This window comes from Stegostoma tigrinum, chromosome 13 (assembly GCF_030684315.1).
Source record: "Stegostoma tigrinum isolate sSteTig4 chromosome 13, sSteTig4.hap1, whole genome shotgun sequence".
NCBI lineage: Eukaryota > Metazoa > Chordata > Chondrichthyes > Orectolobiformes > Stegostomatidae > Stegostoma > Stegostoma tigrinum.
Window position 1 is genome coordinate 71,999,025 of NC_081366.1, and position 108,282 is coordinate 72,107,306.

General features: G+C 43.6%; 1 protein-coding gene and 1 non-coding gene across 5 annotated transcripts; one reads left to right on the forward strand and one right to left on the reverse strand.

The window, feature by feature from the left end:
* Positions 1 to 2,651: 2,651 nt before the first annotated feature.
* LOC125458564 (sodium-dependent phosphate transport protein 2A-like) lies at positions 2,652 to 53,073 on the reverse strand. Of its 4 annotated transcripts, none has more exons than XM_059650778.1 (13): positions 52,981 to 53,038; positions 47,456 to 47,636; positions 36,567 to 36,764; positions 32,634 to 32,762; positions 28,098 to 28,241; positions 24,257 to 24,368; positions 22,676 to 22,871; positions 20,458 to 20,553; positions 17,651 to 17,771; positions 16,244 to 16,411; positions 14,082 to 14,198; positions 9,154 to 9,278; positions 2,652 to 6,974 (listed from the first exon to the last, which is right to left on the reverse strand). In XM_059650778.1, exons 2-13 carry the CDS (start codon positions 47,604 to 47,606, stop codon positions 6,402 to 6,404), a joined length of 2,130 nt encoding a protein of 709 aa, XP_059506761.1. In that variant the 5' UTR covers positions 47,607 to 47,636; positions 52,981 to 53,038; the 3' UTR covers positions 2,652 to 6,401. The 4 variants fall into 4 exon arrangements, with proteins under 4 accessions (XP_059506761.1, XP_059506760.1, XP_048399922.2 ...); XM_059650777.1 differs by lacking the exon at positions 52,981 to 53,038 and adding an exon at positions 50,503 to 50,634 and having other exon boundaries at positions 47,456 to 47,651; XM_048543965.2 differs by lacking the exon at positions 47,456 to 47,636 and having other exon boundaries at positions 52,981 to 53,073.
* On the forward strand, positions 42,607 to 42,688 carry trnas-uga (transfer RNA serine (anticodon UGA)). Its single transcript has one exon. It is a non-coding gene; the product is annotated as a tRNA-Ser (tRNA).
* Positions 53,074 to 108,282: the final 55,209 nt, after the last annotated feature.

The following is a 108,282-nucleotide window of genomic DNA, read 5'->3' on the forward strand; positions in this document are numbered from 1 at the left end:
ATCTGACTTAGATTGAAATGGATACGGGTGGGTTAAGGCTTCTGATCCCAGGGAGCTAATTGGCACATGGTTGTATTGTCTGCAAATTTCTGCCCATTGGAGGTAAACATTACATTGTTAATTATCAAGAAGTGGGAGAGATGGCAGCTATATCCAAAATGTCCTGAAGGTGGAGCTCAACTTATTGATTCAAGGAAAACAGAAAAGCAGCAAAAGCTTCAGAACTGAACATGAGGGCGCTGTTTCTTGAATGAGCCTCAATGTTGCTCGGAGCAGGTACAGGTGAAAACGTAAACAAATATTCTGTTAAGTGCAGACTTTGGGGAATTTGTTAAGTGATGCCAGAACATCGATGGGTTCATCAGTATTTTGCTCATGTTGGTATAAGTCGCTTTGCACCAATGAACACTATGCCTTCTGAATTGCATATCCAATAACATTTTCTAACATGTAACATGCTGCATATTGATATTTGCAGGATCCCTTACTCTGAACAATTAGGAGATCCCTACCTTGTGTCATTGAGTGTGCCACTAAGTACTTGGTAAGATATGAAATGGAGTGACAGGGCCACTGAGTGTGTCACTTTGGTTCAGTAGTTGACTGCTACAGTCCTGGGGACAAGAATGGTCCTGGAGACATGAGGTGCTGTGAATAGTGGGTTGCAGGTCACTCACTCTCCAAGAAAGAGAGAGAGAGAGAGAGGGATGCTTTTGTTCTAATCCACTTGACCATGTGAGGATAAGAAGCCTCCTGGTGGTTTTGTTTGCAATTCGTCTTCCCTTCTCTCTGACTCTCAAGATGTCTATTTTTTTCCCCCAGATATATATGATTATGTATAAGATGACTGCCTCTGCAATATAGTGGCACTAGTTTAGTTTAGGAACATGGTGTGTACTATATTGACTGAAGGGTCTATTTCTATGACTCTATGCTGGGTGAACATGGAGCTGAGACTGACATCAAGGATGAAGCTCACAAAGGATATTCTATTCCTAGTTCAACATTCTGGTGCAACACTGAAAGGGAAGTATTGTCAAACTGTTGCCTTGTTTCAATGGGCTTGGTAAAATTCCCATGACTACACTTAAAGAAATGCAAACAGTTCTTCTAGAATCATAGCCAACATTCAAACCTCAAACAACAGCCCTGAATGCAGGTTAAGACTAATTTACTAGATCAGAATGGTTATCCCACGTAACAATATAACACAAAGATGCTGGATGTTAGATCTTCAACATATAGTATCATATAATTGGAAACATTATAAATATTTGCGTGGCATTAATTCAAAGACCAGATTGTGAGTGCGGTATCAGATGTTCTTACACATTAATGAACTTTAGTGGAAGCCTTGTGTTCAAGCACATACCCAATCAAATACTGGAAAAATGCAAGGAGATTAATTATGAATCAGGATGTTTTTCTTCATTGTATTTAAGGACAACATCAGAAATTATGTTACCTAGAAACAGGTTAATTCCCCGATGGACTTTGTAACACCGAAGGTAATTTTTACCTTTACTGGTTGGACTGTAGGCTGTTCGAGAAGAGAAGCCCATTTTTCGAATCTATAATTTCTTCAATGAGTGAACCCAGCTCTCTCAGATTATAAACTTTATTTATTTATTTATTAATTCATGGGAAGACGGTGTCGCTGGTTAGGCTAGTATTTATCGCCCCTCCCCTACTCACTGTATTGTGGGAAGTTTGCATAAAAGTGAGATCATCTGTTTTGGCAGGAATAACAGCAAAATAGACTGTAACTTAAATGGTGAAGAATTGCAGCATGCTGCTTTACAGAGCAACCTGGGTATCCTTGTGTATGTATCACAAAAAGTTCGTTTGCAAGTGAAGCAGGTGATTAAGAAGGTAAACGGAATATTGCCCTTCATTGCTGGAAGGATGGAGTTTAAGAACAATGAGTTTATGCTGCAGCTGTACAGGGGTGCTGGTGAGGCCACACCTGGAATATTGTGTACGGTTTTGGTCTCCTTATTTGAGAAAGGATGCATCAGCTTTGGAAAAGGTGTAGGGGAAGTTCGCTAGGTTGATTCCAGAGATGACTTATGAGGAGAGATTGAGTGGACTGGGACTATACCCATTGGAATTTAGAAGAAAGACAAGGAATCTTATAGAAACATATAAAATTATGAAGGGAATAGATAAGATAGAAGCAGGGAGCTTGTTTCATCTGGTGACTGAAGCTGAAACGAGAGGGCATTGCTCAAATTAAGGGGGAGCAGATTTAGGACTGAGTTGAGGAGGAACTTCTTCACCCAAAGAATTGTGAATCTGTAGAATTCCCTGCCCGGTGAAATAGTTGAGGCTACCTCATTGAATGTTTTAAAGACAAAGGTAGGTAGATTTTTTTAATTGTAAAGGAATTAAAGGTTATCGTGAGTGGGTGGGTAAGTGGAGCTGAGTCCGTGAAAAGATCAGCCATGATTTTATTGAATGGTATGACAGGATTGATGGGCCCAATGGCCTACTCCTGCTCCAATTTCTTACATTCTTATATTTTTATGTTTAGATTACTAGGCTGCTTGTGTTTTATTCTATCCAGGGTAGTTAACAACACATCAACTTCTCTCAAGCTTTGCCCTTTGAGATGTTTTGTTGGCACCAAGAAAAATAAAGTAGACTTCAAGTAAAAGCTTCTACATCTGTATTAAGTAAAAAATATGTCCACAACATAACAATAAATTCAAACAGGCTACGAGAACAGCAATGCTTAATCCAATTTCGCCAAGGAAAGGCAAATGTTAAGGAAGCGTTTTCAGCCCTCAACATTTTCCAAAGACTGCAAAATACTCCAGGAAAGACAGAATTTCACTTAGGGCAACAGACATTAAATTTGTTATGACTGCAGGAGCCCAAGAAGCGACCCATATTAATAGACTTGAGACTCAAATAAGTTGGCATAGCCGATCCACAGTTCCCCTAAAATTCCATTAAGTGGGACATTTGGTGGCACCATGAAGCAGAACATTCTGATTGTCTGGGTTCAATGCAGACTTTAAGCTCAAAGTGGAGCCTCACAGCATCACACCTCAAGTTTCTTTCCTCAATTGAATAAGAGACTGCTTTTCCTCTGACCATTACTTCGGGTCATAACCTCTGTGATTGATCGATTGCTGGCCAACTTGCTTGTAAACATCTGAGCACTCGTGGATTGCACCATGTGACACCACTTAAACTGTTATGTGTGAAATGTGTTCATCAAGTGAGGACTAATGAAGTAGATAAAACACTGGGGATAGCAGTGCAATGCAGAAGTGCATCAGAGCAAGACTGTCATGAGTCAGCAACCCATCTGACATCTAGGCCGTTGAATACAATTGAACAGAAAATTGGGTTGTGTATAAAACAAGCTGCTGATTTGCTATGGCCTGTTTTGTAGAGACAATAAATGTTGTCCCCAATACTTCAACTAATATTAAAGGAAAATGGAATTCCATCTATATGCTGAATCATAGTTCATTATTCATGGTGCATTGACATCACACAACATTGTTTAAATGTCCAAGTTATTTTTGTAATTCTATGTGAAATGGTCTTACAACTGTGGTTATAGAATTTGGAGTGAAATATGTTTGCCTACCTTCATATCATTAAATGGGATTCTCAGAGCACTAGTACAAATGAATATAGATCACTGCTTTTAAATTTGAATATTGCTGAAAAATAAATATAGTTTGACTTTTTTGTCTTGACTCATCAGGACAATTCAGAAGAAATATCAAAGCACAAAGTGTGCCTGTTTCAACTCAACAAAACATAAGGCAACCATTCTCTGCTTCATTTCTCAGGGCAATTCCTTCACCCATCACAACCAACTTGCCTGATTTAAATTTAATCAAACCTTGGCAGTTGACTGTCAGTCATCACCAAACTCATGGATCCTCGATGGTAATACCTCTATTAATTACAGTCCAATTGCTGACAACTTACCACTCTGTTCTGAAAAGATACTGGAGATATTACCTCAAAATTCGTTAGATTAGCAGAATTCAAATTAGAAGGAAAAAGTATATGAAGGCTGGCGATGACCTAATGATTAGAAAGGTCAGTGGTTTAATGTTTCTGCATCTGAAAGGATTTGTGTGTATGTGTTTAATTAAGTGCTGAAACTCAGCAGTAATGGCCTGAACAGTCACAGTCACTGGCTGTTTCTAGTTTTGAAACAGACTAGGTCATTAGATGTAATAATGTGGACAATTTATCAGTTAATATTTTCGACAGTACAGTGGATCAGTGACTTGAAGTGGCAGGGGCCCAGGTTCGATTCCAGTCTCGGGTGACTGTTTGTGGACAGTTAGCACATTCTCCTCGTGTCTGCGTAGGTTTCCTCTGGATGCTCCAGTTTCCTATCATCTTCCAAAGATGCTCAGCTGAGATTGATTAGCTATGGGCAATAAAGAGTCACAGGGGTAGGGTGGAGGGGTGGGTCTGAGTGGGATGCTCTTCAAAGTGTCAAAGTGGACTCAATGGGCTGAATGGCCTGCTTCCACACTGTAAGGATTCTATGAACACAGTACTTGATCATAAAATTGTGTTTTATCAATATCACATGGTTAATTAGCCGACGTAAAGGTGATAACAGCATAACTAAGATAAGGTTGAGGCCCAAATTTGTAACAACCAAGAGATAAGCTTCTTTCCAAGAAGAAATGAGCAGCTCTTAATGAATAAATTAATTAACCCAGCCATGGGAGATGCCAAGTTTGTGTGTTTGCATGGGCAGCTTGATAATTTGCTAATTAAAAGATATAAAGAAGACTTGCCTCAGAGTCTAGATAGCTAAGAGAAAAGCTTGTCTGATCAATGGCGAGAGGTTGAGACGGGACAGTCTGATCTCAGTCTGATCCTCAATCATGTGTATGTATATAGGTACACTCATAATTGGAAATATTTTATGGATAAAATGCTTTTGCATTATTTTGTAGTGTAGTTTGTTTTAATAAATAGCATTGGATCTATCCCATTATTAGAATTGCCTTGGTTTATTATGATCCAAAATAAACCCAATGGATTAGGGAAAGTAGAAATAAAAGTGTACATTGCAAAAATGCTTGGCATTGATGTTTATTTTCCTGATGAGTATCCATCTTTTTTTTTCCAGTAATACTCAAGTTCTGTACCTCTGCATGACTACACTTTAGTTGGCTTGGATTGTAGCATGAGAACTCTTAAGAGGAGCTCTAAGGTGAGTGCCAGTTGCAACATCAAATCTGAATGATTCTTAATATGTCCTTACTTGGGAAATTTCTGGGGTAGCGAGCTAATCAAATAAAGTCAGTACAAACCATGGAAAGCAAGAATGGACAGAAGGGTCGAGGCCTGAAATGTCAGCCTTCCTGCTCCTCTGACGCTGCTTGGTGTGTTGTGTTCATCCAGCTCTACACCTTGTTCTCTCAGATTCTCCAACATCTGCAGTTCCTACTATCTCTGAAACAATTATGCAGATTTATCATGGCTCGCAAATGCTGTGGGCCATGAATGTTGAAGGGGAGTTTTCACACCCTGCAATGTACTTTTAGAGCATGAGAGTGATAGATAAGGCCACAATGTGTCTCTGGAGATGAGTATAAAGAGGTGGCTTGAAGATAAAACCTGCTTATCTTTTTCTAGCAGAGTGATGTGACCTAAGTGCTCCGCTGTAGTATAGTCTCTTTATAGTTTTGAAATTGAATTCTAAGGCAATAAGGTGTAGAATTCCTAACTACTGCAATCAACAAAGCTGCTTTACTGCTTTCTAACATTAAAAGCACAAAACTCCAAGATTGCTTTGCAATTAAAGATCAAGCTACTGGCTATTTCATGGAGCAACCCAGGAAAGAAACACTAGATTGTGTTTGTTTTCTTTCATTCTCTTCATTTCTTTAAAATATCAGGCTAAAAGATATTAGGCATGATACAGTATAGAAGGTGGGGTGGGGATCTGTGTGAATGGGTGGGACAGTAGTTCATCTGATAAAACCTAAAGAATTGTGGCCAACCAGCGTTAAAAACCCAAATTAATGGATAATCAGGGACTTCACACCATGTTCCTCCATCCAGCATTTCTACCGCATTCAACTCGAACAGGGCCTAACATCTTTCTGTTAGTTGGCAGTATGTTGGGGGAGACTGTCAGGATGTGTTGCGGTTAGAATCACTCAACTAACATTTGTGGCCTTCTCCCAGCAACATTCCTTCACACCATTCAGTTGCAGAAGATACAGTGGTGCCCAAACCCAGTCCGAACCATTCCTGCACTGTTCAAGTTGTAGGGCCTGGGGACAGAGCCGAAAAGTTTTGAGGTGGTGGGAGTGGAGGGAAAAGGAGGAAGAAAGAAGAACTCTGCAACCTTTGAAAGTAAAAATGTCAAGGAAACAAGACGAAACCACAACGGGGTCTTACAGCTGTGTGATGTCCAGCACGGGCAACCTGTTCAATATGGGAGAGGCAGCACCGACTGAAATTTCCTCCGAGTAGGTGATGGGTGGGTTGTCGCAGGCAGCCTTCACCTTCAGCTGTGGGGATTTCTCACTGCAGCTTGCGACCTCCTGGTTCTCTGTTTTGTCGGAACAAATGCAGTGGTCTGTACAGCAGAGGGCAGCGTTGGTTATGACCCGGTCCATTGGCTTCAGGGAGTGCATCCAGGTGGGGAGGAAGTCCCACGACTGGAGCTTCTTGGGCAGGTAACTGGGCCTACGCGTTTGCAATACATTGGTGATGCCTATGAAGACAAGGATGCCCATGAAGGGGGCACCGACTCCAATAAGGACCTCCCAACCAGCCATGGAGAGGCCAAAGATCAGCGAGGGGAGCAGAAGGAAGCAGATGATCAGGTATAAGACAGCAAACCAGCGGTACTTGGCAGTTCGTTCTCCCAAGGTCTTTGCCATGCGGATAGGAAAACGAGTAATCGGAAGTGGGTACCACAGTATAATCCCAGCAATGTTGAAAAAGAAATGGGAAAGGGCAATCTGCAAAAAAGAAGAGTTTAAATGTAAATTGGTATTCCTCATTATTTACGAGAAGACATCTCTTAGCTGGTCCAAGCGTGACAGTGTGGAACATTTTTTTTTGGAATTAAGATTGACTGTAAATTTTGGCACTATAAGAAACCAATTTGAATTTGATCCCCCTACTGATGACAGGATAGCATTTCTGTTATAGAAAGATAGGACATTCCATACGTAGAGTGGCCATGACCTGTTCAATTTGGTTCTAAAATGGACTCCGAGTTTAATTTTGTCTCAAAGATTTGAGGCAACTGTATGATTCATTAAGGCTCAGCGGGGCAGTGTGTGACATGCTGATTTAGAGATTCATGTGAGTAGACTGGGGCAATTGAAGTGAAAGTCGCAACGCAAGTCATCTCAACTGCAAATCTTTAAGCTCACTCAACTCCAAGATATTTTACATAACTGAGTCTTTCAGATTAAAGGGCATTTTTATACACAATATAAATATAATTTATTTTAGAGTTTAGATTTTGAACTAGTGGCAAGTGGGTTTAGTCTGTGTGAATAAATGGATTTAATGATTAATTTGTCAGGCTTTCTTGAATGATGATTGCGTACTAGTTTTCAAAACTAGTATGAAAGAAGCAGAGATAATGGGAACTGCAGATGCTGGAGATTCCAAGATAATAAAATGTGAGGCTGGATGAACACAGCAGGCCAAGCAGCATCTCAGGAGCACAAAAGCTGACGTTTCGGGCCTAGACCCTTCATCAGAGAGGGGGATGGGGGGAGGGAACTGGAATAAATAGGGAGAGAGGGGGAGGCGGACCGAAGATGGAGAGTAAAGAAGATAGGTGGAGAGAGTGTAGGTGGGGAGGTAGGGAGGGGATAGGTCAGTCCAGGGAAGACGGACAGGTCAAGGAGGTGGGATGAGGTTAGTAGGTAGCAGGGGGTGCGGCTTGGGGTGGGAGGAAGGGATGGGTGAGAGGAAGAACCGGTTAGGGAGGCAGAGACAGGTTGGACTGGTTTTGGGATGCAGTGGGTGGGAGGGAAGAGCTGGGCTGGTTGCGTGGTGCAGTGGGGGGAGGGGATGAACTGGGCTAGTTTAGGGATGCAGTAGGGGAAGGGGAGATTTTGAAAATTATGAAAGAAGCAGGATTGTTTTTGTTCTGGTTAAGGGAAAACACTTGGATTCGAAAGCTTTAAGCGTCAGTTCACAAAAGCCCTACTTGAAGCGAGATCAAGAAGTTTCTTCTGAAGAAGAGAATTAGTTCAGAATGTTTAGGAAATAGGTTATAGTGTAATGGTTTTCTTTGAAATTGCAGACCTGAAGTACTTGGTTAGAACAGTGAAGGGGTTATTTGAGGCTGACAAAATCTAAGCTTGATTGTGTCAAAAAAGAGACCATCAAAGTGCCAAGACTGGGAATTGAAAGAAAGTTAAGTCAAACATACAGATCTAATAAACAGGAGAACTCTGTCTGGTATTTGAGTAGTTTAAAATGATGGTGTAACATTAGGTAGGATCATATATTTACAATGTTTTTCTAAATTTTAAAAACTATATTGTATATAAATAGCTTATTTATTCTATTCATTTCTTTTGCATAATAAACTTATGTTTTATCGTGAAAATGAAATCAGCAGAACTGCATGCTTATGTTTCAGTAAAAAACCACCTTGTTTTCGTAAAAAGTGGGATATGATCTATCTAATAACATCCGCTCCAATCATATTACTTTCAAGGGATCATCAGAAAAGTCAACGAGTCATGTTCAATCCTTGGTTTGGTCTACGCTCTTTACTTAAATCATTTTAAAAAATAAACTGACCTATAATTGATCTCCAGTGCTCAATCTCAGGAGAGTTAAAATGAATTGGGATTTCTCCTCCTCATTGTGTTCTTTTGGAAAGTGGGTATTTTAGGACATAATGTGATGGATATAATTGGCTCAATACCTGTTGAATTGCATTAGCAAGATGCACACATGAAAGATTTAAATTAGGCGAACAAGGATTTCCAATCCCCTGTACAGCCAGGTCCCATCCCTGGTCAATACATTTTGAAATGAAGTGATAACTAAATCAGGAACACTTATTGAAATATAAATCCGATTTTGTCCTAGGTATATTTCTCCAATTGTGTTCTTTCACCACATAGAAAGACTCATATCTTTGTGATAGAGGTATGGCTTTACCTGGAATGCACTTGGTAACATGTCACCTGGGCTGGCCAAAGCTGCCAAGACTGCAGTGGTGGTAGTGCCAATATTGGATCCCAGGGTCAAAGGGTAGGCACGCTCAATACTGATCACTCCAATACCTAGACAACATAACAGAACATCACACCCTGCAACTAATCAAACAGTACACACAGTTTATCAAGTACTTAACTTATCCAAGCCAAGAAAGCTTGGTACGTAGTTATTTAAGAACTGAGGCCTGAACTGTAGGCCATTCAAGTTTTACTGATTATCTAGTGAAATTCTAATGAGATGGATCTTCAAGACTGACTTTTATGGAAGTGCACAGAATGTCTGCAGGATTGAGATGGGAGGGGCGCCAATAGCCTTTACAAGTGATGATAGAAATGATCATACCAGGAAGAATGGCCAAGTACAGGATTAAAATGGAGCTGATATGAAGAAGGTTGGGGGGACAGAGTGGAGAGATAATTAAAACAGAAAGGAAAAAAGGAAGGGAGAACTTTCAAGTGTAATGACTAATGTGATGGAGGAAACACGATGTAAAATGCCTTCTGCCAGCTCCTACAGTCAGTAATGTAACAAATGACTGGATTTAGGTGTTGGTTGAAAGATAAATATTTGACTGGACACTGAGAAGGCTTCTTTACAACAGCACATCACCACGCCACTTAGCTGATTTGAGAGGATCATTCAAGCATTGACTGAAAATGTCACCTGAGAAATGAGGGTACAGTATCATCCCTCAGAACCACAATGGAGAGTCAGCCTAGATCATGTTGCTTAAACATTTGAAGTGGAGCATGACCCCTTAACCTTCAGACTTTGAGGGGAGAATTCAAGAGCTGAACTTGATAAGATATTTTGGATCTCCAGTGTTGGGATGAGGTAGAACTGGAGTGAGGTGGGTCCCCGGTGAGGTAGATCCCAGGTGAGGGGGGTACGAGGAGGACTGGGTGAGGATTAAGGTGAGGGTTAGTGTTAAGTGGGTCCCATTTGCTTCCACCATCCGTAAAATGCTAGCAGCTTCACGATTGCTTTCCTTGGGATGTGAGTGTTTTCTTTCCCCATCCCAAAATGCCCCTGAACTGAGCAGTTTGCTCAAACATTTTCAGAGGGCAGTTAAGAATCAAACACATTGCTGTGGGTCTGGATTCCCGTAGTGGGAGGCAGTGGCCTAGTGGTATTTTTGTTGGACTGCTAATCTTGAGACCTAGGCAACATTCCAGGGACCCAGGTTCAAATCCCACTGTGGCAGATGTGGAATTTGAATTCAATAAATGGCTGGAATTAATAATCTAATGATGACTATGAATCGATTGTCGAAAAAACTCATCTGGTTTACTAATGCCCTTTCGGGAAGGAAACTCATCTGGTCCGGTCTACATGTGACACCAGACCACAGCAATGTGGCTGGCTCTGAAGTGCCGTCTGGGCAATTAGGGATGGGGCAATATGCTGCCTAACCAGTGAAGCCCAAATGCTATGAATGAATAAAGGAAAAGAAAATATATATGCCAGATTCGTAAGGAATGGCAGATTTCCTTCCCTGAATAAGTTTCTACAACAATCACTGAAAGCTTTCATGAATACAATTAATGAGAGTGGCTTCAAATTCTAGATTTATCAATAGAATTTAAATTCCACCAGCTTGACTCCTTGTGCCTAGACCATGAGCCTCTAGCTCTGGATTACTTGTCTGATTGTAATACCATTGTACCACTATCCACCTGCAATGTGTCCTTCTGAAGGCCTTTAAATCTTGGGACAGATGACCCACCTTGCTATCTGTCGCTTCCCTTTCCCGATATAATCCCCCCAGTATCTTACCGCCCAGGCCATGCCAAGAACCCACCATCTAGAGAATGATGAAATTCTGCCGAAAATACTCTTGCACTTTTTAAAGAGGGTGGAAGGAAACACGAGACTTGGGTTTCTGCATAAATTATTTGAAGGTGTTAGGATAAGTTGATAATGTGGCTCAGTTCACATCCTTGGCCTGATTGATTGAAGTAGAGATGAGAATCTTCTGGAGTGGTATTATTCACAGGCACTGGGACAGTTTCCAGGTTCTAGACAATGTCAGTCATATACCCATTTGCATAACCTTACAAGTGGTGCCCAATCAACAGGTTCCCTCCGAGTTTACCATCCAGTTTAGGGAGACAGGTAGCCCACAGGCTTCAGGATGGGTGGCAATCAGAGGGCATGATGGGAGAATTAGCTGATAGCCTTCTAGGGACAGTGAACATTGCTGAAGAACAGCAACACCCAGAGGGTAACTCAAAATGGAGCTACCCATTAAAGGATCCAGGCAGGCTATTATAAAAACTAAGTCTAGTATGCAGATGGATCCTCAGGGCAGTTGGGGTAGCAGGCATATTTTGCAACGATTGTAACACTTTGAGTTTTGTGTCACCCGGATACCAGCATTTATATCTATTCCATCCCACTGACTGAATGCCCCCGAGTGTTCCCAGGTGCCTGGCACAACAGGGGGCCCGTTGCAATGCCAGCCAACTTGCGACACTTTCAGGAAGTGGCCCTTTACTGAGAACTTAATGACACTGATTTCTGGTCCACCTTCACTGATTGGGTTACTGGTTCGAGTGGCAGTACCCCACTGGGAATCTTGTCCAGGTATTTAAAAGAGCTGTCCTAACTTGGTTTTCCGCCACTTTCCAACCATTCCCATCTCCAAAACTGAATTTCATTAGATAGAACATGAAAGGAAATTCCTCTAAGCTGTTACAAATCATCAGTTAGGCATTGATGAGAGTGTTGTGACAAATTCTGGACAGAGAGAATGTCAAGGCCTAGGGTACAAATGATAAGGAGCAGTTCCTTCAAGAGGTTAGGGAAGCTTGAAGTGTTCTCCTTAGAGCAGAGAGATCCTACAGTGTTGAAAAAACCATTTGACCCATCAAATCTACAACGACACCCCCTGCACCCTCCCCGCCCCAGAGCATCCCATCCACACTTGCCCCTCTACCCTATCCCTGCAACCTTGTGTTCTAGGCAAGTCTTGTGTTGACCTGATTCCTGGCCTAGTGGTATTATCACTGGAATGTTAACCCAGAGACCCAGATAACGTTTTGAGGACCTGAGTTCATATCCCGCCCCAGCAGATGGTGGAATTTGAATTCAATAAATATCTGGAATTCAGAGTCTAACAATGACCATAAATCCATTGCTGAATGTTGGGAAAAACCGATCTGGTTCACTCATCCCCTTTAGGGAAGGAATCTGCCATCCTTACTTGGTCTCCATGTGACTCCAGACCCACAGTAATGTGGTTGACTCTAGGCAATTAGGGATGGACAATAAAAGCTGCCTAGGCAGTGATGCCCACATCCCATGAATGATTAAAGCATTTCCAATGGCTAGTCTACCCAGTCTGCACACACCTGGACATTGTGGACAATCCACCTAACTTGCATATCCGAGGACTGTGGGAGGAAAACTGGAGCACTTGGAGAAAACTCATGCAGACACAGGGAAAATGTAAAAACTCCACACAGATGGTTGTCCAAGGATAAAATCAAACCCAGGTCTTTTTACTGTGAGGCAGCAGTGCTAATCACTGAGCCACCATGGCACCTCACAAAGGTTAATACAACATTTAATGGAGGTGTTCAGAATTATAAAAAGCATGAAGAGAGTGAAAATAGAAATCTTCTTTCTGTGGGAAGTTTGATCTCATGAGGAAGCAAGTTTAAAAGAATTAGCAGAAAGGTGAAGACACATTTTGTTTTAGACAATATTATGATCTAGTGGACATTGTCTGTACGGGTGGCGAACGCCTAATCATTAGTAGCTTTTGGCATTATCAACCTCATATCTACAATGGCCACACTAGATTTTAATTCCAACATATGATGTTTAAAAGAGGACTGAAGCAACCAGGATGACTGTGAATGCAAATTCACTGACAGTCTGGAGAGAAAACACCTGGAATGTCATACCTGCGTGTGTCAAAGAAGCTTTACAGGGCAAAATGCAATACAAACAAAGCTGTAACCTCTTGGGATCTATTTCAGACTGTGAATGCAATGGAAAAGCGGGGAAAGAGACAATGTTTGAGTGTCCTGCCTTTAAAAATGCACAAGGATAGAGTTTGAAAACCAATACAACCCCAGTCTGTGTGTGCTGGCAGAAAAATGTGTTAGCGAAATGTGATGCTTGTGGGTACCAGTGTACATTTGCGCGCTAGCCTTAGTTTGAAAGATAACATCACAGTTAAAGGACTCATTGTCACCCCTGCATTGTAGATGAAGGGCACTCTTGCTCTCAGTGCTGACAGCTAACCACCATCAAAAGGAAGTAGGATAAAAGAAATTCAATTCACTTTCAAAGCCAAGAATCCCAAATTTGACTAATCAATTATCAATATTCAATTATGTATTCTTCACAAGTGAGCCATGAAGACTGACCTTTATGTTCGTTAAAATGTTCCTTTTTTTGACTCACTTATCATCTGTGTATTTAAGAACTAATGAATCATTCTTTTTTTTAAAACATGACAGCATGAATAAATTGGGTCCTTTTGAATAGAAATAAATCTGGGTCTGGGGGGAGGATATCCACAAGACAGAGAATACCTTGTAAGTTAATCATTTTGTGATTACCCAAGTGGGTAGGTGTGTCACAAAGAAGTGCAAGTTCATTGCAGCTCACCATGGAATTTGGAAACTTGGGGTATCAGTCCAGAGCTGCAATAAGTTGGCCGTCCTTGATGGGTCTGGTTAAAACTATCAAATAAATTGTGGATATATGCTTGAAAGGGAAAGAATTGTAAATGATGGGGACTGATAGACCCAGCACAGATATAATGGGCCCAATGGCCTTCCTGCTTGCTGTAATTCCAAGATTCAGAGACACTTTATGGTTTGGTCACTACATTGAAAGGCCTATGAGCTTACCAATGAGGGGAGTGATGGCTGAAGTGAACACTGAGCTGCTTTGGACAACAAATGTAATGCCAGCTCCCACCATCATGGCAAGATACCCTGCCAACCAACCAAATGGATATGGGAAATCTGAAATCAAAGAGAGAATATGGTATGAAATAGGTTTGATCTGCCATCTGTCTGAGCATCAGCAGTTACAATCATTCACCTCACTGATCAGAAAATGATCAGTCTCAATAACTACTGACCTGCTATTCATGATCATTGGAAATTTTTTTATCCTCAACTATAAATCTGCAAACTTGCTTCTTAGGATATAATGTTATGATTAGTCCGCAGGCTAAGGTAGCAGTCCTCCGCAAAAGCATTTTTACTTCATTTGGCTTTGGGATTTGGGAATCAACAGCAAGCCTGGCATTTATTGACCATTCCTAGTTGGCCGTGAGAAGCCGGTGGTGGTCTTCGTTTTGAGCTGCTCCAGTCCCTGCAGTGGTAGGTGTTGCACACTCTGTTATGTAACATGCTCCAGAATATTGACCCAGCAGCAATTAAAGATTTTTCAGGCTATTTCACACATTTCTACTTACTTATTATTTAATGCCAGAGTATTGAACTTCTTCTGTAAATACGGTAATCTGTTCTCTTGTCCTATTGATGTGGCTTTGTTGATTACCAAGAGGGGTGTGGGAGTAAAGTTCCTGATCTAAATTACTCTGGTCATTATATGTGGAGATGTTCTGTTTTTTTTAAGTACAACAATGTGTGGTCCTTTGTCCCTCTATGATTGACATTCACCTTCGCGTTTGTATGAAATATCTCTCACAAGTATCTGAGAGTTTGGGATGGATTAGAACTACACACAATGCAACCTTATAAGCAATTAGTGCTCATTATTCACAAAACTGTATGCATAAACATGGTGGAAGAGTGCCATAGAGCCATACAGCACAGAAACAGACCCTTTGGTCCAGCTGATCCACGTCGAATATAGTCCCAAACTAACCTAGTCCCACCTGCCTGCTCCTGGCCCATATGCCTCCAAAGTTTTCCTAAGTGTCTTCTTAAACATTGTAACTGTGCCACATCCACCACTTCCTCAGAAAGTTCATTCCACACATGAACCACCCTCTGTGAAAATAAAATTGTTCCTCTAGTCGTTTCTTATCTCTTCTCTCATCTTTAACGCTCAACCCCCTAGTCTTGAAATTCCCCCTCTTAGGAAAATGACCCCTACCATTAACCATTTATATATCTCTTATGTTGTTGTAAACATCCATAATGTCACTCTCAACCCCCTGCCCTCCCGTGAAAGAAGCCCCAACCTCTCAATGCCCATGTGGTCTGAAACCATCATGAGATACCTCTTTGTGCACATCACGGACTATTGTTACAGTATTAGTACAATTAACCCTTTATTCGACAGCCTTTGATCTCATGGGTCCCATTGCCGAACTCCAGCTTTGATGTGGGTGTTGATGTCTTCTTTAACTTCTGTTAGGCATTTTTTGAAATTAATGTTACTCTATCCTTTATGGAAAGCAACTTCTCATATCACTCTTCCCATCAAATACCACTGTTAACTCTAATTAGGAGATATAAAGAGATATCATGAGAAGTTCTGTGGCCTGATAGAGTGTTAAGATGTTTGGTTCCCACTTCTGTGGTCTTCCTTCCATCCTGGCAATGAGGATTGACACCAGACAATTGTTTAAAGTAGCCTTGATCCATAGTTTCTGAGCTTTACTTATGAAGTTTATTACTGACAATTTTGGACTGGTCCATCTTTTCTGGAAAGATGTATATGTTCTTAGCATAATTCTGACTGGACAAAGTGCATTGTATCTGGAAACCTGAACTAAAAGCACAAACTGCAGGAAGCACACAGGACGTGTGTCAGCGTTCACAGAAGAAAGGCGGCAGATTTAATAAGTCAGACTGATAACCCTTAGGGTGAAAGTTCATTAATCTGAAATGCCAAATTCTACTTTTCATGTGCTGCCTGAGTAGCTGAGTGCTTCTTGCTTTTATTTCACTTTAACTTAGGTTTGGTGAACCTCTGCTCAGAAGTAATGGTAAAACTTGAGTAGTTGTGTTAAGTGGCACAAGCAAATCCACTGCAGGCATTGAGAGATACAGCACAGAATGAGGCCCTTGATCCACAGTCAGCCACTCACCAGTGTTGATGACGTTTTTGATGGCTTTAGCAACTTGTCCCCTCAGCATAGCATTCAGCAGCTTGACGATCAGGACCAGGCATGTGCAGAGAACCACCAGGGAACCAGCCAATAGGATCAGGCCCACCACTAGATCAGACATAGTGGAGTTCACAAACAAATGATTACCTGGAAATAAGGCACAAACAACAAATGATCAAACAGTCACTTGTGATTAAGACATGCAGTTCCTGCACTGTCGACAGATGAAGGACTTACTGAGCAACATCGTCACCAAACTCTCGATAATCCAATGACTCATTTTCCATGTGCTGACTTTGACTGCCGAAATGCATGAGGTTTGGTTTAGCTACTGGAAGAAGGTTTTCTCCAAGTTTGAGGTGCTTGGCATTGTCAGTGGACTGAGGTATGTATGAACATTAGCCTGAGTTCAAACGCCAAGTGTGCTGTGAAGTTCACAGCAGAAGAACCAATCACTAATTAACCATGCATTGCAGGTAACAGTCGGTCATTCTGAGCAATAGAAGTTGGTTAACCAGGAAGCCATTCAAAAGGAAACAGGACAAATGAATTTCAACTAACTTGCAAAGCCACGAATCCCAAAATCAAATGTTTAACTGTTAACATTCCCCTATCTATTCTTCACAAACAATACAGAGATTGACCAATGTGCCTTTTAACTTTTATCTTTGTTTGAACTTATCTCTCATTTCTAATCCCTACCTATGTGTATTGTGTTATTATTTCTTCTTGTATTTAGTAACCAACAAATTTTTGCTGTGTTCTCTCCCCTGGTAAATTTCTACCCTAAGTCTCAAAACATCATACTGTTTTACATCATATTGCTAAAAAATCAACAGAATAACAACAAATATCTAAAATAACAATGTTTGCATGTGTATGTAATGTGTGTGTGCTTTTATGTACGTGCGTGCATGCGTGTGTGTATGTATCTACATAATGTGTGTGTGTTTGTGTGTGTGTATGCATGTGTGTGTATGTAATGTATGTGTGTCTGTGTGTGTGTGTGTGTGTGTGTGTGCGCGTGTGTATATCTATGGATATATAACTGAACATGAACCATAAGACCATTAAAATCGTAGAACATATGAGCAGAAGTAGGTTATTTGGCCCATCAAGTCTGCTCCAAAACTCAATGAGATCATAGCTGATCTGACAATCCTCAACTCCACTTGTCTTCCTTTTCCCCATAACCCTTGAATCTCAGGCTGATTAAAAATCAGCCTATCTCATATCTGAATACCAAGAGATGTCAAGGCATTATTAAAATGTAACTACAGATTGTATTCTTAATCAACAAAAGCATTATGTTCTTTTTCTGTGAAGTACACATTTGTACAAATATATAAACAAACACCAAATTGCAGAAATTTTGTTCACACGTACATTTCTCAAAGTTTTCTTCATATGTTCTGTTGACCAAAGTCCAAGTAGAATTCTTGTCTTGCCAGCATGATTCAGGTGATGAGCACTTCTCGAGGCTGTCCACGGTGATGTTGTCCTGTAGCTGTAAACAAGGTCCCATTAACACATACCAGGAAGTCCACAAAGGACTACAGTAGCAGTCAGTTTTAAGGTGGTTTTATCAACATCTTTGCAACTAGGATGTGGGTGAAAAAACTCATCCATCGAGATTGAAGAAACACAGCATCTATCAGCATTTTTAAAGGGTTGCGAAGGTTTTTACCCCTATGCAGGAATCTATTCCATGCCTTGAACAACTCATCATGTAAGGAAAATCTTCTTCATGTCAGTCCTAAAATTGCTTGGCTTGCAATCATTTACATATCACAAGAGGAATATTACCCGGAGATGTAAAGAATAATATTCATTGATATCAGGGCAGCACAATGGCTCAGTGGTTAGCATTGCTACCTCACAGTGCCGGGGACCTGGGTGTGCTTTCACCTTCGGGTGACTGTCTGTGTGGAGTTTGCACATTCTCCTTGTGCCTGCGTGCATTTCCTCCCACAGTTCCAAAATATGCAGGTGAGGCGGATTAATCGTGCTAAACTGTCCATAGTGTTCATGGATGTGCAGGCCAGTGGAACAACCATGGAGAAATTTGGGCCTAGGGCAAATGGTGGGGATTGGGTCTGGGTGAGATGCTCTACATAGGCTCTGTGTGCTATCAATGGGCCAAATGATCTGCTTCCACACCGTAGTGTTTCTATGATTCTATGAAATTTGAGAGCCACAAAGGAAACGGCTATCTGTACAGACACATTTTTATTAGAATTGCACACGCCAGCTTTGCGTGGAAATATATTTATCAGGAATGTGGTCACAAATATCTGTAAACCTCCAGGCATCTTTCACACACAATACAGATCATGATCTATACAAAACAAGGAACTGCGGATGCTGGAAATCAGGAAAAAAATAGAAATTGATGCAAAAACTCAGCAAGTCTGGTAGCATCTGTGGAGAGAAAGCAGATTTAACGTTTCAGGCCCAGTGACCCTTCTACAGAACTGACCTCCTGTTCTGAAGACAAGTAAACACAAGTAGCCAACTTTATGCTATACTTTTATCATGATCACATAGATTTAAATTTATCGAGATAAAGGAAAACACAGAACAGTTAGACAGAAAATTAAATGATATTTAATTTGATTTCCTGCCTGTTTTTATTCTGTCTGTTATTTCACTTTGGTATTCTATTAACCTTCTGCTATTTAATTCATTAGTCCCAAATTTTCCTCATAGACTTAGAGAGTTATAGACATCTCTAATGTAGCATAGTACTTTCAGCCCATATGTCAGTGCTGGTTTTAAAATTATCATGCAAAATAGTTCCATTTCCTCACATTCTTGTTCGTATTATTACAGTTTATGGATCTGTAAGTGAATTTCCAAGCTTTCTATTTTTTCTACAACCAACATAATTTGCTTGTTCTCCTTTTCTCTTTATTTTTCACTTCTTATTTCCATTCTAAATTCTGCCACTTTTTTCCTGTTTGCTGATTTTCACTCCCACCTTCCCCCTTGTGCCCACTCTCCTCCCCCCACCAGACTTTCCCTTTCATCCTTTCCTCTTCCTCCCCTTCATTGTAAAATTTTTTATCCCCAACTCCTTCCAGTTCTAATGATAGGTTATTGACTTGATGTGTTAACTGTTTCTCCCTCCACAGATTTCCCCCAGTTGCATTGAGCCAGCATTTCCTATTCCAGAAATCAGATCATGGTACCTGGCTTTGAAAAGGAGCAAGCAAACCTAAAGATTCGCAGGTGCAGGTATTTGAAAGGTGACGGTGCAAGTTGAGAATTTTTCTACGCGGCATATTTGAATGTTGTTTTACAAATAGAGCAAGAGCGTGCAAAAGCAAAGGCGTCACATGACATCAAAATGACAGACTGGTTAGAATCAGCTGAAGATTAGGGAATCATTAATTAGGCTATTCAGCCCATCTTCTCCAAGGACATTTTGCCCGGTGTCACTCGGCTGCTTTTCCTCAATACTTCAACCATTCTTTTTCTCTTCAGACATTAATCCAATTCCCTTTTGAAAGCCACAGTTGAATCAGTTCCACTGTAAAATCCACATCGAAACACCTCACTGTACACAAACATTTCCTCTCACTTTGCCATTGATTCTTTTGCCATATGCCTTAACTCACATCTTTGGACTTAGGTTTGATAGGAATGAATGGAAGCACTAGATTTGCCCTTGCTTTAAATTTATTACCTAATTTTTGTAACCTTTATAATCACTGGACACTAGAACCTCCAAGGTCTCAGCTTCTCTGACTCTAAAGTTAATGCATCCATCCCTTCCTTGACTGCACCTCCACAGTTGTACCTTGAGCAACTGGGCTGCACTTAGTGGAATTTTCTTTTTATTCGTCGACGATTAAAACTGGCCCTGTAAGCACTGCTCACGTTCCATGATCTCACTGAATGGCAGATTAGGCTTGACCAGCTAAATGGTCACTCTTCCTTACTTGACTTGATGTGAACTTAGTAGCCAACCCCCAGCTTGAAACACATCAGTCTGTGTGGCACAATGCTATTGGTTATGGAATTCCATAATTCTGATCCAGCAATGTTAAAGGAACTGTGGGACATTATCCCGTACATCAGGTAGTTAGATTAATCTATGCAACCCAATGACCACTCCCCCAGTGCACACAACCTCAAAATAAATCTGAAGCAATACTTGACACTACTGAAGGCCCGAGATGCTTTCTTACTTGAACAGTCCTTTTGATGCACCAAATCTTCACGAGACTCTTGTTTCGAAAACTTTCATCCCCAATCGCTATTGCAGTGATGACAGATTTATCAAGCTAAGAATAAGATACAATATCAAAACCAAAGGAAACAAGATAGATTGCGCAAGCACACAATTGAACTGAGAACCCATCCTATCGTGATATTGCCTGTGGTTACAGAATACAGAGTCCGATGGTGGATATCCTAGCCAACAGTGAGGTTCAGGTTTCTGTGTGAAGCTAAGGTGATCTCCAATGCTTTACAGTATCATATAAAGGAGATTTCACTCATAGTGTAGCTCTCAGCTGTGTGCCAGAGAGCAATGGGAATCTGGAACTCACTACCTGTATGCGTGGTAGAAACCCTCATAACATTGAAGAAGCATTTATATGTGCATTTGTAATGTCAAGGTATGTAAGGCTGTAGACCTAATGCTGGAAAACAGGGTCAGAATAGTTTGGTGATTGTTTTTGATTGGCACAGATGCGATGGGCCAAAAGGATGTTTCTTCTGTGCTGTGGCTTTCCATGACTCTATGAAACAAAGGATCTCTATCTGGCAACTGCATTTGATGACCTGACTTAGCCTTCACCTCCTTAAAATCTCACTCCAGTCTACTGAAGTGGTAGACCAACATGCTGGATTTAAGTTCAAATGATGAAGAGCAAGTGTGCATTCACAGGTGAACAAAAACACATAGCTTAGCAATGGCATTACACAGCTCATATATTTCAAGTAGACATTTTCCAATGCTATTTCTCGAATGAACACTTTTTAAAAGGTCATCCAAGTGCTAATTCATTTGCAATTTTCAAATGTTGAACAGTGATAGAATCATGACAGCAGGAAAATGAATCAAAGCAGTGTCTCAGAAATTTAAGTCAATTCCTGATTTGATCAGCATGAAACAAACTCTGATTTGAACAGAACAGCTGAAGGAATGATATTTGGTCCCTGCAGGTCTTTAGTGATGTAACTATTGACATTTTAAAAGGAGCTGTTAGCAATTTAAAAAGTGAACCAATTGTACAACACTGATTAAGTTTGAGTGATTCCTCATTCCACTTTGCAATTTTAAAAAAAACTTTCAACAAAAGGCTATGAACCTTGAAATCACTTGCGAACGTAATTGTGAGTTTTACTTTGGTAGCATATTAATATACAGTAAAGGTCAGGTTGCAGCTGTACAGGACATTGGTTAGTCTACTTTTGGAATATTGCATTCAAGTCCGGTTTCCCTGCTGTCAGAAAGATGTTGTTTAACTTGAGAGGGTGCAGAAAATATTTACAAGGATGTTGCCAAGGTGGTAAGGTTTGAGCTACACAGAGAGGTTGAATAGACTGGGGCTATTTTCCCTGGACTGTCAGAGTTTGAGGTGTGGTTTTATGTAGGTTTATAAAATCATGAGGGGCATGGGCAGGATGAATGGCCAAGGTCTTTTTTGCAGATTGGGGAAGCCCAAAACGAGAGGGCATAGTCTAAGGAGAAAGGGGAAAGACTTTCAAAGGACCTGAGAGGCAACTTTTTCATGCAGAAAGTTATGCGTGTATGGAACGAGCTGCCAGAGAAAGTGGTGGAGGCTGTACAATTGCAACATTTAATGGGCATCTAGATGGGTATATGAATAGGAAGCGTTTAGAGGGCTATGGGCCAAATGCTGGCAAATGGGATTCGGTCAGAATGGGATATTTGGTCAGCATTGATGAGTTGGACTGAAGGCCCTGTTTCCGTGCTGTACAACTATGACTGTATGATATTACTAAGACACTTAACTGGAATAAGGCACAGAAATCTAAACTGTATTTGGATATTTTGGTGGGATAGAATCACATGGAATGCACAGCGCGGAGAGGGACCATTCTCCCCAATGGTATTTTTTGATCCATTTGAACCTTACGCATTGCGTCCAGGTGTCCACCAGTTTAAAACGAATCAAACTGCATCACGTTGTTATGTTCAATTTGCATTATATGTGTAACACACTGAATCCTCTTGATCAGTGGGGGAAATAGGGATATGAAATTCCTGTGTATAACAGAAAACAGGACACTGCTAGCTCTTCTGTCTACTCTACCAGGCAAGTCATTAAGGAAAGAGAAGAGTTGACCTCACAAGTCCACGAGTTCTGGGTCAAAAATTGGCAGATAGCGAGGAGGCAGCGTCGATGGCACTCATTAAAATTCTGCTGTCCGTACCTGAATAATGTGGTCGGTGAATGGATCAGTAATGATGCCAAGCAGGTTTGGAGCATCCTTCCCTGTCTGGATCTTAAAGCTGCCCACCACAACCTTGGTGAGTCGATATAAGAAGCCACTGGCTGCCTCGATCGGAAGCAGCACCAGCACAGAAAGCCAGTTGAAGCAATCATGGACTGTTGCACCTGCAAAGGCCCTGTGACACATTGAGAAAAAAAAAGGTGTGGCAATGACTTGAGAGAAAGCTTACATGAGCAGCTCAGGTCACAGAGTCAGGGGGAGATGATCCTCTGTTAGTTCATTGATAAGCACATGACCTGAGCTTTATATGGACCTACAAGACCCCATGCCTAGTTCTCATGTCTGTCCTGATCCCAACAAGAGCTGTGATGATGGTGAGATAACTTGCTTCCAGTTTTCTGGATTGGGGGAGATTGACCAAGTTTTTCATGAGCTGTTTGTATCCCAGTAACGCCTGGTGGAAACGGGACTGGCAGAACTTGTCACAGACAAATTCAGGATGGGCCCTGTTCCCCCAAGTAGTTAAAGCATCCACTGATCTGCCAAATTTTAAGCTGAGACTTAATGGAATGCACTTGTTGAAGTGCATTTGAATGCAGTTTCACACTGCGAGTGCGAAAATGGGAACTTCATGCTTGGCTTTGAATGGTGGCCCCTTGTAAAATGTGCTGGGAGAACTGGCCGGACTCTTGGGTCTATTGTCACATATTCCCAGGACAGGTAGGGGGAGCGGAAGAAAAAGTAATGGGTTTACCCGTTGACAATATTGTTACCAAATATTCAAGGTCATGTGCTGGTTTTCATATTACAATAGGCCAATTTACCACTCGACTATCAAATCCTCAACCACATTCTGGTGTTGATATCTGATCCATGTTCCATTGACATAGATACGTAAATCCTTAATTTAATTTCTGATCTCCAAGTGCCTGTTTGACATCCAGCACCTCGGCACACAACTAGAATAAGTCTGATAGTGGATATGCCTGCTATTCAATCCTCAGGCCCAATCTGTTGGATTAGTACCATGGAAAGTTTAAAGGCCTTTCATATGATCACTACACCACTTGGCAGTCTGAATACTGAGGGCAATGTTATATGAGATTCAATTATTAATCCTGACTAGGACAGAACTCATTGGCCCACATGGAAGCAAGCTCATACTCAGATCTCAGATGCTTTGAAAAAATCGCAATCTCAAAAGTTTCTAGTTGCTGTAACATAATAGCGAATAGCATTGGTAACTCATAGTGTCAGGGACCCGAGTTCAATTCCACCCTGAGGAAATTGTCTGTATGAAGTTTGTTCATTCTCCCTGTGTGTGCATGGATTTTCTCTCCGCGCTCTGTTTCCTTCCACAGCCCAAAGATGTGAGTGTTAGGCGGATTGGCCATGCTAAATTGCCGTAGTGTCTAGGTGGAGTAGCCATTGAAAATGCAGGGTTAGAGTGGGGGTGTGTGTCTAGAAGGATGTTCTTCAGAGTATTAGTGTGGACTCAATGGGACGAATGGCCTGCTTCCACACTGTAGATTCTATAAATAAATTATTGGACAATCTTACCGTTTGAATTCATTTCTGTCTCCAGCTTGCATTAGGGCTACAATGGTGTTGGTTACTGAGGTTCCAATGTTAGATCCCATGATGATAGGAATTGCAGAACGCACTCCTAGTACTGAAAAGATTGAAGGCAAGTATAAGTTGAGTTCATGTTTACTGTATACTCCAGATGTAGATTGTGCCACACAACATTGCACATGATCATAAAGTGTTCCTGATCCATTGCAATAAGACTGACCTATCTGTTGGTATATATATTCACTTATACTGACCATCATCAGATCATCTATTTGAGGTAGTTATCAAAGTCTCACAATGTCAGGTCATATAAAGTCAGAATTAGACGGTAGGTGGGTCTTTTCTGACAGTATCGCTGCCTGAAAGAAGCTGCTAGCTCATGTTGTGGGCCAGACCTGTCTCTGGTTGGGATGGATTTGACATCGCGCAAGGCTAGGCCCGCTACAGACACCATAATCAAGGCCACTGGTGTCATTGGCTGATTTGGATGACGTAGGATTTGGATGAGAAATCTGGATTAAGTTTATCCAGATTAGCTCCAGAAACTATCTATGATTTTTTTTCATTTCTCATGGATTTTGGATGCCTGGGGAAAGTGTGTACGTTGTAACACACAGAGCATTAGAGTTGACTGTTTGGGATGGATTTTTCCCCTTTTTACGTATTGGGTGCATCTGCTATCATCCCACAACTCCTTCGGCATCAGTGATTTAATGTTTACTGAGTAGCCCAATGGAAGAACTAGGACACACTCTCACAAGAAACCACCAAGGGCTGGAAAGAGAAAAGGTAAATTTACAAATCCCACTCTGCAGTGTTGGTTGTCTGACCTGCTCTCTCTCTCTCTCTCTCTCTTCAAGCACAGTCCCCTCAGTGGCAACGTGGTTTCAGTGATAATGAGGTAATCCCAGAAGTTGTGGTTGGGTAAGGCCTGGTTAAGATTTTAATAGCTGGTAAATTTTAGGAGGAAGGGAAGAATGATTTCGGTATGGAGCTCGACTGTAGTGACATCCAAGGATAGAGTGGAATAGAAATTCATCTTAGCAGAAGTGAAACATGGAGGAGCGAGGCCGCAGCTGCTCTAAAACTCTATCTGATTTTCTCATCCATTCAAGACCAAGGTGAATTTGTAACCCAATACATCAGAGCTAATGAGTCAAGAGTCATTGATGTGTTAATGGAGTTTATATCCCCCTTCCAAATGGAAGTGTTTGAGGACTTATCCAAATTTTTCAACAGAAACTTTTGTGAAAGCTGCACAAACAACACATCAGTGCCTTAGAAATCTTAGGTAAAGAAATCTGTGCAAGCTCATGTGGTGGAAAGACTGTATTTTCGCAAAGTGTCAAGCCAAAGGCCCTGATCATCACAGGACAATCTGACAAAGGTTAAGGCATGGCAAGATATTTCAACAGAAATTCAAACCTATTTGAGGTCAGCTAGGTAATCTGAGACCCTGGCCCAAAACCTTCAGCTTGTACTTAGTTGCTTCCATGTAGGTAAATTGCATGCCTAGAGGCAATAGACACATTTCCTACCAAAGCCCAAAGAGCAAGTGATCTCCTCAGAGAAGTGAAAAATAGGTAAACAAAAACCTAGTGTAAGTTGGAGAAAAAAGTATCAGGGAAAGTGGAAAACATGCCAAAGAAGGACTTACCAAAAGCTTGTTGAAAGAGATGTGTTTAAATAATGGTCTTCAAGGTGGTCGGGGAGGGGGGTTGGAAATTGAATTAATACAGTCAGTTCAGGTTGATAATTCTAGAATCGGTAGCCTCAATGGCTGAGACCATTGAGAGGGTGAGAATGTATATAATATAAGTCAGAGGAACAGCGGCTGGATTTTAATTGAAGGCTGTGACCTCGTGCTCCATCTGAAAAGTTGGGATGGCTCTGCCCCTGTCTGGGAAAGCCATGACCAGATTTTACGGTTATCAGGCAGTAAACTACCTAAGGTCACATCATCCTCATACTTGTGGAAGGAATCCCAACTCCAAAAGCTACCAGGGCTGGGGCTTCCACATCAACAGTTCCACTGGGAGTAGTGGTCATCAATGGGACTGCAGTCTGTCCTCAATGATGAGCAGCAAAAGGAGCTGGAGATCAAGGATAACAAGGTGTAGAGCTGGATGAATACAGAAGGCCACACAGCATCACGGGAGCAGGAAAGCTGACGTTTCAGAAATGAAGAAGGGTCTAGGCCTGAAATGTCAGCTTTCCTGCTCCTCTGATCCTGCTTGGCCTGCTGTGTTCATCCAGATCTACACCTTGTTAACTCAGATTCTCCAGCATCTGCAGTTCCTACTATCTATAGAGCTGGAAATCAAGTTACATTCATAGTCTGACAGACATGCCTTGATGAGAGGGAGTCATGGGTAGGAGGAACAGTGTCATGCAATCAGTGGTGAAGAGATACAGGGGTGTCTCTTTTAAACAGAAGGTTTTCAAGCACTGTCTCCCTAACCTGCAATTGTTGACACATGGTGTGTCAGACCATAATGTATGTGATATAATACCAGTAGTAGTGGAGTTGGTCCTGAGGTGATCAATAATTGTCACTTAAGGTGTCAGTTGATGAAGTGCAGGAAAATTGCCCAGCCAGTGGGCAGAATAAGTGATGGGCATTGATCCAACACCCACCTGATTTTATTTTGCCCCTTCTAGGCAGCCTCAATTTCTGACCAGAGAATTTGTTGGGTTAAGGGTTGAGCAGCTAGGAGGCTGCAAATTTATAAAAAGCAAACACAAAAGGATTTAAACATCAGTGATACATCCCAATAGAAGGGAGGCTGACCAGTCACCGTCTAAAATATGAAATGGAGATAGATCAATGGACGACCTGAAATACATTAAGGGTGAAGAATGGGAGAGGTGGAATGAGAGCAAAAGAACAATTGTGTCCGGAGGCAGCAAAGACATTGGTGGATTTAGGCGGAGTCAGACACAGGTGATGTTACCCAAGTGTTAGTAGATGATCTTGTGAGGATACGGCATTGATATCTCATCTGACACTTAAAGAAGACACCAAGACTACAAAGGGGTAGCCCTCGGTAATATTTGTGACAATGGTAGAGAATTTGTGGTGGAAAGCTCAGATGATAGCTTTAGTCTTCCCTAAACATTCATTGCCCCTATATTTAAAAGCTGACACAAGCTGTTGCTTCTAATGAGTTATAGACTTGATTAAAATACCCGAGATAAATGTCATCCGTATCCTTTCAAGTCATAGAATCTCTACAGACTAGAAAGAGGCCACTTGGCCCATCAAGTCTAGACTAACCCTCCAAAGAACATCCTACTTTATTCCCTAATGTGCGCATTCCTCAACTCTATGAGCAATTTAGCCTGGGCATCCACCTCGCCTGCATGTCTTTGAACGGTGGGAGGAAGCCAAAGCAGCCAAAGGAAATCCAATCAGACACGGTGAGATACATAAACTCCACACAGACAGTAACTCGAGGCTGGCATCAAACCCAGGTCCCTGGTGTCATGAGGCAGCAATGCTAACCACTGAGCCACTGTGCCAAGTGAAAATTAAGAATTACAAAAAGGTGAAAATGAAACAAAAAATTCTGTTCTCAGATCATCTCTGAAAATTAGTATATTACGTGAAAATACATGTGTGTGTTCAGATAGCTCTTTCTCCAATGTTCTCCGAATAATAGGGTCAGTGAAATCACCATTCATGATCCAGATGTGCTGGATTTTTATCCATGCTTTTCACAAATGGTAGTGATTTAAGGTGAGTATTGAGGTCTCTATTTCTCTCCTCCTGCCTTTATGTCTTGGTTTGGCTTGACCTTCCTGTAGATGGGATGGGTTTACTTACATCCTGATGACACCATGCTGACAATGATGGATGTTGATGTACTTGAACTTTGCACCAAGACAGTGACCAAGATTCCCACCACAAGCCCAGCCACGGGATTAGACAGGATTGCGTTGTCTTTAAAAATGTCACCAGCCACCTTGCCTGAAAGACAGAAACTTCATGAGCATAAACTCAACAAGATATTCAGACATGTATCAGTCATGTTAATGCTGGTTAATGAGAAGTAGGAACATGGACATGTCAGTTTTGGTTCCTTAGATCCTGCTGTACAAATTCAAATTATCTCTGGATGCTTTGCTTATGAAAAGTGATGTTGGTGTAAAAATAAAGGTGCACGTTCTGGCATTTTCCCAATGCAAATTGTACTCAGTGCTGTCTATGCTTTTGGGCTGCTGTAAATTATTTAGGCTCACTGTGGCAGTCATCATGGGCAGCTGGATAAAATGGGAAGGTATTTTAATATCCCAAATGAGATTGTTTATTTTTGGTAGGGTAAAGACATTATTAATAAACATGTTCATTCCTAGTTCATGAATAATCCTTTGGTTTTTCTGATTGACATGGATTCATTCTGATTCCCCATTATCACTTTGGGAGGAGGGATCTGTGGCCTTTTCATATGGATTGGTCTTGCCCACTTTGAGATTGGGCAAAGTCTCAAAGGACCATGCCCTCTAATGGAGATATCCAGGAATCCTATTTGATCAGAGATAGTAGGAACTGCCGATGCTGGAGAATCTGAGATAACGAGATGTAGAGCTCGATGAACACAGCGGGCAAGACAGCATCAGAGGAGCAGGAAAACTGACATTTCTGAAGAAGGTTCCAGACCCGAAACGTCAGCTGTCCTGCTTCTTTGATGCTGCCTAGCCTGCTGTGTTCATCCAGCTCTATACGTTATTATCCTATTTGATCATACTTTGAGCATTGAATTAGGATTTCACAGTAATGCATCATAGATTCTCACAATTGTTTGGAATCCGCATTGTTATAGAAAAGAAGAAACTGTTTACAACTGCTTTGCTCAACTATTCTACAAATTATCATTTTCACACAAAAGCTTTCTTTCCCTCCCTGTTCCTTCAATTGCTGGAACAATCAATTTGCATTAATGTTCTGAAGCCTGTGAGCAACCACATTGATTGGAATGGGATAGATTTGTAAATTTTGTTGCCTTTGAGCAGAATTTAACTAGCTCTGTACTAGGTTTAACATAAACAACAAATCAGGAATAGGTTTCATCAAATCACACAGAATGGGGTCAATACTTACTTGACCTCATTCTCATCAATCTACCTGCTGTAGATGCAGCTGTGTATGACATGATTGGTGTTATTGACTACTCTGGATTCAAAGCCCCATGTTCACATTGAGGAAAACTTCAAATATGTTGTGTGGCACCACTACTATGAGAAATGGGATGGCTTCCAAACTGGTCTAGCAACTTAAACCTGAATGCCAAGAGATGCTGTGGCCCATCAGCTGTAAGCTCAGTATGGTCTGGCATATTCCCCACTCTATCATTACCATCAGAGCAGGAGATCAACTCTGGTTCTCTAGGGAGTGCAGGATAGCATGCCATGAGCAATATCAGTATACTGACAAATGAGGCGTCAATAATATAGAATTATTTGCAGGATCCAGACGCTAAATTATCCCATAGCCACTGGATCAGATCTGTGCTCTGCAGTCCTACCGCATATAGCAGGGAATGGTGTTGGGCACTAACTGGAGGTGAAGGCTTCACTGATATCCCTTTCCTTAATGATGGGGTGGGAGGATGGGTGCAGCACATCAGTGCAAAGGACAAGGCTGAAGCATTGTCATCCATCTTCATCCAGAAGTACTGAGTGGATGATCTATGTCAGCCTCCTCCAGATGCCCTCTACATTACAGATACAGCCAGTTTTATTCACTTCACTGGTGGCATCAAGATATGACTGAAGGCATTGGATACTGCAAAGGCTATGGGCCCTGACAACATTCCCGAAATAGTGCTGAGGACTTGTGCTCCAGAACTTGCTGCTTCCCTGGCCAAGCTTTCCCAGTACAGTTACAAGACTGGCATCCACCCAGCATTGTGGAAGATTGCCCAGGTATGTCCTATAAACAAAAAGTAGGACAATTCCAACCCAGCCAATTACTGCCCTACCAGTACAGCCTCAATCATTGGTAAAGTGATGGAAGGTGTCATAAACAGTGTAATCAAGGAGCATGTGCTCAGCAATAACCTGCTCAGTGACACCCAGATTGGGTTCTGACAGAGCCACTCAGCTCCTGACCTTATTTACAGCCTTTGTTCAGACACAACCAAAAGAGTTGAATTTTAGACATGAGGAGAGCGTGAGAGCCCTTGGTATCAAGGCCATACCTTACTGGGTCCGACATCAAGGAGCCCTGGCAAAATTAGAATCAATTGGAATAGGGAAACCTCTCTGCTGATTGGAGTCAAATTTTCAAAGGAACATAGTTGTGGTTGTTGGAGGTTATTCATCTCCTATCTGGGGTATCACTTCAAGGACTTCCTCTGGGTAACACCCTGGGGTTCAATCATCTATAATTGCTTCATCAATAACCTCCCTTCCATCATAAGGTCAGAAGTGGAGATGTTGTTTCTGATTGCACAATGTACAGCGCCATTTGTGACTCCTCAGATACTGAAGCAGCTTGTGTCCAAATGCAGCAAAGCTTGGGCAATGTTCATGCTTGGGCTGATGAGTGGCAGGTAACATACACATCACTCAAATGCCAGGCAGTGACCATCTCTAACAAGTGAGAACCTCGCCATTGCCTCTTGATTCAATGGCATTACAATTACTGAATACCCAAACGTGTGTTACAATTGACTAGAAACTGAAATGGACCAGCCATAAAGCAACAATCTCTGCAAGAGCAGGTCAGATCCTGTGATGAACAGCTCACCTCTTGACTCCACCAAAGACTGCCCAGTGCCTCCAAGGCACAAGTCAAGAGTGTGATGGGATATTCCCCAGTTGCCTGAATCCATGCAGCTTCAACAGCACTCGAGGAACTTGGCACCACATCCATCACTTTAAACACCACCAAAACATGGCTGCAGCAGTATGCACCATTTGTATGATGCATTGAAGCAATTCGCTCAGCTCCTTCAGCAGCATCTTCTAAATAGACAATATCTAGCTTCTAGAGTAGCACGGGCAGCAGATATATTGCAAGATCATCATTTAAAATGTTCACCTTCCATCCACTCACCATCCTGACATGGAGCTATAGTGTTGTTCACTCACTATCAGTGAGTTCAAACCCTGAAACTCCATTCCTAACAGCACTGTGGGTCTGGAGAGATAGTAGGAACTGCCGATACTGGAGAATCTGAGATAAAACGGTGTAAAGCTGGATGAACATAGCAGACCAAGCAGCATCAGAGCAGCAGGAAAGCTGACCTTTCAAGTCGAGACCCTTCTTCTGAAGAACGGTCTCGACCCAAAACGCCAGCTTTCCTGCTCCTCTGATACTGCTAGTACTGTGCGTCTGCCTAGCACAGTTGTAGAAGAGAGCTCGCCACCAGTTTCTCCAGGCCAGTTCGGAGTTGGGTGATAAGTGCTGGTCTGGCCGGTAAAGCCCACACCCCGTGAAAGAATAGAAACAACTTACACCCCATCATTCCTTGCTTTGAGACCATGTTGAAAAGATGAACAAACACTAATCCAGGGATCAATTGAGGTAGGAGTAAGCCATTCAGTCCTCCAACCTGCTCTGTCATTTCACTGAATTAAAGGTGCTCTTTGTCTCATTGTCAACCATAGTTCCAAAGTTCTCAATATCACTTCAAACATAAATTTTGTGATTGGCAGCTTCACTTGAGCCAGCATTGTTTGGCCTTTTGGAGAATAGAGTGCTTGTTTCCTTTTATACTTCTTATGAAACAATGCTTGTTAAATTAATTGAGGATATCTGCTTGGCATGAAAGGTTTGGACTGAAGGGCCTGTTTCCATGCTGTACAGGTCTATGACTCCATTTATGATTGGCTTACTTCATACCCAACAATACAGGTGGCATGGAAGCTCAGGGTTAGCACTGCAGCCTTACAGTGCCAGGGACCTGAATTTGATTCCAGCCTCGGGTGACTTGCGTGGGTTTCTTTCAAATGTTCCAGTTTCCTCCCACAGTCCAAAGATGTGCAGATTAGGGTGGATTGACCATGCTAAATTGCCCACAGTGTCCAGAGATGTGAAGGTGAGGTAGATTAGCCACGGGAAATCCAGGGAAAGGGTAATGGGGGGAGGGTGAGTCTGGGTTGTCCACTCTTCAGAGGGTTGATGTGCAGAATGGTGTGCTTCCACACTGTAGAGATTCTACGAAACTATCTAACTTTCTGATGGAAGTAACTTCTCTGTATCTACCTTATGAAACTGTTTTGTTATTTCCAGCCTGTTTAATGTGCTTCGGTAATGATTATCACCAATGACCATCTTGACTTGGTCAACCATAATATTTGATTGCAGCTGGAACGAAGATGTTTGTTGAAGAGTATAGAATGAAGAGTTCAGTACCTCCAGCAAGTTGGAAAGCTGCACTGAGGACGTCAAGGGAGCACACGAACATGTAGAGAAAGCTAAATAGCAGCAGTATCTTCATCATGGAGCACAGAATGAATTTCACTTTCCCCTTTGCACCCAGCTCTGGAAAAACAAAGAGATTTCTCAGTTTCTTGTCAGTTGTGGTGAGAGCTTACTTAACTAGCCAGTTTCAGTATTTCATGTCAGCTTCTTGAGCATATTTGTGTATTGCCAAAGGAGAAACTGAAGACAGAGTAACAATTTCATCAGATCTAATACTTCCAGCTGTTGAACCTGAATGCAGCCGATATCATTCTCATTTTGCTATTTATACTTAGGTACCAGGTCTCACTGATTGCTTTGTTTGACCAAGCCATTAATTCTTAAGTTCTTGAACATCTAACCTGATTGACTGCATGACCTGGAAGGAAACTCGGGAAAATGTGTGAATGAGACATTCGGTTCCAATTTGTCTTGTGTATTTAATGGCCACATGACCAATATGGTCGTTTCCAAATCCGGCTAGTTTCTCTCACTGGTTACTAACCCACAAACTCTGTGACTATACATCTTGACAATATGAACTGAAATCCTGTCACAGCAGTTATGAGAATCTAAATTCAGCTTTGAAGAAAATCAGTAAACATGAAATCTGGATCCAGACTGACTGACTACGCTCGATTCGCAGTAAACAACTGCGCCTGCCAGTTGCGAACCATTTCAACTCCCCCTACCATTCCTTAGATGACATGTCAATCCTGGGCCTCCTGCAGTGCCATAATGATGCCACCCGTAGATTGCAGGTACAGCAACTCATATTTCGCTTGGGAACCCTGCAGCCCATTGGTATCAATGTGGACTTCACCAGCTTCAAAGTCTCCCCTCCCCCCACTGCATCCCAAAACCAGCCCAGCTCATCTCCGCCTGCTTAGCCTGTTCTTCCTCTCACCTATTCCCTCCTCCCACCTCAAGGTGCACCCCCATTTCCTACCTACTAATCTCATCCCGCCCCCTTGACCTGTCCATCCTTCCCAGACTGACCTATCCCCTCCCTACCTCCTCACCCATACTGTCCTCTCCACCTATCTTCTCCTTTACCTATCTTCAGTCCGCCTTCCCCTCTCTCCCTATTTATTTCAGAATCCTCTCCCCATCCCCCTTTTTTGATGAAGGGTCTAGGCCCGAAACGTCAGCTTTTGTGCTCCTAAGATGCTGCTTAGCCTGCTGTGTTCATCCAGCCCCACACTTTGTTATCCCAGATTGAATGACTTTTGGATTTGTCGTAAAAGCTCGAATGTTTCAGCATTTTTCTGTAGAGGAGGACATTTGCTACCCTTTGTGTGTCTGACAATTGTGCGATGTCATGCTAACATGATTTGCCACTTAAATACACTCTGACGAGACCCAGCAACCTATTCAATCGTTTCAAATTGTGCAGGAAGATCCATTAGCAGCATTAAAGACAGTCCTGGCAGCAACATTTCACATCTCAAGATTGATTTTTTAAAAAATCATAAATCCAAACTCACAATTACCATGCTAAGACATCTCATCCGTATGTACAAATCTAATAACAATGATGTTGATTGAGGATTCATAAATATTAAAAAGCTCTCCTTGCATTTGAAGATCTGTCAATAGCTCATTAGCTAGCCTTCATTAACTTATTTGAGCTTTTGATGTGTTTCTGCAGTTCCCTCCTTTCCTTGATTGTTCTCCCAAGCACACCCTGAACAGCCTGGACAGATCTGGGGCATTGGGAGATGATTGAAAAGATTTCTACAAAGACTGAACGTGTGGAGAGTGGTTAAAGTAGCAAAACAGCATAGGGAGGGGATGATGTTCGCAACAAACAACTATACCTCCCAGTCGCGAATCATTTCAACTCCCCCTCCCATTCCTCGGCCTCCTGCAGTGCCATAATGATGCCACCTGAAGGTTACAGGAACAGCAACTTATATTCTGCTTGGGAATCCTAAAGCCCAATGGCATCAATGTGGACTTCACAAGCTTTAAAATCTCCCCTCCCCCTATCGCATCCTAAAACCAGCCCAGTTCGTCCCTGCCTCCTCAACCTCTTCTTCCTCTCACCTATCCCGTTCTCCCACCTCAAGCCGCACCCCCATTTCTTACCTACAAATTCACCCTGCCACCTTGACCTGTCCGTCCTCCCTGGACTGACCTATCCCCTCCCTACCTCCCCACTTATACTCACCTCTACTGGCTCCATCCCCGCCTCTTTCACTTGTCTGTCTCCTTTCCACCTATCTTCTCCTCTATCCATCTTCGATCCACCTCCCCCTCTCTCCCCATTTATTTCAGAACCCTCTCCCCCACCTCATTTCTGGTGAAGGGTCTAGGCCCGAAACATCAGCTTTTCTGCTCCTAAGATGCTGCTTGGCCTACTGTGTTCATCCAGCTCTATACTTTGTTATCTAGAGAGGGGATGATGATAGGTGGCAATCAATCATGGATAATTGTTCTACCAACTATAGATGATGATATGCAGTTCCTTGAAGTGAAGATTTGCTCATCATGGATTATAGCCAGGATAAGAAGATGTGTGTAGAACATACAAGGGTTGTTGTGTGACAACACTCACAGGGTCTGACTGAGGAGAAAATTCTGTCACTTGCTGGTGTGTTGGAAGGACTTGAAATCCAAAAATCCACCTGCTTCAGCTCGACAAGAAGTCACCACTCTTGGCCAAAACATCCATGAATCGAACTTGTGCTTAGACCTCCTGACTTGAAAGTGGGGACACTACCTGTAGTGATTGGAGCAAGGCCAGCCAGGTGGATCTCATAGAATATGAGTTCCCTGATTGGGGCTGTTAGTTTGGTTCAAACAGGGAGCCCTAGCTGACAGAATAAACAGGATTGTCGGAAGTTCTGTTCACTGTGCTAGCTGTGTACATGAATTGTATTCTGCACATGTAAATAAATGGTGATTAGTACTGGGATACCAGCCTTCAGGAATGCCACTCCACCAGCAGCACCATTTCCACAAGAACTGTAGATGCTAATGAGATGTCTTAGTATGGCGATATTGAGCCAACTGTAAGCTATACTTTTATGAAGGAGGATAATCGACATGTTAATTCCTCACATGTCTCTGGTTTTCATTCCTCTACGTTTGACTGTAAGGCCCTAAGATCTGGAATTGCTTCCATCTATCTGCCTCATTCTCTTTCTTTTTAAGATGTTCCTTAAACCCTTTAACCAAACCTCTGATACCTGGCCTAATATCTCAGTATGTTAGACTTCCAGTATCCACAAGTGATTGCTTAAACTCTAATATTTCTTTGAAACATAGGAGAAAGAGTAGGCCATTCGGCCCCTTGAGCCTGCTATGCAACGGAAGGCGATGGATGGCCATTTACCCAATGCCATTTTCCTATGCTATCCCCATTTTGATAGATGCCATTAGTAACTAGAAATCTAATAATCTATGATATGAATGTATTCAATGATTGAGCATTCACAGCTGTCTTGGGTAAATGATTCCAAAGATTTATCAGTCTGTGTGAAGAAATTCCTTTGCATTTCAGTCCAGCCAAGGGAAATATTCTTTCTGAGTATGTAGTGCATCTAAAGTTTCTTTGTTAACACCTGTTGTGAAGTGACTTGGTCCTTTTTAATGCATTCAATTGCTATAAAAATACCAGTTGGTAAAACAATTGAACTGCCTCTCATTTTTCCTCTCCCCTTTTGTCTTCCCTCTCTCATTTAGCATTCTTCAAAGCCTGCACTTAACTCTTTCTTCTATATTCAAAAACAGTTTCCACTATATTCTCAATTTTCTGATTAAGTGACCATTAATACACCATCACTGTTGGCTTTCTGCAGTCTGTACTCCCATGCCAGAACTTCAGTTCAGGAGCTACACTGCCCTGAGATAATTTGAGTTGAAAGTCCAGGACCTTACCTTTCCATTGAGGCACATTGGAATTGTCCAGCTTGGAGAAAGCCCAGGCCATAGCTGAATGTGTGTCAATCTCAAACTTGTCCATGTTGTCCACCAGGTTGACTGTTGACCCAGGGCAAAGGTACCCATGATCCGAGTGTGGGACCCCTCCCACTGCAGGCAGATGGTACGGTTTAGTACCAGCGACACCATTCATCCCTGCCACATTAGAAGAACACATTGACAATTGTTGAATTTGATATTATTTGGCATGATTCCTAGCCTGGCATGATGCAGTGTTTGAACTGGTACTGACTGGGAATCTGCTGGTTTCTAATGCCTGGACTTTTCACATGTTCAAGAACGTCGGTCAAAAAATTAGAGCTCACAACATCCTGACCCGTACTCCCTGAAAGTATTGCAGCAATTTCCAACTGGGGAGATGCACATTAATAATGTACAAAACTAAGCAAAACTTCCCACCCATGATCCATCAATATCCACTGTTTAGTTAAGCCAGAAAACTTGCTCTGTACTGAGATTTGACTCCATCTTTCAGATGAGACATTCAAACAAGGGCCCAACTGGCATTTTTGGACAAACATAAAAGTTGCCCTGGCCCTACTTCAAAGAAGGGCAAGATGTTTTCTCACCGGTATGTGGAGTGATTGGAGTGAGGTGAACCTCACAGAATGAGTTCCTGCTTGGAGCTGCTAACCTGGTCCAATCAGGGATCCTTGGCTGACAGATGTAAACAGGAGTGTCAGAGGTTCTGTTCACTCCAGGAGCTTGCTCTGAGATAGCTGGGTCAGTGTCATGTACTATGCACATACAAACAAAGGGTGACTTGGTGACAGCATACCAGCCTTCGTGGAGTTATTTCAGTATCCTACCTATATATGTCCCTCAGTCAACATCAACAAAACCAACTGCTGGTTTTTAATCACTCTGCTATTTATGGGAGATTGAAGGGCACACATTGCTCACTGTGTTTCCCAAATTACAGTGGGGATTACACTTCACAAGTCTGAGCAATTCATTGATTGTAAATTACACCAGGGTGTCTGGGATTTGCAAGTAGATGCCATTCTGCAGAAAAGTAAATAAGCACACCACAAAGTTCTGATGACATGAAAAATACTTCTTTATCCTTTATACTTTATCCTTTCCCTTTATTGAGAAAGGAAAATTTGCAAGGAATACTACTCCTGACTATTAACGCAAATAAACTCAATTCTTCATAACAGTGCTGCCCAATCTGTAAGTTGATGGTGACTCAAATTGGCTTAACTTTACCTCTGTCAAAATACTCAACAAAGAATATACTGCCCTTTCAAATGTAGGAACATCCCATAAGCACACCCTTGTCAAAGGCATATTCAGTAAAATAGATTGCCACATGTGGAATTTTCACAGCAGAAAGGGAACACCAGCATTTAGCTTTAGCAAAGATTTGTAACAGCTTTAACAACCTGAATAGCTACTGAAAGCTAAAAGTAAAACACTGGCTCTGTCAAAGCTTGAACCCACCCATTCATGCTGCTTCTATTGTTTCAAATGTAAGAAAAGCCCCAAGACCTCACAAGCTGTTTACTTTATTGGCTTGAAGCAGAATGCTCATCGCCTCTCTCTGTTTAAAAGAAAGGACAACATTCACCTCTTAAAGCAATTATATTGTAAAAAAGTGAGGCTGAAAATGTCTACCTACAGTCTGTGCACCTCCTAGTAAATGTTGCAATAATACCGCAGATGAAGAAAGACATTTGTATGGGATTGAATTTCAATCCAAACATTCCAAACAAAAAGAAAAGAAAAGGCATGCATTATCTCATTCATATTTAGTTATACGAGTTGGCAACTATTTACATTACTGTTCCAATGCATTATTCATTTCTTCATCAGTCTCTGCATTTACACAATCTTCAAATTATATTGGTCTCTTAATGTTGTGTACATTGTAATTGGCTGTAAATAACATAAAAGAGACCAGCATAATTTGAAGATTGTGTAAATGCAGAAACTGATGAAGAAGTGAAACAATGCATTAGAACAGTGAGTGCCTTTTGTTGGTTCCTGTGGTAGCTGTAATTGGTCAATTTCTGTAGTTGGATCACTATGGCCATCTGGTCTGAAGGTTGAATGAATGATCTGTGTAACGAGTGTGTTCACAGCTGCGTCGTCAGCTTCCTGCATTTCAAATACTGTTTCTGCAGCTGGGTGTTTCCACCTGAGGTTACGATGATACACTTGGTTGCTCAGGGGAAGTGTTGCCCTAGTAGAATTATTGCTAGACTACTGATTGGAAACTCAGCAAATGCTCCAGAGATACGGATTTGAATACTGCCATAGCAGATGTTGGAATTTGAATTCAATAAAGGAAAAAGCCTGAAATTAAGAACCTATTGATTACCATGATAGAATTGCCAATTATCATTAAAGCCCATCTGGCTCACCAATGCCCTACAGGAATAAAAATCTTGCATCCCCACCTGATCTGGCCGACATATAACTCCAGATCCACAGCAATGCATTGACTCTCAACTGCTCTCTGAAATGGCCTGTAAGCCTTTGATTTCAGGGATAGCTAGAGACAGGCAATAAATGCTAACAAACCAGAGAAATCCATATCCCAGAAATGACTAATAATCATGCCCATTGGATATAATCAACTGCTTCGTGTCGGTTCCAAGTTGCTCGTGTGTTGGTTTTGTTGAGATTGCTAAATGTTTTTCGCCTGACTGGATCACCAATTCTCAACTCCAGTAATGGTTTCAGCAGGCTCATCGAGAAAGAACTCTACCATTTCAACTGGATTCTTTTTTTCACCCTCACCTTTTACTAGTTTAGGCTTCAGTAGTCTTTTCACTATCAGAGAAGTCATTTTTATGTAATGTGACATTAATCTTTGTATTGGACGACTTTCCGTGCCCGCAGTATACATGTTTCTCCATGCTTGAGGAGTGCTTTGTGTATTTTTGTGTGGTCTTAATTTGGTTTCTCAGTGGCTCCTCTGGTGACATCTACTGTCATCTCATCCTTTTCATTTGACTGGGGATGGGGATGACATTTCTGTTAAAGTTTCAAACCTTCCATTAAGCAACTGGATCCTACACTCATGAAATCAGGGTCATTGTCACTCATGACAATTCCATAAAAATTGAATTAAAAATTGAAATTGGGCATTTGACAATCCCAGTGGTAAGTCCTTGAATTCTATCTCACAGTATTCAGAATAGAAACCTATGATGACCAGATAATGAGCTCCTGTGAGTATGAAGAACTATATCCATCCTCACGCATGTGTCATTCATGAGGCATTAGTGGCCATCTAGTTTGCCTAGTTTGGTACCTATTAGACACACTATGCTGGCTCATGTGACCCTTGATTCTGTTGCTTTTGTTTGGCCAGATGAACACATCTGTTGCCTTCCTCAGATTTGAATCAATTTTTTAGGGTTTGCATGGATGGGTCTTAGCAGCTCTCCCGCTAACTCCTCCACTGACTTAATTTCCTTTGTACAATGCACCATCTTGGGCACGTCTACACCATCATCTGTAACCGTCCAATAAGTCCTTGCAGCAAGAAGTGTCATCTTGATGGCCTCACGCATTCTTTTACCACTATTTCCTAAAGCAGCTGGAGATTTGTGTCTTGTTGGATAGTTTGCTTGATCTGAGCAAGGTACTGGCCTGTTAAATTCAGTGCCTCTCGCAGGTTGGCTTCCAGATTATGGCATGTTGTTGCTTCACACTGAAGGTGGACGACTTCACACTCCCTTATAGTATCCTCCATTCTCTTCGTCAGGGGTTCTGCTCTCAACAGTATGGCTGCAACATGCACCGCCTTTTCCCCTTGCTTTTATGTCACATCCAGATGCTACCTCTGTGACAAGAGTAAATTTCTTTGCAGATGCATTGGACCGGCACTGTAGGTATTAATAAAATCATGTCTCTCAGATGACATGTTGCAGAGGGACTGTGTCATTTACATTGTAGTAGTTCAGCATTATTGCTGCCATCATGAGTTGCCTAATTTTAGTAAATGGTGATTCTTGTACCATGCCCCAATACATTGCATATCTTTGGTCATGAGTTGGTGTGATACTTCACACTCTGATGGCAGTTTGGTCAAGAAATTTGCAGAATACTTGATTAATCCGACAAGTTGTTGCACTACTTTTGCAACAGTTTGTCGCTGCATTGCTGCAGCGGTTCTCACCTTTTCAGGATCTGGGCAATAAACTTCTATTATCAGCACATGGTCCATGTCTTTGACTTCAAATATCTTTCATTGTCTTTTTTTCTTGCTCAACCTCCAGTTCACTAGGCAAGTTCTGTCAAGCAGTCACATTAGATTTTGATCATGGTCAGTAATGGCTTCTTCCCTTGTGTATCTATATCTATAAACTGGCAGATCATCCACTGGAGCTCATTATTTGGGATGAGCTCTAACTATCTCATGTTGTCTGCATTGATAGTCTTCTGGATCAACTAAAACACCAAACAGGATGCACAACCTCTGTGTCTCACGAAGGTCATTCAGAATGTAGCTACAAAGCTGTTGCTTTCATCTAACTTCACCTACTCGAGATCATCCTTCACATCAAAAGGATGGTAAAGATTTTTGCATTTGCAAGATGTGGCAAAATTCTTTTCATAGTTAGAATGGGGTCATGGAATCCTTTCTGAACTTTTCAGTCAGTGCATACTCTCTGCTTCACAGGACGTTTCGCTGTTACTGTTATTAATACATTCATTAAGATTTGTCATTTTCTTGATCACTCCCTTCTTTTCCATTTCTTATCTGATCTTCCTGGCTAGATTGAAGTTAGTCAGAACTTTCTTTGGCAGATCCTGAATTGTTTTTTTTTACTGTCAGCTATTTTGAGATGATATTCACCTTGAAAGCATTTTAACCCTGTGAACATATCTTTCTACTCAGCTGAGATGTATTCTATCACCAATGTCTTAGTTTGCTGGAACAAAGACAGAAGTTGCTGGAAAAGCTCAGCATCTGTGAAGAAAAAAATCAGAGTTAACATTTTGGGTCCGGTGACCCTTCCTCAGAATTGATGGTAGCTGGGAAAACTTCAGTTTATATGCAGAAAATAGGGAGGGGGGGTGGGGTAGGGAGTAAATGATAAGATAGAGCCCAAAGAAAGAGAAGAACAGTTGGAGAGACAAAGAAGTTGATAATGATCTGGCTGGGAGGATGAATAGTTGTCAATGGGGGCTGTTAGTGATGAGCAACAGGTAGTATAATGGCAGGCTATGTGGTAACAAGGCCTGGTGTATGGGGTTGGGGCCGGGATATGGGAGAGCTGAGGCCCGAAAATTATTGAACTTAATATCGAGTCTAGAGGGCTGCAGGGTCCCAAAGTGGAAAATGAGGTATTGTTCCTCCAGCTTGTGCTAAGATTTGCTGGAAGACTGCAGACAGGGACGTTGGCCAGGGAACAGGGTGGCGTGTTGAAGTGGCAGGCAACAGGTAGCTCAGGGTCTTTTTTGTGAGCAGAACATAGATGTTCTATGAAACAGTCACCCAGAGTGAGCTTCATTTCTTCAGGTAGAGGAGACCTCATTGTGAGCAGAGAATGCAGTAGATTAGATTCTAGGAAGTGCAGGTGAAGTGTTGCTTTGGCCCTTGGATCATGGGAGAGAGGAGGTAAATGGGCAGGTGTTACACCTTTGCTGGTTACAGGGGAAGGTGTGTAGGGCTGTGGGGGATGTTGAGAATGAAGGAAGTGTGGACCAGCGTGTCCTGGAGGGAATGGTCCCTGTGGAAGGTGGTCAAGGGAGGGGAGGGTAATACGTTTCTGATTGTGGCATCTTGCTGGAGGTGGCAGAAATGGTATCTGATGATCTCTGCTTAGGTTGCTGGGATACTTTGCAAATCTCTTTTGAGAGCCCAAGCTTTAGGGTTGTTCTGGCTGTGATGATTGGCTTTACTTTGTCATTTGTGAGCTCGAATGTTTGGTCCTCATTTATGTCAGTACAATGAAATCTCAATGTAGTCTTGCCACTTGGCACAACTATGATGCCATCATGATGCCAGTGATCTGTAGTTTTGGCCGAGTGGTTAAGGTGATGGATTTGAAATCCATTGGGGTCTCCCGGCACAGGTTCAAATCCTGCCGACTGTGTTTCTGCACCCTGTTTAAGGGTGGCATGGTGGTTCAGTGGTTAGCACTGCAGCCTCACAGCGCCAGGGACCCAGGTTCGATTCCAGCCTCAGGCAACTGCCTGTGTGGAGTTTGCACATTCTCCCCGTATCTACATGGGTTTCCTCCAGGTGTTCTGGTTTCCTCCCACAGTCCAAAGATGTGCAGGCTAGGTGGATTAGCCATGCTGAATTGCTTGTAGTGTTCAGGGGTGTGAGGGTTATAGGGAGATGGGTCTGGGTGGGATGCTTCAAGCTGCAATGTGGCCTTGTTAGGCCAAAGGGCCTGCTTCCACACTGTAGGGAATCTACTCTGAAAAAGAAGGTCTTAATTTGACAACTGAGGGCTTCATTTATGTCTCACCATGTTGAGCCATTTTTTACTGGTGTGTGAAGATCTGGATATGTATAACACATCAGTGTCTATGTGACAGTTATGTTGACCCTGATGTTCTTTTCCTGCAGTCCTCATGGCAAGAAGTCACAAACCATCTCTTATCTGTCAACTTGATTGAACCAAACTGTTATTAGATGTCCATACATTTAACACAATCTTCAAGCTCTCTCTCCCCATCTGTGCCAGCTGTTGGTTTTGTTTTTAGCAATACACTTGAATGCAAATGATTCAGCTTCTTGCCATGAAAAAACTGATCTCCCAAACCCAGACGTACTTTCTTGCGAGAGATAACAAGGTGTAGAGCTGGATGAACACAGCAGGAGAAGCAGCATCAGAGGAGCAGGAAGGCTGACGTTTCAAGCTTAGAACCTTCTTCAGAAATGGGGGAGGAGAAGGGGGTTCTGAAACAAATAGGGAGTAGGGGGAGGCAGATAGTAGATGGATAGAGGAGAAGATAGGTGGAGAGGAGACAGACTGGTCAAAGAGGTGGGGATGGAGCCAATAAAGGTGAGTGTAGATGGGGAGTTAGGGAGGAGATAGGTCAGTCCAGGAAGGATGGACAGGTCAAGGGGGCAGGATGAGATTAGTAGGGAGGAGATGGGGGTGGGGCTTGAGGTTGGAGGAGGGGATAGGTGAGAGGAAGAACAGGTTGGGGTTTTGGGATGCAGAAGGGGGAGATGAGAATTTGAAGCTTGTGAAGTCCACATTGATACCATTGGGCTGCAGGGTTCCCAAGTGGAATATGAGTTGCTGTTCTTGCAACCTTCGGGTGGCATCATTGTGGCACTGCAGGAGGCCCAGGATGGACATGTTGTCTGCGGAATGGGAGGGGGAATTGAAATGGTTCATGACTGGGAGGGGCAGTTGTTTAGTGCGAATCAAGCATATGTGTTCTGCAAAGCCGTCTCCAAGCCTCCGCTTGGTTTCCCTGGAGGCCACAACGGGAACAGTCGATGCAGTATACCACATTAGCAGATGTGCAGGTGAACATCTGCTTGATGTGGAAAGTCATCTTGGGGCCTGGGATGGTGATGAGGGAGGAGGTGTGGGGGCAGGTGTACCACTTCCTGCGGTTGCAGGGAAAAGTGCCAGGGTGTGGTGGGGCTGGAGGGGAGTGTGGAGTGGACAAGGGAGTCATGGAGAGAGTGGTCCCTCCAGAAGGCGGATAAAGGTGGGGAGGGAAAAATGTCTTTGGTGGTGGGGTCAGATTACAGATGGCAGACGTGTTGGAGTATGATGCGTTGGATTTGGAGGTTGGTGGGGTGGTATGTGAGGATGAGGGGGATTCTGTTTTTGTTTTTATTGTGGGGTGAGAGTGTGAGGGATGAGTTGCAGAAGTGCGGGAGACACTGTCGAGGGTGTTCTCGACCACTGGGGTGGAGGGGAGTTGCGGTCCTTGAAAAATGAGGACATCTGAGATGTACGGGAGTGGAATGCCTCATCCTGGGAGCAAATGCGGCAGAGGCAAAGGAATTGGGAATAGGGGATGGCACTTTTGCAGGAAGGTGGGTCGAAGGCGGTGTATTCTAGGTAGCTGTGGGAGTCGGTGGGCTTGAAATGGATATCGGTTTCGAGGTGGTTGCCAGAGATGGAGACAGAGAGGTCCAAGAAGGAGAGAGAGGCATCGGAGATCGTCCAGGTGAACTTTAGGTTGGGGTAGAGGGTGTTGGTGAAGTGGATAAACTGTTCGAGCTCCCTGTGGGAGCACGAGGTGGCTCCGATACAGTCAGCATATAATCAGCAATGTAACGGAGGAAGAGGTGGGTTTTGGGCCAGAGTAGGTATGGAAGAGGGATTGTTCCACATAACCTACAAAGAAGCAGGCATAGTTTGGGCCCATGCAGGTATACTGCATCCACTGTTCCTGTTGTGGCCTCCTCTACATTAAGGAAACCAAGTGGAGGCTTGGGGACTGCTTTGCAGGACACTTACGCTTGGTTTGCACTAAGTAACTGCACCTTCCAGTCGCGAACTATTTCAACTCCCCCTCCCATTCCGCAGACGACATGTCCATCCTGGGCCTCATGCAGTGCCACAATGATGTCATCTGAAGGTTGCAGGAACAGCAACTCATATTCCGCTTGGGAACCCTGCAGCTCAATGGTATCAATGTGGACTTCACAAGCTTCAAAATCTCCCCTCCCCTTACTGCATCTCAAAACCAGCCCAGCTCGTCCCCGCCTGCCTAACCTTTCCTTCCTCCCACTTCAAGGCCCACCCCCATCTCCTACCTACTAACCTCATCCCACCCCCTTGGCCTGTCCGCCCTCCCTGGGCTGACCTATCTCCTCCCTAACTCTCCACCTACACTCATCTTTACTGGCTCCAACCCTGCCTCTTTGACCGGTCTGTCTCTTCTCCACTCATCTTCTCCTCTGTCCATCTACTATCCGCCTCCCTCTCTCTCCCTATTTATTTCAGAATCCCCTTCCCCTCCCCCATTTCTGTAGAAGGGTCTAGGCCCGAAACATCAGCTTTCCTGCTCCTCTGATGCTGCTTGGCCTGCTGTGTTCATCCAACTCTATGCCTTGTTATCTCAGATTCTCCAGCATCTGCAGTTCCCACTGTCTCTGAACTACTTTCTTGCATGATGACTTTCATAGTATTTACATCATACACCTTACCTGTAATTGTTCTACCCTGTGTGCCTGACGGATCTGTCAGCATGACGTTAGATCTGGCTGCAATGAATGTTTATTTACAACCATAACCGTTCTGCAGACTGCATGAAGATATCAAGGGACTGGTTGGGTGTGTTGGAAATTGGCAAGAGGAATTCAACCTGAGGTGAATCAGGCATTGCAATCATAGACATAACAAGTGGTAGGATATTGAGGATTGAAGAGTGACAGAGTGACTTTGTACTGTATATTGGCAGATCCCTAACGGTAGTCGGCAAGTGGTAAGCACCATTTATTACCCATCCCTAACTGCCCAGAGGGCAGTCAAGAGTTAACTACATTACTGTGGATCTGGAGTCAAATGTAGTCCAGACCAGATAAGGATAGCAGTTTCCTTCCTTAAAGGACTTTCGTGAAACAAATATTTTCCTTAGTTTGCCAAATTACAAATACACAGAAAATTTTCTGGAACTCCATAAAATACTAGTTAAGTGAGAGCAGTGCATAGTTTTCTGGTCATTTCACTACTGTCATTATGGCTGCAGTGGAGACAAGCTTTACGAGAATGTTGTATTGGACAAGAGATACTTTCCTTGTAGCAATGAAGGCTGAGGGGAAGTTTAGTCAGGGTGCCTAAAATTATAGGGTCCTAGATACAGTGGACAGGAAGAAATAATTTCTCTCTGCAGGGAGGTCAATAACTAGGATAAATTTCAAGAAATTGGTGGAAGGATTGAAGAGAAGTTGGGAATGTTTTTGACTCAGAGGGATCTGTAACTCACTGCCCTGGAGGATGTTAGAGGTAGAAACTCTTGTTTAAAAAATAGACATAGATATTGATTAAAGTGCTGTAATCTGAATGCCCTGAGACCAAGAGTTAGAAAGTTAGAATGTATTACTCCTTTTCAACTGACATCAATCAAATTAACTTAACAATTTTTTATCATAGAATCCCTACAGTCTGGGAACAGGCCACTCAGCCCAACAAGACCACGCTCACCCTCCAAAGAGCATACCACACAGACCTAGCCCATAGCCCTGCATTTCCCATGGGCTAATGCACCTAACCTACACATCCCTAAATACGATGGGCAATTTAGCATTGCCAATCCACCTAAACTGCGCATCTTTGGTCTATGGGAAGAAACCGGAGCAACTGGCAGAAATCCGCAGAGACACAGGGAGCATATGCAAACCCCACACAGACAGTCACTCAAAGTTGGAATTGAACATGTGTCTCTGTTGCTGTGAGACAGCAGTGCTAACCACAGAGCCACCGTGCCATTTCTAGTTAACGAGAGCCATTTGGCCTTGGAATGAGGTGAGATCAGCACAAGCAGCATGAAATTCTGGCATTCTGGCATTCTGTCTCTTTTTTTTGTGTGTATGTGTGACACGTTGAACTGGAAGCACGCATTGTGTGTGACTGACAGTACATGCAAGACCTTTGCATTTGTATATAAATTGCACGGCATCTTACAGCTCAGAAACAAGCAGTTTGCCCAAATAACACATTATATCAATGTTGATTCACAGGCTCTGCTTAGTTCTTTCAACCATGGTCCTTTTATTCCATTCTTTCAGAAACTTAACTTTGTTTACACTACTGCATATTCTGACACACTTTAGATACGTACGATCATACTGAAAGTATCATGTCATAGATGGTGCTTATGAATGTTGCAGAAGAAAGAAAAGGGACCTCATTGACTATGGGAACCTGTAAAAGTACCGTTGATGATGGCACATGGCAGCCGGGGAGAATCAGGAGCGCCTCCACTTGGAAGGGAGAGAGGCCCACAATGCACTCTCCTGGAACTGGCTGGGCTGGCTCCGAGATGTGATGCCATCATGCTCCGAAGCTGCACAGTAGAGGACGACATGTATTGTCTTAGAAACTTCCCAATGTCTACCTGGAAAAGGAACAACTGCAACATATGCCAGTGCACAATCTGCAAGGGAAAAACTTACGAAATCATAGAATCAAAAGTTATACTGCTCAGAAACAGACCCTTCAGTCCAAATTGTCCGCATCAACCAGACATCCCAATCTTGCTAAGTGGTGAGGTCACCTTCCTGGACCTCTCAGTCTCCATCTCAGGTAACCAGCTAGAAACTGATGCCCATTTCAAGCCCACTGGCTCCCACAGCTACCTAGAATACACCTCCTTCCACCCACCCTCCTGCAAAAGTTCAATCCCCTATTCCCAATTCCTCCGCCCCCACTGCATCTGCCCCCAGGATGAGGCATTCCACTCCCGCACATCCCAGATGTCCACATTCTTCAAGGACCGCCACTTTCCCTCCGCAGTGATCGAGAATGCCCTTGACCGCGTCTCCTGCATTTCCCGCAACACATCCCTCACACCCCGCCCCTGCCACAACCGCCCCCAGAGGATCCCCCTCGTTCTCACATACCACCCCACCAACTTCCGGATACTACGCATCATCCTCCAACACTTCCGCCATCTACAATCCGACCCCACCACCCAAGCTATATTTCCATCCCCACTCTTGTCTGCCTTCCGGAGAGACCACTCTCTCTGCGACTCCCTTATCCGCTCCACACTCCTCTTCAACCCCACCACACCCGGCACCTTCCCCTGCAACCGCAGGAAGTGCTACACTTGCCCCCACACCTCCTCCCTCACCCCTATCCCAGGCCCCATGATGACCTTCCATATCAAGCAGATGTTCACCTGCACTTCTGCCAATGTGGTATACTGTATTCATTGTACCCGGTGTGGCTTCCTCTACATTGGGGAAACCAAGCGGAGGCTTGGGGACTGCTTTGCAGAACACCTCCGCTCGGTTCGCAACAAACAACTGCACCTCCCAGTCGCAAACCATTTTAACTGGGCCTCCCATTCCTCAGACGACATGTCCATCATGGGCCTCCTGCAGTGCCACAATGATGCCACCCGAAGGTTGCAAAAACATCAACTCATATTCCGCTTGGGAACCCTGCAGCCCAATGGTATCAATGTGGACTTCACAAGCTTCAATATCTCCCCTTCCCCCATGGCATCCCAAAACCAGCCCAGTTCTTCCCCTTCCCCCCCACTGCATCCCAAAACCAGCCCAGCCTGTCTCCGCTTCCCTAACCTGTTCTTCCTCTCACCCATCCCTTCCTCCCACCTCAAGCCGCACCTCCATTTCCTACCGACCACCTCATCCTGCCTCCTTGACCTGTCCGTCTTCCCTGGTCTGACCTATCCCCTCCCTACCTCCCCACCTATACTCTCCTCTCCACCTATCTTCTTTTCTCTCCATCTTTGGCCCGCCTCCCCCTCTCTCCCTATTTATTCCAGCTCCCTCTCCCCAACCCCCTCTCTGATGAAGGGTCTAGGTTCGAAACGTCATCTTTTGTGCTCCTGAGATGCTGCTTGGCCTGCTGTGTTCATCCAGCTCCATACTTTGTTATCGCAATCTTGCTAAGTCCCACTTGCCCCCATTTGGCCTATATTCCCCTAAACCCTTTCTATTCATGTCCCCATCCGGATGCTTTTTAAATGCCATAATTGTACCAGCTTCCACTACCTCCTCTGGCAACTCGTTCCATACATGCAACACCCTCTGTGCAAAAATGTTGTCCTCAGGTCCCTTTTAATTCTTTCTCCTCTCACCTTAAAACTATGCCCTCGAGCTTTACACTCCCCTGACCTGGAAAAAAAGACCTTGGCTGTTTATCCTATCCATGCCTGTCATGGTTTCACAAGTTTCTATAAACCAACCTTCCGCCTCTAATGCTCTGGGGGAGAAACGTCCCAATCTCTTCAGCCTCCATCCTGGCAACATCCTTGTAAATCCTTTCCGAAGCGTTTCAAGTTTAACAACGCCGTTTCCTACATGTTGCTGGCATCGACTTCATAATAATTCTCAGCCAAAATAAATCATGCTTCCTTCTTAATGTATGCAACATATACTATATTTTTGGTATGGGATGTATATTTTAATAGTATGTATTGTCACTATTATACAGGCTATCTATAATGTTTGGGCCACCTGTGGTTTACCTGGTAATACTCTCACCTTCACATTATATGGTGGGCTGCTGTGGATTGTCAAGACTAGTTTAGTCTGGGAACTTGATCAGCATGGATGAGTTGGACCAAAGGGTCTGTTTCCATGCTATTTGACTCTGAGACCCATTCCAGAAACCTGATTACAAAATCTCGCTGATCACTCCAATGCAACGCCAATACTGCATTACCTTTCAGATGAGAAAGTGAGGCCCTGACTGGCCCATCAGGCGGGTGTAAAAGATCCCACTTTTGCTACTTCAAACAAGAACAGAGGCCTTCTTCCTGATTATAGAATCCCTACAGTGTGAAAACAGGCCATTTGGCCCACCAGGTTCCTTCCAAGCCTCTGAACAGCATCCTACCCACATCCAACGTCCAACCCTTTCTCTGTAACTCTGCAATTCCCATGGCTAATCCACCTAACCTGAGCATCCCTGGATACTATGAGCAACCTAACATGGCTCATCCATCTAACGTGCATGTTTTTGGGCTGTGGGAGGAAACCAGAGCACCCAGACACAGGGAGCATGTACAAACTCTACACAGACAGTTGCCTAAGAGTAGAATTGAGCCCAGGTCCCTGGCGCTGTGAGGTAGTCATGCTAACCACTGAGCCACTGTGCCACCTGATGGCCTGATCACTATTTATTCTTCAACAAAAGTTACGAAAACAGACTAATATCTCATTACTTCACATGAGATTTTACCATTTGAAAACTGGTCACTGCATTCATCACTGCATTTCTAAAGTTACCTGTAAAGAGCGTTGAAACCCCAAAGTTGTGTACGGTGCTATATAAATGAATTTTGTTTCTTCTGCGAGCTTTGTGATTGTGGAACAATTTTCTTGCACCTCAGCACATCTACACATCAAAATTTATTAGATATGAAACATTTGAGGATTGTTTGAAAATATGAGAAACTGTTCCTTTAAACCGGATACATTGTGATGTCCAACCCAAGGAAGCCAACATTTAAAATCAATGTAGATAGTCAAATGTTCACTGATAAAATAAGATGCCCTCACAAAACCCAAGGATCCTATTCCAAATTCCAAGCCTGGGATCACTTGCAGATCGGAGAGAGCATTGCTAGCTTGTACTGACTTTCCTTCCTAATATAAAGCAATTGCTTCTTAGGGTCAAATAGGTCACAGAAAAAATCACTCTGCTGTAATTCCAACGTGCCTTGGGCCAGAAAAGTAACCAACCCTCTCTCTTTAGGGTTTATTCCTAAGTCAGAGATCTTTTAAAGGGATTCCTTTCAAGTCTTAATTGATACAACTTCCACTCAGACCTCCACGAAAGCAGAGAGAGAAATTTCCCAAGATTTTTTTTTTCTGATATTATCCCTTGTTGAGACTGAAGATAAGGTAGATGGGATTTCTAAACTGCCTTCTGCAAACTCCCAAAGACAACAATTAGATAATGAGCAGTTAATTTATTACCACCAATGGACCAGAGCAGTGGTGAAGCAAACCCCGAACATATTTTCAGGGAATGCTGATGGAGATGTTAGATACCATCTCCTCCTTTAGACTGCCGCTGACTGAATGGTCAAACATTCACTGGGAGCAATTCTTTCAATGAATGAACCAAAGAAACCATTTCGCTTGATCCTGTCTGTACTGATAGTTGTTCTCTCCAAGGCAACTCTAACGGTATCTGCATGCATTTTGCATGGCTTTCAACACAGTGTTAGACATATACAAAACAGTACAATTTGAGCATTGGCTAGTATAAATTACAGCCATCACGTCAGAATATCATCCAAATTTACCCACATTGTAGGGGGGTTAAAAATCAACATTTTGGATCATCCATGCTTATTCAGTTTCCTATCTGTTTGGAGATATGGTCAGGACTGTGATTGAGTCACTCTCAGAGCTTGTGATTAATGCGATGGTTGGAACTGATGATGGCCTTGATACATGCGATCATGCACTTACAATTCCAGAAGTCAAGAATAAAGAAACACTTTCGGAATGCATCTAACACACGTATAAGGTATGTTAAAGTCCAGAACCAGTTGGGCTCCCCTACCTTGGAAGAAAAACCCTTGGCTATTCACCTTACCCGTGCCCCACTTGATTTTGTATATCTCTAGAAGGTCACCCTTCATCCTCTGATGATCCAGGGAATTAAAGCCCTGGTCTATTCAACCTCTCCTGATAGCTCAAATCCTCCAATCCTAGCAACATCCTTGTAAATCTTTTCTAAAAACTTTCGGGCTTAATAACCTCCTTCCTATGTGTTACCAGCATCTGCTTCATAATAATTCTCGGTCAAGGTGACCACACTAACCCATTCAATATCACATTTGCTCTCATTTCCTCTAGTCTTTTGGTTACATTTGCATCTCTGCTCCATCATTTCGGACAAAATCTTTATGTGGCGTGGACTGACATTCTAAAACACTTTCTCTAAACCTCTCAGTCTTTTCCCCACCTCATCACTCTTCAAGATCTTCACAAAATCCATCTCGTTCCAAAAATCTGATTATCTTCCTCAACTCCCACATCAGCTCCGCACCTATTCATTTTCCTTCTGAAGGCACATTAAAATATCTTAATGCTAAAATAGTAGCCTATTTACTCGCTGTTACTTTAGAAATCTATATGATTTATGTATATAATGGTATCAGAACATAAATCATTATGGTCAATTCCATTAATATGCCTTTGCTTTCAGTAGCTATAGTGTAATTAACTTCAAAATGCAACTTTTCAGAGAAACTGTCCTCAAGAGGCAAAAGCATCCTCAAAACTAAACAATGGATGCAGTTCTGCTGGAAGACAAACTGTCCTAGTCATAACACAGAAAGATTCACAGCCTGTTCAATTAATTATTCTGTTTTATATCCACTAATTCAATCACATAACTTCCTCTGTCTGCTAGATTAAATTTATCTTCTTGACACCTTTGAGTGGCTTGAACTCAATTGTTAACTTCTTAAATCACTGTTAAAATAACACAAAGCAGGGTCTGAAAAAGATGTTAAATGGTGTTTAGCAAATATAATGCCCGAGGTTAATCAATACTATGAACTTTAAAAAGTGAATATTTTAATCGTGTTTTTTTTTCATTATGACTCATTTGAATAAAACAGGGAATTAGGTTCATAAAGAGAACAAACATTTGAGCTACGTAATCTCAAATGCAAACAATATTAACAATCAACTCTATAATTTCCAGACACCTCGCTGTTACAAAAGTATATGATCATGCCTTACCCGATCTTGATCTTGGAACTGGTCTCCTCACAGATTCTCACATTTACACACTTGACCCAGTTTGGGAAGAAAGTATTTCAACACTTGTCTTTTATACATAGACTAAGAGAGCAAAGTCTGCAGTGCCAAACTTATAGAGCGTGTACCTGCAATAACTAACCAATGATGAGGAGGCTGAACATCGTTAATTTATAATCAACTTTTGGTGCATAAAGTGCTGACCCTGGAAGAGCTGGATCTGTGTATTCCATAAACTCACCATTCAAACTATTTGCCAAATTCAGTAAAATCCCTTTGATGAGCAGAAGCAAGAGGGGTGTTGCGTTTGGTTAACTCTGAGTTATCTCAAGCATTTTTGGATGATTTTTGCCGTGAGGCCTTGTGCATTTTGTCAGTGAAATAACTGCTCAGAGACCAGTATCCTGTCACCAAGCCATCTTTTTTATACCCGTACACAGTACACTGGCTATGACCAGGCAGCTCAGAGTCAGCCCCTGAAGTGAGGCGATTCTAAATCTCCTGGTTATTTTGGTCAGCCAGGGCTTTCCTGGATTGGTCCAGGTTAACAGCCACAATCGATGAGGTCCTGGTCAACAGGATCTACCTAGTCCCAATCACTACACCCCTCACCAACTAAGTCTGAGAAGGTTGGTCTGGTCTTTCGTTTGTAGCTTCTTTTGCAACATTTTTACTCTTGTCTGGTTCCTCTCATAGATCCAGGCACTGGCGGTGCATACTGGGCCGTGGCCTGCCTCTTGTATCTGGAACATCTCAGTAGAGTTCCCTCCTCTTCTTCCGGCAGCAACAGTTTCAAGGCTGCATCCATTTCAGACTCTGAAGTTTCCCTAACAGTGGGTGGAGGGGGAGCACCTTCGGCTCCTGCCGAGCCTCCTGGCAACTTTCCCCGTTTGTGAGGTAACAGCTTTCAGGTGATCAGCATGTTTGTTCAGGACCGCCTCAGCCACCCGGACTTTGTAAGTCACGGGACCTGACCTTGCATCAACCTCATCTTGTACCCAGACAGGGCCATTTCCATTGGCTTCAGCACCAATTTAATCCCCGAATTAAATTGTCTCTCTCGCTTAGAGGTGGCTTGTGAATGGAATTGGCATTCTTGCTGCCATTTCACCCTACCCCCAAGCCTCGGAACATCAATTTTAACCTGGTACGGAGTCCTCTTCCCATCAGCAACACTGATAGAGCTATCACTGTTGTTGAGTGAGGTGTAGTCCTATAATTGAACAGGAACGGGGGACAGTTTGGTATTGAGTGATGCTATAGGCTGCTTCAACATTTGGATCACTCTTTCTGCTAGACCATTGCCTTAACCATCAACTCTTGCAAGGTTTTAGTATCTGGTGCCTCTGGAAAAGTTAAACCCCTTATAACCGAGAATGCTGTGGGTCCGCAAGCAGCCAGAAGGATAGCTTGTTGCTTTTCATCTGCCCCCAATGTCATCTGCCTGGGATAAAAAATAATTGCATTCTTTCCACATACTGGGCCCAGTCTTCGATGGCAGGATCAATGTGTTAAGCTTCCCAAATAAAGGCATGATGCCAGAAATGCTTACCCCAACTCCAAGATGGCTGCCACAAACGAATGTTCTTCAGGCACGCCCTGCTTTCTCCTGTCACCACTGAAGTTCCCTGTTTATACTGGTCAGCCAGGGCTTCCTTGATGGCTTGGGTTAACAGCTCAAATCAAGGACCTCCAAGTCAACAAGGTCCACCTTTTTCCAAACACTACATTCACCACACTTTGCTAAACAGGTATTATCAACTACTTACCCCAAGCACTCGGACAGGAACTGGCCTTCTGAAGGAACCCTGATCAATTTCAGGCAGATTGTGAATGTTTGGGAGAAGAGGAAGATGGCACGGTCATTTCTCTTCAGGGATCTGGAGGTCCCAGTGAATGGGGGTATTGCAGAAGGGGTGCAGAGGAGGCCACGAAACTGGACCCTGTCAGGTTGGCCTGAGGTCACTACTTATTGAGTCATATGCCTGGGAACAAACTCTTTGGTCCAACAAGTCCATGCCAACCCTATTCCCAAACTAAACTAGTCCTACTTATCTGCACTTAACTGATACCCCTCCAAATGTTTGTTATCCATATACTTATCCAAATGTCTTTTAAATGTTATAACTGTACCCACATCCACCACTACCTCTGGCAGCTTACTGCACGTACGAACCACTCTCCGTATGAAAAATTTGCCCTCATGTCCTTTATAGATCTTTCTCCTCTCACCTTAAAAATATTCTCTAGTTTTGTACTCCCTCACCTTGTCATTCATCTTATGTATGCCCCTCATGATTTATAAATCTCGATAAGGTCACCTGTCAACCTTCCGTGCTCTGGTGAAAAAAGTTACAGTCTTTCCAGTCTATTTTCATATCTCAACATCGTGGCAAATCTTTTCTGAACCCTCTCTAGTTTAATAATATCTCCTTATAACAGTGCAACCAGATCTGGACACAGTATTCCAGAAGAGGCCCCACCAATGTCCTGTATAACCTAAACATGATGTCCCAACTCCTATACTCAAAGGTCCGAGCAATGAAGACGAGTGTGCTAAATGCCTTGTTAACCACCTTGTCTTCCTATGATGCAAATTTGGAAGAGTTATGTACCTGAATCCCGAGGTCTCTCTGTTCTATAACACTACCCAGGGCTCTGCCATTTATTGTATAAGTCCTGCCCTTTGTTTGTTTACTAAAATGCAATACCACATTTATCTAAGTTAAACTCCACCTGCCACTCCTCAGGCCACTTAGATTAGTGCCATATCCATGGTGCAGGGGAATGGTCAGCAGGGCTGCAGGAAAGGCAATGTCCTTTTCCTTTGTGCCAACGTATGTGTCACGCTCTCTGCTACTTAGCTCTTAGCCTATATCTGCTGCTGCACATTGCTCCCACCAAAACACATGCTCTACCACTCTCAATGTTGATAAACTATTCTGTTACTTGCTCTTTTCCCCACAATCACTCATGCTGCGAATGTTACATTATCTTTGTGCTTCCTTCTCACTCCCAAACCTTATAACCTTTTGCCTTCTTGCGCCAGCACTAATAACCTGTGACAGCCACATACATCTCACTCAGTCCCTTGCTTTCTCCCATTATAGGGGAAGGCCAATCCAGAGCAGGGCAGAGAAAAAACTGCATGGGTGGAAGAGTGCCTTGACATTCCTCACTTCTTATGAGGACAGAATGCTGTCCTTCAGAGGAGAAGACCAGGACAGTTCCTGCAGAGCTGTAAACATCCACATCCCATGAATCAAGTACCGCCCTTCATTCTTCCTGTGCCTCTCCCCTTAATCTCACCATCAGTGTCATTCATCACACACATCAATTCTACTCACTGGCCACTGGCCATGATGTCTTCTCTCTTGCCTGTGCCTTGTAGTGACCGACAGCATCTCCACCACTCCTGCTTTCAAACAGTTGATTCCCTCAGAAACCATCTAGTGACCCTTTGAGGATGAGAGTCAGAGGGCCTCAAGGGAAGCATTAACATGGCTGGCTCCCTCACTAGAGCAGAGACTGACAGCTCTGGAGAAACAGTAGGCATGGAAGCTTTGTGACCACAATCTAGTGAGCACCTCACTGTGACAGCACCACAGCACTGGCCGAGGAAGACACAGCCCAGGCCGTTGGCACTCAGAGGACGGCCAGAGACCAGGCACCTGCTCCAGCCCTTGCAGGGGAAGACCCTTTCGAGACAGTAATCAGGGGATGCACAGGGAGGGACAGGAGCTGCAGACAGGAATGTGAGGCAGAATGGCCCTCAGGGCCCAGAAGCAACAGCAGTGTAGAGTCGTGTGACTGTCTGTCTGTCTCCATGGACAGGGTGGTGGATTGCCATGGAGAGCCAGGCCCAGCGTCCTCAGGGTCTGCACAGACCTGCTCTCCATGGCCCCAGCCAATGGTCCACAGGACTGAAGGTACAGTGACAGGAGACAGGGAACCTGGTGCGCCATGCAGGTGCTCCATCCTCACAAGGAGACAGGGCAGTGCCGGGAGGCACCCAGCTGGAGGAGGAGCCACGCACACCTCTCTCAGAAATCTCCGCTCAGTACACTCCAGAGGACCCTGTGCCCTTGACCTTCAATCTGCCTGCACTCTCTAATACTTGGAAGTTCACACCAAGGAGAGGCAATCTGCATCAAGAAGATGCTTGTCATGTCTGGCCCATCCAAACACAGGTGCCCCAGGAGTTACCTAACCAAAGATCCAAGGCCAGTGAGTTCCATTAATCAGAATCCCTTTAGGCCAGACGCAGAGCCAGGGAATGCACTGAGGTGCAGTGAGGGAGAGAGAGAGAGAGAAAGAGAGAGAGAAAAAGAGAGAAGAAAATTTATTGATGGCACTTTGGTGGCACAGGTACCTATTGCAGGATGAGATACAGCTTCATGTCTGTGCAGGCTGTAACATGGGCCAATGTCAGTGTTGAAAGTCTGCTGCAGCATGTCAATGAAAGTAGAACAATATGCATACAGGGTAATGGGCTCTGCTGATACCATCAGCCCTCATCCTCAACCATCTTTAGTCTTTCCTTGGCGTGTTAGTGTGAGTGACATTGTTAGCAATGTCTAGGGCAGACAGGCGCGCAGCAGTCAGGGTTCGATGCATTAGGATGGCCAGTCATCAGGGAACCCACAGGTCTGCATCATGTACAGTGCCTGAGTCTGTGCATATCTTTAACAACTTCCTAATCAATAGATCCTGCAGAGCCCTTCCTCCCAGTTTGAGACAGCTATCCCACGCACAGTGTGGTCACAGCCATTTTTGTCCCCATTGAGTAGATTTGATTTCCAGCAGGATGGAAGGTGATGGTGAGTGTTCTTCAACCATGGACTCCAGAGTCCACTTCCCCTTGGTCAGCTGCCAAACATCTAGATTCCCTTCCTGTAAATTCCACACATTTCACACCTCATTGGATTCCCACCTAACCCATCTACATGAGCCTGTTACTGCCTACCTTTCTCCCCAGGCTCATGGTATAACAGGTGTCTACACCTGGTCATACTTTTTTTTAGATTCACTCATGGGACATGGGTATCATTGGCTGAGCCAGCATTTACTGCCCATCTCTGGATGCCCTTGAGAAATTTGTGTTGAGCTGCCTTTTTGAACTGCTGCAAATCTACATGCAGAAGGCGGACCCACAGTGCTGTTGGAGATGGAGTTCCAGGATTTTGAACCAACAACACTGAAAGAACAGTGATATTTTTCTTGCAAGCGTGGTGAGTGACTTGGAAAGGAACGTGCAGATGGCAATGTTCCCTTGTATCTGCTGCCCTTGCCCTTCAAGATGAAAGTGGTCATGGGTTTTGAAGGTGCTGTCAAAGGAGTCTTGGTGAATTCCTGCCGTGCATCTCGTAGATAATGCACACTGCTGCTGCTGAGGTTTGGTGGTGGAGGGAGTGAAGGCTTGTGGACGTGGTGCCAATCAGATGGGCTGATTTGTCCTTGATGGTGTCAAGTTTCCTGAATGTTGTTGGAGCTGCCCCCCTCCAGGCAAGTGGGGTGTATTCCATCACACTCCTGACTTGTGCCTTGTAAATGGTGGGCAGGCTTTAGGGAGTCAGGAGGTGAGCTCCCGCAGTATTCTTAGCTTTTGACCTGCTCTTGTCGTCACTGGGGAATCCAGTGATAGTAACATCATTGAATGTTCAGGTCTGGCATTTAGATTGTCTCTTGTTCAAGCTGGTTGTTGCCTGGCATTTGTGTGGCGTGAATGTTCTTTGCTACTTGTCAGCCCATTGTTCTGATCTTGTTGCATTTGAACATGGACTGCTTCAGTAGTTGAAGAGTCACGAATGGTGCTGAACATTGTGCAAACATCGGCGAACATCCCCACCTCTGACCTTACAATGGAGGGAAGGTCATTGATGAAGCAGTTGATACCCTGAGGAACTCCTGCAGAGATGTTCTGGAGCTGAGATGAATGACCTCCAACAACCACAACCATCTTCCTATGTTCCAGGTATGACTCCAACCAGTGGAGAATTTGCCTCTGATAGCCATCAATTCCAACTTTGCTAGAGCTCCTTGATGCCACACATAGTTGAATGCAGCCTTGATGCCGAGGGCTGTCACTCTCACCTCACCTCTGGAATTCAGCTGTTTTGTCCATGTTTGAACCAAGGCTGTAATGAGATCAGGAGCTGAGTGGCCCTGGCAGAACTCAAGCTGGGCATCACTGAGCAGGTTATTGCTGAGTAGGTTCTGCTTGATAGCACTGTTACTGACACCTTCCATCAGTTTACTGATGATCGAGAGTAGACTGATGGGCTGCTAAATGACTGGATTTATGGATAAATGACTGTGTTTTGTGTACAGGACATTCTGGAACCAAGCTCATTTGATTCACCCATGTCCTTTAGGGAAGGAAATTGCCATCCTTACATGGTCTGGCCTAAATTTGACTCCAGACCTACAACAGTGTGGTTACCTCTTAACTGCCCTCTGTGCAATTAGGGTTAGGCTCTAAAAGCTTTGTCCTCATGCCATTCACTGCAACTCCACACCGATGATGCTTGATGGCAAGTGGAGAAAAACCGTTTAAAGATAGCGCCAGTGCCAAGGATTCCAGGATACCCAGGCAGTAGCAGGACCGTCTAGCTATGCTGAGTTGGGAAATTACCACGATTAGACAAGAGGAGCATATAGGGGTGTGGTAGGTAGTTAATGAAGTGAGCTTGGAATAGTAAGACCAGAAAATGCACTGAGAAGTCCTGCAGGAAATTCAAAACAAATGACACTGTTCAAATATTGTAAGGTAAAACCCCATCCTTAGAAACCGTGCCCTGTTGCGTGAGTTGGCACTTTCCCAAAACTGTCATTGTATAGCCGCCCTGAATGAGTCTAAATCCATTAGCTTGGCCACAGTACCAAGTGGACAAAGAGCGGAAGTGTTTCTCCTTATCAGCCTCAAGGTTTGATCAATATTTTACATTAGTTTGAATTATTCAGAATTGCACTAATTATCCAACTGAATAATTGCAAACACTATTAGAATTCTTCTTGTGGTACTTGGCGGAATGCAGCCTAGATAGCATTAAAGGTAATTTCATGAATTTGCAATTGGCAGGATTTTTGATGAGGATACTGTGAGCTAACAATTATTTGGAAACATCATGTAAATGCGCAGGGATGATCATAATTTGTATCTGTTCATGCCCTTGATGTGGAATTGAGCCATTGTCAAATTTGCTGCTGCAATGTCATTCACCACAATGTAATACTCAGTTTGACAGCTGTTCTGCACTTAGCATGAAGCCAAGCGTTCATTGATGGATGATAGCAGCCAGTCTCCTGCTGTCAAAGGCACACTTGTCTTTATTATAAAAGAAGCTGCACTGAATGGTAGGAGGCAGCTCTAGAATACCTTTGCTTCAATCCCATGCCAGGATGTGGCACAGAAAGTTATAGTAGTGAAGGTGGGCATTAGGGATGAAGTCCTAATTGGGCCAAAGGTTTTCCATTACAAACCACAAAGGTCTTGGGAGTATGTGACCAGGGAGGAAAATGCCTGTAGTCTAAATAAGACAATTCTCAGTCATATGATAGGGCCTATAGAATCTGGCATGGATGAGATTATTCAGGATGATGGCTCAACCCCTAGCTTACTCTCATCCTACTACCTGACCGAACAAGCAGTTTGTTAATAACGTTACCATGGAACTTGGACTTTCCACCACACTTCCCTTTCCTGACTATTGCCTTTCTGTTTCCTATTTTCTGCTTTCTGGCACCAAAGATCTGACCACAGTTCCGTGCAGAGGACGACTAATCAATGGTGCACTGGTCTGAAAAGGTCATCTCCACTTGATCTCAGACACTGGCGCAGCAAGGATCATTAAAGCTTCTTACAAGAGGCAGAATTACTACAAGTTGAGTCACAAGGCTGAGGGGCCTGTAGCAAGGCTGGACTAATGAATGATCCCTGTGTCAGTTCACCAAATGGCAAGTTTCTCTGCAAGGGATTCAGATGAGAACTCTGCTGGGTGTAACATGCAGCAGAACACTGACAAGGCAGCAAGTATATCGGCTAGTTTTGCCCAGTAGATTCCTGCCAGTGTCAGTGGAGACAGAGAAGTCAGGAGTCAACTTGGCAAAGGAGTGCACACAAATTATACTCTACCTTGCTGTTATACATCTTCAATCACTATACTGGTGTTTTTGAATGGACATGTTACTTCACTCATCTGTCTCCTTGGAGAGAGGCAGATACATTCTCAGGCAAATCCAGGGAACAGCTCAGCACTACTACCTCAACAATAGGCCTAAGAGACATTACAATCACTGACATTCATTAAAATTGCCAAACCCCATGAAGAGAAAGTGAGACTGGGTCCAACTTGCTGCTGAGCACTTCACCTTTTATGGGTGATATGTAAGTTTGATGAGTGGGCTTCTGTGATCCAAACTTATTAAATTGACACCATATTTGCTGGTTATGCTGTGAGTCATTCTGAGATATACTCAGTTGTTTCCAACACTTAAATGGAATTTCTATGTGACCACGAAAACAAAATGTGTCACTGGACCCGAAACACTAATTCTGTGTTCTCTCCAGGGATTTAGCCAGACCTGCTGAGTTTCTGCCTCAATTTTTGGTTTTGTTTCTTACTACCCACTCTCCTTAGAATGATTCATCCTGTGGCAATGGCAGACGTAGCTTTGAGGTGCGATATGCTTCCCCCAAGACGGTGTAACTTCTACCAGATCTACTGCAGTGACCCCTGAATAGCGTCTTCCTTTAATGTCTTACCCCACAGGTGTGAATGTTGAAATGTTGCCTTCCATCAGCCCTGCATTAAAGTCTGATTGATTGCTCAGATGGTTTCCTTTGATGGTGAGTGATTTAATTATGAAATTGAATCTTGATAAAATTAAAGAATGGCTAAAAATGTCAGTATCAGACAGAATAGGGCTTTTTCTCAATCAATTGTCTTTGCAATGGGCTAGGTGTTGGATGTAAACTCAGGCTAAGGATCAAATGGAACATCAACATCAAGTTGCTGCATTTGCCTACGTTTCTGGCATTTAACAAGTTGAGTTGGTGTACAACATGATGTCAGAATAGGAAAGTATGGAATCTTAATAGGAAGTTGTACGGATGGCCAACAGATTACATAAGGAGACTGACTCCATAGAGGCATGGGGTTATACAGCATGGAAACAGACCCTTCAGTCCATCCAGTCCATACAGAACATGTTTCCAAGCTAAATTAGTCGCAGTTGGCTGCATTTGGCTTATATCCCTCCAAATTTTCCTATTCATGTATTTATCCAAATGTCTTCTAAATTTTGTAACTCTACCTGCATCTACCTTTCCTCTGGCAAATCATTTCCTGTACTAACCACTCTCAGTGTAAAAGAGTTGCCCCTCATGCCCTTTTTTAAAACTTTCTCCTCTCACTTGAAAAATATAGCTCCTGGTTTTGAACTCCCCCAGCCTATAGAAAAGACCTTTGTCATTCATCTTACCTAGCTCCTTATGATTTTATAAACCTCTACAAGGTCAACGATCAGCCTCCTACACTCCAATGAAAAACGTCTCAGCCTATCCAGCCTATTTTTAAAAGTCAAACCCTCCATTCCTGGCAACATCTTTTCTGAGTCCTCTCCAATTTAATAATATCCTTTCTATAGCAGAGTGGCTAGAGTTGTACACAATACCCTAGAAGAGGCAACACCAGTGTCCTGTACAATCTCAACATGAGGCCCCATATTTGTGAATGAAGTAATCAAAGGACTGTGAAGAAGTTATTCAATGAACCAAGCGTAAAATCTGGAAATGATCAAAACGTAGCATTGGTAAACGTTGAACTGGCTCTGAGGAAGGGTCACTGGACCTGAAAAGTTAACTCTGATTTCTCCTCACAGACGCTGCCAGACCTGCTGAGTTTTTCCAGCAACTTTTATGTTTGTTTCTGATTTACAGCATCTGCGGTTCTTTCAGTTTTGGTGAACTGGCTCTGAAAGCAGAGTTGAGAGATGGAACCAAAAGAGACTAGTTGTAAGATGTTGCTGGAATTAAATAATAGTGATGATCGAATGTATTAAGGCTGAGGGAAATCCACAAAGGGTAGATAACTCACTGTTATAGCCTGACTGGGTATTTTTAGTGACTTCATCTGGGGAAATTCAGTTAATCTCTGTGTGCATAATTCTGAAGTGGCTTGATAGGGTAGACTCTCAGTGGCTGTTTCTACTGGTGTAAAATCTAAGTAGAAGAGGGAGCAGTCTCAGGGTAAGGGGCTGACCATTTTAAACTGAGATGAGAAGAAATTACTTCACTCAAAGTATTGCAAACCTTTGGAACTCTCTGCCTCATAGGAATGTGGAATGTCCACATTTGGATTGTATATCAGGCTGAATTAAAGAAAATTTTGGTCTCTCAGGAAAGCAAGAAAGATGGGGTGGAAGCAGGAAGGTGGTATTGTTGCCTAAGATTAGCCACGATTCCAATATTGTAGCTGTACCCGCACCCACCACTACCTCTGGCAATTTATTCCACACACGAACCACTCTCCATGTGAAACAGTTGTCCTCATGTCCTTTATAGATCTTTCTCCTCTCACCTTAAAAATATGCTCAAATTTTGTACTCCCTCACCTCGTCATTCACCTTATCTATGCCCATCATGATTTATAAATCTCAACGAAGTCACCCCGCAACCTCCAGTGCTCCAGTGAAAAAAGTTAGAGTCTTTCCAGTCTATTTTCATATCTCAAACTCTCCATTCCCAGCAACATCCTGGTAAATATTTTTCTGAACACTCTCTCGTTTTATAATATCTTCATAAAACAGCGCAACCAAGATCTGGACACAGTATTCTGGAAGAGACCTCACCAGCAGGCTACATGGACAAGCCCTGCTTCTATTTCTTGGGTTTTTGTGGCTCGTGCTCTTGAAAAGAAATATAAAGAAGATCTGAAAGACTTGGATGTTGGCGTGAAGTGAGAGTGATAGCTTGGCAGGAGTTTGGTGGGTAAGGGCTGATGAATAATCAATTCAAGACTGCTGGAGCAAGGAGTGTTCAATATTTGAAATGATCTCTGAATATTTTGAAGGAGAACTCTTATATTCCTTCTTTAAGGTATAATTGGGTGACTCAATGGAGGAAATATAAGTCTTTTGTTCATGCCAGGCAGGCGAAGCAAGATTGGCTAGGTGACTTTCTTCATTTGGATTTCTTTTGAAATCCTATCGTATTACTCATTGGGATAAAGATTTGTCAGCCAGGTATTAAACTGGAATTGTACACTAACCTCAAATCATAATGGCTAGGCATTTTTAACTACTATCAATATAGACTCTCTGCAGTGTGGAAGCTGGCCATTTGTCCCATCAAGTCTACACTGACCCTCTGAAGAGCATCCAACCCAGACTCACTCCTTTACCCTATCCCTGTAACCCTGTCTTTCCCATGGCTAACTCACCTAGCCTGTACATCTCTGGAAACTGGGGAAATTTAGCATGGCCAATGCACCTAAGCTGGCCAACTTTGGACTGTGGGAGGAAACCAGAGCACCCAGAGGTAACCCACACAGACACGGGGAGAATGTGCAAACTTCACACAGACAGTCGCCCAAGGGTGGAATCAAAACCAGGTCCCTGGTGCTGTGAGGCAGCAGTGCTAACCACTGAGCCACTGTACTGCCCAGCACTCTGAAGCATAAAGATTGTGAATTAAAATCCCATTCCAGAAGCAGCACTAATGGATATAGGCAATGAAGTGCAGCCTGCACTGTCAGCGATATCATTATTTTCTGATAAGACATGAAACAAAGTCTGCGGTAGTTGTCTCACATGGATGAATAACACCCCAAGAAACTATCTATAGTATAACAGGGAAAATCTTCCCATTGTCCAAGTCAATGTTTATCCTTCAACTAGCAGAATCAAAATCGTGGACAGAATTCTGACACACGGGCAGTTTTAATTTGAGTGGGAGATGTAAGTATCAGAAATTTGATCCCAGCTCCAAGTTGTTTCCAAGGTATTTGTTTTTGTCATTAACAGGGGCTGGAATGTGGGATCAACCCAAAGATACCACAGCAATGGGGAGAGGATTCTACACTTCAAAATAGCTTCAGTGCCTGTAAATCACTCTGCTGCTTCCCAAGACCGTAAAAGGCATGGTTTAAGTGCAAGCCTTTTTAATCACCAACCTTAACTGCAGAGGCCAGAAAGTATGTGTGAGTTGAAACTCTCCTGAGTAAGCCATTAAAATGCAAAGGCTTCTCATTGCATCATCTCTGAGGTAAGCTGTGACATCAATGATACCTGTTCAATTTGTCAATTACACATTGGAAAATCACCAGTGTGCTCGGCTACAGCACAAGCCGGGAAAGAGGCAAATGTTGAAATGGAAATACAAACTGAGCGAATCAGTCCTTTCCTCCACTCTGCATTCACAGTTTCTTCCTATGAAAATGTTCTTTTAAAACAAAAGAACATATGAAACAGGAGCAGGAGCATCTGTTCTTTCGAGTCTGCTCCACCATTCAATAAGATCATGGCTGACCTGTTTGCGGATTCAGCTCCACTTTCCCAGCTGCTCACCATAACTCCCTTACTGTTCAAAAATCTATCTACACTTTAAAAACATTCAGCAAGATAGCCTCAACTGCTTCACTGGGCAGGGAATTCCACGCATTCACAATACTTCCTGTGAAGAAGTTCCTCCTCAACTCAGACATAAATCTGCTGCCCCTTATTTTGAGGCTGTGCCCCCTAGTTCCAGTTTCAACTGCCAGTGGAAACACCCTCCCTGTTTCTCTTTTATCAATTCCCTTCATAATTTTATATGTTTCTGTAAGATTCCCCACGCTATAGCTTCCCAGCATTTTTTGTCAAACATTGGTGCCTTCAGCCGATAATGGCATAAGATCAGGAATTTCCAAGCTCAACTATTCTACATGGTGTGAGGGATTACTGGAAATTAGTCAGCGAGGTAAAAAAATGACATAAGTATAATATCAGCAGGACAGGTTGCATTGATAGGATTGGTAATACCTCATTTGTTTTCAAGATTGATCTATTGAAGCAGTACTGATAAATACCTTTAATATCCAGGAGATATTCACTTCTGTCACACAAAATGTATTCATTATACCAGCATTGAGTTTAGACTAATAAAGAACCATAGCTAAATTCCAAAGACTTATGAATTAAGTCTTAGTTGAAGTACATAACCATGTTGTTTATTCACACAATGTTGCAATATATAATAACACATGGGAAGAGAATGTAAGACAATTAAAAGACCTGTTTAAACAATTACAATTTACTGGCTTTTAGTCAATAATGAATTCACTAAAGCAAAATTAACTTACCTGGACTTGCTGTGAGTTGTTGCCAAGAATAGAGAATGTGAATGTGTGGGTTTTACTGGAAATTTATGCAGAACTTCCAGCTGTACTTTTAACAGTCTTGTTTAAAAAAAAGCTAAAGGGACATTGTCAGCAGATGCCAGACAGCCTTTGAGAAGTTGATGATAATCCAAATAAATGATCCAATATTAGTTGCCACTAATTTTTCCAGTTCTTTTAAAATAGTGATTGATGCTTGTGACTTGCGGGTAAGTGCAGTTCTGTGACAGAATGTTTAGTGGAGAATGGAAAAGTCAGTGAGTCCATTTCTATAAAACCAGCAGTAACAGAAGAAGTTGTATCAGAGATAACAGGAACTGCAGATGCTGGAGAATCCAAGACAACAAGGTGCGGAGCTGGACGAACACAGCAGGCCAAGGAGCATCTTAGGAGCAGGAAAGCTGACGTTTCGGGCCTGGACCGTTCATCAGAACTGGGGGAGGAGAAGAGGGTTCTGAAATAAATAGGGAGAGAGGGGGAGACGGATCGAAGATGGATAGAGGAGAAGATAGGTGGAGAGGAGGCAGACAAGTTCAAGAGGCAGATTTGGAGCCAGTAAAGGTGAGTGTAGGTGGGGAGGTAGGGAGGGGATAGATCAGTCTGGGGAGGACGGACAGGTCAAGAGGGTGGATTGTGGTTAGTAGGCAGGAAATGGGAGTGCAGCTTGAGGTGGGAGGAGGGGATAGGTGAGAGGAAGAACAGGTTAGGGAGGCGGGGATGCGCTGGACTGGTTTTGGGATGTGGTAGGGGGAGGAGAAATTTTTAAGGTTGTGAAATCCACGTTGATACCATTGGGCTGCAGAGTTCCCGAGCGGAATATGAGTTGCTGTTCCTTCAGCCTTTGGGTGGCATCGTTGTGGCACTGCAGGAGGCCCAGGATGGACATGTCATCTGAGGAATGGGAGGGGGAGTTGAAATGGTTCACGACTGGGAGGTGCAGTTGTTTATTGCAAACTGAGTGTAGGTGTTCTGCAAAGTGGTCCCCAAGCCTCCGCTTGGATTCCCCGATGTGGAGGAGGCCATAATGGGTACAGGGGACGCAGTATACCACAGTGGCAGATGTGCAGATGAACATCTGCTTGATGTGGAAAGTCTTCTCAGGGCCTGGGATGGCGGTGAGGGAGAAGGTATGGGGGAAGGTGTAGCACTTCCTGCGGTTGCAGGGAAAAGTGCCGGGTGTGGTGGGGCTGAAGGGAAGTGTGGAGAGGACAAGGGAGTCGCAGAGAGAGTGGTCTCTCCGGAAAGCTTACAAGGGTGGGAAGGGAAAAATGTCTTTGGTGGTGGGGTTGGATTGCAGATGGCGAAAGTGTCAGAGGATGATGTGTTGGATCTGAACGTTGGTGGGGTGGCATGTGAGGAGGAGGGGGATTCTGTTTGGTTGTTATTGCGGGGACGGGGTATGAGGGATGAGTTGCGGGAAATGCGGAAGACGTTCTCGACCTCTGCGGGGGGACGTTACGGTCCTTGAAAAAAGAGGACATCTGAGATGTAAGGGAGTGGAATGCCTCATCCTGGGATCAGATGCGACAAAGGCAAAGGAATTGGGAATAGGGGATTGCACTTTTCCAGGAAGCTGGGTGCGAGGAGGTGTATTGGAGGGAGCTGTGGGAGTCGGTGGGCTTGAAATGGATATCGGATTCTAGGTGGTTGCCCAACATGGAGACAGAGAGGTCTAGGAAGATGAGGGACGTGTTAGGGATAGTCCAGGGTAACTTAAGGTTCAGATGGTAGGCGTTGGTGAAGTGGATGAACTGTTCAAGCTCCTTGTGGGAGCACAAAGCAGGAAATTTTTAAGACATTTTTAAGTGCGACACCTGCCCATACCTCCTCCCCCATCCCAGGCCCCAAGAAGACTGTCCACATCAAGCAGATGTTCACCTGCACATCTGCTAAAGTGGTATACTGCATCCGCTGTACTTGTTGTGGCCTCCTCTACATCAGGGAAACCAAGCGGAGGCTTGGGGGCTGCTTTGCAGAATACCTGTGCTCGGTTTGCAATAAACAACTGCACCTCCCAGTCGCGAACGATTTCAACTCCCCCTCCCATTCCTTAGGCAACATGTCCATCCTGGGCCTCCTGCAGTGTCACAATGCTGCCACCTGAAGGTTGCAGGAACAGCAACTCATATTCCGCTTGGGAACCCTGCAGCCCAATGGTATCAATGTGGATTTCACAAGCTTCAAAATTCCATTCCCCCACCACATCCCAAAACCAGCCCAGCTCGTCCCCACCTCCCTAGCGTGTTCCTCCTCTCACCTATCCCCTCCTCCCACCTCAAGCGGCACTCCTATTTCCTACCCACTAACCTCATCCCACCCCCTTGACCTGTCCGTCCTCCCTGACTGAACTATCCCCCTCCCTACCTCCCCACCTACACTCACTTTTACTGGCTCCATCCCTGCCTCTTGAACATGTCTGTCTCCTGTCCACCTATCTTCTCCTCTATCCATCTTTGATCCGCCTTCCCCCTCGCCCTATTTGTTTCAGAACCCTCTTCCCCTCCCCCATTTCTGATGGCCAGGTCCAGGCCCGAAACATCAGCTTTCCTGCTCCTAAGATGCTGCTTGGCCTGCTGTGTTCATCAAGCTCCACACCTTGTTATCTAGTAACAGAAGACGTACTCTATTATAGAACATGTGACTTTAGGATAATTGTTTGCATTTCAATACTTTGAAATCTATGTCCAGCATTGTAACAAAGAAAAAAATAATCATAACACGTTGACATTTGCGGTAACCCATTGAATCTGTATGAAGATCCGTACAATATCCAGGAATGACAAGTGGTAAGTAATATTTGTGCCACATTGTGACATTGACCATCTCCAATAAGAGGCAATCTAGATACTGCCCTTTGAATTTCAATGCTGTTACCATCAATGAATCCCACATTATTAACACTGTCTATGTGTGCACGTGTGTGTATTTGTGTATTTGTCTGTGTGTGCATGTGTATGTGTGTGCTTGTGTCACAGTATATGTGCAAGCATGTTTGTGTCTGTATGAGAGTGTGTGCGCATATGTGCATGCATGTTGGTTTATCTAGATGCATGTGTGTATGTTTGTGTCTATGTACACATCCCGTGTGTGTGCACATGTGTATATGTATCTGCATGCATGTTTGTGTGAATGTGTCTGTGTGTCTGCGTGTTTGCCTCATTATGGAGGTCACATGACTATGACACAAGAAGATGCACACTGATACAGATTGCTTTTCTCCTCCTAACACTCATTTCCTTTTTCAGGTTGAAATCATTGGGTATATAAATGGAGCAGTTTCTGCAACAGAAGGCTTCCCTGTAAATCTAGTTTGACATGTGATTAAATGAGGACAGAATTAGATAACCACAGTATTGGATAAGAACCATATTTTCAGTAGTGTCAATGAGAGAGAATATGAAAGAGTTAATATTTTACAGGAAATTTCTAATGACATTTTTACAGTAAACTTTCTGAGGCCCTTAATTAGTACCAGCAAATCTGACTAAGCTTGGGGGTATTCATACGTGATATAACACTTGACTAAGTAATTTATACTCCCTGGGAGATCAACATATTTAAGTTTGGATATTCTAAGAAACAAGGACCAAGAATATTGTCCTATGGTGCAGTAAAATAGGTTGTTGATGTATCTGCTAAACCTGATCAATACATTAAAATTGATCTGATTTAAATACTGTAACCCTAACATCAACCAACATTTCTTCTGTTCACAGTTTGGTTTAAGACCTCAGCAATAGCTGAATTTATTCAATGCTTGCGTATCAGCGAATCACAATGTTGCTATTTTTCTTTCTGTTTTGTTTTCCTAACAATGCCGAAGGCATTGTTGTGACTTCCGAGAATAAGAACTGTCACTGTGAATGACAGTCAGAAAAGAAATACACAGATTGTCAGAGAATTGCATTTACAAGAGCTCTCCTTGGAGAAATCTCTGTCAGGTTAAAGCAATTTCAGCTTCCTGACATCTTCTGATAAATAAATCCTGACCCTATTAAGAAACATCTTCTGTTTGATAAGCCATCAGAACATTATTGAACACTTGGGAAAGCACAGCAGCTAGAAATTCATAACACAATGGAATTAAATCAAAAATACAAATCAGAGACTGGTCGGTCGGATCAATTTGGTTTGTGTTGATCTTTATGTTTGAGACAAATCTCTTGCTACATCTTGCATTAACCTTTCAGCAAGCTTTCTGGCAGCAAAGAACATAAGGAAGGAGAATTTGAGTGGGCCACTCTGCCCCTCGAGCCTACTCTACCATTCAATAAAATCATGGCAGATAAGCCCTGGGCAACAATTTCTCTTTTGTGCTTTTCATAACTCTTAACTCATCAATATTTCTGCTTCCTCTTCAAATGCAAGTCTCCACAACTTTAGAGTAGAGAATTCCACATGCTTGCTCACCTCTGGGAGAATAAATAACTTTGCATTTCAGTTTTAAATGATTTTAAATTAAACTAAAGCCCTTAGTTTGAGGCTCCTCCTCTAGTCAAAATACCTTCTCAACATCTACCCTCTCAAGATCCCTCAGAATCTTACATATTTTAATAAGATCACCACTTACTCTTCTAAACTCGAATGGATAATTGACAAAATTATCTAAATGGAGTTCAATTTGGATAAATGCAAGATTGCATTATGGTTAAAAAAGAACAAGGGCAGGGCTTATACAATTAAAAGTAGGACCTTGAGTAGTGTTGCAGAACAGAGAGACCAATGGGTTTAGGTACAAAATTCTTTGAAGTTTGCATCACACTTATACAGTGTGGTTAAAAGGCATTTAGCACACTTACCTACATTGCTCAGGGCTTTCAGTATAGGAGTTGGGACATTATGTTGAGGTTGTACAGGACATTGGGCCTCTTCTGTGTCCAGTTCTGGTCTCCCTTTTATAGGAAGGATGTTATTAAGCTGGAGAGGGTTCAAATGAAATTTACCAGGATGTTGCCAGGAATGTAGGGGCTTGAGTTATAAGGAGGAACTTGATAGCCTGGGACTTTTTTCACTGAAGTGTAGGAGATTGACAGATGACCTTATCGAGGGTTATAAAATCACGAGGGGCACAGATAAAGTGAATGGCGGGTGCCGTCTCTGTATGGTGGGGTATTTCAATAAGAGGGAATATTTTTACAGTGAGAGGTGAAAAAATTTAAAAAGGCATGAGAGGCAATGTTTTTACACAGAGTTGTTTGTGTGTGGAATGAATATCTAGAAGAAGTGCTGAATGTGAGTACAGTTACGAAATTTAAAAGACATTTAGATAAGTGCATGAATAGGAAATGTTTGGAGGGATATGGATGAAATGCAGGCAGGTAGGACCAGTTTAGTTTGGGATTATGGTCAGCATGGGCTGGCTGGACTGAGGGGTCTGCTTCTGTGCTGTATGACTCTATGACAATGACACCACCCTGTATAGTTGTTCACAATATGCCAACTGTTTCATCCCAGAAATCAATACAGTGAATCTCATTAGAACTACCTGCAAAAGCATTACATTCTTATCTAAATATGAGGAGTACAGTTGTATATAATATTCCATGGACAGACTCATGAACATCCTGTACACTTTAACAAGACTCCCCTATCTTTAAACTCTAGACCCCTAGCAATGAAGACTAAAATTTGATTTCCCTTTTTAATCTTTTGTTGTACCTGCATGCTAAATTCTTTTTTGTTTCATTCACAGGAACCTCAATGCTGCACTATTTTGGTGTTCTTCTCTATTTAAATCGCAGCCTGATTTTTGATGCTTCCGACCAAAGTGCGTAGACTCACATTTTTTACATTAAACACTATCCATCAGGTTTGTGCCCACTCACTCAACCTATTTATATACATTTGATCTCATCAAAACATGTACTCCCACCTAATATTATATCATCAGCAAATTTTACAATCTGCCTCATGCTCTAAATCATAATTATGGACAGTAAGTAATTGAAGCCCCAGGACTGATGCTTGTGATAGTCCAACGGTTATGATTTTCCATATCTGAAATAAGATTTATTAATTATTCCCAAATCTCTGTCCTCTGTGTGTTAGCCAATCCTCAACCCATGCCAATGCAGTGAGAGCTTGTGCAATAATATCTTTGGTGGTGCCTTACCAACCACCTTCTGGAAATCCAAACACACTGCGCCTACCAGTTACTCCTTTTCAAGTCTGTTTGTTATATCCACAAAGAACTCTAATGAAGAAGTCAAATATGAATTCCTTGTCACAAAACCACATTGATTCTGTTTGATTGAATTAAGCTTATTTAAATGCCCTTCTATTTCTTCTGCAATAATGGAATCTATAATTTTCCCAATGACAGATGTTACGGCATATTATGTGATCGCAGAAATAGGCTATTTGGCCGATTACACAAATCTTCTTTGCCATTCAAGGAGATCATGGCTGACCTGATAATCCTCAACTCAAATTCCCTACCTTATCCCCATAAGCCTTGAATCATAGAATCACTACAATGTGGATGCAGGTCATCTGGCCCAATGAATCCACACCGACCCTCTAAAAAGCTTCCCACCAAGGCTCAGTCCCCTGCCCGATTCCTGTAATCCTGCATTTCTCATGGCTAATCCGCCTAGCCTGCACATCCCCGGACACTATGTGTAGAGCTGGATGAGCACAGCAGGCCAAGCAGCATCATAGGGGCAGGAGAGCTGACGTTTTGGGCCTAAATCCCTCTTCAGAAATGTCTAGGCCCGAAACGTCAGCCTCCCTGCTCCAACGATGCTGCTTGGCCTGCTGTGTCAATCCAGCTTGACAACTTGTCACGTCGGATTCTCCAGCATCTGCAGTTCTGGGTAATTTAGCAAGAGCAATCCACCTAACCTGCAAATCTTTGGACTGTGGGAGGAAACCAGAGCCCCCAGAACAAACCCACATAGACACGGGGAGACTGTGCAAACTCCACACAAGCAGTTTCCTGAGGGTGGATTGAAACCTGGGCCTCTGGTGCTTTGAGGCAGCAGTGCTAACCACGGAGCCCAATCCTTATGAATTGGAAAGCTGTCTGTCTCAGGCTTGAATATGTTGAATGACCAAGCCTTGACATGCACTGAGGGGAAGAATTCCACTGATTCACTACCTTCAAAGAGAAGAAATTCCTTCATCTCTGTCTTAAATGGGTGACCACTTAGTTAGGGAATGTGCCGTCTTGTCCTAGACTCTCCAACAAAGGGAAGCAACCTCTTCATATCTACCCTGCCAAGCCCACTAACATGTTATATGTTTCAGTAAGATTGACTCCACTTCTTCAAAGTTCCAATGAGTACAGGCCCATTCTACTCAACCCCTCCTAATAAGAAAATCCCTCCACGTCTTGGGTCAACCTGGTGAACATTCTCTGGAATGCCTCTGATGTTAGTAAATCTTTCTTTAGCTAAGGGGACAAAGGCTCCACTGTATTCCAACTATTGTCTGACCAGTGACTTGTAGAATACCTTTATTCCCCACTTTTATATTTCATTGTCTTTCAAATAAAGGTCGCTATCTACTTGCTTTCCCCATTTCACACTTTATGCTAACATTTTGTTCATTCATGCACTGGGTTCCCGTTCACTTTAGCTACTCTCTGTCTCTTTTATTTGCCCATAAATAGACCTGCTGTTTCACCTAATATTTCTTTGCAATTTTCTTTCAAAATCAATTCCCTCCATTTTTGATAGCTTTTTAGTTGTCCGCTGCTAGTTTCAAGAATATCCTCAATCCTCAGGCATGTCTCCAGTTGACGCCATTTTGTATTCCTTAGTTTTCGACTAGATACCCTCCTTGACCATGTTTGGTCAAGTGAACTATACTTCTCTTTGAGTGCTTCTTTTTGATAAGAATATTTTTGGCTGAACGTTATGAATTATTTACTGAAATATCTGCCACTGCTCATCTACTGACTTTGCCCTTCATCTATTTTCCACTTTAGACAAATCTTTCTTTATGTCTCTGTAACTGTCCTTATTTGAGTTGAAGATATCGGTTTGAAACATAAGTTGCTCTCACTCAAACTGAAATTGAGGAGATCAGCACGGAGATCGGAATTGTACAGGAGGGATAATTGTAACACTCTAGCTTCCAAAGCTAAATGATGCAGTTCAAATTCCACTGGACAGATCTGAGCTGAGAATCCAGGCCTTTTGGAGGGAGGGTGACACAGTGGTTCAGTGGTTTGCACTGCTGCTTCAAAGTGCCAAGGACCCAGGTTCAATTCCAGGTTTGGGTGACTGTCTGTGTGGTGTTTGCATATTCTTCCCACATGTCTGCATGTGTATCTTCCAGATGGTCTGGTTTTCTCCCACTGTCCAAAGGTGTGCAGCATAGGTGGGTATGTTGGCTGTGCTAAATTGTCCAGGGATGTGTAGGTTAGGAAGATTAGCACATATTTAAAGTAGAGTTATAGGGAACGGGGTAGGTCTGGGTGGGATGCTCTTCAGAGGCCCAGTGTGGGCGAAATAGCCTGCCCCCACTGTAGGAAGTCGATGATTCTCTCAAACATATTCTCATTAGGAGGAATTATTAAACATTGGACCCTTCTGCCCTCTCAAGTGAACACAGGCAATAGATTCTTGATCAGTGGGGGACTCATGGGTAGTGGGGAGAGTTCAAGAAATTGTATGTTCTTATTGAATAGTAGAGCAAGTTCAAGGGCTAAATGGCCTACTGCTGTTCCTATTTCTTATGGTTTTTTTTATAAAAGATCCACAGGCACTATTTTGAAATAGGGTAGGGACTGAGAAACATCAGAAACTTTCAAGGCAGGTGATTTTTCTAGGAACTAAAGTAGGAAGAGTAAGAGTAGGGATTGGCAAGGAAGGAAAGAGCTCCATCTGGAATAAAAAAAGTGAGATGCAAGAATCTTTATCTATAATCTAGATTTCAGCTCTGTAATGGAATGCCTCCTGCTTTATCCACTGGGATGATTATGGCAAAACAACAACAGCAATGCATTCAGCAGATGAGGAGAAACTATGACAGAGGAATTAAGATCCAGACAATGGAGGAGGTCACAAGGGAGGAGGAGCAAGTGGTCAAAATTGAGGAGCAAGAGGAGGAGAAGACAGTTGAGGTGGCAGAGCAGGAAGTCAATGAGACAGAAGGAAGTGAAAAGAGACACAGGAAGTTGAGGTGAAGGAAAGGAAAATATCAAGGAGGTGGACATTGAGATTCAGGAGATGCAAGAAGATCAGGAGCAGGAGGCCACAATCATGGAAGAGGAGGCCACAAAGGGGTAAATTACGGCTAAAAGATTGAGGCGAAGAAGGAGGGTGACTGAAGCACCAGAGGCTGTCAAGGTGGGAGCAGATGTTGTGGAGCAGGAGGAGAATGAGAAATAGCTTGAGGCAAGGAGTCCAACATAACAATCATAGGGACAGTGGAGATTCACAGAGCAGAAGAGGTCAAAGAGGAGCCATTTACATTGGCTGAGCAATGACAAGATCTGGAAGGTGCAATCGCAGGTCATCATAAAGGGCCATGGACATCAAAGAAAAGGTAATGCAACCCAAAATCATTCAACATTGTAAGATAGTGAGATGTGCTTTTGTTTAGAGCTATATTGGTATTTCCTGAGCCATCTTTTTCCCTGTGTATAAATCTGTGGGCATTATTTGATTTTCAGTTAGGTATTGTCAATTTGACTTTCCTTGATAATACAGGAACAACTTTTAAATTTTTCTTGATACTTTTCATAGAATACATACAGTGTGGAAGTGGGCCATTTGGCCCATCAAGTCCACACTGACCCTCCGAAAATCCATTCCTCTGCTCTATCCCTGTAACACTGCATGCCCAAGGCTAATCCAATTTGTCTGCACATCGCCGGATATTATGGGCCACCCAGCATGGCCAATCCTTCACACCTATGAATTTGCATGGGCATGTACAATTTAAGGATACAGCGAAGCAATGACCTAGTGGTATTATTGCTGGACTGCTCATCCAGAGACCCAGCTAATGAGCTGGGGATATAGGTTCAAATCCTGCTATGGCAAAAAGTGGAATTTGAAATCAATTAAGAGTCTAATTATTGCTATTGCTGATTGTTTGAAAACCAAACTGGTTAACTAATGCCCTTTTGGGAAGGAAACTGCCATCCTTACGTGCTCTAGGCTATATGAGACACCCAACCACAACAATGTGGCTGACTTTTAATTGCCATTTGGACAATTAGGGATGAGTAATAAATGTTGGCCTAACCAGTGATGTCCTTGTCATATGAATGAATGAATTTTAAAAGATGATATAAGCTTCAGATCTGCAGATTCACCTTCACTGGCACACACTCCAGAAAGGGACTATGATGGTTGCTTTGAGTACACAGTTGAACTGTATTTGAGTCATACATGCACCCATAATACAAATCCTCCAGCAATCAACTGGAGAAATAACTAACTTGGACAGGAGCAACCTTCAAAATAACCAGCACATATCCGAAAGTCATCCGAAAGCATTGGCACCGTCACCATCACCAGAATTACTGTAAACATGTGCTGAATCATTGTCTCCAAATGCTACAGTGAAAGTACATTCACCATAGTCCAGTTCTCTCAGCAGGGAAAGGGAGCTGGTGGTGATTTAACCTAAACATTGCCAAGTCTCAGCTGAGAAGGTGAGACTTTCATAGTCACCTCAGCCAGACCTGGAACTGAACCTGTGCTGTTGATATCACTCTACGCCACAAATGAGCTAACCAACTCCCGCCATACACATGGGTACATGTTAAATCAGTATCAGGCTTGTCTTTTCTTCCCCATCTGGGATGTTGTCCCAGCCAGCCAAACCAGATTTAGATTCTCAAACACCATCACTAAAACGTACAGATTAGTTGGTGATCATCACACTACCAATTGTAGGAGGTTATTGTGCACTTTCAGGATCTTGCTTCGTTTGTTACAACAGAGATTGTATTTCAAGAAATGTTTCAATCCCATTGTGAGGTGCTTGATGTCCTGAGATTGTGAATGGCTTTATATAAATGCAAACCATTCTTTTTTCTCCTGACAGAGATGGGAAGAGGTGGTTTTACAGTCCATTTGCCCCTCCTTTTCCATCCCTGCCCCCTATGCACCAGGAAGGAATGTCAGCGGTCAGATAGCAGACTGATGTGAAGACTGCCCGGAGCCAGAGCACTCTGGCGGGTAAACATGTTGGGACTTCTGCCCTTCTGTGGAAGGAACTCCCTTCCTCCTGAGTTACTGGTCAATCTGACAGACCCAGTGGTGCCAAGAGAGATGTAATGGATGCTGTCGGAACTGTAAGCAGACCTGGGCTACAAACCACTGTGGATCACTTGGTCAGTCAGGGATATTGGGCAAGCAGCTTTCCAGCATCATAGCAGGGCAAAAGGATAACTTTTAAAGACTGGGCAGGGAAGAGGAGCAGGGAATGAAGGCACTATCATCTGGGGGAGTTTCCCAATGTGCAAATGACACCCCAGGAAATGGCATGCACCTGGAAACCGATGTCCTCGTTTGTCAAGGACCGCAACTTCCCCTCCACAGCAGTCAAAAACGCCCTCGATCGTGTCTCTCACTTTTCCCACAACTCATCTGTCACACCCCAACCCCGCAATAACAACGAAAACAGAATCCCCCTCGTCCTCATGTACCACCCCACCAGCTTCCAAATCCAATACATCAATGTCTGACACTTCTGCCATCTTCAATCTGACCCCACTACCAAAAATATTTTTCCCTCCCCACCCTTATCTGCTTTCCGGAGGGACCACTCTCTCCGTGACTCCCTTGTCCACTTCATACTCCCCTCCAGCCCCACCACTCCCAGCACTTTTCTCTGCAACCGCAGGAAGTGCTGTACCTGCCGCAATACCTCCCCCTTCACCCCTATCCCAGGCCCTAAGAAGACCTTCCACATCAAACAGATGTTCACCTGCACATCTGCTAATGTGGTAAACTGCATCTGCTGTTCCAGATGTGACCTTCTATACATCAGGGAAACCAAGCGGAGGCTTGGGGACAGCTTTGTGGAACACCTATGCTTGGTTTGCTCTAAACAACTGCACCTCCCAGTCATGAACCATTTCAACTCCCCCTCCCATTCCTCAGATGACATGTCCATCCTGGGCCTCCTGCAATGCCACAATGATGCTATCCGAAGGTTGCAGGAACAGCACCTCATATTCCGTTTGGGAACCCTGCAGCCCAATGGTATCAATGTGGAATTCACAAGCTTCAAAATCTCCCCTCCCTCTGACCGCGTCCAGAACCAGCCCAGCTCATTCCCGCCTCCAGCTCCACACCCATCTCCTACCCACTAGCCTCATCCCGCCTCCTTGACCTGTTTGTCCTCTCTGGACTAACCTATCCCATCCCAAACTCCCCACCTACACGCACCTTTACTGGCTCCAACCCCACCCCTTTGACCTGTCTGTCTCCTCTCCACCTCTCTTCTCCTCTATCCATCTTTTATCCGCCTCCCCCGTCTCCCTATTTATTTCAGAACCCCCTATCCCTCCGCCATTTCTGAAGAAGGGTTTCGGCTTGAAATGTCAGCTTTCCTGCTCCTCTGATGCTGTATGGCCTGCTGTGTGCACCCAGCTCTACACCTTGTTATCCCAGAAAATCGTATACTCCATTTCCATAGCTTTGAAAGCACTTTTTTTTTTCAAAATGGGCCCTTTAGTTTTGCTGCCCTGTCAATGCAAATATTATTACAACATGGGCAGAGTAATCTCAAGGTCAATTGAACTTTTCATGGCTTTTAAATGTGGTAGGTGAGCTATTCAACCCACCAATACGACAAAGGTGAGCTAGGAGTTGGGTGGGACGGTGGTGGGATGGGCACACGCACTATATTATGTGCCCACTGCACCACTACTCAATAAGAGACACTGGAGGCTTGAAAAATATCACCTAGGAGCATATAGGCACAGGAGATGATTGGTTGATGGAGTCATAGAGACATTCAGCAGGAAACAGACCCTTCAGCCCAACTTGTCCATGTCGACCCTAATTCTAAACTAAACCATGCCACCTGCCTGCACTTGGCCCAAATCTCCCCAAACTTTTCCTATCCGTATACTTTTCTAAATGTCTTTTTTACATTGTAACTGTACCCACATCCATCACTTCCTCATAACGTTCATTCCACACGCAAGGTACTCTCTGCGTAAGGAAAATGACGAAGAGTATCTTTTTAAATTCTTTCTTCTCTCACCTTAAAAATATACCCCCAGTTTTGAAATCCTAGGGAAAAAGATACCTGCCATTCACATTTTCTATACCTCTCATGAGTTTATAAATCTCTATTATGTCACCTTCAACCTCCTACACTCCAGTGAGTGAAGTTGGGATAGGCAGGACAGTAGGAGGGACACAGGAAGAGAGAAAATAAAGAAGTCAACTATTTAATTTATTAACAGCAAAGTAAGGGAAAGACCAGGTAGATTAATTTCAATTGAAGACTCAGATTTTTGTGACCTATGCAGACCAAAGTCAAGGCCTTCCCTACTAAGTAATGATTTCTATTTCTGAAGGTGGGTGAAGGGAAAGTTTCCTCCCCTTCAATGGGCCACTTTTGGATTTGATTTCATTTAGAATGTTTTTGAATGTTTTGGATTGCCCCTTGCTATATTAGGATTTGATACAGCCTGCAAAGTGTGAGTCGAATTTTCAGAACAGGTGGCTGGGCAAGGATGTGGAGAAATAATGGAATTCACGCCAAATCCAAATGGCCAATTCTGCAACTAACACTCTCATTCACCAAGTCTCTGTACTGGGTGCATCATCTCTGAATGTTTCTCTACTCAGCAAAAAGATTTTTAAAGATTCAAAAACAGGAAGTGACATAGTTCACCGTTGCAAGGTTCGATGCTTAGCTTCCACACAGAACCCAATCTGTTAATTATTTCCTCGGAGTCTTCAAATCACTGAAAGCATTGATGCAGATAGAGCAGCACCACTGTTGAGCTAGTGTTTGATATTTTCAAGCCTTGTTTTCTGCAGAATGATCATCAATTTTTAACTGATTCTGGGGAGCAGAGGGATAAGACACAGGAGCAGTAATTAAGTCAAGTTTGCTCCACCATTCAAACATGGCTGACATGTTTCTTGACCCTACTCTTCCTGCAACTCTTCATCTCTTTACCAATCAAGAGCCCAACTATCTAGTCTTAAATACACATGTGACATGACCTCCACAGCCCTCTGCAGCAATGAATTCCACAGATTAACCACCTTATAACAGAAGAAATTCCTTCTCATCTCAGTTCTAATGTGTCGTCTCTCCACTCTGAGGTCCTAACCTCTTCTAATAATGGAAACACCTTCTCCATGCCCACTCTAATCCATGCCTCTTGGTATTAGGTTAATTTCAATGAGAATCCCCAACACCACCCAATCTTTCTAAACTCCATTGAGTATCGACCTAGAGTCCTCAGTCGCTCCTCATATGACAAGTCCTTCACCCCGGGATCATTCCTGAAAACCTCCTCTGGAATCCCCCGGAATGCCAGCACATCCTTCCTTAGAAACGAGGCCCTAAATTGCTCAAAATATTCCAAATGTGGTCTGACCAGAGCCTTATACAGCCTCAGCAGTGAAACTCTACTCTTGTGTTTGACTCAACTTTTGGAGGCTGTGGGAGAAGAAGGAAGTTTCAAGAGGCTGATGCAGTGGAGAGTCCGTTGTGAATAAGGCCATTCTTAGTGGCCACTGGGGCCGCATCCTGGTGGGCTTCGGTAATGAGGTGTATCTGGTTCCCGGATTCCAGTGGCCAGGATTCCTTCTGGCTGCTCACTGCGGCATCTTTGGGGAAATGGTGGCAGTCTGTTTCGTGTTGTGGTGCATTCGGCCCAGAATTCCAATGGGTTGGAATTCCTTGCAGCAAGCTTCATTGTCAGGTTTCCTCAACCTTAGGAGCCCTGGAGCTGAAAATTGAACAAAGATTGACTTTGCCTTCATTCAATTCTTTAACAATACATATAATTTGTCATTAAAATGGTGCTGGAGTATGGCGACTTAAACTCTTCTCATTGTAATTTTTCGCAAAATATATAAGTGATAATAAATCACTCTACTCTAGATTTGTTCAATGCACAACATTTTAAGGAAGCAGTAAAGGGTGCAAAAAAGTCACTAAAATTGTTTGCCTTCCTTGTAATTTCCTGAAATGCATATTTAATAAAAAATGTTAATTCAAACTCAAAACAAGAACATAATTTGATCACTTAGCCAATCAAATTGTGTCCTGGGCTCTGACAATTCTGTTTCCATTGATAAGTAGACAGAAGGAGAGTGATCTGAGAGACCTGGGAGATGGAATTGTACCCACCAATTTTACATTATCAGCTGTTATTGGAAGAAAAACTTGTTATTGTTTCAACACGAATATCATCTATCCCAAATGTTGGACAACTAAGGAAAGACTTTTGAAGTGTAATCACTGCTGCTATATAAGAAATGTAGCAGCCAATGTCCCAGACATGACAATGATATGCTGATCAAATAAACTGTTACAGTGTTTGTAGCTGAGGGGCAATGAATCTTCAGGGTATTGGGGAGAAGGGCCTTGCTTCTCTTCTTGGAATAATGATTAAGAATCTTTAAGGAACTCTTCAGAGAGCATATGGAGCCACAGTTTAACATCTTACCTGATGATGTGCAAAGTGCCGTGAGTCTGTTATGTGTTCAGATCTCTGGGCAGATCAAACAGCCTGTATTCAGCCAGATGAATTTCAATCGTTATATGGAACAGAGAAGGCAAAGAGGAAACCTCGCAAAACATTTAAAATAAAAAATTGTTTTCAAGGAGTAAGTGTGGAAAGATTAGGGGTAGCATCTTATAGGGGTCATCGAGAGGTGGGCAATGGTGTCCTGTGTGGCAGAATCAGACAACAAATCCTGTGGAGGTGGTCTGGATGATAATTTCAGCTGCCCCCTTGCTCCAAAGCACTTCCATTTGCATTCAGACAAACTATAGCAAGGTCCACAGGCACTAGTCAAGCACATGTTATATACACAGGCATAAGCATCTGCTCAGCCATCACCAACATCCTGGCCTCTTGCAAATACGCTTTCAGATTCTTTGGGATGTAGACTCATCTGGCATGACACACTGGCAACTAGCATTGAACAGCTTCAGCATGGTACTTTGTATGTATTGACTGCTATCCAGCCCATGGATTGGGCTCGGATGCATCTCAGGGCCGCTCACTGACTCTCCTTGCGTTTGCTCACATAGCACCTGCCTGTAAGCTTGTACCATCCACACCCTGCATTTCCTTGCCATACTTATAAATACAATGACACCTCAATGAGAGACAAAGGCTGTCAATACTGTTGTATCAAAGTTCCCTTTGGTGGGGGTGCACAGGCAGTGTGTTTGTCTGTAGGGATTGGTTTGGGGTGGCGAGGACCATGGCATATCTTGCTGCATGACACACTGAGATGTTAATTTTGACAACTACAGCATGTCCCAGCATGATCCACTGATCATTCAGGAGTGTTCAAGAAGTGGTCAGTAAGGAGACTGTTGGCTGAGGTGGCAGAATCAAGGCTGGGGCTGAGGGAAACACAGTCACTTTCCAACATAGGGACAAGGATGGTGATGATGGGAAGATCCAGGTGATTGGGAAGTATATGAAACAGCATCACAGGCTCAAGAAGGGTGACCACCACTGTGGTTACCACAGCGGGAGCATAGAGAAGCAAGGTGGGCATCGCTAAGATGTGCTGCTGGTGGTTCAGGGGGCAGGGAGTGCAATTATAAGTAAGCTTCAATGTTCGCCACATGGTGGGACAGTTGGAAATGGCTAGTGCAAGGTAAGAAGGGGCATAAAGACTCAGTGGGGGAAACCTGGGCAGTGTCCACCACAAACTGCTTTCAGTGAGGGCCCTCTACTCTGGCAGTTGGCATGACTCCGACATCCTGTGGCACTCTCATGCACCTGGTGGCTGTGAGTATTTAGGAAACTTCCAAGACTCGTTACTGGAGGTCAAGGGATATCCAATGCAACCATGGATAATGATACCATTGTGCATTCTCCTGACTGACACTGAGCACTGGTTTAATGTTGCCTATGTTTCTGCCAGGGTGCTGCTGGAGCATACAATAGAGTTGCTGAAGATGTGGTTCTGCTGTGTGGACCCGATATGGTGGGATGCTCTCTAGTATGCTCTGGGCAGAGTGTGCTGCATCATCTTGGTGTGCCATGCTCTGCATAATTGGAGCAGGCAATGAGACCAAATATTAGATGATAAAGTACTGGACAAATAGAAGCAGTCTTCCAAGGGAGAGGACAAGCATGCTGAGGAGCAGGAAGCCCATTGACTGACACCGGGTGCAGAAGATCATCATCACCGGTCACAATGCCAAAACCTGGCTTGCATTGCTGTAGGGCAAACCGTAGCATCTATTGACGTTAGCCATGTTTCCTTTTTACTTTCTGTAAATAAAGCCCAATGTTTGGAATTGTCTGATTGCTTGCATGGTTGTGATACTCTGTACTGAGCAATGATGGGTTTGAGGTCTACATCAGGTGTTGGGAACAGGGTGCAACTGATTTAGACAATGTACACGTGGCATGTAGCTCCATACTGGTGAAGTGAATGGGCTGGTGAGTGAACTGCGCCTCAAGTATGAAAATCAGGTTTATTGGATTCGTTTTCAATGTGAATCCAAGTCTGTTGGTAGGTTCAGGTGACTTTTATTGTGATTCACGGATCAGTTACAGCTTCAGATCTTCACAGCAAAAATGCATGCAAAATGTTTCTAAGTAGCTTACTTTATACGGCTCAAACTCATAGCGCACACCCTCCTTGTATACTATTGACCGGCAGAGCTGAGTTACCCAAATGTGATTGGATCTTTGACACAGCATTTTACGTCAGCCATTTGCCTCAGCAATTTACTTGCTATCATGTCCTGATTAGACTGTTTTGTCCGTACACAGTGATAATGGGAACTGTAGATGCTGGAGAATCCAAGATAACAAAGTGTGGAGCTGGATGAACACAGCAAGCCAAGCAGTATCTCAGGAGCACAAAAGCTGACATCCTCTGATGAAGGGTCTAGGCTCGAAACGTCAGCTTTTGTGCTCCTGAGATGCTACTTGGCCTGCTGTGTTCATCCAGCTCCACACTTAGTTATCTTGTCCGTACACAGTTTGTATTTGTCTGTTATTTAAGGGCCTTTAAAATTCCTTATTAACCTCATTACAGGAAATACAAATGAATATTGTTTTTTGCTAATTGTTACAATATCAGTTCCGACAAAGTTAGATGGCTACACCTAATGTTAGAATCCTTTAGCGAACAAGTTTTCAGCAGTTTCTTTCTTGCCATATTTACAAGGCACCCCTATTATTATCCTAAGGTGTCTTACAATGTGTTCATTTGTCCCACATTCCAATGTCCACCAGTGTGTGCCTATGACTCAAATCTCTCGGTAAAGATCTAGGACTGCTTTTACTCTCTGAGACTGGTTTGCTCCCATAATTTTATTTGAATCTTTTCCTCTAATGATTTCTTTTTGTATATAGGTGGATCTATAACTACTTCAGAATCTATGTCTTTGATTATTTGAAAGATCTTAATTAAAACCTACTATTAGTATTGCAACAGAGTGATTAAATAATTCAAGAGGGATTCACTAATTAAATGTAGTGTGAAATGTTCTCTTCTATAACTAATATGTAAACAACTGCAGCTGACTATTCTATCTCATTTCTATTACCTTGAGTCTCCAGAGATAATGAAGTGTGAGGCTGGATGAACAAAGCAGGCCCAGCAGCATCTCAGGAGCACAAAAGCTGACGTTTCGGGCCTAGACCCTTCATCAGAGAGGGGGATGGGGTGAGGGTTCTGGAATAAATAGGGAGAGAGGGGGAGGCAGACCAAAGATGGAGAGAAAAGAAGATAGGTGGATAGAGTATAGGTGGGGAGGTAGGGAGGGGATAGGTCAGTCCAGGGAAGACGGACAGGTCAAGCAGGTGGGATGAGGTTGGTAGGTAGGAGATGGAGGTGCGGCTTGGGGTGGGAGGAAGGGATGGGTGAGAGGAAGAAAATGTTAGGGAGGCAGAGACAGGTTGGACTGGTTTTGGGATGCAGTGGGTGGAGGGGAAGAGCTGGGCTAGCTGTGTTGTGTGGTATCCCCTTGTTCTATCCCTCCAGTTGTAACATCTTCATCATTTCTACTCTGTCAAATCCCCTCTTAATTTCTCCAAACTCTCATTAACAAAAGCCTAACCTTCGTCTCAGGAAGCAGCCCAGTGAGTTTCATTTAAACTGTCTTCAAGATGAGTGTATGCTTTCTAAAAATAGGGACCAAAAGTGTACACAATACTTTAGGTACAGCCTCACCAACACCTGCAAAATTGTAACAAGAATTGCCTACTTTTAAGCTTCCACCAATAAGCAATAAAAGACAAAGTTGCATTTGCCTTCTTAATTATTTGTTGCCCCCGTAAGCTAATGTCTTGTGTTTCATGCACAAGAACTCCCAGAGTTCACTGCGCTGCCGTTTTTTTGTTGTCTCTCGCCACATAAATAATAGTCTGCCCTTTGCTTCTTCCTTTATGAGTCTGTGACCTTATGTGTTACTACATTAAACTCCATTTGTCAGGTTTTTACCCACTCACTCAACCTTTTGATATCCCCTTTCAGGTTCCTTAGTCTCATTCCGACACGCCCTCCCGCCTATTTGTCTGTGACTGTAGCTATGGGCATTCAAAGATGCTTTGTTGCTCTTAATTACATCCCTCATTGACTGAAAGCATACCAACATTTCTCAAGTTGAAATAGATTTGTGGGAGAGTTTTAAAAACATATTCAACCTCCCAGGGCATCAACATTATTGATGTTGATGCTGAAGGAACAACACCTCATTTTCCGCTTGGGGACCCTGCAGCCCTCCGGACTCAATATTGAGTTCAATAATTTTAGGGCCTAAACTCTCCCATGTCCTAGCGCCCCACCCCACACACCAGGCCTTGTTACCACATAGCCTGCCACTACTGACCTCTGTTGCTAGTCACTGACAGTCCCCATTAACAACTACTCACCCTCCCAGCCTGATCATTGGCAACTCCTTTGTCTGTCCAACTGTCTTTCTCTCTCTTTGGGCTCTATCTTATTATTTACTCCCTACCCACCCACTTCCCTGTCTTCTGCATATAAATTGCCATTTTCCCAGCCACCATCAGTTCTGAGGAACGGTCACAGGACCTGAAACGTTACCTCTGCTTTCTCCTCCACAGATGCTGCCAGACCTGCTGAGCTTTTCCAGCAACTTTGTTTTTGTTCCTGATTTAGAGCATCTGCAGTTCTTCTAGTTTTTATCAACATTACTGAGCCTGTCCTGGTTATCCTGAGGTTGGTGGTATTGGGATTTCCTTTGTGATGCCAATTGAGCAGCATTCTGATAAATCAACAACAATTAGTGGTGGGGCTTTGGTAGTGTTGTCAAACACGGAGCCTAGGGGTGGAGGTACATAAGTCCTCAAAATTGGCATCATAGGTTGACAGGGCTGTGAAGAAGGCATTTGGCAAGTTTGTCTTCATGGGTCAGAGCATTTGGTACAGGAGTTGGTGAGTCACTTTACGGCCATACCAGACTTTGGTAAGGCCACATTTGGAAGACAGTGTACAATTCTGGTGACCGTGCTAGTAGAAGAATGTTGTTCAAAAGGAAAGGATGCAAACAAGGATTTACAGGGATGTTATCGAGACTGGAAGACTTGCATTATAGCAAGAGGCTGCATAGGCTGGAACTTTTCTCCCCTGGAGGCTGAGGGGTTGCCTTTTATCTTATGATAAAATCGTAAAGAATATAGGTAGGGTGAATAGCAAAAGTCTTTCCCCACAGGTAGGGGAATCCAAAGCTAAAGAGCATTGGTTTAGGGTGAGAAGAGAAGGACTTAAGAGGGATCTGATGGACACCTTTTTCACACAGAGACTGATGCATGCATGAAATGAGCTGCCAGAGGAAGTGGTAGAGGCAGGTGCAGTTACAATATTTAAAAGACATTTGGTACATGGATAGGAAAGGTTTAGAGGGATATGGGTTAAACGCAGTCAAACGGGACAAGTTCAGGTTTACAAAGTCCACATTGATACCATTGGGCTGCAGGGTTCCCAAGCGGAATATGAGTTGCTGTTCCTGCAACCTTTGGGTGGCACCATTGTGGCACTGCAAGAGGCCCATGATGGACATGTCATCTAAAGAATGGGAGGGGTAGTGGGAATGGTTTGCGACTGGGAGGTGCAGTTGTTTGTTGCGAACTGAGCGGAGGTGTTCTGCAAAGCGGTCCCCAAGCCTCCGCTTGGTTTCCCCAATGTAGAGGGAGCCACACCGGGTACAGTGGATGCAGTATACCACATTGGCAGATGTGCAGATGAACCTCTGCTTAATGTGGAATGTCATCTTGGGGCCTGGGATAGGGGTGAGGGAGGAGGTGTGGGGGCAAGTGTAGCACTTCCTGTGGTTGCAGGGGAAGGTGCAGGGTGTGGTGAGGTTGGAGGGCAGTGTGGAGCGAACAAAGGAGTCACGGAGAGAGTGATCCCTCTGGAAAGCAGGCAGGGGTGGGGATGGAAAAATGTCTTGGGTGGTGGGGTCGAATGGTAGATGGCGGAAGTGTAGGAGGATGATGCGTTGTATCCGGAGGTTGGTGGGGTGGTGTGTGAGAACAAGGGGGATTCTCTTTGGGCGTTGTGGCGGGGGCGGGGTTTGAGGGATGTGTTGTGGGAAATGTGGGAGACGCATTCAAGGGCGTTCTCGACCACTGTGGGGGGAAAGTTGCGGTCCTTGAAGAACTTGGACATCTGGGATGTGCGGGAGTGGAATGCCTCATCATGGGAGCAGATGCGGTGGAGGCGGACGAATTGGGAATAGGGGATGGAATTTTTGCAGGAGGGTGGGTGGGAGGAGGTGTATTCTAGCTAGCTGTGGGAGTCAGTGGGCTTGAAATGGACATCAGTTACAATGTGGTTGCCTGAGATGGAGACTGAGAGGTCCAGGAAGGTGAGGGATGTGCTGGAGATGGCCCAGGTGAACTGAAGGTTGGGGTGGAAGGTGTTGGTGAAGTGGATGAACTGTTCGAGCTCCTCTGGGGAGCAGGAGGCGGCGCCTATACAGTCATCAATGTACCGGAGGAAGAGGTGGGGTTTGGGGCTTGTGTAGGTGCGGAAGAGGGACTGTTCCATGTAACCTACAAAGAGGCAGGCATAGCTGGGGCCCATGCGGGTGCCCATGGCCACCCCCTTAGTCTGTAGGAAGTGGGAGAAATCGAAAGAGAAGTTGTTGAGGGTGAGGACGAGTTCGGCTAGGCGGATGAGGGTGTTGGTGGCGGGGGACTGGTCGGGCCTGCGGGACAGGAAAAAGCGGAGGGCCTTGAGGCCATCTGCATGCGGAATACAGGTGTATAGGGACTGGGCATCCACGGTGAAAATGAGGTGCTGGGGGCCAGGGAATTGGAAGTCCTGGAGGAGGTGGAGGGCGTGGGTGGTGTCACGGACGTAGGTAGGGAGTTCCTGGACCAAAGGGGAGAAAATGGAGTCCAGATAGGTGGAGATGAGTTTGGTGGGGCAGGAGCAGGCTGAGACGATGCGTCGACCAGGGCAGGCAGGTTTATGGATTTTGGGAAGGAGATAGAAACGGGCCATGCGGGGTTGGGGAACAATAAGGTTGGAGGCTGTGGGTGGGAGGTCCCCTGAGGTGATGAAGTCATGAATCGTGTTGGAGATGATGGTTTGGTGCTCGGGTGTGGGGTCATGATCGAGGGGGCGGTAGGAGGTGGTGTCGGAGAGTTGGTGCTTGGCCTCGGCCAGGTAGAGGTCAGTGCACCATACTACCACTGCGCCACCCTTGTCTGTGGGTTTGATGGTGAGGTTGGGGTTGGAGCAGAGGGAGCGGAGGACTGCCTGTTCTGCGGGGGAGAGGTTGGAGTGGATGAGAGGGGTGGAGAGGTTGAGGCGGTTAATGTCTCGACGGCAGTTGGAGATGAAGAGGTCGAGGGAAGGTAGGAGGCCTGGGGGTGGTGTCCAGGAGGAGGACTTGTGTTAGAAGCGGGTGAAGGGGTCAGTGGAGGGAGGGTTAGGCTCCCAGTGGAAGAAGTAGGCGTGGAGGCGAAGGCGGCGGAAAAACTGTTCTATGTCCAACCGTGACTGGTATTCGTTGATGTGTGGTTGTAGGGGGACAAAGGTGAGCCCCTTACTAAGGACTGACCGTTCGTCCTCAGTTACTGGGAGGTCTGAGGGGATGGTGAAGATGCGGCAGGGTTCAGTGTGGCTGTCTTCTCTGGGGTTGCTGGCTGTGGAGGTTGTGGGCGAAGCGATGAGGTCGTCGGCCGTGGCTGGGGTTCCGTCGGCGTCGGCCGTGCGCGGGGTTCCGTCGGCGGTGGGAGGACCGGGGTGGGAAGCAGCAGCTGTGGTGAGATGACATGTCCATCATGGGCCTCCTGCAGTGCCACAATGAAGCCACCCGAAGGTTGCAGGAACAGCAACTCATATTCCGCTTGGGAACCCTGCAGCCCAATGGTATCAATGTGGACTTCACCAGCTTCAAAATCTCCCCTTCCCCCACAGCATCCCAAAACCAGCCCAGATCGTCCCCTCCCCCCACTGCACCACACAACTAGCCCAGCTCTTCCCCTCCACCCACTGCATCCCATAACCAGTCCAACATGTCTCTGCCTCCCTAACATTTTCTTCCTCTCACCCATCCCTTCCTCCCACCCCAAGCCGCACCTCCATCTCCTACCTACCAACCTCATCCCACCTCCTTGACCTGTCCGTCTTCCCTCGACTGACCTATCCCCTCCCTACCTCCCTACCTATACTCTCCTCTCCACGTATCTTCTTTTCTCTCCATCTTCGGTCCGCCTCCCCCTCTCTCCCTATTTATTCCAGAACCCTCACCCCATCCCACTCTCTGATGAAGGGTCTAGGCCCAAAACGTCAGCTTTTGTGCTCCTGAGATGCTGCTGGGCTTGCTGTGTTCATCCAGCCTCACATTTCATTATCTTGGATTCTCCAGCATCTGCAGTTCCCATTATCACGTCTCCAGAGATACTATTGTTTTCCTTGTGATGACTACGTTAAGCGAATATTTTCCCAAGGCCTCTAACTATGTCAGCCATGTTCTGCTGCATTAGCCATGGGCAGCTGTCGGCCATTTTGTGCTGCTCAGTCTTCGGCAGCTCTAACAGGGTTGTACATGTGAAGGAGGGTTAGTCATGGCAGCATTGTGGCCTTTTAAAGATGGCACAGATGTGAGGGAAACTGGTTTTCCGATGTTCTACGAATGGTATGGGCAAGATTGGGCTAGAATCGCACGTGGTCCATAAAGATATGATTCATGAATGTGGTTCAATGGATTGAAATGACAGTGACAACATGGATAGAAAATTAGCTAAGGAAGGAAGAACCAGAGTTGCAATGAATGATTATTTATTAAACTGTTCATTAATTTGTTTATTAACCTGTATACTCTGATGTATCCCATGAGTTTGCATCAAGATCATTGCAATTTGTGATAAATATGATTGTTGGTATAGAATCCCTGCAGTGTGGAAGGAAGCCATTTATCCCATCGAGTCCACATTGACCCTCCAAACAGCATCCCACCCAACCTCATTTCCCTACCGTATCCTTACCCCTACATTTGCCATGGCTAAGCAACCCAGCCTACCCTGAACATTACGGGCAATTTCAATATGCCCAATCCACCCAGCCTGTGCATCTTTGGACTGTGGGAGGAAACCGGAGCACCCAGAGGAAACCCACACAGACACGGGGAGAATATGCAAATTCCACGCAGTCAACCAAGGCTGACATCAGACCCAGGTCTCTAGCACTGTGAGGCAGCAGAGCTAACCGCTGAGCCATTGTGCTGCCCAAAATGACATGGGCATGAGTCCATGAGGGATAATTGCAGGGAGGGCAAAACATGGAAATACAAAGAGTGGTGAGGAGAGCATGGGAAATCTGGGCAAAAGGACAGATACATGACAGATTTACTTCAAAGTTTGAAGTGATGTATTTTGGCTGGACAAGTAAGGAGAGGCAATATTACATTCTCTTAAACTAGATGTTACAATATCACAGGCATTGCATAAATAAAGTGGTCCACATTTGTAAGTCTTGAAAAGGTGGTAAGATGTCGAAACAACTTTTAAAATAAAATATATGCAATCCTTGGATTTATTAGTAGATGTGCCCACCTAGAACAGCACTGAGGTTTTGCAAAAATTACTGGTTAGAGTTCAGCCAGGGGATTGTATCCTGTCCCGGGCGGCACGCTTTTAAGAAAATGAAGTGACACTTTGTTGAAATGGCAACAAAGATGTGGCACATTGGCTTTTCTTGCAGAGAAGACGATCTGGTGTTGTTTTCTTTAAAGTAGAGAAATCAAGTTTCAGGAAAGATTCAACAGAGGTGTTAAATTGTGAAAGATTTAGGTGGACCAGATCGGAAAATGTTGGATGGGTTGATAATCAGAAAACAAAAATTAAAATAATGGAAAAGAATAGTCAGGGAAAATGGCAATTTCTTTAGCTTGCTGAGTTCTTAGTACTACAATATATTACCTGAAGGGGTAGTAGATTCACATTCAACAATAATAATGAACTTTTTTGTTCTTTTAAAGACAAAGACACAATGATTTTATCCTGTGATTTAATATTTTATGTTTCTAGTTGCACCAAAACCATTTCATAGGGAAAGTGGATTTATGTTCCAAGTAGATAGAGATACAACGAGAATTTGGAACAGTTTGAAGCAAACTTTAATGCATTTTTTCCAATTGCTCCTTACTCTTCTGAACTGTTTTAAACCATGTCTGTTTGTTAACTTGCTCTTCACTGCCTCCAATGCATTTTCATCTTTCCTCAATAGGAGACCGATATAGTGTGCACAGTGCTCTATTTCTCACCATTGAAGAATAATTGAAGAGCTAACCTCCTTAGCGTTACAGTCAATTCCCCTTGTGATAAATAATAGCATTCTACTAGTTTTGCCAAATGTTTGCCCTATTTGCATCCTAACCTTTTATGATTCATGCACAAGGACGCCAAGATCCCACTGCATTTCTGATCTCTTCAAATACTTGTCATTTAGATACTCTACTGGCACTTTATTTGTCATTAAAAATGGTTAATTTCACATTTTCCCACATTATACTCCAGTTAGGACATTTTTGTCAACTCATTCAGCCCATCCATTCTTTCAGCATCATCCTCTTTTCCTATTCACAACTTACTCGACTACCGATTATTGTGTCATCAGCTAATTTGGTAACTGTACCTCCCTATCCTTCAACTATTTACCATTTGTATAAACTACAGGTGAGACCTTATCAAGAGTTCTGTACAGAGTTTAGGTCACTTTATTTATGGAAGGATGTTAATGCATAGGAAGCAGAACAGGAAACGTTAACTAAACTGATGAGCAAAGGTTGGACAGGTTAGCCTCAAATCTACTGGATTTCAGAAGGATAAGTGGTGACTTGATTGCAATAATAAGGCATATAAAATCCTAAGGGATTTTTGACAAGGTACATGTAAAGAGCATGTTTCTTCTTAAGGAGAATTAAAAACTATGGTTCACTGCTTAAAAATCAGGAACTGCCCAAGTAGAACTGAGGCATTTTTTCTCTCTGGAAGGACGCCTTTGGAATTCTGTCCCTGAAAAATGTGTGGTGGCAGCATTGCTGAATATTTTTAAAACAGAGGTAGATACAATCTTAGGAAGCAAGGTTTTAGAAATGGTGCATGAGAATATAGATTTGAGGTTATAATCAGATCAGCTAAGATCTTATTGAATGATGGAGCCAGACCTGGTCTGGGCATTTATTACTTATCTTTCCTTATCCTTCGGTCAATATGCTATAAACCCCTACTTATTGGCGGCATGGTGGGTCAGTGGTTAACACTGCTGCCTCACAGGGCCAGGAATCCGCATTCGATTCCACCCTCAGGCAACAGTCTGTGTGGAGTTGTACATTTTTCCTGTGTCTGTGTGGGTTTCCTCCATGTGCTCCAGTTGTCTCCCACAGTCCAAAAATGAGCAGGTTAGGTGGGTTGGCCATGTTAAATTTCCCCTAGTGTCCATGGATGACCAGGCTAAATGGATTAGCCATGGGAAATGAAGAGTTACAGGGCTAGGATAGAGGGTTGGGTCTCGATGGGATGATCTTCAGAAGGGTGTTGTGAACTTGATGGGCTGAATAGCCTGTTACTACACTGTAGGGACTCTACGATAAGTAGTGCTGTGATTCTCGACAAAAGTTGATCATTTCCTTCTGAGATAGATAGTAAATGCTAACCTTGCTATTATCACTCACTTACTGAGAACAAGTAAGTCAATTATACAATGGATTGAATGACCTACTTTTGTCCTCTAAACTACTACACGTTTAGTTGTTTCAGTTCGGGGGTTAATTGAGAATTCTAAGGTATTATGGTAAGAAGAAAACATTTCAAAGAGTATCAAATTAATGATTAATCTCAATCAGCTATATATTGACAACATGTAATTAGTGCGCTGAATGATTTATAAATTGTAAACAGTTCAGCCCAAACAGTTATCCGAATCCAAGTGTCTGTCCTGATCTTTGTTTCTACTTCTCAGATGCATTTAAAACTGTCACTAAAAGTATGTTTACAGTCAGTGCTGTAGGGATTATGTCAAACATGTAATAAAATTGGATACAGTTCCTCACCACCACAAGTAATCATCAAATGACCTTTCAACATAGAAGTCTTAAATATGAGGCAGAAGGTTTTTTTTAAGTTATGCAAAGCCATGGTTAGGCCACATCTGGATTGGCATAAACATTTTTGGGCACAGCTCCGTAGGAAGAGTATACTGGTTTGACAGTGCACGATTATTCGAATGATTACTGGATTTCCAAGATCTAGATCATTAAAGAAAAGATCTTCAAACTAAAGCTGCATTTTGTGGAGTTTAGAAAGCTATGAGATGACTTGGTTGAAATTTTCAAAATTACAAGGGATAAGGCCAAAAGAAACTATTTCTGTCAATTGGGGAATTTTGGGGTAGGCGACGTGGTTTACAAATTAGAGAGAGCTTTCAGGAGTGAAATAAAGAAACATTCTTGTTACAAGAAGTTTTGAACATTTTTTTTCCAAAAACAGCAAGTCTTGGTGGGTCAGTTGTAAGTTATAAACCTAGGATGAGTGGAGTTTTTTATCCAAACATGTTAAGGAATATGGGGATAGGTCACAGATCAGCAGCGATCTATTTGAATGATGAAACAAGTTTGAAGAGCTAAATGATCTACTCCTATTCGTACATTCCCAACTTTTAGTCATTTCTTGCCAAATCTAATCAACATTAGTGAATTTTATTATTGATCTGCAGGAATTAATTTTTACCGATATTCTCTATCAGGGAGAAACTGATCCAAAACATCGCTTTGTTGCTTGTAAAGTATGAAATCGCCATTTTTGTGATGCATTTTGAAGAGAAGAATTCAGAGAGGCAAAACAAATTAAGAGGCTTTGGGATAAATGTCTATTTCAAAGAATTTGACAGGGCTTTAAAAAAGTACATGGAATTCTAAATATATCATACAAAAGAAAAGGAGTTATTTCTGCCTCAAAGAAAACCCTAAGGTAACCAGAACATTCCATCTTGCAAAGATGCCTCAGCACCGAAATCACTTTTGCATGATGAGTTACAGTGTGCTTGGTAGCTTTAAATTTACCACTTCCAAAATCTTGACCGTTCCATGACATTCCCAGAATGTTTTGCAAAAAGCCAAGATGAAATTAATTGAGTTTTTTTTTAACTTGATAGCTTTCTTTTCCAAGATGGCGGCAGAATAGGTGGGCTGGGCCTGGGTTTTGTCTGCTCTTTCAGCTTTCTTTCTTTTTTTTGTTCTACTTTCATTTTTGCTGTTTATTTTTCCTTACTGTTTTCATTTGAGCCTCCACTGATGGCAGTGCTGGGATGAACTGGACACGGATCCACCCTAGCCCAGGGTCTCCCAATGAGTGAGGAACAGGCCTCTGGCTTACGCCCCTGGCCCAGGCTCACAGGCCTGACCAAGGCTTCAGGTCCACAGCTCGGCCTGGGTGCCTGAAGGAGGAGAAAGGCGGTCTCGACTCAGCCTGGAGCTCTTCCTCATCTCTGGTAATCCAGTAGCCCGGCAAATAGTCCCACCCCAGACTGGTGGTCTTGGCTCGGCTTGGCGGTCTTATTTGATAGAAGCTTCCGGCCTAGCGCTCCAGCAGCCTGGCAAGGCAGCCTCATCCCGGCTGTATCTTCAAGCTATTCAATCATCCCTAAATTGGCTTTCCCTGAGCCCATGAACCATTAATTGAGCTGTGATGAACTTTGTCTTAATTTTATCTTTTATTATTGTTAAGTATGACTTCTGTCATTGATGTTAGGTGCCATGGTTGGGTGACTTATAAAAAATTTCACACAAAAGTATATGTGGCAATAAATTTCTGTTCTTTTCTGCTCTGTTCTATTTTGTAAGCCATCCAGGTTTCCCAGCTAAGATTCTAAGAACGTAGGCCTCACAAATCTGCATCTTTGCCCTAGGAGATATCCCATGTACATTTCATGTGTTCGCCAAAGGTAGTAACTAATCACCGGACAATTGTCAAGTTCTGTATCAAGGGACAGATTACCTGTGGACACAAGGTAACAGGATTTGCTAACCACTTCCAGTGGGGTGTTAATACATGTGTCAGGAATGTAAACGGGACACCATGTTTCCTGATAACAAAGTGTGGAGCTGGATGAACAGAGCAGGCCAAGCAGCATCTCAGGAGCACAAAAGCTGGCGTTTTGGGCCCAGACCCTTCATCAGAGAGGGGGATGGGGAGAGGGTTCTGGAATAAATAGGGAGAGAGGGGGAGGCAGCCCGAAGATGGAGAGAAAAGAAGATAGGTGGAGAGGAGAGTATAGGTGGGGAGGTAGGGAGGAGATAGGTCAGTCCAGGGAAGACGGACAGGTCAAGGAGGTGGGATGAGGTTGGTAGGTAGGAAATGGAGGTGCGGCTTGAGGTGGGAGGAAGGGATGGGTGAGAGGAAGAACAGGTTAGGGAGGCAGAGACAGGCTGGGCTGGTTTTGGGATGCAGTGGGTGGAGGGGATGAGCTGGGCTGGTTGTGTGATGCAGTGAGGGAAGGGGGCGCCTCCCTAACCTGTTCTTCCTCCCACCCATCCCTTCCTCCCATCTCAAGCCGCACCTCAATTTCCTACCTACTAACCTCATCCCACCTCCTTGACCTGTCCGTCTTCCCTGGACTAACCTATCTCCTCCCTACCTCCCCACCTATACTCTCCTCTCCACCTATCTTCTTTTCTCTCCATCTTCGGTCCACTTCTCCCTCTCTCCCGATTTATTCCAGAGCCCTCTCCCCATCCCCCTCTCTGATGAAGGGTCTAAGCCCAAAACGTCAGCTTTTGTGCTCCTGAGATGCTGCTTGGCCTGCTGTGTTCATCCAGCTTCACACTTTGTTATCTTGGATTCTCCAGCATCTGCAGTTCCCATTATCTCTGATACCATGTTTCCTGACCACTGTTTATTAATGATCAGGGCAAACAAGCTACAACTGTGGGAGAAATAGTCCATGAGTTTAGCTGGAGTTCTGTGTGAATGGTTAGATCAGTGTAAAATGTTGATGATAGAGTTTGCCAACTGATATCAGGTAAACTCCCCCGATATCTGCAGGGATTGCGTTGATCAGAAGTAGATACCAAACCAAGTGGGAGCTCAAGCACAGCCCTGTTTCATTCATGCTTCTGCTTGCAAGTGTTGGACAGAACAGTGTCAAACTGTACAGATGAGTAGATGTGGTGATGGAAGGAGCAGAGAAGAACAAAAGAACAGGAGTGGGTTTAACTTGATAACTCATAGAGTCATAGTCGTGGAGTTGTACAATATGGAAACAGACCCTTTGGTCCAACCAGTCCACCCTGGCTGTGTTTCCAAATTAAACCAGTCCCACCTAGTTTGGCCCATATCCCTCCAAACCTTTCCTATTCATGAATTTGTCCAAATGTCTTTTAAATGTTGTAACTGTACTTGCATCCACCCCTTCCTCTGGTAGTTCATTCCACATATGAACCATTCTCTGTGTGAAAAATTTCCTCCTTGTGTCCTTTTTAAGTCTTCCTCCTCTCACCTTAAAAATATGCCCCCTGATTTTGAACTCCCCCATCCTAGGGAAAAAGCCCCTGACATTTAACTTATCTATGGCCCTCACGATTTTAGAAGTTTCAATATGGTCACCCATTAGCCTCTTACGTTCTACTGAAAAAAGTCCCAGCCTTCCCAGCCTATTTTTATGTCGCAAACTCTTCATTCCCAGCAACATCCGGTAAATCTTTTCTGATTCCTCTCCAGCTTAATAATATTCTTTTTTTTATAACAGGACGACCAGCACTGCGCTCAGTACTCCAGGTGAGGCCTCACCAATTCATTCAAGCAGGCAGCAGAAGATACAAAATGCGCTGAATGTGCTGTAAGATTCTGCAATTGGATCAATTTAAGATGGTCTTCAAGTGCAAATGAGTAGCTATGACAACACAAGTTATACTCACATAGGGTTAAACCACTATAACAACACTCAGTTCGATTTAAGATATCGGCTAGGTGCCAGTGACTTTTCGGCAAAGCTCCAAACTTCTGAGTCAATGCCAGTTACAAATCCAGAAAGGATCTCATCGATGGGAACCAAATTTGCCTGATCGCCCTGCTTAGAGAGGAAAGGGCAGGTCTAAAGGACCTTGAGAGGAAGTACCTCTGCTGCCATTTGGTCAGATCATAGAAATACACAGTTTAATCGTGTATGGTTTGCTGTTATATATTAATTTGTTCTGACGTCTGTTTCCATGTATCAGCTTCAAAATTATTGAATGGTTAACTATGGAACAGCATCATTTCTCCTTAACTTCAATTATTAAACATAAAAGGCCTTTGAATACCTGGTATAATGTCAATATTAACGCAGTTAGTGGAAGACTTATAACGTACTGAGGTCAAAAGAGGACTATATAACGTGGACCAACATGGTCTATTTTGGGAAGATTTTACTCATCAATATTTTGGAGCTGACAGTGGTGCAGAAATACAAAAGGAAGAAAGAAAGAGAAAGAAACAGAGAAAGTAAAGAGAGGGAGACAGAGATAAAAGCTGTTTCCCTGCTGTTATTAGATCGATGAGTGGACTCTCTAATTTCAAATTCTGTTCATTTTGCTCATGTTGATCTTGCTTTGCACCCCTCTTGTATGGTGTAACCTTGTATGCCTTGCTCTGTCTAAGCACCCTTTGATCTCTATGTCCATGTTTGCTATGATCTGCCTATATTGCACGCAAAACAAAGCTTTTCACTGTATTTAGGTACATGTGATGACAATAAATCAAATCAAATCAAAAAGGTGCAGGGTTAAGTACAAATAGAAAGAGAAGTGAGAAGGGGAGAGAGAAAAGCAGAGAAAGGGAAGAGATTGAAAGACAGTGCCAGCAGAATGAGAGAGCAGAATAAAAAGAGAATGAGACAGAGATTCAGAAAGAGTGAGAAAGAAACAGGTATAGTGAGGAGAAGAGGATAAAAGGAAGAGAGTGAATAAAAAATAAATAAAGAGCAATTCATTGAAAATTGAATGGAATTGGTGTAAAAGAGAAGAATGTAGGGCAAGAGAAAAGAAGTAGAAAAGAGAATAAGAAAACAGATCCAAAGCATATGGCACAGAAACAGTGACAGAGAGGCCGAGGAAATGAAGGAAGTGAAAACAACTTTTAAACAGTAGTGCTGAGTAACTTTTGTATTCTGGTAGATTCACTGCTACCAATCCTTCTAATTGGTCTCAGTCTGAGCTGCTGATACCACATGGGGAATTGATGCTCATACAAAATCTTCAGTAGAAGATAGACTCGGTCTTGATGAATATTATCTAAATTGTTAATTATATATTATTTAATAACTAGTCACATCACATCTGATCTACCTAACAGTCTCTTGTGAGATAGCAGGCTCAACTTAAGAGTAAGTTTGCATTGCTACTGCTGAGAAATTCTCACACAGCTTTAGGAACTGTATGTGAGCTCCTCTGAGAAAGAGTCCTTCACACCTCAATGGGTGGAGCTTATCTCATGCTGCCAGTTAACCCTTTCAGGTACTAACTGTTGTATACAACAAATTCAGAGTTCCTTGGAAGCAAGACCGTCAGATAAAAGTTGAACTGATCTGAATGGGCACACTAAAGACCAGCTGTGGAAGCGTTGGATGTGAAGGTGAAACAGTTTCAAGAGGGAAATGTTTTGAGTGAGAGGATGAAGTCTTTAAAATTAAAACCAAAAGCAAGAAGCAAAAGAATGAGCTCTGTCCTTATGGTGATTCTAATAAGATCAGCCAGGTGGACCTTACAGAATATGAGTTCCCTGATTGGGAATGTAAATCTGGTCCAGTCAGGGAGCCCTGGCTGACAGATATAAACAGGATTGTCAGCATTTCTGTTCATTCCGACAGCTGGCTCTGAGGAAGCTGGAACAATGTCAAGCACTCTTCACATGTAAATAAAAGTTGACTTGGTGGCAAGATACCAATCTCTGTGGAGTTATTTCAGTCCTACTTCTAGCTTCCCCTTACTACACCTAATAAACCTTCTGAATATGAAAAGAAATCAAGACTGGCACCAACAATTATTGGTGGGTGGGTAGAGAAAATACCACTAGGAGAGTGGTTAACATCGATAGGAGGTTGGGGTCTCAACTGCATTATAGAATCACTGGGATCAATCTTAACTTCTTATAGCATTGTACATGAGTGATGGTGATTTTGCAGAATGTCTTATAGCTGTCCCATTGAATTTGACAGAAATAAAAGCAAGGGGACAAGTAAACAAGGCTGTCAATTCACCATTTCACACGATCACACAAAGTGAAGATCTATATTTTGGAACCTTAATGCACAGAAAGTGTTTCTTTGACTCACTTCACTCTTCAAATGAATTATCCCAATGATTCAGATCGTTTAGCAGATCAAAAACAGCTGCATCAAAATAATTACTCAGTGGGTGGCATGGTGACTCAGTGGTTAGCACTGCTGTCTCATAGCTCCAGGGACCTAGGTTCAATTTCAACCTCGAGTGGCTGTGTGTGTGGAGCTTCCACATTGTCTGTAGATTCCTGCTGGGTTCTCCAGTTTCCTCCCACAGTCCAAAGATGTGCAGGTTAGGGTGGATTGGCCATGCTAAATTGCACGTAGTGTCCAGGCATATGCAGACTAGGTGGGTTAGCTATGGGAAATGCAATATTACAGGGATCGGAAAAGAGGGTGGATCTGGGTGGGACGTTATACAAAGGGTCAGTGTGGGTTCCACGGGCTGAATGGACAGCGCCCTCACTGTGGTGATTCTATGATTCTATAAGCTGGCCACCAAGAAACCAAACAGAGAGCTTGGAGACCAGTGAGAATCTGGAGCTCTATACAACAGGGAGCATTTAAGGAGAACAGCACAGATATGGTAAGAGATAATGGGAACTGCAGATGCTGGAGAATCCAAGATAATAAAATGTGAGGCTGGATGAACACAGCAGGCCAAGCAGCATCTCAGGAGCACAAAAGCTGACGTTTCGGGCCTAGACCCTTCATCAGAGAGGGGGATGGGGTGAGGGTTCTGGAATAAATAGGGAGAGAGGGGAAGGTGGACCGAAGATGGAGAGAAAAGAAGATAGGTGGATAGAGTATAGGTGGGGAGGTAGGGAGGGGATAGGTTAGTCCAGGGAAGACGGACAGGTCAAGGAGGTGGGATGAGGTTAGTAGGTAGATGGGGGTGCGGCTTGGGGTGGGAGGAAGGGATGGGTGAGAGGAAGAACAGGTTAGGGAGGCAGAGACAGGTTGGACTGGTTTTGGGATGCAATGGGTGGAGGGGAAGAGCTGGGCTGGTTGTGTGGTGCAGTGGGGGGAGGGGGCAAACTGGGCTGGTTTAGGGATGCAGTTGGGGAAGGGGAGATTTTGAAACTGGTGAAGTCCACATTGATACCATTAGGCTGCAGGGTTCCCAGGCGGAATATGAGTTGCTGCTCCTGCAACCTTCGGGTGGCATCATTGTGGCACTGCAGGAGGCCCATGATGGACATGTCATCTAAAGAATGGGAGGGGGAGTGGAAATGGTTTGCGACTGGGAGGTGCAGTTGTTTGTTGCGAACTGAGCGGAGGTGTTCTGCAAAGTGGTCTCCAAGCCTCCGCTTGGTTTCCCCAATGTAGAGGAAGCCACACCAGGTACAATGGATGCAGTATACCACATTGGCAGATGTGCAGGTGAACCTCTGCTTAATGTGGAATGTCATCTTGGGGCCTGGGATAGGGGTGAGGGAGGAGGTGTGGGGGCAAGTGTAGCATTTCCTGCGTTTGCAGGGGAAGGTGCCGGGTGTGGTGGGGTTGGAGGGCAGTGTGGAGCGAACAAGGGAGTCACGGTAGAGAGTGGTCTCTCCGGAAAGGAGACAGGGGTGGGGATGGAAAAATGTCTTGGGTGGTGGGGTCGGATTGTAGATGGCGGAAGTGTCGGAGGATGATGCGTTGTATCCGGAGGTTGGTGGGGCAGTGTGTGAGAATGAGGAGGATCCTCTTTGGGCGGTTGTGGCGGGGGTGGGGTGTGAGGGATGTGTTGCGGGAAATGCGGTCAAGGGCGTTCTCGATCATTGTGGGGGGAAAGTTGCGGTCCTTGAAGAACTTGGACATCTGGGATGTGCGGGAGTGGAATGTCTTGTCGTGGGACCAGATGTGGCGGAGGCGGAGGAATTGGGAATAGGGGATGGAATTTTTGCAGGAGGGTGGGTGGGAGGAGGTGTATTCTCGGTAGCTGTGGGAGTCGGTGGGCTTGAAATGGACATCAGTTACAATGTGGTTGCCTGAGATGGAGACTGAGGGGTCCAGGAAGGCGAGGGATGTGCTGGAGATGGCCCAGGTGAACTGAAGGTTGGGGTGGAAGGTGTTGGTGAAGTGGATGAACTGTTCGAGCTCCTCTGGGGAGCAAGAGGCGGCGCTGATACAGTCATCAATGTGCCGGAGGAAGAGGTGGGGTTTGGGGCCTGTGTAGGTGCAGAAGAGGGACTGTTCCACGTAACCTACAAAGAGGCAGGCATAGCTGGAGCCCATGCGGGTGCCCATGGCCACTCCCTTAGTCTGTAGGAAGTGGGAGGAGTCAAAAGAGAAGTTGTTGAGGGTGAGGATGAGTTCGGCTAAGATATGGTAAGCATGTGACAAGAAAAGCATATGATCACAGAATCATAGGAACAGGAGTAGAACATTCAGTTCACCAAGCCGGCTTCAGTATTCAATTAGATTATTACCTCAGCATCATTTAAAGGTATTGAGGTTGGTTGGCTCGCTGAGTTGGTTTGTTGCATCGCAGACATTTGATTACCATGCTGGGTAACATCCTCAGTGCAGGCTCCAATGAAGCGTGTATTTTCCCGCCTGGTTTTTAAACTCTGGGGCCCTTTGAGCTGGATTGCCTCACTTCTGGTTTTCCTTTGTGGTGGAATGTAAATGGGGTCAAGTTCAATGTGTTTATTAATAGCATGCTTCGTGGAGTGCCAGGCTTCTAGGAATTCCTGTACCTGCATCTGCTTAGCTTGTCCCAGGATTTTGGTGTTGTCCCAGTCAAAGTGGTGGTTCTCCTTGTCCGAGTGGATTGAGATGAGTGAGTATTGGCCGCGTCTTTTTGGAGCCAATTGGTGTTCATGTACTCTTGTTGCTAGGTTCCTTCCTGTTTGTCCAATATAGTGTTTCTCATAGTCTCTGCAGGGGATCTTGTAGTTGACATTGGTCCTGTCCCTGGCAGGGAGTGGGTCTTTAGTTCGGGTGAGCATTTGTCATAGGGTTGATGTGGGCTTGTGTGCCACTCTGATGCCCAGCGATCGTACGAGTCTTATGGTTAGTTGTGATACGTTCTTGATGTAGGGTAATGTGATGAGTGTGTCGGGGCGTGCAGTATCTTCCTGAAGTTGTTCGTGTAGGCATCTCCTGATCTAGTTTTTTAGATATCCATTACCCTTGAAAACCTGGAAGAGGTATTCTTCTTCCTCTTGGTGTAGTTCTGTGTTGCTGTACTGTGTTGTTGCCTGTTTAAATAGTATTCACACGCAGCTTCGTTTGTGTGTGCTGGGATGGTTACTGTTGAAGTTCAGTACCTGATCGGTGTGTGTAGTTTCGTTTGCAGTTCCCCATTTGTCTCGTGCTCTACCATGACATCCAGGAATGGGAGTTGTTTGTTCTTCTCCTCCTCTCTGGTGAATTTTATTCCGGTGAGGGTGTTGTTTATTAGTTTGTGTGTCTTCTCTAGTTTGGTCCATCACATGATGACAAAGGTGTAATCCATGCAGCATATCCATAGTTTTGGTTGGACTAGTGGTAGGGCCATCCTTTATAGTCTTTGCATCGCTGCCTCTGCTATGAGTCCGGAGATGGGAGATCCCGGGGTGTCCCATTGATTTGTTGTATGTTTGACCATGAAAGTGAAGTGGGTGGTGAGGCATAGCTCCAGTAGTTTGAGCACGTTATCATGTGGAGATGATTTAACTGGGGAGGTGCTCTTGTTCCAGTAGTGTTGTCATTGTTTCCCTTGCAAGTGGTATGTCTATTGATGTAAATAAAACAGTGACATCAAACGATATCATGGTCTCTTCATCAGCTATCCTCAACTTTAAACCAGCTCGGCGAGCCAACCACATTCAATGTCCACAACCCAAGCTACAAATCTACTCCATCATTTAAAGGTTTTAGATAATAGAGTTAGATGAAGGACCATAGGAGTTGGCCTAGATGAATGTAAATGGTGGCAGACACGTTCAGTTTTCTTCTGTAATGTATATGTCATCTGACATGTGTAACTTTAAAGATAACTGGTCTGGCAGATGGGGCTACATCAGGGGCTGCGTAAGAATATGAAATAATGATAAAGTAGTAGGTCAGTGGTCTGGAAATGCCAGCATTAAGTGGCCTCCTAATGCTTTCAAATTAGACAACAAGCAATATATTTGAATGTCTCATTATGTCAAAGGTGCTATATGAATATCATTTGTTTTATTTTCAATTTGTGAGGTCTCCTGAAATTCACTTGCTACGTGCTGGACCCACATGGTACAAAGAGGTCCAGTTGACAGAACTGTGGAGTGTTGTTCTCCTGATTTGTCGCTGATTGGGAATAGGGGATGGAATTTTTGCAGGAGGGTGGGTGGGAGGAGGTGTATTCTCGGTAGCTGTGGGAGTCGGTGGGCTTGAAATGGACATCAGTTACAATGTGGTTGCCTGAGATGGAGACTGAGGGGTCCAGGAAGGCGAGGGATGTGCTGGAGATGGCCCAGGTGAACTGAAGGTTGGGGTGGAAGGTGTTGGTGAAGTGGATGAACTGTTCGAGCTCCTCTGGGGAGCAAGAGGCGGCGCTGATACAGTCATCAATGTGCCGGAGGAAGAGGTGGGGTTTGGGGCCTGTGTAGGTGCAGAAGAGGGACTGTTCCACGTAACCTACAAAGAGGCAGGCATAGCTGGAGCCCATGCGGGTGCCCATGGCCACTCCCTTAGTCTGTAGGAAGTGGGAGGAGTCAAAAGAGAAGTTGTTGAGGGTGAGGATGAGTTCGGCTAAGATATGGTAAGCATGTGACAAGAAAAGCATATGATCACAGAATCATAGGAACAGGAGTAGAACATTCAGTTCACCAAGCCGGCTTCAGTATTCAATTAGATTATTACCTCAGCATCATTTAAAGGTATTGAGGTTGGTTGGCTCGCCAAGTTGGTTTGTTGCATCGCAGACATTTGATTACCATGCTGGGTAACATCCTCAGTGCAGGCTCCAATGAAGTTTTCTTCTGTAATGTATATGTCATCTGACATGTGTAACTTTAAAGATAACTGGTCTGGCAGATGGGGCTACATCAGGGGCTGCGTAAGAATATGAAATAATGATAAAGTAGTAGGTCAGTGGTCTGGAAATGCCAGCATTAAGTGGCCTCCTAATGCTTTCAAATTAGACAACAAGCAATATATTTGAATGTCTCATTATGTCAAAGGTGCTATATGAATATCATTTGTTTTATTTTCAATTTGTGAGGTCTCCTGAAATTCACTTGCTACGTGCTGGACCCACATGGTACAAAGAGGTCCAGTTGACAGAACTGTGGAGTGTTGTTCTCCTGATTTGTCGCTGATTCATGTTTGCCTAAGGCCCGTACATTTCCATTCATATCCAGCTGTTCCTCACTTCAGCCACTCATCAGAGTGCACATCAGCAGCTTGATCTGTAATGCCAGTTGACTAGGTCAATGATATACTACGTTTTAAGGTTTACCCACTTAATACAAGTGTGGCCTGACGCTAAATATTGAGAAATTTTCAGGCCTCACCAAATAACCTCTCCAGCATACTACATTCAGGAATCAGCATTGCCAGATTTTGCTGCCAAAGGTGTTTAGGAAGTATCTACGCTCACAAAAGGCAAGGTATGTTCAAGGCCTAAGCGTAAGATCAATTAGCCTGACAAGTTAGTCTTTGTTTGTATTTTGCACTGTGCTTGTGGTGTGATCAAGCATTGAGTTCAGCATTACTAGAATTGCTGAGTCCCAATCATGAGTACAAGCAAACTTTGGCCGAGCTCCAGGTGTTTAGTCAGCTTGAGCCTCAACTTGCAGTAATAAAATTTAAACTGTGGTCTCAGCCCACTAGAGCCAGCCCAATTTGGAAATGTGCTGATCTCTGGTAAATCAAGAGGCAGTCTTGGATAGGTGCTTGTGTTCTGCTGGAATCTGGCACCTATGAGGAAGGACCTCACTCAATTCTGTTTCCCAGAGTTGGAGGCCTGAAATTCCCCATTAATGTTTAATGGGTTGACTGTTGCCCGTGGTAAAGTGGCTGCGAGCAGGTTCAAATCAGGTCTGACAAGCTTCATCAGTTACTGCTGGCAATATGTCAGCCTCTTAAATAGTGTAATGAGTCACATTAGCCAGTTGGAGTTTCTTCCTCTCTGATACCACTTTATGATATAATTCGAGTGTATCCATTACGGTCATAGAGTTGTATGGCATAGAAATAGCCCCTTCGGTCCAAATTGACAATGCTGACCAAGTTTCCCCAACTAAACTAGTCTCACTTGTCTGCATTTGACCCATATCCCTCTAAAACTTTCCTATTCATGTGCTTTTTCAAATGTCTTATAAATGTTGTAACTGTACCTGCAGCCATTACTTTCTCTGGCAGCTCATTTCACATACAAACCACTTTCTGTGCAAAAGACATTGCCCTCAGGTCTCTTTCAAAACTTTCTCCACTTATTTTAAAAATATGCCCTCTAGTTTTGAACTTCCTTATCCGAGGGAAAAGACCTTTGCTATTCACCTTACTTTGCCCTTTATGATGTTATAAACCTCTGTAAGGTCAGCCCTCATCCTCCTATGCTCCAGTGAAAAAACTTCTAGCCTCTCCTTATAATTCAAGCCCTCCAGATTCGGTAACATCATTGTAAGTCCCATTCTTTGAGTTCACATCATTGATGATGAAGATATAATTAAGCATTTTCTTTTCCATCTCAAATATTCCAGATTAAACTATAGGACACAGCAGGGCGATATTCTCATCTTTCACTTCCTAGGATCTGCTAAATGTGGAGTCGAGACATAAGGGAGATCGGAATGGAATGAACAGAAATGCTGCTTGAGTGAGGTAGGAGGAGGCTGGTGTGGGGCACATACCAATTAGGCCACATGGCCCCTTTCTGTGCTGTAATATTCAATTTGATTCTTGCAATGTGGTCTGCTGACACGGGGTCCAAGACCAAATGCGTTCCATTCACCAACACGGAATTGACCTACCTTGCTGAGCATGAAAAGCCAGAGCTGATAAATATATTTCTTTTTCCCATGACTGCAGAATGATCTACTTTGAATGATGGGTACACGACCATCAGAATGACAAATTACTCATTAACCTGCTTCACTGAGTTGTGTCCAAAACATTCACAACTCAAGGCCTTTGCAATTGTCTTTATGTCCGGGATGTATCAAATTTGCACATCTCAACCATTCCAGCCAAATAATCATAGCCGAATGACTTCTAAAAAGAAGACCCTAGTCTCCACTTGTAAAGGTTCTGTGTCTCTTTTCTTAGGTTGGGCTGTCATTCTACCTGCCTCAGCAGCCATTTTTCCAAGAACATGGGAAACTGCCTTTCCTGCAGCATCAGTAAAAAAACTTGATTCTGTGTGGGCTCATCCATTATTAGTTTGGCCTTGAACCCGTGCTGCGACAACTGATCCCAGAAAGTGTTGTTGTATGGACCAAGATCACAGAGAGAAAAATAAAATCAATCTGAATCTTCCTTCCATGTCACTATTCAAAGGTTGTACTTGAAAAGTGTAGGCGCGCCACTGGTGGGTGAAGATTGGATTTGGTTGTAATGCCTTCACAGTTGAGTAGCTTGCTGGGACTCACTTTCAGGCCCTCATGCTAAGAATGATCATTGGAACAAGTGATTATTATGCATTCCACCTGAAGGCTGCTATAAATGTTAGTTGCTCCCTTGATCATAACAGGGAAAACCACTTGGCCCACTGAACACCTCTGCAACATAATGTTTATTTGCATGTATTAGGATCTAAAATAGGCCACACACTCCCTTGAGTCTTCTCCGTTGTTCAATAAGATACCAGAACTCAATTTTACCATCCTATCCCATAATCATAGAATCTCTACAGAGTGAAATCTGATCCTCCGAAGACCTTCCTATCCAGACCCACGCTGCTTCCCTATCCCTGTATTTCCCATGGCCAATCCACCTAATCTGTACATCGTTGAACTGGGGGAGGAAACCCACATAGACACAGGGAGAATGTGCAAACTCCACATGGACACTTGCCTAAGAGTGGAATCAAACCCAGGTCCCCGCTGCTGTGAGGCAAAAGTGCTAACCACTGA

What these genes read in the sequence shown, in the direction of transcription:
- LOC125458564 (XM_059650777.1), bottom strand. Translation starts at nt 50,619, where the DNA reads ATGTGTAGATGTGCTGAGGTGCAAGAAAATTGTTCCACAATCACAAAG. An exon ending in GCATCAAAAGGACTGTTCAA is followed by an intron (nt 17,772 to 20,457) that starts GTAAGAAAGCAT and finishes CCTTGTTTACAG; the next exon opens with CTACAGGACAACATCACCGT. An exon ending in CAAAAACGTCATCAACACTG is followed by an intron (nt 14,199 to 16,243) that starts GTGAGTGGCTGA and finishes CTTTGATTTCAG; the next exon opens with ATTTCCCATATCCATTTGGT.